At 42.2% G+C, this 133,670-nt stretch overlaps 3 protein-coding genes across 11 annotated transcripts in view; 2 read left to right on the forward strand and 1 right to left on the reverse strand.

The window, feature by feature from the left end:
- Positions 1 to 1,969: 1,969 nt before the first annotated feature.
- On the reverse strand, positions 1,970 to 47,123 carry pdgfc (platelet derived growth factor c). Of its 2 annotated transcripts, none has more exons than XM_070962838.1 (6): positions 46,438 to 47,123; positions 18,519 to 18,711; positions 13,805 to 13,985; positions 4,513 to 4,720; positions 4,095 to 4,312; positions 1,970 to 2,918 (listed from the first exon to the last, which is right to left on the reverse strand). In XM_070962838.1, exons 1-6 carry the CDS (start codon positions 46,547 to 46,549, stop codon positions 2,805 to 2,807), a joined length of 1,026 nt encoding a protein of 341 aa, XP_070818939.1. In that variant the 5' UTR covers positions 46,550 to 47,123; the 3' UTR covers positions 1,970 to 2,804. The 2 variants fall into 2 exon arrangements, with proteins under 2 accessions (XP_070818939.1, XP_070818938.1); XM_070962837.1 differs by having other exon boundaries at positions 4,095 to 4,315.
- An 8,176-nt stretch (positions 47,124 to 55,299) lies between these two features.
- On the forward strand, positions 55,300 to 83,400 carry glrbb (glycine receptor, beta b). Of its 2 annotated transcripts, XM_070962622.1 has the most exons (11): positions 55,300 to 55,544; positions 55,697 to 55,848; positions 58,878 to 59,016; positions 61,303 to 61,409; positions 62,834 to 62,901; positions 68,358 to 68,584; positions 70,328 to 70,410; positions 71,543 to 71,683; positions 75,835 to 75,987; positions 79,309 to 79,601; positions 82,214 to 83,400. In XM_070962622.1, the coding sequence occupies exons 3-11, from the start codon at positions 58,895 to 58,897 to the stop codon at positions 82,508 to 82,510; spliced, it is 1,491 nt and encodes a 496-aa protein (XP_070818723.1). In that variant the 5' UTR covers positions 55,300 to 55,544; positions 55,697 to 55,848; positions 58,878 to 58,894; the 3' UTR covers positions 82,511 to 83,400. The 2 variants fall into 2 exon arrangements, with proteins under 2 accessions (XP_070818723.1, XP_070818722.1); XM_070962621.1 differs by lacking the exon at positions 55,300 to 55,544 and having other exon boundaries at positions 55,549 to 55,848.
- A 9,641-nt stretch (positions 83,401 to 93,041) lies between these two features.
- The window catches only part of gria2b (glutamate receptor, ionotropic, AMPA 2b), a 48,552-nt gene continuing 7,923 nt past the window's right edge, over positions 93,042 to 133,670 (forward strand). For 6 of the 7 annotated variants that reach the window (XR_011602184.1, XR_011602183.1, XM_070962857.1 and 3 more), the window contains exons 1-11: positions 93,047 to 93,411; positions 93,527 to 93,667; positions 117,209 to 117,448; positions 125,595 to 125,791; positions 128,733 to 128,786; positions 128,896 to 129,054; positions 130,627 to 130,794; positions 132,371 to 132,475; positions 132,633 to 132,740; positions 133,120 to 133,326; positions 133,433 to 133,670. The exon at positions 133,433 to 133,670 is cut by the window's right edge and continues 130 nt beyond it. Coding sequence is in view for 5 of the 7 variants with exons in the window: in XM_070962857.1 (XP_070818958.1) it covers positions 93,327 to 93,411; positions 93,527 to 93,667; positions 117,209 to 117,448; positions 125,595 to 125,791; positions 128,733 to 128,786; positions 128,896 to 129,054; positions 130,627 to 130,794; positions 132,371 to 132,475; positions 132,633 to 132,740; positions 133,120 to 133,326; positions 133,433 to 133,670 (1,702 nt within the window). In the remaining 2 variants the exon portion in view is untranslated. Of the gene's footprint in view, positions 93,412 to 93,526; positions 93,668 to 117,208; positions 117,449 to 125,594; positions 125,792 to 128,732; positions 128,787 to 128,895; positions 129,055 to 130,626; positions 130,795 to 132,370; positions 132,476 to 132,632; positions 132,741 to 133,119; positions 133,327 to 133,432 lie in introns of all 7 variants that reach the window. The other variant, XM_070962855.1, reaches the window with a different exon arrangement.

The following is a 133,670-nucleotide window of genomic DNA, read 5'->3' on the forward strand; positions in this document are numbered from 1 at the left end:
AGGATTTGACAGGAGACAGAAGAAAACATGATGCAGCCTCCGCACTTTCCATTGAGAAAAAAGTCAGGGACAAGTCTTTCATCTGTGAGTTTGGATTTATTATTTTATCAAATTTTCTGTTTAGATGTGTAGGAGGCTCCATCTTTGCAGCTATTCGGACATGAAGAGGAAAGGTCAATATCTGTAAAGTACTGGAGGTTAGTCCTGCGATTTCATTAAACGAGCCTTTGTAGGGACGGAGTGTGTTTGTGCACGTTGTGGAGATGATTCACGTGTAGGGGAGGCAGAGAGAGACCGTCATTGTGCCTCAGCCTTTGATCAGAGCCAGTGTCAAACCCAAAAGCATGAAAAGATTTCACTGAGATTCTGTGCATTTTGTTATTTGGTGACATCTGTGGTGCTTAGCAACCGCTGGAGAAGTGTCTGCACTACCTTGTGAAATGTACTTCAGAGCGAGTCTCTATTCACACGGCACTTTCCTTTGTGTGCTCAGCCCACGGTGGCTGTTCGCGGTCATGCTAATTACTCAGTTTTTTGAGTTTTTTTTTTTTTTTTTAAGCAAAACGTGTAAGTCGGTGCAAGGTTAAGAGTTTGTTTTTCCCCAGGGACAAAATGAACTAAAATCTTGCTTCACTGAGGCTTTGGATTCACAGTGGAGGAGGCAGAGGGGCACGTGGGTGAAGGGAGACAGTGTCAAGCGCTGGATTGTAGTTACACACATCCACACACACACTCATATGCAAACACATTACGAGTCAGACCAGCTGCCCATGCTGTGTCGCGTCGTGTGCCAGTGCAGCGAGGTTTCCTCTGCAAAGAAACACTGCACCGACTATGGAAGCCAGTCTGCTTAATATTATAAAAACCACACTGGGAGTCGGCGGGTTTATGCAGTAGCATCTGGCGTCACCGCAGATGCCTGCTAGGGCGCACATTAGATCAGAATAATTGGCCAGGACAGCAGCGTGAGATGGACAAATGAGAACCTCCTCCTGGGTGACCTGATGGCCGAGGGGGAGAATGAACAACACTGCTCAGTGTCTGATAAGGAGCTTGTGAAATAAAGAAAAAAATAGTTAGGGCTTAAGGGAAAAGTGCTTAGTATCTACGCTTTAAGCTAATACTTGTAGTATTATGTGAGGGAAAAAAAATACAGTAACTCACAAGTACAAAATCTAAAGTCCTCATGGTTAAAAATATGTGATGTTCATTCTCTATTGTATCTCCCTCTTTCACACACATACCTTAACTCACTATAATCTATAAACTCACTTGTTCATGCACAAAGAAGACTGATAACTTCAGATTCAACATGAGCTAAGTTTAAAGGAAACTGTTGGTACTTTCATGTCATTTTGATTCCACTTGGATTTTTGCTATGCATTTATTGTGTTAAGTTCCCTTTAAGTCTCAGTAGTGGATTTTCTGTAAACTGCATTTAGAGGAGTGCTGCAAAGAGAAAATTACTAACTGTGATGAAATCCTGTTTGGTGTTGAAAGAAAATCTGATTAATAATTTAAGGCAACGCATCACAAGCACCCCCTCACCGCCACTCGTTCATTTAAACCTAATGCCTTTACTGTATTTTACTGAGAGAAAATATGTGATATCATTTCCAAACATTACCATCAATTCTACCGTGACGTCTATGAACACACGTCTTTGCTTTCGGATCCTGTTTACGATTGTCTTCTCTGTTGAGTTTGTTCACTGTTCACCAGTCCACATTACAGTACCTCCACTTAGAAATGGAAGAATTTATTTTTGATGTTCAGTACAATGAAATACACAAACAATTACTGCAAAAGTAGAGATAAATAACTTTGGCATACAGAAAATGAAAAACATCCAAGGCACAATGGAAAAGTAAATTTACTAACAATGAAAACTGCTGGCTAATGCTACTGTACAGTGACATGTGTAGCAAAAAAAAAAGAAAAGAAAAAAAAGACGTTTTTGGACCTAAATTTCCCTTTCATTAATCAAATAAATATTTAATATGAACAATCTCAAATGGATCAAGAATTTTCTTTATGCAAGCAGATTTGACATTGCTGAAACGGGTCAAATGATGAGCTGAAATGAAGAAGACCCAACTGATTCCACATGTGCAACTTTTATCCTCTCCTTGAGAATCTTTGGTAGAAAAGGCTTGAGAGTACAGGAAATGACATATTTACACATCATACAGTCTTATTAGCAAAGCATTTCAGCGATGCTGCAGCTGTGTTTCACCACAGATTTAATCTGTGGAGGAACAGGATGGTGGGGGGGGGGACTGCTCTTAAAAAAAGCACCTTTCTTTGCCTTGATGGTAATAATAGAGGGGCAGGGGGAGGAAGGCAGCTGGAGCCGGCTCACTTATAGACATAAAAAGTACTTGAACAAAGAAGCTCCCATTTGCAATGACAGTATCGGCCCACGCTGGCTGAACTTTAAAAAAAATACCTCAAGCAGAAGAAGAAGCAAAAATGCCTCAATGTTCTTTTCTCTGAGGAGCAGAAGAATATAGTCTTCAGAGCACATAGGTAATAGTCCAGATCTGCTCCAGTGTCTTTTTGTCTCTCTAAAATGCACTCAGAGCACACTATTGGTATTCCACAGCAGTCAAATCCATTCAGGAGATTTATTAGATTCCAGTCTGTTCTGCTTAATCCAATTAGCGAAAGGACAACAGGATAAAGGGAGAATCTTGTTAGCTTCCAGTGGAAGTGGATGAGATACAGAGCGTTGCAGCGGCGGCAGAGGTTCATTTCTAACATCCTGTGTGATTCTCATTGGCAGCTGTTACACATGTTGGAGGTCAGTCCCAGTCATCTTTGCACACACAGGCACACTCCTCGTGGTGCTCCAAAAGCACATCAGTCATGGACTTCTGCAGGCCGCGGCCACCGGTCCGGTGCTTCAACAGTAGAACCTGTCAAAGAGGAGGACGCGTCAGTTAATAAGTGGACATAAACACTTCCTGGACTGATACTCCTCACTTATGTTTCCATTTCTGGCTTTCAAATCTCCATTTCAAGACATGAAACTGGCATGACATTCACACAAAGAATGCAACTGACGAGGAAATAAAATGAAAATGTCCGGACTGGGCTCTCAGAGCCTTGCTACTGTGCTTGTCGGGGTTTAGCAGGATTCCTCCTTGCCTACCGTGCTGTATTTGTCTCTCTCTGTTGGTGTGTATGGGTGTGCCCATTTCATGCAGGGCATGGTGACCTAGTTTCCTCCCCCTGCCTTCTCACCTGCACACCTGCTGCCAAACCACTCATCAACTACATCTGTACCCTTCAGTCTGTCTTCGCCAGATCGTCCCATGTGTCATAATAGTGCTACGTTTGCCAACTCCTGGTTCTCTGCTTGTTTTCTTTGAACCTACCTAATCCTATTTTACCTCTGTTTCAGATCCATTGTCTGCTGCCTTCCTGATTTTCCTGCTACGCCCTGATCCTGGTCAGCCTGCAGTGTTCTTCCTGCCTCTGATTCACAATAGACCACCCAGCCCAGCTCCTGACTTCCACCACTAACTAATCTTGCAATAAATGGCTCTTTGTTAAAAATGTTACTTTAATGTCAATTTAAGTATGAAGCGCGACAAATTTTCAGTCTGTTACATGAAGCTGTGACATGAGCATTTTGCTTAAAGGGGGGCACAAGGAAAGGCCACAGGATCGCAGGATATGCAAAGCAAATTTAATGTTCTCTCTATACAGATTATCATCAGTTTTGGTCTAAGAGTAAATATTAAATCATACAGAAAGATCAGTCAGAGTCTTTCCATATTCCTGTGATATTTTCTTCAAGTGTGATGTGATTTTACTACCTTGAGTTTCATGAGATCTGCTTGCATTGTTTAGCTAATACTATAGTATCATGTTTTTTTGCAATTGTATTTTCTGCTATTGGTTTTCTCTTTTGGTTTCTGTGGTGCATCACTCTCCTTGCAGAGAGGACTGCTGCTGCTCATGCTATATTCCTGATTATTCCAAAAAACAAAAAATGCTGTTAATGCTACTGCATGAATGATCCTTTAATCAGAATTAACATTACATGTTCCGTGTTCCTCATATTTCACGATCAAGTTGATGTGTACCTCGTGGTATTTCTTTGTGACCCTGGCGGGAACACACTGGCAGTCGTAGCAGCGGTGAGAGCAGCAGGCGCAGTTTCCACCACAGCGATTCACCAGGAGGCAGCTTGGCCAGAAAATGGCATCCGTCCTCTTCAGTTCCTCACGCAAGGACACGGAGAAGTTGCGCGGCGTGCAGCTGTAGAGTCGAACTTCCTCCCTCAAGAGATTGAGATCAGCTCCTCCTCAAAGACACAGAGGAGACATGGTCAGAATCACGTCCTGGCGAAACAAACTGTGCAAGTCTCACATTTGTACACCACAAGTGGTCTGAATTACATTCAATGGCCTGTGCATGACTCATATCTACTGCAACTATCTTAGTGTATTCTTAACTTTTGCATTTAATTTAACTGTAATGTTCAAGTTAAAAATGTCCTACCTCTGGCTTTCTTATTGTGGATGAAGGATTTCCCCAGCACGTGCCATGTAGGTTTGTACAACTCCTCCATATCCACCTGCCATCGCTCCGGCTCCAGGTACTTCATGACCTCCTCCACGGTGCTCAGCCCCGCCACAGCCTCTGACAGCTCCTCTATACCCTGCAGGGCTGGAGGGAGAACCGCAGGGACTTCTGGTTCTGATACACTCTGCAGGAAAAGCAGCATAATGAGATGGAGAAGAAAGGTCATTTATTCAGTAAATATAGTTTCTATAGGGTTACAACAGGAAAACGCATTAGAGTCCTGCTTCTTGACTTCTGAAGTGTACACTGGAAAAGTTTTTCCCTTGTCAGAGCAGTCTAATGCTTGTGTGATGGACACATGCTGCAGCTTCCACATCCAAAAGTGTCACATTGCACCAGCTGCCTCAGGACACTTACAGACCAGCTACTCTCTGTGACACTTCCAGAGCTTGTGAGCTTGCTCGAGGGTTAAGAATACTGAAACAAGAAAGTTGCACAGGAGGAACAACTTTGTCAGCAGTGACAAGACGGGTTTTATTTCTACAATGTGAGACACTGTTAAGGTAGAAAAAGAAGGGGAGTTTGACTCTGCAATGGTACATTTTATGTCATAGTAAGGAACTTAGTTTAAATTGGGTTCAGGCTCATTAAATGCTACAGCGGTTTGGACTTGAGTTAAACAGAAATGATGGTCCAGACCAGCTGGGGCCCAATTTAACTGTGTGTATTAGACCTGGTAATGTGTGGAAGAGTTGAGACTGAAGCCCCTGATGATTACAGACATTACAGACTGATATTTTGCTCAGCATTTCCACACTGGCCAGCGCACTGAGTTGACACTTTACCACCTGATAAGAAATTATTCACGATGTCTTGAAAATGAAAATGTAAAAAAATCCATTTAAATCTTTTAGATTTGCAACATTAAACAAAGGCAATAAGAAAAAACAAATCAATCTGTGGGAAATGAATTCACATATGTGCCATCATTCATGCAGCCCTGTTCTGATCTTCCCATTGTGAGTCATGTATAATGTGCATTTTTTCCCACCTTTCTTCCAACTGTGCTCCTGTAGTTCAAAGTTATGTGTCAGATTTTCCATTAAGAAGATTTCTTCAGCGATTATTAGACACTGTTTCTTTGTTGGTGGCGTTGCCTTTCCCCAGTTCCTCTTAAAAGCTTTTTTTTATTTGCTATTAACAGTATTTTAACTACCTGGTGCTTCCCACTACATGTTGTTCAGGGGAAAAGTACCACACAAATTGTAAGGACCTTTTTATCCTACGATTTGTTGCAGAATCTGACATACAATTTCCCAAAAGGCAGTTATTTTCTGACATTTCGAAAAAATGCACAAGCGATCTACAACAAATGGTCCACACTCACTTTGGGGGAATTAAGAAACAAAACCATTTCTGTTTCCAGGAGACTTCCCTCCATGTCTGTGAACTGGTGGATGTATGATGATCTTCTACATGTTTGACCAATCGTTACCTGAAATTTCAACATTAAGCTCCTCGTCCTATTCCTCTTTTATATCTTTAGTTGAGGTCTTATGATTAAGTTCTTTATTGATCCTGCATTGGGGAGATTACATTTTTCCATTATGTTGTTGTTATTCATTGCGAACACACACACACACACACACACACACACACACACACACACACACACACACACACACACACACACAGTTGCGTGTCTGTCACTTTTGGAGACATTAAATAGACTTACATTGATTTCCGGGAGACTTACCATAACCATAACTAACCTTAACCTAAAATGAAATGATTTGGGGACCTGTATTCTGTCCCAATAAGGAAGGTGAGTCCCCACAATGTGACTGTGTGAACAGATTTATGTCCCCACAACCTAAGGAATATATGGCCACACACATATAGGACCTATAGACATGTAAGAGTGACGGGCTGCCACACAGTCGGAGCTCGAAGCAGTTACAGGTTCCGACACCTCGGCAGTGCCCAGAAGGTGAACCAGGACCTCTCCAGCTACCAGCCACAGTCCATACTGTGGTCTATGCTGGGCCTGATCCAGCCAGCCTCTGGTTCTCAGGCCAAGTTTGTGCAGACTGAGCTACTGCCACCAGTTTTTAACTGCTGCCAACACTGTGGGAATGTCGGGTGGGTACCTGCCTCGGCTTAAGACTGTTATCTTGCATATAAGAACTTACAATAACCGGTTGAAAGAAACAGCAAGGTCATCATGAGAATCACCAGCATCTGAGCAGCAACAGTGAGGTGCATACTGATATTCACTGTATCTGAAATCGTTCCATGGACTGAAGTTAAGAGGCAAATAAGAATGAATGGCACCATTTTTTAAGTTGTCAAATGTGATCACATCTCTGTCACCTCCCCTGCCCACTTTGCATAACAGCATTTGTCCCTTTAGCTCCTGTAGGCAGCAGTATTATTTGTTCCAAACTCCCAGCCCTTCAGGCTACAGCGTGCAGTCACAGAGAAGATTGATACCTGGGGTGTCGGTCTTCCCACGAGAGAAGAGGCTAATCTGTTAAACCTTTCAGTCCTGTGACGCTGCGTTTGTCCAACATGTCAGCTCGCCGGTCTCTCTAATCTTATGTGACTGACAGGTAGAAGGCAACATTGTGACACTTACAAAAAAAAAAGAAAAAAATGCAGCTTGTGGAGCGTTGAAAACATCGGCTGTTGGCAGCTGGGTCTTTAAGCTTTTGGAGAGGCAGAAATGTTTCAAAAGAAAAAAATGATTCCAGGAATCCTCCTTTTGATGACTTATAGGGGTGAATTAGAAAGGAATCCAGTGAGAAATGGGCGTTGGAAGAGGAAAAGTTTTCCTTTCGTCAGAGGCCATGGCACTGACATCGCAAGGATTTATGGTTTGATTCTTATTTACTGCTTGTACTAAAAATGATAGTATTCACAGCGCTGCAAAACCTCTTGGACAAAAGTTATCCATCAAGGGGCTTATATCATTTTATTTCAAAGTAGTCATTTCACACGAGTACAGATATCAACAGCCAGTAGAGCCAACAGAGATATTTAAGATGGATACAGCCATTTTTTCAGCTCGACTGCACACGAGGGAAAAGCCATTAATTAGTAAAACAGAACAGCATGTGTACGGCGTTTCACACTGAAAAATAGGTGTAACATAGGAAATACCCTCAAGATTTAGTGACTGCACAAGTTGATGCAATACACTCCAAGTCCCTTTTGGTGTTTGCTTTAAAATGAGATGCCAGCGGTTTGACATGGCTGCACCACAGGCTACAAAAACACAGCTGATGTGCAGCTGTGCTCATGCCACAGATTTGACTCATTCTAATGAAGCTGCCTTCATAACCACTGAACATATCTTTGGCTTATGTGGCACCTCCTGAGATAAACAGCCTGAAATGTAAAAGGAATATGTGTGGAGAAAGGACCGGTCACATAGTGTCATAGAAACTGAAGTAAGAGTAAACTGAACAGTCCCGTATTTGCAGACAACAGAGGAAAGCCGTGAGTCTTATTAGCTGAGCTTTGGCAGCGGCGAACAGCGTGGACTGGAAGCCATTAACAGCTTGTGAATGTCGACGGTGCAACACTCCCCAATTAGCGGTGCTCTGCAAGCTCAGCTTCAGATAGAGGAGCCAAGTGATTCTTCAGAGACATCTCAAGACGGTGGGAATAAAAGCTATAAGTAGCAGATGAGAGCTCGCATTTAAAGAAAATAAAATCACCAACAAATGACTTAAATGGACCACCAACTTCAAGCTGGCGTGAATTCAGAGCAGCGTCCGTGTGTCAAGTGTCACACAGAAAGACTTCATGCATGAACACATACAGAGGTTGATATACTGGGCACAGTCTCTAAATGATTTTTAGCTAATAAACTGACAGAAGCTGTTCATTTGTTGCCCTTTGTGTGTTAATAAGAGTTTAAAGAGCACAGTGAGTGCAATGACATTTAAAACAGCCTGAGAATAGACAGCATGCTGATTAAATGACAGATGGACCTCGACCACCGAGGCACCAGGTCAGCCCAGGTCCCGGTGCAGGTATTTTCTTTGTGTCTCGGTGTCTGACAGGTATTTACCAAAGTCATAAGCACGTGCAACACGGCTCGTTTCCTAAAAGCTGACCCTGACGAGACAGGTACACAGTGAAAAGAATGTCCTGGATCCAACAGTCCCACAAATGAATAAAGGCCATGACAGAACAACATGAAGCTGTGTATGCACACTTAAAGATCCTCATTTTAGGAAAAACAGGATTCTGGTGATCTCTAAATGTGTACATTTTCTTGCACAGTTCTGCGCATAAGAGGCTCAAATGGGCTGTTATGTGAGGTATTGTTATGCTCCTTAGTTTCCGGTTAGTTACAGTTTATGTCCATTTTATTATGAAAAAACATCTGAAAGCAGAAATTAGAGACTCAGTGGACATAATAGGCTTGACACAATGATCCAAAATATGTGCATCACCATATCAGCAGATATGTAATATGCACAGGCCGCTGGAGGATGTTTAACAAGACAGCAATGTCCAGCTTTCGCTTTAAACGGAAAAAAGCTAAATGTGCCTTTATTTTTCTGGGTGACCTTAGACAGAGTCAAAGTGCGAAAGCCTGCAACAGACCCCTTATCATTGCCAAACTCTCTGAACCCCCTGCCCCTCAAGAAATAACCTTGTTTCCAAGCTGTGATCACCTCATTTCCAGCTCTCTTTGCTCTTACACAGCACAACCACACGGTCTTATTTCTGGTAACTAAAATGGCAGGTTCAGCTAACTATGTTGAGATGAAAATTCTGAAATAGCATCTTGGGAGAGCTCTGAAAAACAATATCTTCTCTTTTACATGGAGTTGCAAACCACTTCCTTGCACAAGAGAGCTTTGAGTAAGCAACAAGGGCTGTTGTGCGTGAATAAAGTGCTTTTTTCTCTCACTATACGCCACACACTGCAATTGAGGTTGGTGTAAAAACAGACCTCAATTTCATCATGCCAACGGTAAAGCCTCCTGCGTGGCTTTGCCAGTCATTACCATCTGCTTTAACAAGGATCCCATCTACCTCCATTCAAGTCTGAGTGTGTAAAACTCTCTTCAATCCGTTAAAATGAACTGAGCTAGAAGAAAGATCTTCACGCCTCGGGAGCGGTGAGGTTTAATTCTGGGCTGGGACCTCACAGAGACAATGATGTATGTTTCGTTTGCTCCTTTAAGCCACCACTCAACACCCCTCCATTCAACAGACTCCTTCTCCTCTGTGTTTTAACAACCTCTTTCCCTCGGCCCTTTCGCTTTTCCTAAAATCTCTTCCTGTGAATTACAGACTGAGTCTTATTTCCCCCCCCTTCCATTCCATGGAAGTGGTGGAGAGGAATTATTGCTTGTTTAAATATAAACTAAAGTGCTGGCCCCTGCGTGGCATGAGGTTCCAGTAGCTGCTGGTTGACCACAGAGGAAACAGAGTGCTGCTGTTCTAGCGTGCTCCTCCTCTGTCAGAGGAAAAGTTCAAAGCGACGCCAGGCCAAACGTGCAGAGGCCAAAGCTTCCTTTACCCCCCCTCACGGTTTCCGCACCTTCTGCAGTTGGAATATGAAAGACAAACCCGGCCTCTTGTTCCATCACATAGTTAGTGGTGGACATTTGAACGCCACAGCGGTCACAGTAGCTTCATTCTACTGCAGAATGATTAAATTTGACTTTGAAATTCCAAAACATCCACAGTTTCATGTGGCGTTTTCCTTTTAAAATCCCTCTGGAGGTGTAATATAAAGAAAACAATCATATGTGCTGGATAAATGTGATGGATATCAAACCTTGTTTGAGTTTTGTTTATTTATTCTTTGATCACATTATTTCTGATTTAGATCCTAAGTTCATCAGTTTTACACTACTTAAGTAAAACTGAGCCATCATTCTGAGGGCAATATTGTTTTTATACTCTTTTTGTATATAATGTATATTTATATAGTTGTTTTTATTCTTTACCCTTTTTATTGTCTATTTGTTCTTTTTCTATGTCTCCTTTTCATTCTTGCTGTACAAACAAAATTTCTCTGGCGTTCGATCAATAAAGTTTCATCTTATCTTATCTTATCTTATCTTATCTTATCTTATCTTATCTTATCTTATCTTAAAGGGGTTTTTTATGGGGAAGTTTTCATTATCATGGGTCAGTGGACAGACAGTCTGTTATATTGCACAAATTATAAGGCCCTTGCAGACAAATTAGTAATTTTTGATTATGTGCTGGGATAAACTGGATCCATCCCTTGTGGAAAAGGAGATCAATGTGTAAAATATCCACAAAACCATATCAAGGACTGTAGTACCCTTTGAACATTTTACTATAGCAGACTGCTGCTCAAATAAAGTAAAAACTAATCATCAGATGACACTTAGCTCCACTTCAGGGATTTCGGAATTGAGTCACTCCTTGTAATAACATTTTATTGGATTAATCCATCTCCATTAGATAAAGAAAGGCCTCGCTTGTGGCTCAACATCACAAACTTCTGCAGTCTATTGATGGTAAATATACGGTGTACATCGCTGGAGATTGACTGAGCAGCCTTCATTACAATAACTTGCAATAATTCAACAAAATGTATCCTTCTGATTCAACCAGCAGGAGTTCGTACATCCAATGACTGATTTTTCACTTTGAACAGATCTGTATTTTGAGAAACGCTGCCTTGACACAGCATGTCAGGTGGTGCTGCTATTGATGTTGTTTTGGCTTTTAGGGGTGAAGGAAGAATGCAATAATAATGTGAACGAGGAATAAAAGAAGAAAAAGCCTTTTGAAGCAGAGAAAAAAAGCTAGAGAGAGAACACAAAGCGCCATCAGTGACCTCTGTTGCCTATTTGTGCCTGAAAGAGTTCAGTGCTGCAGGCCGATAGGGATTAATGAGCAGTAGAGCTGTTTACTTAAAGCAAGTGAACAGAACTACAACGTGACAGGTTAAAACATGGCAGTTGTCTCTTCAGTTTATCTCCGGGCTTTTGTCAGTGAAGGGATCAGGGAGGAAGGGATTCTCTGTGTGTGTGTGGTCTAAAGGGCAGAAAAAAGCAAGTTAAAAAGAAGGAATGGGAAGAAGGAGCAAGACAAAGATGGCTACAGCTACCTCTGCACGGCCACATTAGTCTTTCTAACATTTTTTTCAATATTTTTTTTGAGAGCTGTGGCTGTTCATGTCAGCTCGTGGACAGCTAGTTGAGTTTTTCTCATCAGCAAGAGGGGGAAATGGCGGCGAGACAGCTTGGCCTATATTGGATGTCAGGACATTTTCCAGCCCTTTTTGTGGCAACAAAATCAGGTATTTCAAGACAAAATGTGATCTTTTCCTAACCCTTGTCAAGTGTTTCTTGTACCAGACCTAAACCACAGTGTTTCACAACATAAAACAGAAAATTGAAACATGAGAAAATGTAAAATTGGAATGTAAATAACGTAAAGACATGCAACGTTTCAACATTTTTGTGGTCTGCATGAAAGTACAATGCCAACATTTATTCTGGTGATTGGGTTGCTGGATCACTGCCAACATTTTCAGATTGTTCAGCAATTCAACTTAGTCTTGCTCATAGATTTTTGCCTTTGTCGTAAACACAACTGACCAATAATAGCTTTGTAAGCACGGATAAGCATGGGGGCGTCCTGCTCCTGCAAAGTTAGAGCAGTTATATCACACATAGCCACAGACTGGCCACAAATATGGCAAGAAGTGTGAATGTGATGGATGTGGCTGTACACGTTGGTGTAAACTGACTTACAGAAATAACAGCTTTTGAAATGGTACACTGTATTTGTATTATTTAAAGCTAACTGCTTTTAGAAACTGCTACTGCAGCTCAGCTAACGAGACGTCACTCACAGCTGATTGGCATCGTGGCAAAACAGAACAAAGTTCCTCCAAACAAGGAAAAAAAAACAAGCTAATCTCTGACTGACATGGGAGAGGTCTTGAGGCATGATGTAACAGTATGCCAAAATACTGGTGCTTTGGCTCCAACCATTAATATTTAGCTCATATCTTTTGTTTTATCATACATGATAATCATCCTTGTGACACAAACCTGCTGCTATGTTGCTCTTTGCTGGTCTTTAGCAAAGCTGCTGATGTACTGAATGAGTTAAATCTTATGCTATGCACACACTCTAAATTTTATTGGATGAGGCATCTGCCAAAAGTCTTAAAGGTGAACGGAAACAAAGATTAGCAAGGGATGGAAGTAGCGATTATAGTCTATGTTACACGCAAAGACAAGGGAGAAATAACAGGAAAGAGCAGAAAAAAGATGATTGTGTTTTGTTGCCAGAAATACATTTCAGGGCTGAGTGTGGAGTAAAATGACATGTCTTTCTCTGTGAAGTGTGGTACTGTAAAAACACATAAAAGGGGATGTTACTCTTGAACTACTGTATGTGATGATAAAACACGGGCAGAAAATGAAACAGACAGACAATTTTCCACACAAAAAGCACTTCTAGCTCTTAATTCCCACCTTCATTTCAAGGGCTTGAATGAGTCCCTGCGAGGGTCAGAGGACTATTTGTGAATGTGAGACCACTTATTGTCTCCAGCTCAGTCTCAAGCACTCAATCAGTGACACTGAGACACCTCGCCTGTCATCTCACTGGAGCTATAGATACTGTACAGGTTCAGAGGGTAGATGGTTTAATATAGAAGACTAATATAGAACAGTTTGATTATTTACAAATGGAAACACTACCAGCCTCAGAAAATGAGAAAATTACAGTTTGAGCCCATTTTAAGTGGATATACCTTGATTTGTTGTGTGTGGTATAACGTTATAGAACTATTCCAGGGTCCATTACAGAGTCATTGAAGGTGTCGCAGTGGTTTTGCTGACTGAACCTTCACATTGGCACCTCGGTCTGGCTCGCCATTATCCCTGCAGAGCCTGTGAGCCTCTTGTTTTGTTTGTGTATAGGTGCATGGGCTGTTCTGGCTTGTGTGTATCTCCATAAGTATAATAAATGATAGTGCAGGTGCCAGATGTTCCAAAGTGCTTCAACATAATTTCTCCCCAATGATGCTTAAAACCTCGGGTACACATATAATAAATGGATGATTGCAAATTAAGCCACCATGTTATGCAGCGAGCAAATTATTTTAATTGTGCTTGCATGGAGAGGCATTGCTTACTGCCATGTGGACTCCCTGAAGCTGGAGAGAGAGGCAGAGAAATGCTAAGCGCTCAGCGACTTCCAATGCACACTTTTCACCCCCTGACCACGATAATGTTCGCACCTCAGGAAGAAGGCTGTAGCGGATGCAGAATCCCGGCTCAGAGGGGAAGTACTCATCAGAGATGAAGCGGATCCTGATCTGACTGCCTTTGGAGGTGTGACTGGCTGGTGCCGACTGTGACCCGCACCAGCGACCCAGGATGGTGTTCTCCGTGAGATCCTCTATCTCCACAAAGTCGTACCTGGAGGAGTGAAACAGAGAAAGGAAATTATTGAGCTGCTCCAAATCGTCTTTGTCCAAGTTCTACCACAACAGATTGTAGATTCAGACTTCCACACATGCACGTTAGTTCACTTCAGTTGTATTTTTGCTTGTCGGAAGCTTGTCAGCATCTTTAATGTGGTGTCATGGTGCCGTCCTCTCAGCTCTGCCTTGCCCTTCTGAAGGTGATTGTTAAATCTGCCCAGGGAAATAAAGGTTTAACCTCATTAAAAAAAAGAAAAAGAAAAGAAATATCTATAACAGCAGGTTCAGTATCTCAGCAGCGACAGGTGAGATATGTCTGTTATTTACTGTCTGAATTAAATGAATCAAAATGAACTGGATATTGCCAGTGTGTTGAGGACAAACCTCAGGCTGGTTGACACTGCAGCATAAGCAGCTGTTCTTACTATTTAGTGGTTATGGCTGCTGATGCAGCCTTTTGACATGCCCATTACACTGACGCTACATGTTGCTATATTGAAATATGGCTTTTAATTAAACCTTGAGCTCCTCGCGCTGTACTGTAGTGTATGTTGACTGGGGCCAAGCTGCAGGCCTCTTAACTTGGACTCCAAGTTCTGAGTTGTTTGAAAAATCACTAAATTTACGTGTCTGCTGTTTTGGGCTCTACAGGTTTGGATATCAATGTGAGCAAAAAATAAAGTATGAATATCTCTGTGAAGGTATTTTGCTAAATTATTCTGCAATGAGGCACTTTTACCTCTTAACCTTTATTATATAGCGGGTTCAGAATCGTGTTTCCTTTTCCACTGTCAGCAACTTCTCTTTGATACCCACAGAAATAACCCGTGTAATTGGACTGCAACAGAGTTCAAATTACACAGTGTTTCTCTGGCTATAAACATCACAATCACCGAAACCTGCAAAAGCTGTTGGTGGCTGAAAATCAAATCACTGTATCTGAAAAAAAAAAAAAAAAAAAAAATCCCATCCATTTCTGGAATAATATTTGGTTTTAACATGATGGGTTTAACAGATTTCGGGGATTTGATCTCACGCCTTTTACAAAACAAAGTGATGGTATAAATTTCAGTTGAGAAAAGTATAAATAAAAGCATCATTTTGCTTGTTGTGGGGATCAAACATTGCGACTCTGTAATTACATGACAGTCTCTCTCTCTGCTGGCCACCCTGCCAACCCATAATACCAGTAAACATTATGAAGTGGAGAGGCATATGGCCTTGCTCCAGACTCATTTGGTGTGCCAAGGCTAACATCAACCAACCTCAGCACTTAAGACGCGCAGTTCAGGAGTTCAGCCTTTATTATTTATACCTGTGTGCCTAACCAGTGGCTGCACTGCATTCAATACAGCCTTGTTTCACTGACTCTTCACGGTCTGGAATTAATCACTTTGCCATTTGCGTCAACAGGCACGCTAACCTCTCATTCTGTGCTGCCAATTCGGATATTTGGATTTCAAGGACATTGTTTACATTTTGCACAGGCTTGACAGATTCAGTTTGAGCTGGTTTCAATAAGACAACATGGAGGGACATGAGCAAGACTAAAAATGGATTTTCTGTTAAATAAACTGAAGCGGAGGGGTTCGATAAATTTACTGACTCTGCTGCCTTTGATTTGGAAAGTCAAACAGGAAGTTTGTAATCTGCACAAACAAATGTATTGGGAAAGGCGGAGCTGAAGCCGATCTTTGGCAAAGGCATACGTTCACAGTTTAAATGTTAGACAGCTGCATGAACTATAAAAAATGTATTAATGTGATTGCAAACCAGACGGGCGTGAAATGGTTCTGAAAAAGGATAAAATATCAGTTTAGCTTCTTTCTGCCTTCTCGATGGAGGTCAGTGAGGAGAGAAGCTTTCCTCTTGAAAAATCAGCCCTCAGACAGCTCCAGAGCTTTGACAGATGGCTCATCAATAATGCAGCACGCCTTGATCATTACACATCGCCATGTGTTCAGAATCACCATGTCTAACAGCGGTTTCTCAGATTTACAAATGCACTGACATACATACCGAACTGTACGTACAGTCACAGCGAACAGGATCAGAACAACAAAGGAATCCTATATACAGCGCTAACAGATAGGATTACCTTCCTGCACATGGCAAAGAAACTGTGCTTAATATTTGCAAAGCTTTCTCCCACATAGCTTTTTTCCTTGTACATTATTAATAGATGCAGCATCTAGCGCTTGAAATGATGCAGATTAGCAACAGGAACACAGTTTTTTTTTTTTTAGTCCTCTCCTTTCACACCACAGACAGAGAGCATAAATGCCTTTCTGAGAACAGTCCTGTCTGTAAGCTGCCAAGCACGACTCTGCTGCCATGCCAACCAGCAGCAAGACCAATCCCTCTCCAATATGCCTCTCCTCCAGTGGATTTGGTAAGAATGCTTTTCATCGTGCCACAGACAAACAGAATAGCAGATGAGCATCTCCACTGCACAGCCTCCCTCTCATCTTCGTGAAGACTTCTCGCTCCAGGCTTGCTACCAGAGCCGAACACGTCTCCCACTGTTGTTTGTTTTATCCCCTGCCATTGCTGTGAATCACCGGACAGGAGATTACATTCTTGTTTATTTGCATCACATTGTGCAGTGACACAGGGGTAAGAGTATCAATAACATTGTACATGTTCTTTTTTTTTGCTGTGCAGGAGAATGAAAGTCTAAGGGCAGATTTTGTGAATAAATTTGTGAACACACATGAGAGATAAAGTAGATTATGCAGACTAGGCCAGAGGCGTGTTAATGTGTGTGTGTGTTTGAGAGAAAAAGCAGAGAGGATGAGGGAAAAGACATGTAGATAGACTTGTGAATGTGTGGCTGTTGCTGCTTGTGATTGCATGCTGCATTCATCTGTCTGCCAACCCTGCCAAGTGTGTTTCTTGGGATCTGATCAAAACCTGTTGGGCCTGGGGGGCTCGGGGAGTGAAAAATGTGAGAGCTGCAGTGGTAGACGTGGCGTTGACTTGCATGACCCTGGAAAAGGATGTTGTTATTGTCTCTCGCCCCCCTCCCCGAGGACGCTGACGAGTGCGGTCTTGTAAAAGGAGAACGGCACAAAAGTTGTCAATCTGCACCCTGCCCAGCGGTGGAACTTTCCCTCATGGGGTTTCAACAGCAACACTAACCTCATTCGTCAACCTGCACCCAGCCCACCACGGAGGGCTGCTGGGGGGGGGCTTGAGTTACCTGCACTCACATTCTTTTCTTTTTTTCAGCTTTTTGTCAGCCAACAAAGACACGATACAGGAAGTAATGTGGAACAGAGGCATGAATCCCAGATGGAAATGCATTATAGCTGCACACCCATCTTTAACCAGACCGCAGAAAATCTGAGACAGAGTACAAACACCTTATTGATCAGTGAAGCTAACTGTCACTGCAAATACTAATTCATGGCCACATCTTCTTTTAATTTCCTGATAGTTAATCTCTCAAAATAAACACATCAAGTGCTGCCATGTCCAACATCTAATCCTAGTGAGCTCTGTACAGGGCTGTCATTCACCTTGTCATCCATTAGGGGGCTCTCTAGGAATGACGAGCGAGGTCACCCTCCCCCAGCTTCTCTCCACCTTCCAGTGATTGGGTTCCTGCATGCTAACCAGTCACTTGTGATATATTGACAGCAGGGCACTGAGCATAATGCACACAGGGTAAATCGATCGTCAGGGCCCGGGATCCCCTTTTAAATTGAATGGCAACAGAGGCAAGCCCAGGCAGTAATTGAAAGTGGGCTCCTCAATAAAGCAGAGGATGCACTGTATGTATATGTGTGCGTTTGTGTTTATGTGTTGCCAGTCAGAGAGTGAGGCGTGTGTCTTTCGAACAATCACGTGAGCAGCTAAAAATATCGACTGCATCAAGTAAAATACAGCATCATCATGGAGTCTTGGGCGAAACAAATCACTCTCCTGCTGGGTTTTCAATATTCACGAGCTGCCACGGCAGACCAAAGGCAATTTCACAAATGGCCACACACTCAGACTCTAAATCTTTAAAGATGGACAAGAACATAGGCAGGACAGATCTTTGCCCCAACGCATATCTGGCATGCCAGCTGGGAAAGCCCCTATTTGATGAGAGCTGGTCAAGCAAGCAGAGAAAAGTCTTAATGCGAAACTGTCTTCTGCTGAAGAAGGTTATCCTTTCCCACAAGACAATACCTACAAATAAGACTTGTTCTTATCTTTCGAAATTAAACGTATAAACCGAGAATACACTGATAATCTGAGGACACTGACAGGAAAGTAATGCATGTGTCCCAGTATTTCTGGTGCATGCCAGCCCTGCAGCAAACATTACACAGGCCCTGCAAGCCAGCCGGGCTGGAGGACAGGAACAAATAAATTAGCTTACAAAATAATCTAAGATAAAAATAAAAAACACAGACAAGTCTGCTGCTATTAATCAGGATGATAGCAGTCTGAGAGCATTGAGCAACAACTGATAAGATGACCAGCAGACTATTGTCCCCCAAAATGAAATGTGTTCTTCCTATATGTGTGTTCTTACTTGCATATGCCATCTTCAGGGTCCTCCAGACCAAACTTCTCATCAAAGGTGAGCTGGATCCTCATGTTACTGGTCGCCACTAGTCTCCAGACCAACTCGGTACTCCTGGGATAAGTGTGTGGGAAGTCTGGGCTCTGGACCAGTCCCTCTCCAGACACTGTTATGATCTTCTCCTGATGGGAATCCTGCACTCCTAAAATAGAAAACAGAATGCTTTATGGTTTGCAGCAGTTTGATTGGTTCAGATCAAATACGTTAGCCGTGGGGGCAACCTATATGTATTTCACTGACGTGGGCTTGGTTTGGAGAAGACGTCAGGATATGATTTGTAACGTGAACATGTCAAGCACCTTGCAAAGAGGTGCGATGCTGTATGAAACATTGACCAAGTGTCCAATATAAAAGGTGAGACTTAAAAGAAGGGACACAAGATTGACGCTCCCTTAATGTTTTATTCACGCTTGGACAGTCTGTCTGGAAAACCCTGACACATCCTGCTCAGACATGATACCAATACCGACCTGCTACATTAAACACATGATTACAGGGGGAAATTATTAGATTATTAGCTAGCTTTATTTATTTATTTTACCTTTTTTTTTACCTTATGGTTTGTTACTGACCTTTAGATATTCGAGCAACATACACACAAACACACACAGGAAAGCATACACACACACACAAACTAGGGATCTTTGTTGTTACTGATGTAATTTCAATATTTATTGATTGCATGATCGAATTCGATGTGGAAACAAACACAGTCTTAAACCTCATCATGGCTCATGAAAAGAAGCCCAGACCTGCATCTGAGTCACACTCAGGGTCTTGCTCTGATAAACAAAGAAGATTGAGGGGTAGATGTGAAGTGTGCAAGGGCAGGACTGAAACGACAGCTTAAAGAAGGCTGGAAAGGGACAGTCTGACAGCAATGAATCAAACAGGTTAAGGTGAACAGTGAGAACGCCTTAAAATCAGCTGAGAGGGTGAGAAATATGTGTCTTACAGAACAAACTGAACAAGTTCACAATCATAAACCTATATTTTGGAGCCTTGTCTGTATTTATGTGGCTTTGCGTTTAAGTGTTGTCACCATAACTCAACAGATCTAAAGCGCTGGCAGAAATGCAGAGTACTTGAAGGGGAACACTGCCTGATGGGTTTCACCAAGCTCCTCTCACAAAGCCATTACGGGCCACTGGGACCAGTGGCTGCAGGGTTGAATCACAGTGACAAAGCTTGTCACTCAGTCCCCCGGGGCTCCATCAGGCTCCGTCACCTTCAGGAAAAAAACTGCCAGGATAGTTCCACCTGAGCCTCACAAGCATCGCACTGACAACACCCTGCGGCCATGCTCATTACAGGACTGTTTGCAGTTCACCAAGTTAAAAATAATAGATCCAATGTAAGCAGGCAGATTTTACCATTTTCATGTTTTAACTAATCCAAATCAATGCAAAATATCTCTTAGTATGATTATTATGAAAGATCACCTTCATCACCACTGCAGCAGTCTGAAGTACTATACAGATATATAATGTAAATACTCCTTTTCAGTACCAATGTTTATCTATCTTAGCACAAAATGTCAGAGGAAACAGCCAGTCTTCACCATCAGTTATTTACAACATTTTACTCTGTTTGGTGCCAGTTTCTATTGAAGCCTATGGGAGATGAGAAGCAAACCAAAACCCAACATATCTCCATTGTTTGACCTTTAATGAAGACATGCCTCTCCCAAATACAAGAACACACTGATTTTTCCAAATGCGCACAATTTTTAATTTGCTGTTGGTCTCCAACGTTTAGGATAAATCAATATTGTTAGCAATATCTGTAACAGGACTAATTATTGCCAATGTTACTGGAATACTGCATATTAAATGTAATGTTTGGAAACCTCATGCTAGCTAGCATTTAGTTAGGGTATTATCACAGCTTAGCTAACTTACTAACATTAGTAACAATAATCTCAATCATGTATGCATGAGAAGCTCCAGCTCTGTTATAAATCTAGTCTATCATTGGCATCATTTGCATGAAAAAAAAAAATTGAATTAACATACAAATCAAGCAAAATGTGCCTTGGGAATATTCAACATTAGCAAAATAACAACACGCACAACTCAGCCAGATAGATAAGCTGTGACACTAAAACTTGCCCCTGCCTTCAACTTTGTGCTAAGCTAGGCTAACCCACCACAGAGCTTTTTATTGGATGTACGACTGAAATGAACGATCTTCTCATGTGAGTCTTGGGACAACAAAAAAACTGTTCACAAATTGCTTTAACTACATGAAAGGTCGCAGTGCTCCAAAGCAGTACAACAAGAAATGACAGCACAGAGGCCGACATCTGAGGCGACAAGAGGCTAACATTGTTTTTTTTTTATATGATAACAGGAGGTCTTAAAATTCCTCATGTAGCGCTTGTCAACACTCCCATAGAGTTTGTTACGCAAAACAACAATATACCTCAACACTGGCTCTGTATCCTGTTGTCAGTATCAACATGCAGCGCTGACATGTTGATGACTCTTTCTCAGAGATTAGCGTGATAAATTTATCCCATCCCCAGCCTATCCTCAATTTGTTTAAGCAGTATTTATTTTTGTACGGCTGATGATCATTCAGTATTCATAAACCAATCCAATACGCCGAGCCGTCAGAGGAACCAGCAGGGGTTTAATGTGCTCAGGAGAACGAGTGTGCTGCTGGAAGTTTGTCAGTGCATTAAACGGATGAGTAACCATTTCCCCCAGTGCAACTTGTATGGACTAATTTATATTTGGAGCACATTTTGAGCTTGATTATTCTCTATTTCGCCATAAATTTGATTTAAGGATGTGATTCATACCCAGCAGGGTGATTCATTCTGAGGTTATTTGCTTGCAACAGAAACAAAAACACAGACAGGTTAAGTTTGCACCATGCGCTCACCCTGTTTAATGTCAAATAACAGTTCCAAAGCAACTCCGACTTTCTCAGGACGGTTCCAAGGAAAACAGCTCCGTCTGAAGGAGTGGTCACTGAAAATAAGTGAGGGTGAAGCGAAACCAACTTCTGCAGGGTGCTGTCTGTGTTTCAGCATTTTCTGATCATTTAAAGTCACCAGCAGTTCAAAGAGAATTTACAGTTCTCCCCCCTGCGGCTACGCCTGTCAAGCTTTCCGCTCTCACAGGGCACATATGCGGTTTACACCAACGGTGGCAGATTTACCACTTGAATTTCTTAATAAGCTTTGAAACAATGTGTCCTTTTAAAATGAGAGCCCTGTAAAAGGGTCATTGAGTTTGCTGCTGATGGTGACATGCGTGATATCGTCCTGGAAGACTAAAGCTGCATGACCCATTCAGGCATCAGCATCCTCACCATCTGATAGTCCATGTATACCAACATGGAAGTAAGAAACATGTAGAACTAGTTTATCCTTGTTTTAAAAGTATGAAACATGAAATGTTAGACTCAAGTTTCAAGTTTCATTCTAGCATGACCCCACTGGGTTGCTTAGCTTACATACGAGGTCAAGCAAGAAAGAGGTTAGATTTATGCTTAATGCTTACAGTATATTTCATTCCTAATGTTACAGGAGAAGAGATTTTTAGGATGAGGACTAAACTGTGTGTTGCACAATTGAACTTGGTCTAAACTAAATGCATTTGCTAGTAGGGATGTTCTTGCTAATGCTACTCAGTTTGTCCATAGATGAGATATCAGTTGAGCAGGTCACTAAAACATGACATTATGTACTGTCTTGGTCTGACCATAGTGATTATATTATATTACCTTTCGAGGAAATGTTCTTGAGATTCTGTCATGATTGATGTTGTTCGCTCACTTGTAAATAAATATCTAAAAAAAATTCTTCACATTGTATAGAACAGAGCTGCCAGATTAGCTCTTCACTGCTCTTCTGTCCTGATGTGTCCAAGCTAAATCAAAATCGAGTCTTATGTTATTCATGCAAACTCTCATGTGGTATAATACACCACACTTCCTCTTATATATACATACTGGATTTCCTCATAAGACACAACAAGTGAGCACTGGTCAGCTGGCAGCACCTAACATAGTTTCTTTCAAGAACTCACGTCAGCAAAAATTGCTGGTGTGATCGCTGTTTTGGTACCTTTTCATTTATTTTTTGGTGCCATGTGTTTTCTTGTTGTTGCTGTTATGGGTTACTTTTGTTTGTTGTTTTATGAGTAAGAGTTTCACTTGTTTTCTGATCTTTATTTCTTAGCTTATGCTGCATTTTTTGGTTTTATTGACACAGTGCGATTTTAATTTGTAGTTTTTGTTGTGTTGATGAGAACCACACTGCCACGGATCCATTAAAGAGTAACTGAATAAAGAAAACTGGAACCACTGGCTGGTTATGTTTCTCAGTAAAGCAGCAACAGTCGTGTTTTGGGGGTTTTTGGAAAGGCAATTAAAAAAGACGCGACCTTCTTCACTCTGTAAGTGGCGAATATTGCTCTTTCTGCAGCCTCATGCACAACATGTGGAGAAATCCAGAGATTGACAGGCATCGATGCTAAGCTATGATTGGACAATGGATGTTCAATGGAGGGATTTGGTAAATGAATACAGAGTTCATTATTAGCTATTTGGGATTTCCTTTTAATTTCACTTTTTGGTTGTTGGCAGAACGGTGTCCAAGCCTTCTTTGATCCTATAAAAAAACATCAAGATGTAACTTGATGACATGCAGACTTTCTCTCCTGGCATCCTGACTGATGCAGTCTGTCCAACAGAGTAAAGCAACAATGACACTTTAAGAAAAAAACAATTACTTCAGATTGCACATATCACTTTGATGTTTTCATTTGGGTTTGGTGGTGAGCCAGGTGGGAACAGATTGAATGACAGTGTGCCAGAAGCAAAGGAAAACAAAGCCCAGGCATGACTTCGCAGTGAACGGGCTCTTTCATAACTGTGTGAAGAGTTTGGCCTCGAGTACGAACTGTCCCACCAAAGAAGGGCCACCTTCTTCAAGTAACTCAAACTTTTTGCAGAATAATACATGCACTCCTTGTGGACAGAAAGTAGACACTTTATCCAGCATTGGATTAAAAAAAAAGCCATTTTAAGCCTGTCAAGCCATTAATAACAGCATGATCATATTCAGATAAATCTACCTAATCTTTTTGTCCATGCAGTCAATACTTCTTTGATTTCTTTGCAGAAACTACTGAAAAAAATGGCTGATTGTGCCTTTAATCTCTGGTGCAAGTAGTGGCAACACACTAGGTTTGATTGACTGTTTTTGTATTCATTTGCTGGCTCAGGAGGAAACAAGCCGATAGCTTTCATGCTATTAAAGCTTGGCCCTCCATCACAATGACATGTTTTTAATTACATCCCCATTACTGTGGGCCCAACATACAGGCTCATAAAGCACATGATGAATAATGTGAAACAAAATGCGATTCTTTAATATATGAGTCCAGATGTACTGTATGTGTGATAGTAGGTATACATAAGGTATTAATAGAAGTGGCCAAAAAACAAGAAAAATCTATTTCTATTACATCTATTTATGAATAGATGTCTGCTTTTAAGGGCTCTCTCTGTACATAATTCCTTGGGAAAATCTGTTAAATGATGACTGGAATGCCTCTTTAATAAGTCTGTAATTAAAGGGAGAATGTGAAAGGAAAATCTGAGCTTGCTTTTGCAGAGAAAGGGGGAAAGAAGGGAAAAAAGGCCTTGACATGAAAGCATTAAGGTCCTGATGAAAAGGTATGCCAGAGATCTGCATGGATGAAATAATAACTTAATCCAAAAAGTCTGCAAATATCCTGCCTAATCCTTACGTACTCATCACAAGGTAATTGCAGTAGGTGGGGGGACAATGTGTTTGCGTTCCTCTTTGGTTCAGGTCTTTGTGCATGAAGATCAAGAATGAACCGTCCGAGTGATTCTTCGCTGTGGATCTTTTGTTCACTTGCATCAAAGCAGAAACTCCTTAAGAGTGTTCTCCTTCGGTGTACATCAGCTGACAGCCAGTATTTGATTAAAGCAAAATCCACAAGGTCACAAACCAACCTCCTTCCTTTTGTTTCCTGGAGCTTTTCTTTATCTTTGAAAAAAACAACAAAAAAAACAATACTGTCTTTTCATTGCTTCTCTCTTTTCAACCTTCCCATTGATATCCTCCCTCTCCGATTTGCCCTCTGTGTGCTGTAAAATGCAGAGACACGCTACCAGCCAGGACGAATTCTGGGTGTAACTTTGACTTGAAAATGACCTCACTCTCGGGGTTAACCAATGTCATCTAATGATCAGAGAAGCGGTCCCCTGGAGTGAATTACCTCAAACATGACTTTTCCTTGACCTACTTTTTTCCTCTGTGAGGAAAGTAGAGCCGACTATTAAGGGAGGAAGTGACTCTGAATAAATAGGGGCCTATACAGTGCAGCCATTGTGCTTTGTTCACACGTTAGTGGGTGAACCATTCATGCTGTTACACATTAACCTTTCCACTGCCAAAACAAAACTGGAGCGCGCATGCAGAGGACCATGGGACATGTGCACAGTGTTGCACGAGTATAAACAAGCTTTTATTACTATGACTGCTACTACTGATGTTGATAACAAAGTTAGAATAGCATATAAAAAGAGAAATACGCATATCAATATATAGAGAAGACTGCACAATAATCATACAGTACAGTGGATACAGCGCTGCACATTATCAGCCTCCACCCCCTCATACACAAATCCCATGCACACACATGAAACACACAGACATGCGTGCATGCATACCTAGATACATGAACAAACGTTAGATGCCTTCAAGCAAAGATTAACTAATGAGAGCAGCCCGTTTGTCCCGACTGCTGCATGTTTCTTATTTTAAAAACAAAAGGAGCAGGAGGAATGAAAACCATTCATTCTGGCTTCTGTTAGACTCACTAAATTCATCTTTCTACACATGATGTCATTACAGTGTCTCCCTAAATCAGCCCTTCGCTTTGGAGTTTATCTGGTGGTCATGCTGCATGATATAGCAGACATAACTGTTCCTCTGGAAAACTACAAACATTTAGGCCACACCGCTATTCAGCTCTGAGAAAGCAATAAATATTTCTGCCTGCCTCAAATGTGAGGTCAGACAAGATACTTTTAAGGGGGAACAGCCATTACTATTTCAACTGGTCCCAACCAAAATCAAACAAAACATCCCATTCCACCAGGGACAAATGACATTAGTATGGATTACACTGCCATGGAGGTTGTGTTTGCTCTGTAAATTGGTTAAATTGTCATTTTCACACATTTTAGGCATTACTGTTGCAGTACTACGCTGCGTTCCCCCAGCAGCCTCATGCATCATGGATAACCATTCACGACAGCTATTTCCTGTCTGGTAATCGACAGCCGAGTTGGTGTGACACTAAATCCAAATTGTTTTTAATTTCAGCCCTGTTACCTGCTGATCCAAATGAATGTGAGGCCCTGAGCAACCATTGAAGCAGCTTTGGTCAGATGATGAAACTGTACCTAACAAAGAATTCCCTTTTTTCAATGCATGAATTTCAAGCTTGGTGAAATCACTCCCACATCTGTTGCTTATTAAGATGGTGCAGTGGTTACTACAGGTGCAGTAAATTCCCGACCCTGCTTAGGATATTTATTGCTGTTGGGTTTACAGTCAGCCGGACAAAAAAGGGGCTGAAACACGCCATGGGAATCATTCATACCATTAAACAATAATTTGGCTGCGTGGGACCCTTGTGTAGGGATTTAATCTGCCAGGCATATGCTCCTGTGTGTTGGGCTGAAGAGGAAGCAGCTTTGACAGGTCTGACACCCAAATTGCCTGCAGAGGTTGCTGAAATAAGGGTAGAAAGATGGTAGGAGCTAGTGAGTCAACAACTTAATGATTGTTGAATGCATGTATGTTGAAGTGCATAAAGTATATGTCTGCACTCTGTGTTAAGCCGCTGTGAGGGATCATTCACTCCATGGAGGTATTTAGTGTGATCCAACATGGGCCATCTTTGCAAATACTTACTATTGCAATTAAAGATTTTTCAAATACAGTTTGAGCGACAGCAAGAGCAAAGCTGCATAATCTTCCTTATCTCCACACATGACGGGCCAAGTGAGACCTTGTCTTGACAGAAATTTTACAAATGATGTTGATTACTGTGTCTATCAACAACTTTGAATCCTCCTGAACAACAATTAAGCAAAACAAACAAACAAACAAAAAATCTACCCTGCACATTTAAGTCCCACTGGAAAAGAAAATCGTCCATTTTTTCCCCACTAATGAAATAAAGGACGATGCTAATGGTAATGGCAAATAATCAGCAGTCGTGATTGGCTGGCTTGGAGAGGAGCCCCATCACTGTCATCAGTGTCTGTTTCAGTGCATCCATTCCTGCCAAGCGAATATCCAAGACCTAAACTCAGTATATGTTTTTTTAAAGGTTCCACTCATCTGTTATTTAAATTATATTCTGTGTTTGGTATTGTGCCAGATGTGTCATGAAATCTGCAGTAACACAACCGTGCAAATGCAGTTGGACCATAAACCTGTAGGGGGCTCACCAATGCTAAGTTTCCTATCACACACAACTGTACCAAAACCACAAAGGCTCCATGATTCAAAATGCAGTCACAGTATAAATACCATCCATTTGATTAATTTTACTTCTGGTTTTTAATAATAAACCTACATTAGAGGGAGGTTCCCAGACCCTTTTCAGCGTTCAATGTTTGCAGCACAAAACAGACTTCTCCTGTCTACTTCACTTTCTAAACCTCTTAAACTTCAGGCCATGTCTTCAACAGGTGGACAATTATGACCCGTGAAAGCCCTTTAAGTCAAGGGGTCAAAAGTCACGAGAAATGTAATCAGTCCCAGCACTGAAAGGACTGAGCCTCTTGGTTCTGCTGTGTCGTAACATAATAATGTGACGCTTTATTGATCCCTGCTATGCAGCGCTCCATTTTCACACCCCTCTATCTGCAGAGATGCCAGACCAGCGACCCTGGAGGGGTGGTAACGACCCGCGCAGGAACACCTCGGCAGATCATTTCCAGCAGGGGTGCTGCACTCAGAGGTCGCCTGACAGAAGGGTGGTCTCTCTCACTGACCAAGGGGTCAACCTGGCCAAGTGGGCAGGAGGGACATCTGTTGACACCTGCTGCAGAGGCAAAGCAAAACATCTGCAGATCGTATCAGATGGCTCAACCTGATATTGCTACTCACATGCATGTGTCTGTAATATTGCATCTACCAGCATTTAGTTTGGTTGATGTCCATCAGCACATGCCTTGAACAGTATAATTTTCTATTAATAGAAATGGTAGGGCTGCACGGTGGCGCAGCAGGTAGTGCGTGTGCCTCACAGCAAGAAGATCGCAAGTTCGATTCCCAGGACGGGCCTTTCTGTGCATGCGTGGGTTCTTTCCGGGCACTCCGGCTTCCTCCCACAGACCAAAAACATGCTCATTAGGCTGATTGGTGACTCTAAATTGCCCCTAGGTGTGAGTGTGAGTGTGAATGGTTGTGTGTATGTGCCCTGCGATCGGCTGGCGACTGGTCCAGGGTGTACCCCGCCAGGGTGTACCCCGCCTCCCGCCCATTGAAAGCCGAGATAGGGTCGCCCCCCCGCGACCCCAAAAGGGATAAGTGGCATAGAAAATGGATGGATGGATAAAAATAAAATAATTTAATGACTTGCATAGTAATTGCTACTGTACAGTGGGAATGAGGGAAAATCTGTCAAAAAACAAATGTAATATAAGCCTTAGACTAAGCTCACAACAATTAAAACACAAGCCAACATCCAGGTAATTCTTCCATTAAAACAACAATTAATAACACAAGAAGCCCTCAAGCTCATGAAGACTTTAGCTTCCATAACTGCTATATGCAATGCACCCTTAATGCAATGCAAGTGTTATCTGAGAAATGATAACAAATTGTGATAAGGTTTATAAAGCCACAGCTGCAAGCTGTTAATGATAGTGAGCGCACAGTAGTGTGCAAGCACATGATGCTGTGTGAAAAGCAGACACACCAAAGCTAAACCGAAGTCTTTCAGCCCCTCAGGCTTTGGCCGTCCAGCAGAGCGACTGAAACTCGTCACCACACAACGGCCTCTCCTCAGGTTACAATGGTTCCCCGCCCCTGAATGATTTCTCAGAGCCTCTAATTAGTGCCCACACTTGTGTTTGGCATCCAGAAAAAGGAAGATTGAGTGTCAGTCTATTCACTGCAGCCGTCTATCAGTTGACCCTCCGGTATTCTGTGTCTGAGCTCCTGAGCCTGGATTTAGATATGATATCAGCACCAAAATCAGCCATAAAATGAAGAAGAAACCCATCCAAGTTCAGAATTTGTCCTTTTAATTTCTAAAATAAAGTACATCATCAATTTCTATCGAATGCACTCTTTCTTATTTGATTTAAAAATCTCTTAAAAAGATGACTTTCTTTAATGAACACACGCTTTGTTGCTCTCAAATGGGTCATTTAGGAGGCAAAATTTCAGGTCGGCACTGATCTGTTTTGAGTGATAAAAAGAAATAAGAAATGGACAGGTGGCAAAAGGGAGCTTCCACAGAAAAAGAGAAGACGTCATAAAACCACTGACAATGATTAACAAATGATCTCCAGGAGAAACAGTGCAAAAACAAAGCAACAACCAAGGGAACAAGACAAGCGCCAAGCAGAGAACAAAAACAGTTGCTAAAGCCTCCAATAAAGAGCAGGAATCTTATATGTACAAATATATTTCATCTTTCTTTGACTGTATGCCCACACAACAAGTTACAACAGTGCACAGGCCTGAAAGTCTCTCTGTTTCTCTTTCCAAATTATGATCAAGGCCTGCGCCCTCATTATTGCAGGGTGCCTCAAATCAACCTCAATTTCCTTGACAGTTGTCAAACTCAGGATCAATATCACTGTTAATCATTGTTAAGTAATGGAGTGATATATTAGCACAAAAAAGAAAGTTAGAAGGCTGTGAGATGTTTCTCACAAACACTGGGAGACGGGCTTAACCTCCTCTTCTGGCTGGAAACCAGGCGTTGACAGATGAACCACGTCTTTTTTAGACTTCTTTCCACAGCTGTGGACGGCAGCTCCAGGCTGCTTTGTAGTCACATCTGTGAGCTGGGCAGCTGGATGTTTGGAGAAAATTACAGTTTGATCTGTGGCGAGCCAGAATGGAAAACAGCTTTGCCGGAGCAGATACAGACACTGCGATTAAGACTGATCAAAGGTGCAATTTTTGCAATGCATGTAGCTGAGGGGATTGATAGCTGATCACAATCCACTTTGTAGCTCCCTGGCTCCGGGAAAGAGGCAATGAACAGCTTGAGAGGGGTCAGTAATGTTTTCAAGTAATGATTTCTAAATTGATCTGGGACCACACATATCTGCGCTGGAATCTCAGTAAAGCTTAGGCTGCAACTTGGACTGCAGCCAAATTCACAGGCTGAGTCAGTTTGTCTTCACACATCTTCCTCCCCCTGTCCTATTACTTTAATCTTATCTTAAATCACGAAAATCCAAGTAACATGGACCTCCCAAAGCTCACTGTAGAAAGTACTCGCTTTAAAGAACTTGCAGCATTGTAGCCAAGTAATGGCAATTTAAACACAACAGCTGTCCCGAATTCCCAAAAAAATCACACAATTTACATCGCAAACATAACCCCTGACCAACCTTTTAAGAAGCTATGAGCAATGCAGGCAAATCTGGGTGAAGCCTTAAAATGTGTGATGAGATTTTCAGCTGCGGCGAATTGATTGATTTAATCCGAAGCAGCAGACAATGAGACAAGTGAAAGAACATTTTAATTGTGGCAGTTTAAGAATAAAAATCTCCGGTCTGTGGCTCTGCTTTCAGATACAGATTGATTTCTTTAAGCGGGTTGCCCTGGATCTCTAATTACCGCCATCCCACCAAGACCTCATAACCCTTTGGCCCAGCTGTCGAGAGAAGAAGAGCTGCAATGCACTACCCAGGGTAATGAAAGTATACTCCTTTCAACCTCTATTTACCATGGGAGCGTTTGCTGAACACAACTGCTCTTTTCCTGTAACATCCTGCTCTCGCTCACACAGATACGGGCCTGTTGCTTGCTACCCTCTACAGCCACAGTTACTTGCTTTGGTCAAAAACACTGTGATGGCAGTTGCTGAAAGAGGTGTGAGTACATCTAATTCACTGGCCACAGACTCCCACAGGATTCAAGATGGCGACCTCCTGGTCAGAAGCTTGCTTTGCTAATAATTCTCTTTCCAATGGCAAAACCAAACGCTTGCTGTCCAAACTTCAGGGAACAGTGTCTCTGCATACATCCCAGCATAACAACTTGCCAAAGGGCTGGCTTTAGTAAACCAAGCAAGTTTGTACCTGGATCTTCAGAGTTGACATGAGTAGCAATTTGAGGATTAGAAATGGGAAAATTGATGTTTCTGAGAGGAAACGTCTGTAGGCGAGGGCAGTGACTTAGTGTCTGCAGGTTAATTCCCTTAAGAGGGGAATACAATTATTGAATAATTGCAATCCGGCTCACAGAGCAGCCTTCTGTGGATCTATTCATCCAAGGGTTTCCAAAGGATTTGTTTTTCAGTCACTATAGCAGCACTGTTTAAAGAAATACATTGGAGTGTATACACATTTTGGGAAGCAATGTCACAACCAGCAAAAGTGTGAAACTTCAAATCTTTTGATGAAATGCCTCATCTTGCTCTCCCCTCTGATTTAGTATATAAATATAAAAACTTAGTGCTATGGCTTTGACCCCTGCAAGTCTCATAGTTGGTTAGTTGCTACAGGAGCTTGAACTCATTGCACCTGTTGATGCTACTCTCGATAAAAGCCACAGAGCAATAAAATGTGCAAAGCTTCAAATGAGATACTACTGGGGGGGTGGGGGGGTGGGAGCAAGCAGGACCTCAAAAATAGTTCAGCAAAACATTCTTGATTTTAAAAAAAATGTCATGTCTGCAATTCCTGGCTCCAGAGCAGAGTGCTGATCAGATCTGCGATTTATTTTGGTCTGTGCTGATGGATGTTTTCCCCTGAAATAACTTAGCAATCAGTTAGAGAAACAAGTGACGGATTAATCCTCCATCCTCCATCCTAGATCCTACATAGCCCATCAATTATCAAGTCAGTCTGTCCTCACCAAACAACAGGTATATAGGCCGACCATGCAAGCAGGTTAGTACGGCAGATATTTACATTTATTATTAGGTTACCTCTAGTGGCCGGAGTAATTATGCAAGGAGCAAAGGAGGAAGTCAGGTGATGCAGTATAAAGAGCAAGAAAATATACATGAATACGGTGGATGGAGGAACTTTCATCCAGGAGACTTCTGTTTGTGTCCAAGCATTTTTCCTCAGTGTGAAAAACGTTACGCTAACTGCTCATTGAAACCCCTACTGCACCTTTCCTGGGGACTTAAATTACGTCGACATAATGTGATTTGTTGCTCCCTACTGATTGGTTAGGGAAAAAACATTAGCTGGACTACCGATCCAATCACTGGCTGTCTGTGGTGACTAACTCTGTGCAACTTATTGAGGCAAACAATAGTAATTCTCATCTGAGACAAGCCTGCTCCACATAAACACCTCCAGCAACTAAATTAAAAACCTGCAGCTGTAATTGAAAAAGGGAAGTGATTATGATTTACTCACATCCAGTAAACCCAGAGGTATGTTAGTTAATCAGCTGCTGTCCACAGCAGATGTAATTGTAGCTCATCAAATCGTCAATCTCTTTCCGCACAATAACCTCTTGTTTGACCTTCACTTGCCTTTGCATCCGAACACGCACACACATCACCGTGACTGACACCTGCTGAGGACCGCTGTGATGCCACCAAACTCAGTGGGGCTCAATTTAATGTGTGTTTGAGAAATGACAAATAAATGGCGATGCTAAGCACTTAGCACCCAGTTTTAATAGTCTGCACAGGTCATTAAGCCTCTGACTGTCCATCGTTTGACAAAAGGCCCCCAGCTTTCCTCCCTGACTCTCTCTGACTGCTCGTAAAAAAGCATTTCAATCATCTGTGTCCATTTGTGTAAACATAACCCCGCTGTGTGATGCAGTCCTTATCAGAAAAACACAAACAAGTAATGGACGTACACAGCCAGCGACTAAAAGCTTTACTTTATCTTTGGAAACGATGAATATTCATGAAGCTGCATTTAAAGAACAACAGCCATGTAATTACCTCATGAGATAAATGGTTAGAAAACAGATGCCTTTCTTTCCTGTGCTTGTAGAAAGTGGATATGCGGCTACATCAAGGAAAATACATCTTAAACTTCACAAATTATTTCCTGGACGAAGCAGGCATGAGCTGCGGCCTGAGCAGCAACCATTAATTAGCATGTGAGGGACTGCAGAGCGGGTTTAATAAATCACAAATATAGGCTATTAGTAAGTTGTTGGGTGAACAAGCAGGGAAGGTGTTAGCTCAAAGCTTGAGGTGGGGGAGATGGCGATGGAATACCCCCAAGGATGTCTGATGTGCATGGTGTCACGTCTTTTTAGCTGCTAGCTCAACACAGGTAAGGCTACATTCAGGAATCACCTGTTCTTTGCACTGACTTCGGCAGACAACAGGCGTTGTCATAGCAGGAAAGGCAGTTATTAATTATGGCTCTGTCCCACTCAGCCATGACAGTGAGTCTGCATGAACAACACCAGGACCCTGAAACCAGCTCCACCCCTGCGTTTCCCGCTGTGACAAGCAGACTGTGAAAAAAGTCTACTGACAATTAGCTGATCGTTATTTTGTCCATTATTAATGTTTCTTTGTTTACAACACTCATCTGTCAGTGCTTTAATTATAACTCCTGGTTTAACAGGACAAGACGCGATTCTCAGTACAATATTCAGCAATAAGTGACCTGACGTGAACTGATCAGTCATCTAATAGCTGCAAAAGAGTTTTTACATATTACTTAACATTAAAATTACTCCTCCTATAACAACACTCACACTCAGGTAATAATAATACACCCATATTTGGTGGTGAATGAGGACAATCCCTTTTTTCATGTCCACCAAAAGCAACTATCTCCTACAACCGATGTTCAGAAATCTGAATCAGAAATCAGAAAAAGCTTTATTGGCAAGTATGATTTTACACATACGAGGAATTTGCTTTGGTGAGGTTGGTGCGTGACACATCTATTAAAAAGAAGCTATTAAAAAAGTAAAAAAAATATAACAATATAAATATATCTACACAAGTCTGTTTTTTTTTTTTTATTCCAGAAGCACAGTCTGTTTTTTCAGAAAAAACTCCTTTGAGGCAGATTTGAACCAGCAACCTAAGGATGCCTGGAACAGCCACTACAGTCCTCCGCTATACCAACTGAGCTATCAATGGGATAGCTCATCATGGTCTTCAGCGAATCATCATTCGTTTGATTCTTTTCACTATCGTTCATATTTGAGGGCATTCAGTTATCTCCATTTTTAATGACCACGTTTTAATAATCCACGTTATTGTGAGCTCAATTTGTGGAACGGTCTCATTATTATAATTTGCATTTTCGGAAAATACAGTTGGTCCCAAAATGTTTTAGGATGCCCTAATGTGCTTCAGCGCTCTCTTTGAAGTGTAATGACATGTAAGCACACGTATGATTTGTAGCTACAGAACTAATGTGGGTTTCGACTGTTCTCATCTTTATCTGGAGACAAAAAAAACACTTTCTAAGAGCAGAGTGTCAAATTCACTCCATTCAATGTACAGAAACGCTGGCAGCAACAGAGTGGTGAAAAATGCTTCATGTCGACAGCATGCATGCAAACATGTCGATGATCTGCTTGAGAAAATCCGTCACCGCAAGCGTCCGATGCCGCAAACTACGCCAAAAACACGCCAACTCAGTGACCCGCTTTAAATCTCAGTTAAGGCCTGTCAACAGGTGTGAAGGCAGACAAAGTGTTGAACAAACGTTGGCTGTCAAGGCAGAAAATGAAAGATAGATTTTGACAAACGGAGTTGTGTATGAAAGATCTGCCTTGTCAATGGCGTCTCATTAGTTGGCGTGGTTCCGGGGCCATTTTAATGCTGCTGTCTGTAAAAGCCCTAATTAGAGACAGCTGAACAGATGTTGATGTGATATGGAGGGAAACAGAGGAGGAGGAGGAGGAAGGGGGGGCTTAACACCTCTTCTACTAACTGCTCGGTAACCTGTCATACTCTCCATGCAGCGTCTGTCTTTCTCTCAGCATTACTCATTCAGAAGGTGTCCTTTCAAACTGTTATCACACAATCTTCCCTGCGAAGAAGAAAATGGAGTGAGAAAAGTCTTGTAGAAATATGAGCAGAGACTGTTTAACATTCTGGTCAGTCCATTTCAAGGTGGTACTCTGCAGAGGAGCCTACATATCTCTATGTATTGTTCATTTAATCTGAGCATGTTGCTTCAAGTTTCACTGCAAATCTTACAGATTAACTGTTCAGCAAACACAGCATGATGAGGTCTTTTCCCTTAATTTAAGACGACACTCAACAAGGTTTCTGTGCACAACTGGAAAAATCAGCAGCAGTTGTTTACTGTGTACACTGATGCATTTTACAGCCAAATGTTTAGCCTGTGATTTAGGCCCAACTAAGGCAGATAAATCTGAAAATAACTTGCTTCTACAAAACAATGCAAGACCATCAATTTTAGACTTATCCACTGCGGAGAGTATTTTCGAAAAGCATCACTCTAAATGTGGAAAAAATCAAAAATGACATTGCTGCTGTGTACACTGCTGTGCGCCATAATTGAGATTTAAGGCCAAACTGCTGACAGAGCAGATAAGACAGCAGCCGTATGTGTAACGTACACACTGAGATACAGCAAGAGGCTGAGGGTCATGAACTCACACAACATAATTTCTTGACATTGTAAGACTGTTTTTAGGATTTCCGAACACTCACATTGCACATTGTGTCAACAACAACACTAAACAGACCTTTCACACGTTTGCCATTTTTACCTGTCAATCACAGGAACTAAAATAAAAACATCAATAAAGGCTGTGCTGCGCGTAGCTGTGACAGATCGGATCCCTTTGTTTTGCATTCAGGCCCATTGGCACAGCTCGCTGGCACACCTAAATAGAGTAGAGCCATAATTAAGGTTATTAGTTACACCTGTGCTTTTCCTGCCACGACAAGTCAGAATGTGAGATATTCCTAATAGCTAGCCAAACCCTTTACGAGGAAGACCCTCCATTCATTTCATTCATTCATCCTGCTTTGGTGCAGCCATGGAAAAAACAATTGGAATATATCACATTACTTCCAGTTCTAAGATTATTCGGCATCCTCTGATTACAGCATCTTGTCCCAGTTTGAAGTTCCTTTTAAAACTTGCCTGCATTTTCACCACTTGACTGAGTTTGCTATATGCTGTACACCTCAGCTGGTACTGAGCCACGTAACATGCTGGCATTGAGAACTCTGCTCTTTACACCTCTGCAAGAAGTGCCTAACCACAAGCAGGATCAGATTATTTCTAAAGTACAATGCATTCAGCAGCGTGTGCAGAGACAAATGAGCCACTCGTGGTTCACACAGGCACACAGGGATTGTGGAAAAAGTGGCACAACTTCAGTGATCAAATAGATGTCCAAGTAACAAGAGAACCAAATGTAAAAAACAACTGGGCATCTCTGTGTGACTTACTGGAAGAGTCTGTTGAATGAATAAAGTGCACCCTTCCAGTAAATCTGTAAGTGTTGCCAACTTACTTCTTACATTGTACAAGGACAGCAGCTTCTCACGCTGCGACAACGGTGCAGATTGCACATTGTATCCTATTCACCAGAGCAGTTTCCTCAACGAACAAGTGGGAGTCGAATGGAAAAGGCAAAGCCAAGCGTCAGGATATTAAATTAAATACACCCCTGCTCTTAAAAAATACATTCGAAAAATCAGCGAATGGGTATTAAAGTTTATCATCTGTCCTTTTTTAGTGAGTGTTACAGTCGAGTACAATTCCAGAAGCTACCAGAGTGATGGGGTATGAAGCTGTAGCTCCAAGACAAAACACTTTCCAGTACCACAGACAATCCTGCATTACAGAGGAGCTGGCTCAAATAAGAGGTAATTTCACTCTTATTTTATTAAACGGAGGTTGCTGCAGATCCTGTTCAGTGTGCAGACAGCTACACACAAACACGCACACACACAGTTGGCAAAATCATTCCAGTCAGTCATAAGACCTAACAGCTAATGTGCATTTTCATTCCATTTGGGCCGTAGAAATGGATACCCTCCCATGAGGATCCAAGTGTAAGCATGCCGTGGCAGCGCGTATCCAGTCTGCGCCGAAAACCATTTGTGCTTTGGGAAAAGCCATACATTCTCAAAATAGTATGTGTGATTGGGTTACCGTTTCTGTATGCCACTGGCATAGTGTCGTATATCACATCTCACCATGTGCTAGGTGACATAATCCAGCCAGCATGGGACGGCGCTGTGCCGATGATTACTGGGACAGGTGTGTTTTTTATTTCCCCTCCTAAATGCATTAGAGCTGGGATATTTCACATCTCCATTTAATAGCTTCTGGTTCTTTTCTCACTCTCCTCTGATGGCACATAAAGAAGACACAGCGGTGGTTTGATTTCAGCCGGCATGCATGACCTATGAGTTAGTATTGTATGTATTTTAGGTAATGTGAAGAGAAAGCAAGAAAAATGTCTTCATTCATGAACTTTGGCGGGGTGAGGGATGCATGCCGTGCTACACGAGCAATACATGGAGAAAAAAGGCGATTCTGTTCAGATTTACATTTACTCCGGTCGAACAAGCGCAGCGTCCCAGTATTTCAAACCTGAAATACATGAGGCCACACTGCAGAAAATACACGATTAACATTTAGCGTATAATCAAGATCTTATTGGTTGGAGGTTAATATAAATACAATGTACAGTAACTGCAAGGTTATCAGCTGGAAAGGTTGCTCTACTACTGAGCTCACAAGTTACTATTATTGACATTTAGTGGCAATTTACTCTACAGAAACCTGTCGTGTAATAACTATCGAATCACGCTTGAGGTGTATAATTTCAATTAAGAATGCAGTTACACAAATCTAAAGCAATATTCTGCAATATGTGCAGAATGTTGTTGAGATCTCATAAACCGGGCAGTAGTATCAGTCGTCACTATTTTTGTAATTATCATTTATCAGATGTGACTGACTCTGGCATCCCTCCTTGTTTGAAAGTGTCAAACACAAATATTTTTTGGCTTTCACTTTGTCCCTGTTTAAGGTAATTATCTGGGCTTAACTGAGTCCATTTTGTCTACCCTAGTACAACTCTGAGTACAGAACACACTTTTTATTTGCACAATAATGTTTTGAAGTCAGTAAAATGCTGTAATTATACATCCATCTTCATTTTATTGTCCTTCAAACTGCTCCAGCCAGGCAGTCATGTCATCTCTGCACTGAGGTGCTCGATGTGTATTCTGAACTGTACGAGGCTTCTCACACATCAGCTGCTCTCATTGCTGCTTTCTAAAATTAGCATCATTAATGACGGTGCTCGATAACCATGAAACGTCTCTGCTGCAGCTGATGGATGTAGTAGCTCGGTTTCACGTGTGTGGAGGCTTTCATATCGGGGGAAAGGAGGCACACAGTGGTGAAGTGAAATCATTTGAGTTTGCTTCTGCCACAGTGATGGGTTGACATACTGTGACCTCTGAGAAAGTGTTGCAATCAAGCGATGTGGCTACATTGTCTGCAGTGTTTCTGTGGAATTCTTGGATGAAAATACAGAGAAATGCAACATGAATACATTATTTCATTTAAAAATAGTTCCTGCCAGGAACTGACTGAAATAAGTTTGGGTCATATGATGGTCATGGTCATTTCATAATAGCCTGTTGGCTCTTAATTAGTCATTATAAAACACTTATTTGAGCCTTATCCTGCATGACTACAACTGCTAGCCCATTAAATTAAGATTTTTTGCTCAATAACTTCCTAATTTCTGCTTATTAGTAGCAAGTCAGGAATTGGGATTTTAATAACTCTAGCCTTTTATAACCCCAACCCCCAGAATATAGCATTAGTAAGTACTTTATAATAACTAAAAAGAGCCAATATGCTGCTATGCTAATTAGCAACTAGTTAACGGTGAATATGTGTACCTTAATATACAGTGTGATTATTAGAGGTGTCGTTCATGACCAAATAGTGTATTACAAGACAGCTGTTCTTCCACAAATGGGAGCACAATAAGGGTGGCAGTTGATTTAGTTTTGTTTGCCATCTGATATGGAGCTAATCAGGGATGATTTATTAAGAGAGTGGCCAGTAACTAGATCATTAGAGGCTGGTCATTAACATAGTATCAAGCAGTCCAAGTTATTCAGGAACTTGTTGCTATTTCTAAATCAGAATTTATTTCCTGTCTGGTTCCTTGTTGGGACTTCTCTGCATTTTATATAGACAGATAAAATTATGCCTTAATTTATAAAGCACTTTTTTTGTACAAATTGCCTCTCATCACACACACACCATTGTTGTGTTACCAAGAAACTTTGATTCTCATAAAAGACACAGCTGTGGGATTGTTCAGCACTTGATCTGGGTCAAGCTCCCTGTCAGTCAGCTGCAAGGTGATGCCCATGAAGCCCAGTGGATTGAAGAGTAGAGTCATTACAGGACACTTTGAAATACCTCTCTGATAGGAGGCGATGACATCTGCCAAGCTATGCAGACATGCCCTCGGGAGACGGTATCCAAGGTCAACTCATCAAGCAAGATGTTTAGTCCAGTGGAATTCCAGTTGACATAAGACAGCCAACGCTCACAGGCCGACTGAGGTCTGTACAAACACAGTGCCACGCTGGCAAAGTTTCACACCTTCACAGCTTCAAGTTGATCCAAATGGTTTAAAAGCTTCAGTTTTATAGGGAATCCGCTCTGCAACAGCAAGGATGGTGATCACTCTTGCCAGCATTGACAGAGGATCAAACAACTTTTTTCATACTGCCATAGTTTTTATACTACATAGCTTGGGAGATGAGTACATTCGCTTGCCTTAACATGCTTGGTGTTCAATGCAAAACGCACATAAATTATGACTTTCAGTTATTCAAATTCTGATGCCTCCCCTCATGAAGACTAAGCTGCTGAAGTATATAAAAACATGAAAATGTGATGTGCTGTTCTGATTGTGTTTTTGAGTGAAGCACTGGTGAGGTTAAGATGACTGTATAAGTTTTCACTTTCTGAAGCACATTTGAGTGAAGTTTCATGACCTTTAAGTCCTTCAGAGCTGCTCAAAAAGTAAGCACACCTTCCTTTGTAGATGTGTTGACCCTCGACACTAATATGACAGCGAGAGCAGTAAAACACAGGTCAGGACAACAATCCGGCCGGTAAAAAAACAAAGGGGGCAGAGGAAACGATGCTAACTCGCACTGAATGACAGGTATTTGCTCTGACAAGTCATCTTGACTTAAGGCAGACATACTCCACCCTTCATGTTTAGACACTTCCTTCTGCCCGTCATAATCAATGTTAGCAAAGGGACTATTTCCAGTACCGTGTTTGGAAGTCTGCATTTATTTACTGTACATTTTTCTGCTCTGGGAGTCTCAGAGGCATGCATTCGACTCACAATTACTCTCTTTCTTTTTGCTTTCTTTTATTCAGTCTGCTTCATGTGGTGCTGCTTTGCTCTGTGCCAGCTGGTCAGACTGCAGCTACTTGACTCATTTGTGCATGAACAGCTGATAATATTCAGCAAACCCTTCCGCTAGATAAGGAAAAAACATGATAAAAAGGATAAACAACATGATAGAAATGATATCTGTATTTATTTTGCTTCTGAGGGAAAGTGATTATATAAAATCTTTTTGACTGCAAATGTAGTGGCGGCTTTCAGAACAGGCATTGTCACTGAAAAACAGACAAAGCCAAACGTTTGAAATGATATTGCCGAGCTGATGGTGGAACCCTTATCTGCGAACTGCTAACACTTCAGAGAGCGGGCTTCCTGTTGGAGGCCAATGAAACCATTACAGAAGCTGAGGAGAGAGAAACAAAGTGCAACATGTAATATATATAGAATTTTTAAGACATTATTTATCTAGGCAATGTTTGCATTTTCTCACGAACACCCTGACCCAGTTCCAGACACACCTGCTGCAAGTACACAAGCTAAACTTCTGATACTGGCCATTCACAAATATCCATGGTACTTTATTATTACAGCTGTTTTGTGGTTGTAGATTTGTGATTTGTTGGTCTAGTTTTTAGCGATCAGTTTATTGCTAAACAAGGTAGCCATTAAACTAGCTATCTGAGGCTAACGTGCTGCTAATACAACATTCTTTGTGACTGTTGGCTAAATGCTGATGTCATGTTATGTACTGTTTTTACTTTTGCTCTTGTGGACTCTACTGTACATGTGTTGGATTAATCACTGTGCTGTACTTCCTGTGGAGACTTAATGCTGATATTTCACTCTTGGCTGGTGGAGCCCAAAACTCAGGTGAAAGTGAATGAGGGACGGTGTAACTTTGCAGTACTCTTAGTCAGCTTTATTGAGAATGTCATCACTTTCTGATTTCAGATGCTCAAAAACATGACTCTAAATAAATGTAAGCGCTACTGCACGATGTGTAAACTGTTTGCTAACACATCTGCCATATCACCTTTTTCAGGTTGTGTTTATCGCTTGTTGTGCTGCTCCCCAAGTGCTCATCCGCGTTTTGGCGACCAAGGTGTTACTGATTTTGACTTCATTGGACCATCACTGGCCAAAGCACTGACTGCAAGCAAATACAAGCTCACTAACATTGATTTAGCTGGGCACAGACAGACGTGGTGTCGGTGGAGAACATTTCTTCTCCAGTAGAGCTTAAACATGTGACCCAGATCCCTTGAAAACTCCCTTGGCTGCTTGAGGAGGTGGGGGAGACGGCGCTCTCGCTGCCTGAAATGACAAACAGCAGGCAGGCGGTGGCATGCTTTCCTTGCCAAATACAGCACTTCACGTTCAAATAGTGCTGACAGGGAAAACATAGACACTGTTATCCAGGGTCCCCGACTCCAGAGTGAGATGTTGAGGGGAAAAACTCCTCCCGCCAGCAGACATAGACATGCCTGTATTCACTGGTCGAGGGTTGCTTCTGCTGCTATCGTGGAAAAATCACATAACTGCAGATTTGGGGATTTTCTTGTTCTTACTTACACTGAATATTTACATGGGAACGGATGTGCTTAGAGACTTTCAGGTTGGAGGGGCCTGAGAAAGAGGCTGAAAATCCATTGTTCAAAATAAAAACCAAAGGCTTCATTTAGAAAATGAGAAATCATGCTAACCACCCTGACAAACCTCTTTTTCTAAGTGTGGTTTTCATCTGACAATAGTGATATACTCAGTGTAGTGGCTGCCCTCTCTGCTTCCTGCTGAGTTCATTGAACATTCGAGCCGTCCATTTTCTTTGATGGTTTTAATTCAGCCGAGCATACCGGCTGCTATTGCACTGCCCACTACAATGATTAACTGCAGAGTGCTGCATTCATTCATTCAAGCAAATCCATCAAAGTACAGCCTCGTCTAACTGGAAACAAGCTTTCCCAGGGAAGCAGGCTCAGGAAACATCTGACCTGTATTAAAGAATGAATGGAGATTCCAAGACCGGCTAGTTTTGTTTCACTGGTTTAAGAGGCGTATCGTAATTTCAAATTAAAACACAGAGTTAAGCACTATGGAAACCACTTAAAATAACATAGTGGAAACTTGAATGCCAGCTGGCCACACTTGTAGCTGCCAGCAGAAGAGCTTACACCTACAGTGTATAAATCACTATGTTTGGTCTAGTCAGGACAGATTTGGTAACAACTGGCAGAGAAGGAGAAACACAATGATGCCTGACTTTGTGTGTAAGAAGATGTTTGTTTCAAACAGCTTTACAGCTAAAAGTGTCAGACTATCGAAGTGGAACTCACTTTATTTTTAATCGCTGTACATCCTCAGAAGCATCTCCTGAGTAATTTAATATAAGAAATACATCAGGTTTATGTTATGACCATGAGAATTTGAATTCTTTCAACTTTTCTTTGAAGTCTTTTTTAATATGAGTTTGGTATTAATGATGGTTTCAGCTGCTTTTTCTAAGGGGAAGACGCAAGCTCTGTCATTGCAACAGTTACAGTTTCCCCAAATCCGAACGTGAGTTAATTTAAACTTCTGAATGCATTATTATGTTTCTGTGAAGGAGAATGTCTTTTCGTCTCTTGCCATTAGTGGCGAGTTTTTATTTTTTTATGTACAGGGTTGTACCTTTGGCTTTTTATAAAAGAACCAAACATTTTCTGATGCATTTGCTAATCTTCAGTCGTTCAAACTGAGGAGTTTTTGTGCCTTTACAAGCCTTAGAAGTGCTTCAGCTGCCAGTCAACTAACATTGCCTATCTAAGAAATGAATGGGACTTTTACTTGCTGAACCCTGAATGACCAAAATAACTCCTCCCACTTCACTACCTTTAAAGTGTGCCATTAACAACTGTTCTCAGCCATCTATGAATGAATGGATGACGTACGCTGCACATTACACCTGAAACAGTCATGGTTCCAAACAGGGCCACCCACTCTCTTTCCTGCTTTTTAAGTCCCCGCTCTAAACTGCTTATTTGTCTGCATCATAATCTAATGAATGCACAATGCACCTCTGTATCTTCAACCCTCCATATATGCATGTATACGTGAAAAACCGCACATGTTCCACATGGGCCTGTGACCTTTATAACCCCAGTCCTCCCCCTAATCTCGTAATCTTTAGCGGAACAGCAGCCTCTGTGATCATTGGCAGGTCTAGCGCGTTGCATACCTTCCTCCAGTGGTGCTCTGCTCTATGTGGGAATATCTGCAGGTAATCCACATCTCCTCCTAATACTCCTACTAATATTTGCAGCCATTCTTTTCTAATAAGGCCTGGGCCTGTGCTTACGGGTGGGCTAGGTGGGGGTGAAAAGCAGCCATCTATGGGAAAGCAAAGCCAGACCACTTAACTAAGAGAAGTGCTATGATGAGGCGCCCCCTGAGATGACCTGTGAGATTGAGAAGCTGAGCTGCATCTTCAGCTGGATGTGCACACAACTGGCAGCCCTGCCAGCAAATCACAGCCTAATAGAAAAAGCCATTGTAAACACCGTAGCATGAACAAAGGCCATCTCCGTGTAATGAAACAAGCTTATAGAGGCCATTAGCTAGTATGCTTGAAGACAAGGTGCAGCTACAGTGTATAGCTCAGTGGTGATATGCTTGAATCTATTTGCTTAAGGGGGGAAATGCCACTCTATTAAATCTGCAAACTATAAATTCTGAAGTTTATTGACAAATCATCTATGCCTCTTAAGAAATATATTTATATGCTACTGATTAGTTTTTCTAAATGCCTTTCAGAAGAAACGATACTGTCTGTGGATCATGCATCATATGTTGTTAGGTGTTGGCAACTAAAACACTTAAGAAGAAAGATTTTAGGTTTGGTTAAATGTTGAAAAATCCACTTCAGGTCGCCATTGACAATTACAGTATTTAACCAGACAAAAGCAAGTGCTTTGAGCTGCTTAACATAATCATAAAACTGTTAATCAGCTTTGGATTTCAGTAGAAAAGTAGACAAAACAGTGCAATCCTGTTAATAACCATCATGAAAAATGAGCCTGAGATCCTAAAATAACATGCTCGGTAAAATCACTCTGAAAGATTTAATTCTCACAAGAAAACAAAAATTTGTAGACAAAAGCAGAGGTCGAGCTGGTGGTCGGGCTGGATGGGTGCATGCATTTGCTTTCAGGCCTATTTCATGACTAAAACCATACAAATAATTTTATGGTGCAACTGCAGACGTCATTTTTAGCAATGGTTTTTCCTAATAACCATGAAACCTTATAGCCATGTGGCGAACACATGAAAATGGCATGTGCTATAAATGTTATTGTAACATAACCCTCAGTAGTAGAGGAAGGAAATGTTCACATTATTTATGACCACAACGCATAAAATTTACATTTCAGAGTTCATACCCATTCTGTTAACTTTTTCGAGACTTTTGTCCATTTATTGTGACAGACGGTTACTCCACACAGCACTGCCCTCAATGGGAGACAGCCCCCTCTGATATCGTATGGAGTCATCCGCAGCTGCTTGCCAAGTTTAATACGACTGTTGACCATAACTCTCCAGGCAACTACTACTAAACATGCCAGACAGGTCTGGCTCTTTCCCCTCCCTCAGATCGATATCAAATTGTCTCACAGAGCATCAGCAATCAAGCACGCCAGAACAGTGAGCACTCAGACGCTCCAGTCAAAGGTTACAGACAGCCTGGCCAGCTTCGCGCTCAGCCAATGTGTGACCGCTGTTTTAAAGAGTTCTTTGACAGTTTAACATCTCTCCACCCCACAGATCCCCCTCCTCCTCACCCACCTCCTTCATCCCTTTCCCTCCCTTCTCTCCTCCCTGTTGTTTTCCTTTCTCAGCCGTCCTGATTAAACCTGGACATCCCCGCGGGAGGCTCTGATTTCCCAGCCTTGACTGTTACTGTAGTGAAGTCAGCGCGGCATGTCCTCACACAAGGCCAGTCAAACCCACTGGCTCTACACGACTGGGTAATGAATGGAGTTTGACCAGGGCAACATCTGCAGGATGCAGGCATGTTGCTACTTCGAACTGTCCTCTGTGAGGTCCTGCTGTCTCTTAATGTTGTTGTGTAAATCTCTTTCAACATGTCAGTCCAATGCAAATCTTTGACTATTTATTGCACTTTACAAATGATTTGCTAAAGCTGTGTAGATCAGGTGTAAGCCATTATTAGGAGCAACATTTTTGTTTTGGAGTTTTACAAAATCGTCCTCATGCACAACACTTGCTTCACCATTTTAATTAGCTCAGGGAGATCCATCTGACGTACTTATCCTCTAAAGAAGAGTTGTAGGACTTGATTTTACTGCTCCTGCTTTATAGGCTTGTACAGCATGTAAAGGATTGTGCAAAAGCCAATTAAAGATGGACTATGGCAAAACTGTCATTGTAGCCTATAATTCTACTGCCAATGTATCCTGGCTTGGTAATGTAGTTCTTAACCACCCTTTTGCATACATATCATATCATGCAGCCTATGAAAACATGAGTTGAAGTATAACAATGTAAGTCAAGTGTTTTGTGGGGAGAAGTAAAGAATCTGAGGATTAACAGAATTCCAAGAGGATGAAAAGACAAAGTAAGTCGTGCATGAAGTGCATCACTGCAAAGCAAAAATCAGTTGTTTTGGAGGTTCGAGAGATGGACAGACGCTCCCCACTGCACGCTCGCGCCCACACGCGCGCGCCAACACACTAAAAACAAAGAACTTGATTGCCAAATTGCCCATGATGGCAAGAAATCATTGGAGGGCAATTACGTCCTTAATCCATCTCAGTGTAGATACACCATCAATTTCAGCCTGACGTGGACGCAATATTAAACACTGAGAAAGCTTTTTTTTTTTTTTAATTTGATAGTGCAGCTTAGCGCGTTTCAGAGGGTAAGCAAATTACATCGCCCGGAGCCACTACTGCTGCATGAATGGAGCCTTTTTTATGATCACAGGGAGAACTTTTCCCGGGGGACCTGGAATTTCAGAGGGTTTTCCCCCTTAAACATACACGGGTACACTTTAAAGGTAAAAGGTAATTTTGCACTTCCTATCCAGGATAATGCTGTTTGAACTGAATGAAACGCTCATTCATTGCTGTTTAAACCGAAGCAAGATGTGCGTTTTAAAAGAATGGCTGCAAGCCCAGTTAGAATAAACATTTGGTTGAGTGTGCGCGATACTCATGTTCCATTTCTTAACTTTTCTACATGTTGCAAACTGCAATGAAAACTCACCGTTTTGCTCCTTTACACCTGGAGGGTGAAACTTGCTGACATGACTTGATTCAGCTTCCGAGCCATATTGTTGCAGAAGCGATGCAAGAAGGAAGAATAATGGTAGGATCATTTGGATGAGTGGTGGTTGGCGATCTCAAAGCGCTGTTGACGGGATGGTTTGTATCACCACACACATGCGTCGTTTACAGGACAGCGGTGCTGTTTTGGACACATTTGGAGAGGATAAACGCAGAGTAGAATCCACATAATCTTAATCATCAGTCCTTCTGGAAAAAAGTGAAATTTATATCTCCCTAAATCAAGTCAAATCCTCCTCCAAAGCCTCCAGACCAGCCGCTTCTGCGCAACGCAAGTGCGCACCTGTTGGTTCTGTGGAAAGTTGGATACTGAGTGGACAAAGTTTGGCTTTAAGTAATTATAATCCTGGAATTAGTTGTAAAAGCGTCCTTTTGTAGGCATATCATTTATGGTACGAGGTCGTTAGAAAGGCGCAGATGCATTTTGGCTAAAGCGCGCGTCCACGGTGCGTTCTTGACTCTGAATAAATCCCTGCAGATCTTTACGCATTACAGCAAAAGCTCTCACAGAGAGACAGCGAGAGAGTCCAGCAACCTGATACAGTCTGTACCCCGAAACCATTCGCAACACCGAGACGAGTTCTGTTGTCTGGCGAGGTCTTGAGTCATAACTTGGTGGAGACTGAGATAAAATATCGCTGCGCGGCGAGGGTTGGGTTTTTGGAGACTGCCAACTGACAGCACAACAGGTGCTATACATAAAGCACAACTTCCCAGCCGAGGAAACTCCCTGGCATGTTAACTATTCCGCTGCTGCCTGGTCCAATGAGGGGTTTCACCCATTTTAGTCTCAATTTGGCAAATACAGTCCCACTTGTTGCAAAGAGTTTCACGCGTTTCCAGCAGTTTTCAGGAAATGTGTTTCCACAAGAGTAAAGCGGCTCAGCAGAGGCAGTTATGATCAGAAGAGTCTCAATACGAGGCAATTCTCAAGATAACGGCATTCCTCAACAATAGAAAGAGGTGAAATGATCACGAATGGACATTTTTTGGAGCTCAGTTCAAAAACCTGAACATTTTAAAAGTCTGATGATTGTGAATTGTCTGTCTTGTTCCTCTTTACTTCAGAAGAACCTTTTCACAACTGCTGAATCCGGTAAAATTAGACAGAAAATGAAGGATTCTGTCACACTCAAAATAAACAAATAAATAACAACAGAGATAAGAAGATTTTCTCTTTCTCTGCACATCATCATCACACAATACAAGACATGCTTTTATAAAATTAAAGTGATTTCTGTATACTTTTGTTAATCATGGTGCATTTTACAGAACTGACTAGTTTTTCTGGGTAGTTAACCAACGTCAGTGAAAAAGAAAGCTCTGTTGTGACAATTTGGGAAAGAAAATCAAATATGACAAAGATCACTTGCTACTGTGTGTGTCTCATTTGCTCCCTCTGTGTTAGCGCTCATAAGTTTCCTTTTCTTTCTACTTCTTTCTGTTGGGCTTCATCCTTGTGGCCTCACTTGCATTTTTTGCCCCGTGCATCATGGTCCATCAAATTTATAACATATACATGGTTAAACAATGAAGTCCACAGTGCACATCACATGAGCGGCTTCATTATTCAACAGGAAACTTTCCATAAGAAAATATGCCTAACTAAGCTCATTGTAACCATGGAGTGATTGTTTAAAGCCTCGATTCATTTTCCCCACAGAGAGATGAAAGATAAATGTGTACCCACACAAGACTTTTCAACACGCTGTTGTGCATTCTGCCTAAATGTTTCTGCGCAAGGAAATGTTTAAGGGCTTCTCAATTTGTCATATCAAAGCGGAGACACCGCTTGGAACAATACTCCCTCCTGTTCCCAATTTCCTTTCTCCCCGGCACACTGTTGTACCTCATCAACTGCTTTTCATGTGGTTCCTCCCATTCTATTGTTGGCAAAATCCACCAGTGTATCCCCCCACTGTATGGTGAGTATGCTGCAGCACAGACACAACAATCAAAGCAGAGCTCGAGACATATTGAACCCATTGGGCCAGACACATGATGCAATGCTGAAGCAATTTACCCCCAGTCTCACATAGCTTGGAAACTACCACCTCAAAGAGAGTGCAGAGCAGCCATCTCTCCCGCACCAAGGTATGAAGGAAGGTTTTGTGGTTTTAATCAAAGTTAATGGCTGGGAAAGGAAGGCATGGGGCATTGATACAGTCATTTCATACGTGTGCTGCCCCCGTGGAGAGGGGCATATAGAGGTCTTCTTGTGCCTGCTGCAAGGGCCAAGGCCCTTTGTGTAAAGGAGAGTATCACATTCCAGCCCTGCAAGGGCCTGCAGCAGATGTCAGCACTTCAACATTGTGGAATCCCTCTCTCTTTTGCACACACACACACACACACACACACACACACACACACACACACACACACACACACACACACACACACACACACACACACACACACACACACACACACACACACACTCATTCACCCCTTGAGGTTTTGTCTGTAAAAGCTGGGTATTTTGTCTCGTTGTTCACATTTGATTGCCGCTTCCACGGTGGTCTTGTGAAACGTGGAGGCTTTGATACAAAGAAATATAATAAACAGAGGAAATTAGAAACAAGGCAGAGCTTTTGGGTCATAGCTAACATACAGAGACATGCCAGCAAGGAGGGCTTTGTGTCCACCCGGCAGGCTGGACATGGAAATGTATACAAGAGAGAATTCACAGTCGGCGGCTCCCAGCTAAATCCCATTAGACTTGCTTGCCTTTTTGGGACACATTCTGTCAAACAAACAAATGCCCTCTCCCAATCAGTCTGTATTACACAACGCATCTGTCACGCTGTCTGCGGAACACCGGTTTTGTTCCAGGTGAAATGAAGTGAAACACAAGGGAGCGGACATGTTTGCTAAATCCAGATCGTGGCTCATTATTGCACCTTGAAGGCAAAAGGCCTTTGAGATGACTTCATTTATATGGTAAAACCTCCCGTAGCAGCCGCAGGAGCTTTTGCTGTGTGGTCCTGCGAGGACTCATCTGCGGTCTTCGCTGCGAGTGGGAAATGCGCCAGCAGATGAATTTAGAAAGAAATGACTCACATTTTCTCAGAATTTCTAACAAATTGACGTCTTTTACACTGTTATGATGGGGTCTTATCATTGAAAACACAGATACAAGGTTGTAGTAATGTTTGCTCTAAGGGCGCTCTGTCTTTCAATACATGGACACACTTTCACATATTAGCGAGATCCTTAATTTGTGTGGATATTAAAGTCTGCTTAAGTTAGAGATGTAAAAACGTGGCGTCAGGGTGATTAATTGCCCCTGCAGGCTGCACTTGGCTTTGAAACCAGAGCCCCCTGGTGGTGCCCCTTAGGGCTACAGTCAGGTCTTTGCCCCTTGAACACAGCTGGCATTGTGACTGATTTCTCAGTTCTGGACAGAACAACACTTGTTTTGACCTCATGAGAATCAGATAAATCCAGGAGAAACACATTAACATGCTGTGTTTTAATGGAATCATCCATCCATCCATTTTCTAATCTGCTTATCCTGTTCAGGATCGCTTGGGGGCCGGAGCCTTCATTTTCACACATATTTGATTTCCACCTAAAAACGCCCATTATTAATACAGAAAAGAAGGTTAAAGTGCCACTTTTCAGTGCCTGGCTCGTAGTTTCCTTTCGTAGAAAAACACTGGATGACTCAGAAACCCCAGACGGTCATCATGATGAGAACCTGCTGCTTCTCAAATGGGGCTGAGACCAAGGGCTTCATCTGGATTAAGAAGATCATCTTTAAGTGTTTCTTACTGGCTGGAAATTCAGATTTATTCTGCCGTGGCACTGTTGCACTCAACTGCAAGTTGCTCTATTTTGTAGGAAAACCAAAGTCGTCATTTGTAGTCAGATATTCGCATCATCATTTCCCGGGTGTGGTCACAGTAATGTGATTACCTGGTTAATATGATGTAATCAAACAGATTCACTAACAACAACCTTGAAGATTTTAATGGAGCTAATTCAGCTCTTCTCTGCTCAAGTGGACCAAGTATTTGTGCATATTGTCACCATTAAAAGTAAAGACTTCATATGTAAGCAGTTATTTAATGTTTTAGCTGCTTAAGTTGGAGCCAATTGCGAGTACCTCATACGCTGCTGGGCTATTTAATCAAGGGTATTGCATCATAATTTCTCAGCTGATCATTTATTTTGCATGTTAAGTCATTATCTGCAGAGTAAATATAGCTGTCAGATGAATATAGTGGAGCAAAATGTTCAGTATTTCTCTTAAAATGCAGTGGAATAGAAGTATAAAGTGGTATAAAATGTAAAGTTCTGTGCCCAGGCCCTGTTCAATAGAGGTAATTAAGGTGGTTAATTAAACAGTCACTTTGAGTCTTGAGTCATTTATATAAAAGATATAATACATGTGATAAAGTCTGTCAGCTAAAGCACTTTGGGCACTTTGCTCAGGTGCTGTGAAACAGTTCATTATCTGGCCCCAGATCAGCATCTTCATGTTGTGTCTGCCCATTACCATAATTCCACCAAACACTGATATTCTTGTCCGATGCTTTTACCCATTTCATTTGTCTGCAGCCAGTGTTTCACAGCAGAACCTGAACTGAATTCAATTTAAATTCACTTGTTCCTTTTGTGACACCGACTGCCTGATTGTGTTTGTTTTAGCTCCTGGATGCTCTGAAAATAAAGCGTTGTGCGGTGTGATGGTACAAGCAGGCGTGAGAACAGGATTCCTCTTTTGGATTTATGAGCTTTTCTGTGTTATTGAAATAATATGAATACAGAAGAAAGAAAACTTAATCTCAGGTGGTGTTCATTTCTCAGGAATCTATCTGATCGCATAAACAGAAAGGCTGTTATGTTGCAAGCAAACGACTGTTAGTTTACTACAACCTTCAACAAAAACCTGTGATGTTTTCAGAGGAATTCACAAATGTTGGATATCTCGTTTTTGTTGGATATCTTCTTCCTTGAGGAATTCCCTCTTTACCCCTGAGTAGAGAGTCACGTCCAGAACAGCTTCCTGGCTCGGTGCCTCCATCATACTGTAATCTTCGTTAGTGTTGCACTCACTAAATGTCTGCTGACGGGGACGACTCAGTTTCCATTACGGCATTCTGCTTATTTGATCATCCAGGGGTCAAACCCACTGCGCTGCCACACTTCATCAATACAATGTTGTACTGGAGCCCAGCATTGTGCAGTGATGAATTATACGAGGCTGAGCATCTGCAAACCTGCAACTCCGTGCATACTTCTACTCTTCTTGTGCAATTTGGATTGTATGTACGGGTCAGTGCTGTTGAAAGATCTGATCTTTAACACAAAATCAAATCTGTCTTGTGTTAAAGTCCCTCAGTTCTAGCGTGTAATGGCTCATACATGTTTTGTTTACAGGTCGTATCGAGGAAGCGTCACGCAGAGGCCAGAGACTTTGATCGATAACTAAACGGAGAACTCAGCAAATAGGAACAGGTCCGTGTCCTGTGAAACCTGTTTACTGTGCTGCTGTAATGAGAGCATATGATGCAGACAATAAAGCACTCGTTTTTATTTTATTTGCACATTTTGAAATAGAAAAAAAGATAAGAATCACAGCAATTTTCTTTAACAAGCTGTGGCCCAAATGTCAGCTGGGAGGGTATGGGGGGATTGTCCCCATATTTTGGATGCCATCCAGCTGAATCCTCAGTCAACTCTGATAAATTCTACATTGTATAAAAGCACAAACTGGTCTTATTTTGAGTGAAAACAAAGCATAAATGTGAAAAGAAAAGATTTCTTTAAATAGGCGACTGGCAGTTTTTTTTTAATTTTGATGTAACAGCAGTGAATGTGAAAGAGACCAGGATCAGGACAACAGCAGAAAAGTTGGAGAACAGTAACCATTTTATTTTGGGTATGTCATTTTCAGACATGCACAAAACGAGGTGCTTGTTAAGAGATTAACAGAAAAAAAAAAAATCTGTAATTATCATAATAGATGTGCTGGCAAGGAAAAGAAGTTTATTGTGTAACTATCCTTGAAGAGTGAATCCCATGAACAGTATTTACAGTACGATTCACAAATAACAATCAGACATCCCCACACCCCCGGCATTTAGTTTTTCATTTGTAGTTCTTTACCCACAACAATGCATAATGCTACCATTCACTGCAATGCTGCTGTCTTGGCCAGGGCTGCCATCAAAAAGAGATTTTGTGATCTCAAGGGGACTTCCCGGGTTAAATAAAGGTTTGCTAAAACAAGAAAGAAGTCACCAAAATTACTTTAAAAGCAAGCTGAAAAAACCCGAATCCAATCAGTCCTGCCGGCCTTTGTTTTATCCTCGCCCTCCATGATTTTCATTTGAGTCTCATTCACTGTGACAGCTCATATAACACGCGCCTCTTCCTCTTCCAAGCTGCTTATCTTGTCAATGAGCAAAATTTACGTCCACGAAGCTTCTCTGGGTTTAGTTAAAGAACTTGCCATCACTTCTGAGTGGAAAACAAACACGTAACTTAGCAGCACATCGTGAAAAAGATGTTTAGTGGCGACGAGTTTCCCTTCAAAACCTCTCACTTGACTAAGGCTGTGACAGCAGATTTAACTCCTCTGTGCTAGCAGTGGTAGAAGTGTGGCCTGCATGCCAGGTATAACCACAACGGATTGGCTCAGTCCAGCCTGACAGAGTTCTGGAGTGGCACATGGTTGTCCGTCAGGCACGTGGCTCGTCGCCAGCCAGAGAACATTTCTGTAGAAAGCACAAAAGGATCCTTGTGCTCGATTGCATGCCTCTTGATTGTAACACCAGAACCATGCCCAGTGACATAAATCATTAATCTCTATGCATATGGTGCTGATTAATTTGTGTATGTAAATGGAATGCCTTGTCAGTCAAAATTATACCACGGGGATCGATGTGGAAAGGCCTCCCAAGTTGTTTGACGTGAGGTGATGAATGAGATATGGATCAAAATGGTGGGAAAAACTCAGCCCGGTGGCGTCCTGCGATGGTTTTTTTTTCCCACTGCGAGAACAAAAGATCGGGCTTCCTGCTCAGCTCTTTTAATGTGTCTCAATTTATCTCGAGATGCGAATGAAAAATGACACGTTTTTTAGAAAAGTCGAAACCACAACCAAATCCAGGCGAGTGCGGTGGTTTTGTTGTAATGGATGCCAAATCTGTTGAGGGAATTCAGTACAGGACATTAAAAGTAATTTCTATCATCACTGAGATGATCAATTGTATTTGGGATCAATGCTGAAAGACTGCCTCAGATTTTATTGAGCCATTTGGTTCATGTTAAAATTGAAAAGCTAAGTTTCAAGTGATAAAAAGACTGATAGTAAGTAGCTGATAGCTGCTCTATACTCATAACAGTCTTTTCATTGTTTTCAGTACTTCTGCTTTAGAATTTGATTCCCCTAAATTTTATTATATCGTGTTACAACACAGCCTCTGTTTGGAAAATGTAATTCCAGGTGCGGTTACAGGCATGATAATCCACCTAAACCATTTTTAAAGATTCCAACTACAGCATGTGGCTGTTCTCAGACAGGAAACTCCCTCACATTAGCAGTTGTCGACATTATATCCAAGCTTATATCTAAGCCTGATACACACACGTGTTGTGGGACGGGGATGAGCAGGATTCTGCCGTTTCTGTGCGTTCTCAGACTCACATTTCTGGAGCAGGAAGACAACTTGAGATACTGCTCACCACCAGCAGAAAGCTCAACTTCATGCAGAAAACTTTGTACTGAAGAGGAACATCAATCACGTGCTGCATAAAAGTCCTTTAACTCATTGGCTGGATGTAAAATCAGTGTTGTGACCATATTGAGTGATAATATTTGACGAGCTTGTAACTGTTTGGTCCCATGCCAAATGTGTTCAAGCTTCTAATATTTAGTCATTCATCACTGGCTCCATCAGTTATCTGTTTATCAGTCTTTTAAACAAAAGGGATCCCCCCGCCACCATGCTGTGACCCCCAAACTGATGCCAATGTATTTTAATGTGCAGAGCTAACGGCTGAATCTGAGTGACTGATCTCGTGTGATATGACTGAAAAGCTATGTGCTGAAAGACTGTAATGGAGCTGATTCAACTCTTCTCCTCTGTGGTGGACGAAGTATTAACATATGTAATTTTTAAGTAAAATAAAAACACTCAGAAAAAAGCATTAGCAGCAGAAGTAAAAATGTCCAATGCGCCTATTATTACCATTAAAGTATAATATATATATATATATATATATATATATATATATATATATATATATATTTGTAATGCTGGCCGCAATGACTTAATTTCCCCGGTGTGGGATCAAAAAAATTAATATCTTACTTTAACGTATAACTTACATATATACATATATATATATACATATATATTTCAACTCATGCATGAGTTCGTTAGTTTCTTTCTTCTTGTGTAAAGCACTTTGGTAACCTCACTAAGAAAAGTGCCATATAAATAAAGTTAATTTATTAATTTCTATTATTATTATTTTGATATTAAACGTCTGTTTAGATCAGAGATGTTTGTAAACACGTGTATAATTTCAGTTAGCAAATATAGCTTAATACATGGTCAAAAAATAACAAACTGGTCCTTTAATATATATATTTTTTCTTCCTTTTTCTATATAAATAAACGAACGTCCATCACATTTGATATAAATGAGTGTGTAAAGCCTGGTCTGATATTGAAATACTACAGAATTCCCACCAGTAAATATCAGCGGAAGCCCTGAGCTTGTACTGTACTGCATCCATAATGTAGTCTTTGTTTTCTGGTCCATTATGATCCAGCCTCACTGTTCACGTCCATCTGCCGCTAAATACCACACAGACACCGCTATAAGAGTGAGACGTTCACGCCCATCACGTGAAGCAGAGCATTTCTTCTCCCCGCCGTCACGTCACGTTTCAGCGTTCAGCAGCGGCTGTGGCTGTGGAGGCGGGGAGCGGCTGTCCGTGGTGCTGATGGGAGGACTGATGATGCTCTCCGGCTCCGTGCAGCCGCTACTGCGCATGTTGCATGACAGGTACACGCAAGCCTCCATCTTGGGCATCCCGAGCTGAGGCGAAAGGGCAGCAGCCATATACACACTGGTTCCAAAATAACAACAAACCGGGCGCGGAAATAGAAAAAAATTGGCAATTTGCCGAGATGTAACTTTTCTTCTTTCCCCGAAAGCCATTCAACAAATTGCTTCAGAGAGGAGAGCGGAGAGCAGAATGGAAAAGAAAGACAGCGAGTGGTCTGGAAGCCTCTGTTAACGACTACTTGCACAGTCAGCTTCACGGGGTCGAGTTTTCTAAGGAATTGACAGGTGCCAAAGCCAAACGGTAAGTGTGAATGCGCCGCACTTTGGTCTTATTTCTGTTCCTAACGTGCGCTCATGTGAGGTGAAATCGCATGATCGCGTCCATACGTGCAGGCATCCTCTTCCTGCACACCCCCCCCCCTCCCCTCCTCGTCATGGTGGTCGCTGTTTGCTGTGCTGTTCCCACTCCAGCCCCTCTGCTCCTCTCATGCTCAGGCTTCGGGCAAGTGTCAGCCTCTGTTACTTACTTTTCCTTGTTCCAAACAGAACCAGCACGACGTGCAGCCACAGGTTGTGAGTGCCGGGGCAGGCTGGTTGTTTTGCCCTGGTGGCATATCAGTACGTTGATAAGCAAAGCACAGGCCTTTCCTAGTGGCTGAAAGCATCTTACAGTTAGATAAGAACACCAGATGCGCCACTTAAATGTAAGCAAAATACCTACACCAAATTGCACAGCTTTAGTATGTTAGCTATTAACAAATCACTCATTTGCCTAGATATTCTCACCTTTTGACGGCATTTGTTTTTCATTCAACAGCACGTTTACGGTCCTGAATCTAAAAATGCACCGCTGAGGAAGTTATCTGTGCAGAGCAGAATTGCTTATTGACCTTGGACCCATGGGGCAGACCATGCAGGGCTGCTTGAGTCACTGTCAGCCGCTGTGTGACAAAGCCTCTGCAGTTTTTACACTGCTAGCAGTAAAACACAACAAGGGCAGTGTTCTACAGTGTGGCACAGAGTTGACTCAGGCAGTGCCAAGGTCAATTTATGGACTCGTTCTCAGCTGAGCCCACACTCCTCTGCACGGGGATCATCTCAGCAGGGGTGTGGATCATGTCCTGGTTGTTTATAATTTTAAGAATGTGCACACAGCAAAGCTGAAGATGAGTGTGAGCTTCAGCACAAGATCAATGAAGTTAAAAAGTTTTTTAAATCTGCTCCAATACACCACGCATATGTCACCTCAAAAACAGCAAACAGCCTGTCAGAATGGCTTTATTTAGTCTTAAAGTTTGGCTGATAAGGCCTTGTGTAGTGGAGAGGAGGTGTGTGAGAGCTGTGCACCTCATGTAGTTGTAATGAACTTAATTTTTAATATTTTTTAATGAGAGTCATTTTTTTATTTTATCGTATCTGCATGACGACCATAATACATTTCTGTGACTTCAATATATATTGTTTCTCATGAAATATTGAGATTTACCTCTTCAGGTCTCAAATAAACTCTTAAAATGTAAAAATCCAAGGACACAACGTCCCCCCTGGAGTGGTCGCATCACAAGACAAATCTTTCGGGTAGTGAGATGATTCGAAAACCGCTTTGGTGCCAAAGCGCTGTGCTCAAAACTGTGTCTTTCACTTTTTAAGTATTTTTTCCTCTGAAATACAGAAGAGTTTCACCTCTTTAGGACTGTAAAACCTTAAAATTAAAAAAACCTGAAAAGGGAATGACTTTTGATCAATCTGCTCACATCTTAAAGACACATGGTGACCTCCGAGAAAGGGTTCGTTGGACAGTTATTAAAAGCTTTGAGCTAAAAAGGTGAGGAGAGAGTGCAGTGATGTGCTGTGTGTTCATGCCATTGGTCATAAGATTAAGTGCAAAGTCAAGGTTTTGTTATATTTTTATAGTAAAACTCATTTAAGCTCTTCAGTGGCATGCATACTGGTTGCATATCTGCCCTGTGCTCTTTTATCCTCCTGGCTGGAGTAGATGGTCAGAGATGGGAGATGACATGTAGAGAAAAGACCAGAAGGAAGACGGGACGCGCTGTAGGACCTGGAGGTCACACAAGAAGCGGTTTCTAAGAAATGCGCTCTGTTGCCAAGTTAAACATCACTTCCAGCTGCTGCCATCTGACACGCGTGGGTCAGTGTTGACACGTCGGAAATTTTCTCCACCAACTTCCTGATAAGACAATGTTGACTGAGCTCGGGGCGAGACGAGGTGTTTGCGTGGCGACAAAAGGCGCGGAGCGGAGCGCTGGAAATGATTTCCAGCGGAGAGAGATGATGATCAATGTGCAGGCGAGGAGCAGTCAGGGAGTTACTGGGCCAAGGCGGTGAGAGAGAGAGCGAGACTGTCTCTGTCTAGACAATAAACTGCTTCAGTTAATATACAGTCTTGCTGGCAGGGCGGGGGGGGTGAGACTGTTGGCTTTGCTGTTAGTCTCAGTGTCCCTGTGCAATGAAAGGGCATCGCTTTCCGAGATGTGGAATGAATCACACAGGTACTATGGCGGCTAGCTGATTAATGGCTGCTATCAAGAAATGCAAAAATGTGCTGCTTTTGCGTAGAAGTGAACATTTGTATATGTAAAGTTGTGTTACTGTGAGGCCTCTGGATTGTATAACAAACAGACTCATGGTAAACACACCGTACCTTATTATCTCATCCATTTTAGCATTTGTGGTGTGAGAGAGGATTAAGCTGTAACACCGCAGCTATCATAGATCAAAACAAATTATGTAGTTTACAGAGATAAGATCGTCAACTGTGGCGATAACAAAGAAAAGCTACAGCTGTTTTTTTTCCTGCTGGTGCTAGACTGAGGACATTTCAGGTAGTATTTACTCCAGCCATCCTTTGGAGGTCACGTTCCTCCGACGAGTCCTGGATGACCATCGTTATTCAGGTGCATTACTCCACTGATTGGATTTACGCTTGAACTTGCACTACTTGATCAAACCATGTCAGAATGATTCATTTATATTTTAGACATTTACTCTATGTGACATGCATCCAGAGTGAAGGGGATGCATCATGTCAGGAAATCAAGCTTTATACGCCCACTGAGGGAAGAGCTTGGGTAGCATCTGTCCTCGTGTGCAAATGAGTGCAAACCAGCAGGATTTGTTGGTTACACACCCACTGCCCAAAGGTGCGGCGGTCTCTGCAGACACAGTCACGGCCACACACTTGTAGTGGGTCATAAGAAACTATTGAGAGGTATTAATTTTGCGTGAGTCTACACACTGATTCATCCTTCATATTCTGTCTTTAAGACTGAGTAATTTTAACGTTGTGGTTTCTTTTGTCCTCCACAGGCTCAACTGCCACCAGAATGGGCGTTAAGAAGCTTGCTATCTTCCTATTAGTCCTCTCACTTTGTTTTGAGGGAGGATCTGCCAAAGAAAAAGGGACAAAGAAGGGAAAGAAAAAAGGAAAGCAGGTTTACTGTCCGTCGTAAGTATGGAAGCAAACACTTTGTGCTGTCATATGGTGCGAAAGACAGCCGAACCTGTGGACTTCATGCAGATTTTATTGCGAATGCTAAGAGCAGTAATGACAGCATGTTAAGGCTGTTTCAAGGTGGCTATCTGCTCGAAAGAATTTCTAAATCTTTGACATGTGTGACTGGTTTTCTCAAAATTGTATATTCATTGCATGACTGCACGTGTATATGAGGGTAACTCAGGGATTTAGTGTTGCACTTGTGTAAAGTTGAGGGCTCGCATGACACAGATTCAGAAAAATACTGAAAATCAATGCAGCAAGTCTGACTACATTTCCCACAATCCAACATTTTCATTAAAATCACCTGGCTGGAACTCGTGTCTTTGAAACTGCATCACTCCTGGTTCATGACACAGACTTTCTGTTGTTCATTGGCGGAGTCAGTGACTTGTAAACAGACTTATTTGTGTTAAATCGGTGGAGCTCCCCTTTAATGTCCGCAGTATTGGCAGTTAAGCATTTATTTAAAGCGTAACTACTTCACACCTCATGGATCTTACTTTTCAGTCTTTATCCACCAGTCGTGTTTGACCAAATCTCATCCGCTGCTTCACCGCAGAGCTCCTCAAGTCCGATTCGAGACTGTAACACAGCCAATTTGGAACAATGCGCACCAACACCAAATCCACCAAAAGCACGTGGTGTTAAATAAACTGACTGCCTGCAATGTGACATGTTTAAAAAATGTCACCGCTTCTTGCACAAGACTGGTGGTCACTCTTTGCCAGCTGCCTGCAAACGTGCGACTGTGTAAGGAAGTTGTAAAGGTCGTGGACAAACTAAACAGGTAAATCCTGCATGCTGTATGTCTCATCAGGGAATGAACATCAATCTGTATTAACATGCCTTTGGACCGTCCATTGCCTCTGTGCAGTGGAGAGCTGCACCCTCTACTTCCTTAAATGGTAACAAATGGCTCGACAATGAAACTTCCTGAAAGGAGGGAGAGAGCGTTTGATGTAGTCCCAGTATTGGCAAGTGTAAGCTGTATGACATATTTCGTGTTTAGTGCTGCGGATGCCTTTGCGGATCAAGGGAACCACTTGGTTCCAGTTTAGCTGTTGTGCTTGAGGTTGTCAGAAGGGTCTGTTAAAAGAGAAAAAAAAGGGGTTTAGTGGATAGGAATTATGTGTTTCACTTTGATCAGAGGAACCGCAGAACGTACACAGTGCGCAGCATTCCTGCGGAGCACTTTAACTCATCCTCAGTGCATGATAAGGTTTACATAATGATATGTAAAGTGCTTTGAGAAGGGGAAATTCTTTGGCAGGAGAATTCATTGCCACCCACAAGGAGGCTTTCTTTTTCTCCTTCCTCTCCTGCCAGATCCCATTCTCCCCTTTCCCCTTTCCCTCTCTTTGTCCCATTGTTTTTTCATCCGTCAACCTCAGAAAACAAATGATGTTTGGCTGCACGTCTTTGAAAGTCATCACTTTATGTTAAAGTGGTAATTTTCAGTCAACAGATGTTTTTTGCTATTTTGCCGGGCGGTTCAAGGGGAAATTTTCACTTTAGGCTCAAATAAAAAGTGGATATATTGTTGTCTCGAAAAGTCATTTATGCTCTTTGACATCCACATGGCAGATTAATTGACTCAATCCTTTACAGGTTTTTTTTTTCTCAAAGCAGCTAAAAAAAATCTGGAAAAATGGGGAAAAATCATTTTTAGCTGTTTGCTGTACTTTACATTGAGCTTTTTACTGAGCTGTATCAAGCATTTGACGCCTGTATCTTCAAATATCCTGACACAAAGTAGTTCCAATTGGACTGTGTTTACTGCTAATTTGCTAATTTTAGCGTGATAACATGCTAAGACGGTAAAAACGGTAAACATCAGCATGCTAACACTGTCAGTGTGAGCATGTTAGCATGCTAGCTCAGAGCACAGCTACATCTAAGTACAGCCTCACAGAGCTGCTAGCTTGGCTTCTTTCTGTAGTTTCTTGAGAAATATTATGCTTAAGGACATAACACATTGTAGACGTTATGTAATTGTCCTAGAACATTGAATAAATATTCTCTGTCTGCGTGAAGGAGCATGTCAACTTCCCCTTGCTTATTCCTAATGCTAAAATGCTAATTTAATCCCAACTGTTGGCTCTCAGGTTATAGTTTAATCAAAAAAGTATAGAGTGGAAGTGGGTGCTCCGTGCATCTGAGCTTTTCATCTGCCAGGAATTTGACCTGCTAATGTAATCGTGCCTACAGTTCCCCCTCTGTCTCCTTTGTTTGCAGACAGCTGTCATCTGAGGATCTGGCCAGAGTCCCTGCAAATTCAACCAGTAACATCTTGAACAGGTTACTGATCAGCTATGATCCCAGAATAAGGCCCAACTTCAAAGGCAAGTCTCTTTTCCTCTTCATCTGTCTCTGTCTATTTTTAATTTACATTTTTGCTGCAGTGCTGTCATGCTAATTAAAGAAATGAGTATACTATGAATGTGCACCTCCACATTTCTTCAATAAACTTGATGCAGGAGCAGGCCTCGGCATAAATGGGCCTTGAGACATTAATGAAAATGAATTTCCTGTTGTGCATACACTTGCATGTGTAACATGTTCTACAGTGCAGTTACGATAAGATGACGCTCTGGGCTGACTTTCTCTCTTCCCTCAATGACAGAACAATATGGTGTTGATTACACACACAGGCTGTTATGGGGATGCAAATCTGTGTCAAATCTTAAAGAAATAACATATAGTGTGAGTTTGTGTACTTTAGGACTAAACTTATTTCTGAATATTAATTAGAAACATTAAATTCTGCAGAAACAAGTAAATCTATGCCTGTAAAATGTACCACCTCCTTTTCATTCTTTGCTGTCCACCACCAATCCATGTTATTCAAGTTAGTGCACAGGTCACACTGTAGGGAGTACCAGTCTCACAGAAACAGCCATAAAAATAACAAAGGAGTGATTGGCCGTCCTCTGCGTGTGACTGATGGGCTTACCAGTCTTCAGGTAGATCCTCAGTGAGTTTCCATCCTCTGGCACTTGGCAGCTGTATCTGGGACTCGATGTTTGATGTGTTGTGAGCAGAATCAGCTCCCTCTCCGACTGGTCCAACGGCCAAACATCTGCTCTTGATTTCAGGGTGGGCTGAAAGCTCGGTGTCCATTAACATCCATGTCATAATCTCCCAAATAACACCCTAAACTGTGCCTTATGCACGACTTTGCCCAGGCCTGTAAAATGGCGAGCTGCTTTTATAGGCCATACAGGGAATTTTAAGCCAACACCTAGAAGTATTTCATGAATATTAATTAGTTTGCATGGTTGCATTAATGCATGGAGGATGTGAGCTATACGCCACCTCCATAATATGCACATTAATTTTGTGAATTGCTTGATAGAATTTATCCTGTGAAAGTCCTGAGTCCCCGGTAAACACCTCAAAGGAAATCATTTATTCAAAGCAGAGTGAGCAGGCGGCATTCATCAAGGATTTTATTAGTTTATGCAAACGGCTGACTGGAGAGAGATTCCAGTATATGTCTTTGCAGCGTTAGCTAAGCAGAGGGGATAAGAGGGTATTTTTATTACTTTGCAATGTTGATAAAGTCTTTCACAAATCCTGATCAGTAACATGATCAGTTCAATCAGCAGGTGCCACATCTAGAAATGAAGACTGACTGGGTTCTGCAACGTATTCAGACACTTGCTGTAACATTTAGGCACAGAGGGACTTCACTCTTGTTGCAAAGCAGCCGTTAAACACAGCGGACTCAACACTACAATCTCTTCTTTCCTCTCTGTGAATCCAGGAATTCCTGTGGAGGACAGAGTGAACATTTTCATCAACAGTTTTGGCTCCATCCAAGAAACGACCATGGTAAGAATTCACTCAGTCCCACTTCATCCTGACAGTATTGCTAATCAATACCTCTGTCAATCAGGGGCAGTGGATCACAGCGGAAAACTGCTTTATCCCAGAAGTTTTAGGAAAATGCACGAGCGTGTTTTCTTGATGGTATCCGACCATTTAGCAGTGAATCATTATGAAGACTCGGGTTTTCATGCCTCATTTATCTGATGGCTTAATTGCTGATAAAGCAGTGCTCTTTGAATGCTAGTGAGCAGATTAAACTCAAGGACGGCGCTGGGTCGACTCTTGATCACTTAGGAAACAATCAGGAACATTCCTGAAGGTTTTTAATAGGCCTGGCTTACTGGTGCAGTTTAATTTAAAGCTGCTGGGTGGAGCCAATAAACATTAAGCATCTCTCTCAGTCAATATATTCAATCATGTGACAAGGTAATTGAAATTAATGCAGTGCAGAGTGACAGGACCTACAGCTTGACTTGATCCTGTAGCATGAACTCCTCTATGCAGCACGGTTTTGCAGGTTTATTCCAAAAGAAGAGCCAGATTCTGACAGAATAATTGAAAGTGCAGTAACAAGACTTTGACATGTTGATTCCCACAAGTCACGCAGGCATTTAAGTTATTTTTTTTTTACAGAAATAACCGCACTAACAACTGAAACAAAGTCAAAACTTGGTGTGTTTGCAAAACTGTCATTCTGCAGCAGTGCTTGCAAACTCCACGTCTTTCACAGAGCGAATACACTGGCGCTGTTTGATCAGTGGCGTCCATGGCAGACAGAGAGCATGGCGCATTGTGATTACAAACACAATTTGCATACTTCTTAAAGGAAACATAAAACCAATGCATGCAAGTCTTGAAGTTTTGGATTTGTGAAAACTTTTCAACAAGTTTAGCAGGCAAACCTGTGCACTGTGTGTGGCAGCTTGCTTGTGAAACCTCCCATTTTTCAGGTATGAACACTCCAGCTTTAGTTATGGAATATACTGCCAACCTCAGCCTCAACAGGAACAGATAGAGTATTCAGTTTTCGACATTCGCTCTCAGAGTCCTGTTGCAGGTCTGGATAGTGTCTCAGTTCAAAGCATTGATAAATGTTCTCCTACTTCATTTCATGAGGAGTGACACTCTGAACAAAGCGTTAGATCCTATATCCTGGGACTGAGGCTGCATTAAAATCTACTCCAGAAATATTTCTTTTGGCTGCACATCAGCGGAGTGTGTTCACTTATAAAATCTTCCAGCGGAGAGTTTCACACCAGGACCAATTACAGAGCAGTTAGGGTGATAAATGCTGAAAGTGGAAAATCCTTAAACCTCAAAGAGTGCAGCAGAAGTGGCGTGCATGGATGGTGAAAGAAAAGAAAGGGGGAAAGAGAAAAGAAAAGGCAGAAAAAAATCAAGGAGAATGAGAAGAAAGAAAGAAGAAAGAGCAGGAAGGAGGAGGAAGAGACAAAAAATGAAAAGGAAGATGGGACAGTGACAGAAAGGAGGGCAAGAGAATGAGTTACAATGGTTTAGAGGGGAGAAAAAAGGACAAAGAGAAGAGAAGAGAAGAGAAGAGAAGAGAAGAGAAGAGAAGAGAAGAGAAGAGAAGAGAAGAGAAGAGAAGAGAAGAGAAGATGAGAAGGAAGAGACAGGGATGAGGAAATGGAGCAGGGAAAGATGGAGGAAGAAGAAAAGAAATGAGGCAGAAAAGATAAAGGAATGTGAAGAGAGCAAAAGCGGAAAAGCAGGCAGGAGAAGGAAAGAGATCGGATTGAGAGAGAGCTGAGGCTGAGGCACAAAAAGAGAGATGACGGACTCCCAGATGGCAACTCCCGTCTTCCCTCTTCCCCCCAGACGCCCAGCGAAAGGCAGAAAGAGAATGAAAGTGAGGAGCTTCAAAATGTATCAGGGAGGAGACCGAAGAGACAGCTGGTCACCTCTCCCCCTCAATTTATCACTCTGTGGGGTTTTTGATCTCAGGAAACCCTCTCTCATCATTTACACCTCCCTCGGCCGAACACCGCCGCGTCCGCTGTAGTTAACACATCTACTTTCACTACATGATTGTATTCATCAGGAGAGGACTTTTCTCGCTCTTCCTCAGCTCGAGTTTTCCTCGTTGATTACGGCAAGCGCTTGTGTTAAATCTCCCTGGATTCGAAAGCAGTACTGGCAGCTTGATAGTGAGCCAGAGGGAAGAGATATTTCCTTGTGTGCTTCTCAGAAAGCGAAGGTGTTGGAATCGACCTGAGAAGAGCGATTCGTGCTGTCGCTTGAGGACTGGTTGGACACGGTGGTGTAAAATTAGGTTGCGTACAAATGACGGCTTGCTTTCCAAAATGAGATATCAACAGTTTGACCGCTATGCTCCCTCCCAAAAATGTTTACTCGCAGGAAAATAAAGCACATCCTGGGTTATTCCTGAATGTATAAACCATCCAAAGACCTCTGTGTATAAAATGGTTTTTGATGAGTTTTTGAAATTGTTCCTGCCTATTCACTGCATACAAAACAGAGAGGATGGAAAGCCTCATGCGGTTTCTTGTCTCCTCATAGACGTTGTGCATCAACATGTACTGCAACGAATTCCAGGGATCAATCATGCATTGTATATTTTCTGCATTTTTGGCAGGAAGCTGATCTGTGTGTGTACACTGGATGTATACACTGTGATATCTAGTTTTACATGCAGCCCAATGCTGGGTCTAACTTACAGGAGAATACACTTGGGCACCCCTGAAATGAGAATTGTTATTTGGGTACACAGATATAGCAAACATCAGCAGCAATATAAGTTATTATATGTGTTAATGAAGTGTTATCTTGGAGCCTTAGTGTGAAAAGTGTAGCGTAACACTTGTTTGTAGTGTTACTGTGTATGAGAATAAATGCGCAGGCAGTCCGGTCCAGCTCAGGATGTAGCAGGATGCTTGACTGCAGATAAAGATGCCATAGTGGTCAAACAAGCAACACAAAATCACACAATCAATGTAGTTTCATGAAGAACAGATGCATTATAAAACCACATTTAGGTCACTTGGCTGTAGCTCAGATAGCTTCGGTGCAGTTGGAACGTATTTAGTTAACACGCATTCACAAAAAGTGAGAGAAAGCTTTAAAAAGATGAGATGCCAAAATTTGCTCTGCTCAGTCTGGCTCCGCTTAAATCTTCGTCAGCAGACACATTTCACATATGTAGTCAGAAAAATTAGCCTGTGCGCAAAATAAAAGCCGTAAAAGGAGGATCACTTTTGTGACTGCGATGGCTGGGCTCTGTGTTCTGAATGGAGGCTGGTGGCAGCTCAAAAGGTTGCCCGAGAAAAAATAAAAAAACAGGAAGAACGCCTGGAAATGATCCATTAAACAACACTTGGCAGTGCAGCTCATGTGCCCCAAACGCATCCATGACAGAAGAAACAGATGCAAAGTGAATATGTAGGAACAGACTTTGATTATTTGAACCATTAAGCCCATCGCTCTTTTTAAAGACCACCAGCAGCTATGTTAGTATATTATTTTCATGTCATTCACCTGGGACAACAGTTGGCCGGACTCAACCAGAGAAGGACGATTATATGCTTGTGTAGCAGGCGTGGAAGTCAGAGGCAAAGACCTGGGTGAGCAGATGTCATGGGAATGAATGCACAAACATGTTTGGATTCAGGATCCGATGTTAACTTCATGTGCGGGTTGGACTTTCTTTGCGCTGATTGGTTTGAATTGACTCCACAATGATTTGCCAAAAGAAAAACATCTCACACGCATATTCTAGTTCCAATATTATGGATCATGCAATATGGTTGCACGTGTGTCCGTGTGTGTATCTGTGTGTGTTTTGGTGATTCACAATTTGTGAAAAACCTCTTTTATTGACTGCTGACTCCTCACTGCTCTCGACACACCTGGAGGACTGCACTCGACTGAATGCACCCCTTTAGTTTCCATTGCAGTGGCTTAATATTAAGTCCTCATTTTTCTCATTTCATCCTGGTGAAAGCTTTTTGAGTTCTCAAATATTCGCGTGTGAATGTTGTCGTGGTGGCACGGTGGAATGGGGGTAACACTGTCGCCTCACAGCTAGAAGGTCCCAGGTTTGATTCCCGCCTGGGGCGCTGTGGGCTCCACCCTCCACCATGCCTTCGGTGCCTGCTGCTCAAGGAAAGGGGCCTTTCTGTGTGGAGTTTGCATGTTCTCCCTGTGTTCACCTGGGGTATCCTCCATTAAAAAAATAATAACCCACTAAAAACATGCAAGAAGATCACCGCCTGACCAGTAGTGACAAAAGGAACTGGATCCCCGGCCGCCGCTCCTGGTCTGCCGTGGAGGAAGGACTTGGCGGGATGGGTTAAAAGCGGAGAAAATAATTTCACTTAAGCATGGCGTGTGCAGTTTCCCCTGTAACTCTGCATGTTGTGTTGTGATTAATAAAGGGATGACTTCTTCTTGATCTTATTTCATGAAAGCCTACAATCGACTGTGTTCTCAGTTTGTGAGAAAAATGGCATTGTTTTTAATCTGACCTGAGTGCATGAAGCTGTGGCACGTGTCGGCTTTTAGCAGACTCTACACGAGCTACTGCATTAAAAATAAAAAAATTAAAAAAAGGCAACTGACATTATAAAAATTGGGAACAATGGAGAGATGGAAGCTAATTTCTTACCCAGGGTCTCTCACACACACACGCACACACACACAGATACAGCTGGTATTTTGGCAGCATTATTTGACATGTCATCCATCTTCACACTCAGCATTAATAGTCTTTCCTAACACCTGGTCCCAGAACAGCTTGAGGCACGCCATCAAAGCAGGCACAAAAAAACGTCCCAAAGCCTCACAGAGTGAGCAAGAATGTGGACATTTCACTAATAAGCTCTCTAATGAAGTCTCGCATGTTGCTGTAGTGATAACATCTGACCCTCGGACTGCACAGCTTTCTGTGCGTTGACTGATTTTAAAGCAGACGTCGAGTGTTTTCGCTGCAGCTGTGAAATGTCAGTCGGCACGCTAAAGTGGCCCGTTGAAGTTGTCGAAATGTTTGCGGTGAGACAATGCTGCTTGTCATTGAGGCAAAAACAATCTTTAAAAAATGTAACCTGTTAAGAAAGGTGGAACTGCTGCATACTCAAAGACGGTGTCTTAAAAAGAGAAGGTCCCAACTGACAGGAAAGTTTCCACGTTATCTATTCTTTAACCACTCATGACACCATTACCAGAGAAATATCTAAAAATGTCTGTAGAAGGGTTGAAAATGCTTTAATTATCTTATTTAGACTTTTTGAGACACCAGTTGGAGCATTATGGAGATGGATCAAGAGCAGAGCCCAAAGGTCATGAAATAGACAAACACGAACGTGAACAGAAAAATCCTCTTTGTCATTAATCCCTTTGAAAGCCCCCAACTTGCGTCCAGCAGTATTTACGCGATACTGACGTTAACCACGTCTGTGCTCGTCTGTGGTTGCTCCTAACAGGATTACAGAGTCAACATCTTCCTGCGGCAGCGCTGGAACGACCCCAGACTGAAGCTGCCGCAGGACTTCAAGTCCGATTCTCTCACCGTCGATCCCAAGATGTTCAAATGTCTCTGGAAACCTGACCTGTTCTTCGCCAACGAGAAGAGCGCCAACTTCCACGACGTCACCCAGGAGAACATCCTCCTCTTCATTTTCCGTAACGGCGACGTCCTCATCAGTATGAGGTAATGGAGTTTTTTTTTTTTCCATTACAGCCAATATTTATGGTGCATACCTTCTGAAGATGACACTTTTCTTCCAGCTCTTACTGAATATTTGGAATATTTAAATATCACAGTTAATTAAAAGCCTACTTAAACAGTTCTGTAATTGTTCCAGTTGTTTAACTGTTCCAATTTAAACTCGTCCACACGGTGCCTTGGTAAGAAAGTAATAAAGTATAGTAAAACTATAAACTTCCAAAATGATTGTCTGGAAACCTCACAGATTAATTTTTGCCTTTCAGCCGGTGTCTCACAGTGAACCATCTCTCAAAAGATTCACATTCAAGTGAAGAGAGGTCTCCACTCACAGAATGAGTCTAAACTTTCATCCCCTGGCTTCATTTTGATGTGTGAAGTTTACTGACGTCAAATTTCAGAATGTCTTTGAATTGAACTGTCTGATAAGATAAGAAAGGATAAGATAAGATAAAACTTAATTAATCCCACGCTGAGGAAAATAATTGCTACAAACAGCAAAGAATACAAGAGAGACATAGAAAAGGATGAAAAAGACACCATAAAATCAACTATATACATGTAGATTATGTACAAGGGTATAAGAATACCATAAAGATACTATCGCCATATTGAATTGCACATGAGTCAGATATGGCTGATAAATAAAGTGTTGTAACATTAAAAGACATGTAAGATATTTGCACAGATGTAATGGATACGAGCTAATGTTAGCATAGATAGCAGTAGTGTAAACAGTAGGTTTGTCATGTTGCAATGTGAAACAGCATCAGCTCAGCTCGGTCCTTCTCACACAGTGGATGCTGCAGTCTGCTGCAGAAGGAGCTGCTGAAGGCGTCCACTGTCTCATGCAGGGGATAATAGGTCTTGTACAGTCTACGCACTGGAGTTGCACCCGGTCATGACTATTTCCTAGAGGAACCACTTACCAATTAGAGCTTGACTGACATCTTCCTACACAGTAGCTACAAGGCTACATTAATGAAAGGCAACAAGGTTGGATGAGATAAACAAAGCAGTACGAGTTGTTGTTAGTCACTTACAGAAACAACAACTCCTGCATCGGCATATTTCTTCAATCAGTGTTAAAAACTTTAAGTTAACTGCACCTGAAAACCACTAACTTCGCTTCCATGTCAGCTGAAAACAATACACATTTGTATTTGCGACTTTGAATACATGTGTTAGCAAGACTAAACAAGCACATGATTTAAGGCCTAGTTGCATATGACTATTACCTGGAGACCCTAACGTGAAGGTGAAATAACTGATCATTTGTGTTCTAAATGCCCTGAAGCGATTCTTTGGGTCTTCTGTGCATCTCAATCACTTTGGGAAGATTTTTCTCTTCTTTGCAAACATTCGCTGGGTTTCCTTTATGTTTTTTTCCTTTATGAGTTTTTGAGGCTGCGGGCTGCATGAGTGAAATCTCGCCAGGTAATGAGACTGTTGACATGCATAACAGTGGGTGAAAGAAACATTTGATCTTCTAAGAGACCAAATGTAAACACGTTGGGGCTATAGCTCCTCGTGAATTTCCCTGTAACATTTTGTTTATCGCATGCAAATGCAAAAAAAGAGACATACGGATAAAATCCTGTATTCTACAAGGCAAAACTAGTGCTATGCAAACAGAGCTCGTGTGTGACTGTAATTGGATATAAGTGGGTAACAAAAACAGGGCATAATGGAAAAACTGAATGCAGAATTTTCTCCCTCCTCCTCCAGGTTGTCCGTCACGCTTTCCTGTCCGCTGGATCTCACGTTATTCCCTATGGACACACAGAGGTGTAAAATGCAACTTGAAAGCTGTGAGTTTTCTTGAAATAATACCACCTTAAAACACCTCATCAGTTAAAGTCCAGCTGAAATTAAATTGCATTTTGTTTTTGTCTGCTACAGCGTGTGTGTCGGCTCTATAAATCACTTCTCGTGTGTTTTCCTTTGTGAAAAAAAATCAGAAAACATTTAGATTCACGATGGCGCCCCCTAGTTTTGCATTAAATCAGCTCAGTCAAATAAAGCAGGAAAATCAGCGTTCTGTCACAGACAGAGCAGATGGTCACTGCTATACAACACGAGAGCCACAGACTTGGAACAGCTACTCACATTAGCTTTCCTGTCTCCCTCCACAGACATGAGCGCAGGTCCTGTTTGCACCGTAGCTTGTTGAATGAGCCACCAGACAAACATTCGCCAGGAAAAAGCGCACTACTGACGTCCATTTGCAGGCTAGATGGCCAATGAGCTGCTCAGCTGCAGCACGTTGAACAGCATGTAGATTAAACCTACCTGCAGATGGGTCCAGTCAGATGCTGTATTGGTGGTCTTTACTCTTCACTACCACTCGGTCTCTCGTGCCTGCCAGCTGCTGTCAATCAACAGGACACAGAGAGATGAAAGAAATATACAAAAGTATTACAAAACTATTAACAATACATTAAAAAACTAAATTTTCGACTACTAGCAGGTGATTTCAGTTGGACTTTGACACGTGCTTGCTGGTATTTGGGAGACACAGTACAGTATTTATGAGTTGGGAATATATTTGTTTTTGTAAAACAGTTGTTTTGGGGTAAATGAGCTTTTTGCTTGTGTTTAGAAGCCAATTTCAGTGGCGAACACTTGGAAAAGTGGAATAAATCATCATATTTTAAGGCTGTTGTGGAAGTCTCACAGCTAATTGAGCTCGACTGTGGTTATTGCATTGTGTTTACAAAGCAGTTTGGACGTAGATAAGCAAAATAACTTCAAGCCATTTCTCTCGAATGCCAAACCTGACAGCTGAGTTTTAGCCTTTTGCTAGTGTGAGTGCATTTATATCGTTCCTGTGCTCTGATTGTATGTTTCTGTTAGCGAGTGTGGATTGTACGTACATTGGTGGACACACTAATGTGTGTTTGTGTGCAGGAGTCTCACTTTTTGTGCGCCTCTTTCATCTAGTTGGCTACACCACAGACGACCTGCAGTTTATGTGGCAGACAGGCGACCCGGTGCAAATGGACGCCATCGCTCTGCCACAGTTCGACATCAGACAAGAAGATATTGATTATGGGAACTGCACCAAATTCTACTCAGGAACAGGTACCGTCCTCCTCATAAATCCGATTTCTTTTACTGACATATCTTTGAAACAGCAAGCTGTAATGATTATTAGTAAGAAAAATAGCTTTGAAAATGCTCCTTTCAGCTATTACTAGCCTAAAGCAGTTTGCTACTCGCTCTATAGAAACTGAGAATTTGCAGCAGAGAAATATTTTGAACCAGTAAACTTAATTTCTTTCAGATATTTCCATCAGCCACAACGTCTTTAAGCTGAACGAGGTTTTGACCTCAGCGCTGGGTTTTTCCTTTCATCCATTCATTTATTATTCTCTCTGAAATGAGAATATTTTGTTCTGGACTGACTCAAAGCAACGCTGTCCTTAACTTTAGACCCCAGAAGTGTGTTCATATCCCTTCTGCTTGCTCTGACCTTCATTAGCTCGGCCAACAAGCTCATGTGTTCACTCCTGTCCAGTTTTTATTTCATATGTCACAACATCTCAAAAATGACAGGGAGTCTTTGTGCACAATAACAGCTAATTACTTTGTTGTGATCTTGGTCTGGGATTTACTGTACATCGATTCTGTTTGGGTTGTGGAGGGGTGGGTTGCAGCCAGCATACGAGCAGTGTTATGGGCTCCTAGTCGAAGGAATCAGCAGGGGTTGATGGGTCTTTTTGTCAAACTAAGATTAGTTGGGTGCCGTTGATTGAAAGATGAAATCTTAGCAGATCGGATCCTGAGCAGCGGCCACAGCAAGCTTCAGTTGCACGTTCTTATCTGACCAAAGGTTATGCTGTGTGGCCATCTTTGTGGAAAAGGCCACAAGATTATTACACCTCAATCATGCTGCTTTCATTTGTTCAAGGAAATTAAATTTTAACACCTCAATAGCCTGCGATATTGAAAAGATGAACTGCGGATTATTCTGCCCTGTGGAGATTTGTGTTACGATAGAGAGCAAACATGTTACGCGTGCACTGTTGTGCGATCGTACAGTCAGCTGAAATCACATCAAGTGACTAACAAGTCAAAAAGTAGGTAAAGTTAGTGAACTGATAAGTTTCCACTGCAACTGAAGCATAATAGTAGCATAAAATATGGCCTTTTGTGATGGCAGACATCTGACTTGCCATAGCATCGACACCACAGGTATAACTCATACCAGTGATTGCGTCTCTGTCTCAGTCAGGTGTGCCAGTGAGCCAGCATGCACAATCGCAACCTCAGCTCCAGCACAACTGAACGACACAAGTAATTGTCATCTGTTTGACAAGTTGAAGCATCTGCTTTGAGTAAGCTCCACATCAGTTATATCATGTTTTAGGGTTATTTTGAGGGTTAACAAACAAACTGTGGTAGGATTTAGCTCATGGTTAAGTAGCAACAGGGAGCAACACGTGAAATAAAAACTAGTTTTCCTCTGAGCAAATTCGGCTCGTTCTTCGTTCAGTGCTGCTCTGCAGAACGCACCTTGTGGATCCTTGAGCTTGATTTTTCAGTCTTATGATTCATGCATTGCCTACATTCCTATTTACCTGAATCATCAGATTTATTGTCACTCATTTTTCACATACAAGGATTTTGCCTTGAAGTTTTGGTGCATAACAATAAACAATGATAAATATCAGAGAACATAAAAGGATATAAAAAACACTTGTACTCGCTGCAGTGCTCTTCCTCCCTGCCTCTGTGAGCACATTACTGTGTGTCAAATGAATTCAGCCATTCATCTCAGCTGCTTCTCTAGTGGGTCTTGTTGTTCAGATTGTCAGCATTGCATTGTAAATAACAACATTTTGCGTGGCTTCTCCAAGATTTTGGGTTGGAGCTAGTTAGGATGAACCCTAACATACTCTAATGGCCGACATGTCACAGCGACCTTTTTCCCTAAAAGGGCTAAAACGATCGAGCTTTCCACTGAAATAGAAGAGAAACTACAAAACGCGCTCGTGGTGCTTCTCATCTCATGTATTCAGACTAATGTGGGTACCAAACGACATTCGCAGTGAAATGGAAAATCTCTATCAGCCAACAGAGCCGGTATGACCTCAGTGCTCTCGCACTTGGGAGGCGCACTGCTGGCAATGAGTCAGCCTTTTAACGGGTTGCCATGGCAACCTGGCCGGAGACAAAGATCACCTCTGTGTACGACTGGTTCGAGCCTGCTCTGCGACACAGGCAGCCCTTATACGCTGTGTAAAGCTCACCCAGAGATCCCCGGGCTAGTTAAATATTACTTCAGTGCATCCACTCTGCCATCCCATTGGACCCACGGCCGACCTCAAAGAGCAGAAACACAACACTGCTGCAGGAGGTCTGAAGAGCAGAGACGCTCACTCCGTGCCGGTCCAAGCCCAGCTAACGAGGACCACATTTCCAGCAGAGATGGATCGGTTCAAAGTGATCATTTATGAGTGGAAATTTATGCTGTGCCGTTAAGAACCATCACCTTCAGAAAACAGAAACATGTTTGGATCCACTGAAAACAGGAGCTTTGGACAGGTTCGGGTCTCAATCAGCTGGAAGCAGGGCTTTTTGGGGTGTTGCCCAGAGCGCTCGAAGAGGTCTCAGCTTTAACAACATTCACTGAAATGATGTGAAAGTCCTCATGCCCATCGACCCCTTTTCTTTTTCCTCTCTCTGTTGCTAATGATGCGCACAGCTGGGCTTTGCTTTGTGCTTGGGCAGGAAGGAGGCAGATCAGACACCCGACTCAACTTGACTCCTACCTTCCCCATAAATACTTGATATTGACTCTTTAACTCCAGTATCATTTGATTGTTGATGTTGTTTCACATCACAACACCAGAAACCTTCTTTTTGCACTACCTGCTGATATCACTGTATCTGTTTTTGTAAATAATGTACATATATATAGTTGATTTTATTTTGTACCCTGTATTTATTGTCTATTTGTTCTTATTCCACATCCTGTTTTTGTTCTTGCTGTCTGTAACAGCTAAATTTTGTCAGTGTGGGATCAATAAAGTTTATCCTATCTTATACGGATTTCACTTTGGGGGCTGGATCCTGCTAAGTTCACATTCCTTGACTGAATAAGTCCACGTGTCTGCATCCATGTCAGATCATTCAGAGCATAATTACGAGAAGACGTTCACACCACCATCGTGTCATTCTGAGTTGGAGATATCCAATTTTCAGCGACAATATCCCAGATGTTTTGGTTCCACTCGTTTATAAACTGCAACCAATATCCAACACTGTCACTGTGTTTACATGCAGTCAGTATTCGGGTAATGGTCAATATTCCGGTTTCTGAAACATTCGGAATAACCTGTTTAGATGCGTGAGCAAACAGGGGTAATCAATTGGGATATCCCGATTAAAACAGCAACGCACGGACAACATGACGACGCATGGAGAACGTCATTTCAGCTTCTTCTTCTTGTATCCAAAAACAACAACAACAACAGCAGCAGCAGCAGCACGGTGGATAATGAACAGCCCAGGGCTGGTGCTGACCCACCACCAGTACTTGGACACTGTTCTGTCTCACTTTCTTCATTCATGGATGGCGAGAACGTGAAGAAATAGGAAATGGAGCTGTGCCATCCATATCCATGCTACTTGCACTCAAAAGACCAAGATTCATTGCGAATAGAACACGCGCAGAACACAAATTAATGTTCCGTTCGATGGGGATTTTCCGATAGGCGTATACATGACCAAAAATTCGGGTTAGAAAAGGAGTAACCCAGGGGTCATATTCCGGTTTTTAACATATATTCCGGTTTTTAAAAACCGGAATATGAGCATATTCGGGTTTTTCAAAAGGCTTAATGGTGTTTACATGGCCGTGCGCAACCGGGTTATTGCTGATATTCTGGTTATGAAAGGGTTACTTGACTGCATGTAAACATAGTAAATGAGAGCAGCTCATTCATCAGGTGTGACTGTGAGACCAGCAGTGCACAAATGCACCGTGATTGGTTTAGATCTCTGTCAGACCAGACTGTCTCATCCAGGGGGAAGGTGCAGCTTCAGTTCCTATAAAGACCCCCCCTTCATAGGTTGTGCCTTCTAACGACCCCGCCTCTAAATTGGAGCACAGTTACCCTCCGTGTGATGCATACCCAATGACTGCGTCTCATTTTTTAACTTCCAGGCAAACTGCGTGTCTCACTGAAGCTGAATCATGTTTGACGGTTTTCTCCTCTCTCATGCAGGGTACTACACTTGCGTAGAGGTTATCTTCACCCTAAGGCGACAGGTTGGCTTCTACATGATGGGTGTTTACGCCCCCACGCTGCTCATCGTAGTCCTCTCCTGGCTGTCCTTCTGGATCAACCCTGATGCCAGTGCCGCCAGGGTCCCTCTGGGTACGGTTTATTTGATCAATTCCATCATTTCCGCTGACGTTTTACAAATACGCTTGATCTGTAAATATTCCCTGTGCTGTTGAACCATGTGTTGAGAGATGGGATGAAAAAGAGGTGGGTATGTGTTTATATTATTGAGGTAATTAGGTGTGAAAACTCCTGCTCTAAGAAGCCTTGAAGAAGACTGGTTGATCAAATACACACCTCTGTGAAGGATTTCTGTGTTTTCAGGGATCACTGACATTAAGGCCCCAATCATCTCCACCATGACATCATCAATCACTTTGACACCATGAAGGACTTTATCTGTCAAGCATGGTGCCATGTCCAGTGTTGTCCTGTGTGTGATAAATCACTGAGTAAAGCTGTAATTGACAGATGGGACCCACTGCAGTGGTGCTTTATGTAAGTAATTGATTCTAAATAGCAGTAGCTGCGCTCAATAGCTGCACTTTTGCTGCTTGATCCATGTTAAAGTTGTTAGATTTTAGTCATTGGGGCAGTCAGGATTTAACCCATTACTGATAAGTTTAATTTCCACATCTGTCAATGATCTGACACTCAGTTAAACCACATTACCTAGCTGTCTAAAATTTAACAGGCTTCAGTTTTCTCCTCGGCCATGTCACCTGATTAACTTTTACATGATGCCTGTTTACACAAATGCAGATTTCCACCGCTTAAAATATGCTCGTACACGGTTTAGCTAACGGTAGAAAACAAGTGCAGGCTCTTGTGCTTCCTGTGAATCCTCATGTTAATCAGTGTGGGCAGCAAGGGTTTTTCAGGAGACGGAGAAAGCCAGGAGACACTCAGCTGGCCAACGAGGCACACCTGATCCCTATTAACCCAATTAACCAAGGGCTGCGCTGAGGAGCGGCGCTGTTCTTCCAAACCAGAGAAGCACAGTGTGTCAAGCCTGAGGAAGGTCCAGCTAGATTACTCCACTGTTGGCCTGAGCCCTGAGGGGATGCTGGGATGGTTCAGTGCTGGTAGTGCTTAATTTATCTTGTGTTTTTGTTCACACACTGAATAAATCACAGGCTGGAAGCAGATGAGCGATCTCTGGTGTCCTTCTTGCCTACAGTACAGTGTGAGCCCTACTTTGCCTGAGCTGCGCTTGATGGAAAAGGGACAGAAATCTCTCAAAGGAGGTTCAGACACTGTGTTTGGTCTGATAATTTTGATACTTTCTCATCAAAATAAAATGAAACAAGCACAGCATTTTTTTTACTTTTACCAAATAACATATAGCTTAAACAGCAGAACATAAAATTATTAATAGTTGCAGTGAAAGTGGCTATAATCAATATTTTTACAGCAGCAATATGTCAAATATTATAGTGATACAAAGAATTATCACCTGGATGTACAGCTCCCCGCAGCTTTATGGAGCTTTATATGGAGTTTGAGGTGAGTGTTGACTGCATTTTACTGATTGCTCTCAACTTTTACTGTTTTGGTTCCCTCTCAGCTCTCCCATATGTGTGTTTTCGGCAGCGGTATGCAGTGAAAAAGCTCTAACAAACCACTGTACACTAGCGACCGTCGTGGTTTGTCTCTATTCTTTATATTTTTGTCTGTGCTGTATGCATATTAATATCTTTCCCGTACATGCGTGCTAACACTGCATATGGTAGAAGTACAACATAAAAAATTCAGGCAAAGCTTGTGTTCGCTGGAAAAGCATCCATTTCACTTACCTTCCACTTACCTGCTTACCTTTTCCTCCTCCTCCGTAATTCAACCTGTGTGTGATATGTCAGTGTCACCTACATACAGTATCACAGGGGCACCTCTGGGTGTGCAGGGCTGCATGGATAAGATAATCCATTGTTATCCCACTCCAGTCGTCCACTGCCTCCTTCACTCCATCCTCTCTCCAGCTGTTTATCACCACTCTCATCCCATCATCACTCCGACTCCTCCTGGAGGCCTCCTCTGACTTCTCTCTAAATGGGATCAGTCCAGGTCAGTCAACACCCAGGTGTGGGACCACTCTCATTTATTGCTCTGTGCGGTACCTTTGTGTGTCCATGTACATGTGTGTATGTGCGTCCATGTGTTCATTTAACCGAGTTTTCATGCGTTTACACAGCGTGTTTTCTCTCTTGATGGGAGCAAATATAACAGTAAAAATGTTTTTTCTGTTGCAGAGATGTATGTTCATGTTTTTCTCTCTTATACAAAGGCCAGTTTTATTTTGTGCATGCAGCTGAGTGTGTCACTGGGAACAAGGCAAACAAGGCTATTTCAGTATTGGTGCCTTTCATGTTTTCTCTATTTGCAGATAATAGGTGGGCTTCCAGGTTGACAATCCTCCCTATAGCAGTTTGCTCCTGTGAGGATGGAGCACTTTGATTAGAAATCCTGAACCCTGTACGAACTCTCCCTTGATGAGTGACCATAATGAGGCCTGGAGGCAAAACCCATCAGTCATCATATTGTATTTATTATCTCTCTAAAGATTCATTACCGTGAGGGAAGCGGGAGTGAAGCCCTTCATGGGTGCTTATAATACCCTCCGAAGAGTTGTTGTAATTTTCCCCACTGTAGCCTGAAAGAGTGCTGCTGCGCTCGGGGGGATCTCTAACCTGTAATCCTGTTGGCCATCGGAGATAAAAATCAATTTAAAATTACTATCATTCGAGGCGGCTAGACAGTAGAGGCTAAAGCTCTTGGAGGTGTCTTAATAAAGGAGGTAAAGATGGCGTTCATCTTCTCAGAAACTGTGTGGATGTGAGCATTTTATTACGGCTTCTGTGCATTTTGGAAGAAGCATCTGTTCAGTGTTTTGAGTTTTGAAGAGGAATTTTTTTCACTCAGCAGCAGGTTAATCAAATGGATTTCCTCAGCAGAAACAAGCATTTCATCTACATAAGAAAGACTGTCTATGTCAGTGGTGTCTCTTGACAATCATGGCTGAGTATTGATCCTTTTCGGCACAGACTGAAATCTGTCTGTAGCACCAAACATCAAAAACGCCTGATTTATTGTCTTGTTTTGCTTATTCTGTAATCACATAAGAAGATTGAAGTCATAATTAAAATTCTTACATTGATAAGTTCTTATATGGCAGCTTCTTTTAATGCATTTTAGAAAAATTGTTCTGTTGTTTGATGACTCAACGGTTTTCTTTATAGGTATCAAATCCAAAATGCAGGTACAGGAGTAGCAGAATAGAAATCAAACAAGAAGTAGACAGTGCAGGACAGAAAAAGGAAGTGCAGAAGAAAGATATTTTGAATAGAGATGTGGGAAAAATCCAAGTTCCTCTCACTTTGCTGACTGACAAGGTTACTTGTCCACCTCTTTCTTCAGGCATCCTCTCGGTGCTCTCGCTGTCCTCTGAGTGCACCTCCCTGGCTTCAGAGCTGCCCAAAGTGTCCTACGTCAAGGCCATCGACATCTGGCTCATCGCTTGCCTGCTGTTTGGCTTCGCCTCGTTGGTGGAGTACGCTGTGGTTCAAGTGATGCTGAACAGCCCGAAGCGCATCGAGGCCGAGAAGGCCAAGATGGCGTCCAAGGAGAAGGCTGCGGGAAAGAGCCCCGCTGCCCGGAACAACACGGTGAACGGGACCGGAGGGACGCCGCTTCACGTCAGCACCTTGCATGTCAGTAGATCTGGTTTGATATCTTGAGTGTGCTTGTGTGTGTGTGTGTGTGTGTTCTTCATCCTTCCTCAGTCAAACATTGAACATTGAACTCCATGTTTGTCAAGCAAAAACAGCTCGGGGTCCAAAGGCTAGTTATGTTTATGTTTTTCAGTGATCATGGTAATGTGGAATTATGAGGACTCTTCACACTGCTCTATATATGATTTAAGTATGTAATCAAATGAGTTCATATCAGTAATGATGCTGTAGATGCTCGCCACAGCATTTCAGTGACGGTGCCTTTTTGTTGCTTTGAGAGCGCACTGTGTGTTTGCATGTCTGTGTTTATGTAAATGATTCTATGCAACCTCCCACCTACAGTGACACACAGCACAATGGCAGCATGCATATTCCAGATCCAACATCCTCAGGCACAGAGATCTAATCTAAATGCAAAACACGGAAATCCAATCATTAAAATCTGGCATTGTCTCCAGCGCACACACACTGTAAACACAGCTCAGTCAGGACTCAAGTCTGACACTCACATGGACATCAGTATGGTGCACAGCTCTTCCAATTGTACGCCTAATTGAAATTCATTTACCTCTAAATCCACGTTTGTCTGGACCACATTTGGTTTGAGAGAATTACATTATTCCATTGAGGTTTAATGGGTTTTCTTGTCAAGACCAAATCAAAATAATGAAGCTTTAATGAGCTTAATGACTTCAGTGAGTAAGCATCCATAGTCTGATTAGATCCTGTTCACCCTGCAGGCCTTCAGGGAAGTTGATGAAAGGGATTTTTTGGATGACATTAAACTACATCCTTTTGCTGATTCTCATAAGTACTGGTTGCTTGATATGAAAGCACATAGAGGGTACAGAGGGGCTATGAGACCCTGGATGATAGAAGAACCATATTAGGCAACACAGCAGAGCACAAAGCAAATCTAATTCTGGCTCCTCTCTCTTTTCTCTTAAAATAACAGTAGTTTTGTTGTATCAGCGTGAGTTCTGTCCAGGCTTCAGGATCAAACAGCTCCTTTACTGGGTTTTTAGTCTGTTTTCAATCGACTCCAACGATCCCAAACAGCCTCATTTAAATGTTAAGATGAAGCCCGCCTGCAGCGTGGATGTGACGTTTAAGAGACATCATTGCTGCTGTTACACATGCAACGTGTGATTATAAAGGAGGGAGTGTTTCTACATGACGATTTGTGCAGTTTGGTTCACAACCAAGGACAAACTAGACCACATTTCGCATTGTAATAGATGTAGTTCCTGCAGCTTTCTTTCCAGAGAACGTCAAAATGCATGTTGTTTACAGCCTAATTTTGGGGTGTTGTTTCTTTCAGTGCTTTTTAAATGAGGCCAAGTCTTAAACTCCTTCACACTTGACAGAGAGACTGAAAAGCTGATTAATAGCAGATATGTAGATAAACTGTCAGATGTCTGTGGTTCAAAAAGGGCTCAGTGCACAGCAGATAGATGCAAAGATAAACCTGCAGGGGAGAGATGGAGGGGTAGAGAGAGGGGACAAAAAGGAACAGATCTGTTCTGGGTGCAGGTGTTTTACCAGTAAAAACAGCTTTAGCAGATTTTAAATCTTCATGTTATGTAATGTTTGCAGACAGAAAGAAATTAGCGCCATCATAACGCCCTGATGAAGTGGTGTTATGGAACAATCCAGTAGCACACAGATCAGATAGAAAAAAAAGACGTTTGTCAGCCTTTGGAGCGAAGGTCAGTGACCGGTCGTAAATCAGCAATGGCAAACTGAACTAAACACGGAGCAGGCAGGTGTCATAAACAGGCAGGCAGGTAAGGAGGACAAAGGTTAGACCGCTAAGGCTGCTGGGCACAGTAGACGGGGCAAAGGGGCTGAGCTGCTGCTGAGCTTTAACACTTTGGTGTGGTTGCGCTGCCTCAGGGGCTGCCAGCAGCGGAGCAGACTGTTAGCCTAATCTCATCTTGCTTTATATGACCCCCTTTATACCTTGCATTAAAATATGTTTTCCGTGATAGTGCTTGGCTGGATCAAGCTGTGCATGCACCCGAGACATACTGAGGACGGGTTGTGATCCAGTCACAAGAAAACCAGATAACACTGGTCGCAGTCTTCTGCAAATGACAACATTTGACACCCATCACCATCGTCTCCCACCAGTCTTGACTGGGTTCCCAGATCGTCCTCTGTGCAGCGATGGCACTGACCACAGCAGCAGCATAAAACAGCATTCTCTGCTTTCGTCTTCAGCATTGTGGTTGTTTGAAGACGGCTTCTTTCCCTGCTTTGATAGGAAATCAAAAGTCCATGGCACAGCTTCATGGATGGCTGCCATCTTTGTTTTGTTCTTGCTGTTTTGGACCCGTTAAAGTGAGAGGAGGTTTTAAGAGGGAAGAAGAAGAAGAAGAGCAAAAAGGAAGAGGCTGGACAGAGCAATCAGATCTCAATATGGACACATTAATATCAGGTGTCAATGTAATGAGGTTAAATCATAATCAGGATGTTTAATGCAAGGTGTAGATAGGGTGTCTCTTTCAGATTGATACATGCAATGCAGTGAATGCAATGCTGCAGAATAATCAGCTCTGATGTCCCTCATGTTGCTCTCTTGCACCCAGGTGGCAGAGACCCGCTGCAAGAAGGTTTGCACCTCTAAGTCAGACCTGCGGACCAACGACTTCAGCATCGTGGGCTCGCTCCCGCGGGACTTTGAGCTGTCGAACTTTGACTGCTACGGGAAGGCGATCGACACCGGCGCCGCTGCCGGCAAATCCCAGTCCAAGAACAACAAGAAACCTCCTCCCCCGAAACCAGTCATCCCCTCCGCTGCCAAAAGAGTCGACCTGTACGCCCGAGCCCTCTTCCCCTTCTCCTTCCTCTTCTTCAATGTGATTTACTGGTCCATATACTTGTGATTGTCTTTATCTTGTATTATTAACCCACCACTTCACTCCAAATGAGTTCTTTATTGATTGATTTGAATTCCAAAGTGAACAGTTAGAAATGTGAATCTTAGCCATACAAGATGAACGCAGACAAGAAAAGAGAATTATTATTATTACTACATTTATCTCACATAGAAATAGCCAGCTGCCATCATTGTGTATTAAATGATTATAACTTAATCTTTATTTATCTAAAAAAGGATATTATAGCATCTTGTACTGAAAAACTTTATTTATTGATAATGGTATTGGAGAGACTAACGCAGGATTGCAGATGTAGCTGTTGTGACGAATGGTGTGCAAACAAATCCACTAAGACCGAGCAGAAGATGCACAGATCTATAAAAGAGCATTTGTAAATAGCTATTTGATTTTTTTTGCCCTTGCCAAGCGGGAGTTTGTCCCCGAGTTTCATAAGTTAAAGCATTTTATTTAAGCTTCAATGCAAAGTGTAACTGTAATTACCTTGCATGTTAAAAAGTGTGCATGTCTATGGAGATAAAATCTAAATATATACAGAGTATTTAGTAAATTTTACTATGATTTGCTCTTGAAAAGATAAGTGGGTACGTGAAACACCGTGTTTCTGTCCGGAGGGTCATGTGACACTGCCACTCTTTCAACAAGTGTAACGTTTGAAACACTCTGCTCCTGTCCAGATGGTCATGTGACACTGCCACTCCTTCAACCAATGTAACGTCTGACATCTCCCACCTGTAGTGTGTGTAAATGGGTCACTCGTGAGCTGTGACCATGTGTTTGTGAAATTTACAAGCAGAGTTTAAAAAAAAGACAATAAATGATCAAATGACTTTTCACCATTTGCTGTGATTAAAGTTGAACACCTTTGAATTCTTAAACACTGTTTGGTTTTTTGTGAAAAGTGCAGCTGGAGGGTTTGGGATTCACACTCAACCCCGCACTTTTGACTTGAAATAGCTGGAAATCATCTGCATCCCCAGCATCTTGCCTTCGCTCTGCCGACATGTATCCCGGCATCACACAACAACACATCTGTTTCTTCCACCGAGGCTTGACCTCTCCCAATATGCCAAACCAGCCATCTATTATTCATGCAAACCTGCTTGGAAAATGACCCCTGACTATCATTGTGAGACTTCTCATATGAAATCTGTCTCTGGTTTAATGAAGCAAGATACATGCTGACCTTATGTCACGACAACCTGGTCATATTAATGAAGTTTGAGGCAAATTGGGTCAGCGTTGCTCATGCAAAGGAGAGCGAAATCGTCATTGCTGCTGCTTTTTTTTTTTTTTTCTTTTTGGTTTGCACAAAATCAGAAAACAGGACCTCTTTTTTCCCTCTCTGCGGCTGCCATGGTTACAGACATGGGAATGAATTTTTGTCTGTCACAACAAACGCTCGGCTGAGACGCAGAATGGGAGTCGGACTGAAACTCGACTTCTGAAATCTGCAGATGAAACCTGAACCATCGAGAGAAGCACATGTTCTCACGGACTAATGAAAAATGCATTGATTTGTGTTTAATTTTGGCTGATGTGAGGACTCATTGGAGCTCTGACTGAATCTCAAATGAGAGTGATTCTGCCTTGCAGTGCCCTCCAATGGTCACATCTATATTTGTTTAATGTAATGAAGAGACTAAGCTCTCTCCTGAGAGACAGAGGCAGATGTACTGCCAGGGTGTATGTGAAGTATGATACTGGCAGAAGGCGAGGCAAAAGGAGTCGGATTCCCATTTCATGCCAAAATACTGGCACTGCATATGCTATGAAAGCTTTTCCTTTTGGTCCACAGACCAGAATTATGAGACATTTTCAGTGGTGGGACTACACTTAATTATTAATGTCCAAATCCTTGAAGATATGAAGTGATGTTGAGCATCTTAGCGGCTACTTTTTCATAAAATATGTTGAACACTTTAGCTTAATGGTTAACACCACCGGTACTGTAGATGTATCAAATGCAGCTCTTGTCATTGGAGTGACTCATGTGTGTGTGTGTGTGTGTGTGTGTGTGTGTGTGTGTGTGTGTGTGTGTGTGTGTGTGTGTGTGCGTGCATGTGTGTCGGCACACTCCACCCCCGCACCCCTGCACCCTGCTAGTAGCTCAGTGCAGTAACCTATATCACACAGGGTGCTTTCTAATCCAACATGACCTCTCACCAGGCTTCCACCCAGGCCACCAAGAAAAAGCACCATGACAGTCAGGCAATGATTAGTGGAGGAAGAGTGGGGGAGGAGAGGCCACGGGGCTTATTGGAAGCTCATTTACTGTGAACAAGGATTTCATACATCAGTGTTGTGCTTTTACAACCTTCTTCTGGCCTCACAGATAAATGCATACAGTCAGCAGTGACTTCCTTATCAAAAGCTCCATCCAGCGTAACGCTACCGTCGGTGTGTCCGTCAAATTTTCAGAATCAAGAGCTTATTTTGATCCCATAGTGATTAACATTAGACCGCATCCCATCTACCATTATTACCTACCGTCCAGTGACTTCTGCAGTCTGTATCATATTTGTGCTTTAGGGTGAGACGCGGCAGGTGTATCGGGTAAAAATGTTAACTACCAGCTGTAAAAGACACCATGAATGTCCCCATCTGAATACTGTCCTTAAGACAATTATTTCTTGTATTACAAGTTTTCAGACAGTTCATGCATAAATATTCAAATTAGATATTATTACATTAAAAATGACCCCAATTTGCATTAGCATTTCCATAAATTAAATGTGAACATTAGATAAAGCCAGGTTCATCTCTTTTTAATCACTCTTAACTCAGAAAACTGTCAACAGCCACAAAGAAATCCATGTTTTTAGGAATAAAATGTTATAAAACTCAGGCTATGAATGATATGTCACGAAACCCTTGTGTAAAAGCCTTCAGAATAGAGATAGGAATAAAAGCGGAGAGGACATGGTTTGGTGCATGTAAGTGCTACTGAAGTGGAGATTTCTGGCTCAGAGAACGAGGAAAAAAACATTTTGAAAGAACAGCATCTTAAGATGTGGATTGTAAAATTCCATGAATTTTAAGGCAAAAAATAAGACTCTACAGGTGAAGAGGGAAATAAAACTTGCCCATTTGATTACACACATGAAGAAAATAGGTTTGTACTCTAAGTTTCCTGCGTTTAAATATGTAAATGAGCACTGTCTAATTAAATAAACACTTCAATGTGTATTTTGGATGTTTTCTTTCCTCTTGTCTAAATGAAGACATGTTATGCAAAACAGCCCCAAATCTCAAAATTTGCCAGTGCATGAAAAACCGATGTTTTCACCTGCAGTGTCTTGCCTTCGTGAGGGAATTTTCACGGTTTTATCTGAACCCTCCGACATAATAGGCTATTTTCCGAATGCCACAGTGGATTTCAGGTCAGCCACGATTTTCCACCCCCGTCTCATGCAGGCACGGTGGGCGCTTGGTGGCGGATGATTTTTGGCGGAGCTGGAAATGTGGAAGCCTAGAAAGTGTGGAGGATGCCATTTCCTGTCAGAGGTCAAAGTGACGAGAAGTTTGGTTCCAGCCGGACTGAACCAATCTGGGAAATAGCTGTGACTGTGAGTGCCGTCATTACAGTTAGTTCTGCCCAAAACAGAGAAATGACAGAGTGAAGAGGGACAGTGTGATGAAATGTTGAAGGTGAAATAACGTCTGAAAGCTTCATTGTGGAGGAAATAGAGGAGAGCGGATGGTACCAGCAGAGAAAGGGAAAATGGAACTCAAAAACAGTAAAATTCAACACCCCCCTCTCAAACTAAATGTTGTTCCTTCAATTCTAAATCAATTTTCAAGAACTGAAGACAATTTTACTGTTTTGAAGTGGATATTCTGAATGGGTGTTCAGGACCAAAGGGTCAAAAAACAAGGACTCCTCAGCTGGAAACATGAAAACCATTAAGCAGCACGCAGCTCGGGGGAATGCATCATTAGCGAGAGGATGATGGAAATAAAAATAGACGTAAAAGATGAAATGCAGAAAGCAGACAGCTGGAAACTATTACGCTTGTTGATGAGTAAATATTTTCCTGAATGCTGTTTAACGGCACAACACCTTTTCACATTTGCACAGTCGCGTGGTTTCATCTCGGGGAGCTCGAGCACAAAAATTCTGCCGGCTGATGTTTGAAAATCACAGTGATTAACTTCAAGCTATATTTTATGTAAATGCGACTCGTAACTTATAGAGGCACCAATTACAAACCCAACTTTCAATGCAAGAATCTGTTAAAAGTGGCATTTTTTGGAATTACGGTTTTGCACTCTTAAAACTCACATGAACGTGCATAATAACAGCCTTTAAAGGTATCACTTTGACGTGACTTACTTGTGGATTTCAAAGGTTTTATCTCATTATTTTTGAATCTGCCATCTGATCTGAGGCTGAAAGAGTGTTTTATAGGACAAATATAGAAGCAACATACAGACTGAGTGCCACTGACATGAGCTGATGCAGTCAAAGTGTCCACTCTCAGCACTCTTTCTGACCTTGGGACCGATCCCTGCAGGTTTAACTCCCCAGAACTGTTCTAATGGCAGTATATGCTTGGCTTAGCAACTTCTGAGTGTCCAAAGACCTTGTTATGTATTCACGTCACCTCTTTACTGTATGCTCAAACAGCCTCAAAGACACTGTCATGTCAGCAGCAGCTGTAAGTCACAGAGGCGCTGCTGTTTTCAGTTTCCTGATCAACTGCAACTCCACAACACAGAGACTCACCAAAGCCTTGTCGAAATAGAGCGGAATGATTAGCTTTAATCTGGGGAGGGGAACCCTTTTGCCATCGAGGGCCATTTTAATTTTTATAACATCCTTCAAGGACCTTACTAAATTATTGAACACATATATCACACTAACCTCTAATGCAATGGCTGGAACTGCTTCTCTTCAAGGCGTCTGATAGTAGTGATGATGATGATGATGATGATGATGATGATGATGATGATGATGATGATGATGATGATGATGATGATGGTACTTGCAGCTGGTTTTCCAGGTTTGGGTCAGTGAGTCTTGAGAGGAACTGAAGCTTTGCAAGACTCAGTTTTGCGGCTCAGTGATTTCATGTTGTAGGTTTTTCAGGCACATCAGCAGGTTCCACATTAAATGATGAAGCAAATATGTTCAGTTCTTTTTGTTTACTTTGTTTACTTTTCATGTCCTGAAACCTCTCACCAAAAGTCTGAAGGGGTTTTCACGTCAGCAGCAGATTCAGACGTCACAGTAGCTTTTGTTCTTGCAGAGCAGGAAAATGCAGAGATTCCTCTTTTCTGTTGGCCTCGCCGCAGCTTTAATTTAGCTTCAAATCAGTTCACATTTGAAAGCAGAGAGCTGAGAAGCTGCTAGAGCTTGAGGTTCAGCTCAGAAAGGTCCTTGATAATGTCCACCATGGAGGCCAGATCACAAAGACACGTGCTATCACCGAGTGTCCATGTCAGGTTTTTCTTCATTTCTATGAATTATTGCAAACAAACTCACACTTATTTTGTCTGGTGTCAGCAGCTCTGCAGCAGAAACAAGGCATAACTTCACATATTCTCCTTCTGAATGAGGTTTTAGCTTCTTAGCTATTAGTTTGCTCACCACAAAGCTCGCCTGCATAACACTGTCTGTGTCAGAATGCGGTCTTTTGAAAGCTGCTTGTTGGTATGCAAACTCCACCAAAGAGCGTTAACTTTATCCAAACACATTTGTCCCTGTAGCTCATCCAGTTTAGCATGTTTGTAGCTGCAGTGGCTCATCACTGCTAGCTGTCCCCATGAACTAATGTAGGCTTAATGGTTTGCCTTTAACAGTAAAAATAATCGTGTCCATTTGTTTTGGAGAGGTCAGCTCTGCATTTTCTGTTCTTGATAATCTCCATGATGCATTTTTAATAGATCTGATTTTGTTTTTGTTTTTATTAATTGCCTCACAGGCCGGATCAAACGGCCAGGCGGACTGTATACAGCCCGGAAGTCAGAAGTGTCCCATCCCAGATTTAATGGCTAATGTCCATGATTAGACATGCTTTGCTGATGGTCCTCATCCTCGTTCTGTTGATCTTTACTGTTTGAGTCTGTTCTGGCCGTAGGACATATAACATGCATTTTGTTTGTGGGTGTTCGTGTGCTCAGCTGTTTAATAGCATAGTGTACTTGGCAACAGCTTTTTTTTTTTTTTTTGGCCTGAGGTAATAATGTTTTATGCATGCATTTATATAATAGATCAGAGTTAGAGAAGCATGCAAATGTATTAATCCCTAATGCATTATGTGCATTGTTTCCTGGAGTATAATTCATATCCTGCATTCTTTTGTCCAGCTGTTAATTTGGACTCGTCATTCTATTTGTCTTGAGGGAGATGAGCCTTAAATGTTCAACATGACATAATACACGTACTTCAAAAAATAATGCCTCCATTGAATGAGCCAATGAGCCTGGAGGGCAGCACAGCCACCTGATGGCTAACACCTCATGAGACAAATGCAGTTCAGCCGCATGGGAAACGTATTAATGAATGTGAGTGCCTGTATATGTGTGTTTGCTGGGAAAGGCTTGTGGAACTTAAGAATGAGACAGCCACATAATCTTTAAAAAATATCCATCTAAGTTACAAAATGAAACCTACATATTCAAACTTCAAGCTGTAAAATCTGTCTTGCATCCAAGTGGAGTATTCACCTCATTTCGTTTTTTTTAATAAAAAAAACATGTAGGGTAGCAAATCTCTTGAGATTCTTCACAAACCCAATTTTGAAGGTCAGACTAAACATGGAAGATAATTCCAAAATGTGGAATGAAACAATGTAGATGAGAGTAAAGTAATCAGGCTTCCTTTTAGAGTCCTAATGGACTTCCAGAGAATACTCACAGTAACATTTATCATTGTTTCTCTGCACTGCAGCTAACGACAGCAGGGGGATCATTAAAATATGCTTTCTGTTACCGAAAGGTCATGTGTCAGATCCCCACAACAACAGCCAGTGTTTGTCCATCACACGCTAAGTGTCATGTTGCAGAGCTCTTGACTGAGACACAAAAGTGCTGAATCCCTCCAGATAAGAGCACCGACTAAATGCCAGAGATGTAAATGCTTTCTAAGAAGCAGTCCACAGGATTTCTGGGACACACAAACCTGAGTGGTTAAACATTTCTCAAAAGGTCACAGACTCGGTTTTATCTGCTACAAAGTGTTGGATTTTCCAGGAAGACCAGCTGCTTTCATCAGCATTGTGTAAAATTTCCATCTCACTCATGTGATTATTTTGTCTAAATTGGCTCAAAGGTAAACATCCTCACACAGCCGGCTGGTTCATGATTTGATTATGAGTTCGTCTCATTTCACTCCTGAAAACTCATCAGAATGCTCTTCAGCGTTGTGACAGTTAAATTATCTCACTGGCTGCAAATTCAGTACATTGCCGAATGTGCTGTAAGATAATCAAACTGAAATTACATTTCAATCTTGCAGCAGTAGAGTGAATCCATGCATGACAGAAGCTCCAGACAAGGTCACACAGATCAACACATGTGAGTCTGTGAAACACAAGCAGGTTGAACATGCAATTTGCTCTGCCGTGAGGAGGATTTCTAATGAGACCACCAGAAAGCAAAGGTTTGGCTGTCCAGTGCATGTACAGCCCCATACTGTGTTTAAACACTGTCAGTAAAACTAAATCTGATAGCTTGATGATCCTTATTTGATGTACACGCAAATGAAAACAGTACTAAGACAATGTATTTAACGTTAAACCTCACCAGCTTGATTGACTTTAATATCTGCTTATTCTGAATTTGACTAAACTAAAGACTGGGAAAGATGTGGAATGCTCCAAAAACACCTGTATAGATCATTCCACAGGTAAACAGGTTCTTTGATAGCAGGTGATAGTATCATGACTGGGTATGAAAGGGGCATCATCGAAAGGCTCAGTCGTTCATAAGCGAGGATGGAGCGAGGTTCACCACTTTGTGAACGCATGATTGGATAAAGGAAAGTACTGCATGGACTCAGGAACAACTTGTTAAATGTTGTTTGCAAACACAGTTTGTTTGCAAGTGTTTTTATTCACATTTTACACAGCGTGCTAACTTTTTGAAATCAGGGTTGAAGAGTGCAACAGATAAAGTCTAATTTTGCTTAGTTGATAGGGCTTGATAGGAGGAATTAGCTCAGTAAAACTATTGGCAGCACAGCATGTTATATGTCTGCTCAATATTTCTTACTGATTTCCAAGAAAAGTCCTGGAAAGAACTCTAAATTTGTACTATAACAGAGTCAGTGATCGGTGAGTCTGCTGTTAATACATTCCAACTAAGTAATCGCTAAAGTGACCTTAAGAGTCTTTTATTTCGGGAAAGACAGCTCAACTGAACATGAAAATGTGAAATTTGTCTTCAGGTCCACCACGTCCACACAGTCTCACTGAAGCAGATTACAAATAATGATCAAGCAACTTCAATTGTTGCTTATTTCTGTGTGAATATTTATTGTATTAAGGAAAGGTTAGGCTCTAGAAAAAGTCTCAGAAATGAAAGAAACTATTTGGAAATTGCAGACTTGTAAATCAAAGGATTGCAGATTAACTTGACCAGATTGACCAAACCTGCCATAGTTTTGCACACAGGCTGTTTTTCTGTGCAGTTATGAATAATTGCTGATATTTGAGGTGCTCTCATCTCTCTTTTTATTCAGTGTTGTTTCCAAATACAGCAGTTCAGATGATCTGACAGAACTGTTGTTTGCAGCCTATCTGATCGTGTGACCTCTTGTGTTTCTTGCTGTCACACTTTATTGCAGCAGTGTCGCTGTATTCTGGTGACTACAGTGTTTTAATCAATAGGAATGATGGAAGTTATAATAAACTGATCATTTCTTCTAAGTTTCCACCCCTGTGTGTCCTCGCGGCGCTGAAGGCTCCAAAGAAGCCGGTGTTACATGTGATGTGCTGTCCGTGGTGCTGAAATCTGTTGCTTCTCACTGCCACCACCCTCAGCTCCCACTCACTCTGAGCCTCATTAGTTCACTCCCAGACTGCTATCTCACACCGCCTGATGATTAATATACATCCTGTCTGTGCAGGCTGAGATATGCATTTCATAAAACCAGGGGACAGGCATGCCATTTATTTCCTGTTGGTTGTGAAGCAGCGCTCCTCCATTTAACCCTGTTCAAAATGGCAGCTACAACAAGCCATAGATTTGCACTGAATTTGTATGCAGAGGGTGGAAATAAGCGCTAGATCAAAGTTAAAGAGGAGATTCAGCTGATGGTTGTTCCTGGAGGGCATGAGTGATGGCCTCCAGCAGATGCACTTGATGAGTTTTCACAGTATGAAATGTTGGCCTTTAACATGGTTTAGAGGCGACTTGTTTTTCAAGTGACTAAAAAACATTTGAAGGTCTCAATTCAAATTGTCTGTTCAATACATATTTTTGCAAAATTGCCTCTCATCTGAGATGTTGTCAGCAGCAGCTCTTAAGGTTATCTTCAGTAATGTTCCACTTTGCATTCAGGAACTATTAGAGGAGAAAGAATTACATCTTCCAGATGGTTAAAAGCACTGTTTTCAATCCAACTGGAGAAGTAAGTCCTCCAGAAATGATGCTTTTGAACTTATCTTCAGTCTGAAAATGTTAAACACAGATGGCAGAGGAGTGTTTTCATATGCCTGATATAAAGCTGCTGCTGTTTGGCTCCAGTGCTTTCTTACTTTCACCCTATTTTAAGGTCTGATAGGCTCACAATCCATTTGACCGAGTGACCTTTATCTGCCTGCTCACTCACTATGAACCTTAGAGCTGAAACTATTCATCAATTCATTGATTGACAGAAAATTAATTCTGATAACCCCTTAATTGTTTCAGCCCTTTTTCAAGCAAACATGCCAACAAATACTCTAGTTCCTGTTTCTGCATCCGCTGCTTTAATCATTCTGTTCAATCAAGCTGCCTGAATGTGTCACCTTGGGAAAATCAGAACTGACATTTTGCACTAGACTGAGTGATTAATCTAGACAGTAACTGCACATTAACCGATGTTTAGAATAATGGCTGCAACCCCAGTAAACCCATGCAATGAAATAACGTATTTGGTGGCGGCTTGGTGGAGGAGAAACAGGATAAGTCAGTCCACGTGAAGTGCTTGGCGTTGGGTTGGTAATCCTTTTGATAACTGTGCTTTGATGAAAACAGATTGACCTTTTGAAAGACTCTTTAAGGTTGGAGATTCCTGGCTGTGCTTCATACAGGCAGCTATCAAAAATATCAACAAGCTGCACACAAACAGTGGTCCTGTGATGTTAAGAATCAACAGTGTCTAATGTTTCCATCTCTAATTGCTCCTAATTCAGTCTTTTCGCCAATAAAACAAAGCAGAGATGAGACCACAGGTTCTGTTCTCATCGGATGTGGAGCCTCTTGTCGCCAAGTGTTCGCCGCTCGGCTCTTTTCGTCTCTGTCCGCCTGCTCATTAACATTCCTCACTTGTGGGTGTGATGCTGAAAGGATCTCCGGCGCGCCGAACGGAGGCGCGCAGTGTCCCTGTGCGTTCAGAGGAGGTATCAGCTGCCGGCAGGAGGGGAGGAGGAGGAGCGGAAGAAGAAACAGCAGACCTACATCGCAGGCGACCATTCCTCCACTGCTGGTGTCCTTTCACTGCGAGCCACCTGCAGAAAAAAACATCCTTTGCAGCACATTATTTTTGTTTTCTCCCCAGGGCTGAAGATCTCCAATATGTGTCGGATCTAACGTCTCCGGAGAGAGCGAGGAATATCAGACTCCCCTGGTGGATGTGGACACCTGAACTGTGGACATGGAAAAGATAGTGAATTTATCCGTTTCAGTTCTGCTGGTGTTATGGGGATGCGCGCTTGGAGGCTCGCCCAGTGTTCAAATTGGTAGGTATCCATTTGGTTCAAACGAAATTGGCTGAAAAGCAACGAGTCTGTGCGGAAAATGTGTCTCGCCGTAGAAAATTGTGCAGGTTTAACTGATATTTTGTGTCGGTTTCAGGGGGACTTTTTCCAAGGGGTGCGGATCAAGAGTACAGCGCATTTCGGATAGGAATGGTTCAGTTTGGCACCTCGGAATTCAGACTGACGCCTCACATTGACAATCTGGAAGTGGCGAACAGTTTTGCTGTTACCAACTGCTGTAAGTGAAAAGCACATTTACCCCCGTTTTAGACAGAACCCGAATTCATCCGTCCTGCTAGCGTTCACATCATCCATGAAATGCTGTTGTGCATATTGTGCGTTTTTCTGAGCGGGGTTTCGGTAAATGCATCAGCTGTTCCAATGGAGAGGGAACTCATCGGAGCTCTCTGATCTACATTCTGTCTGCAAACATTGTCGAGGCACCCAAGATGCGTAGTTGAGGATGAACAATATCGTGTAGGCAGGGGAAAGTTGGTTTCCACAGTAACAGTCCGTCACATCCATCCCATTTCCATTCCTCAGAGATCAAACAAAGCTACGCTGCAAAGCCATCGATCCTACGAGTTCTTTTCACCGACAGTCTTTTAAACGCACCGGTTTTATTTTAAAGAAAGTGGGGAAACGAGTGGAGGCAGACTGCACTTGATTGCACTGAACATCAACCTGTTCCTGGAATCAAATGCCGTTTCTATAAAGCCACCAATGTCGAGATCTGACTTCTTTTTTTTTTTCCTGCCCACTCCTTGAAAAAAGCGAACCTGCAACCAAATCGAATCGATTTAACCCCTCTCGCCTCATTTATTGGGCATTTCGCGTTCGTGTCGAGGTAAGACTTGCTGAAATGACCATTTTTTGCAGTGTGTGCCGTTGTCACGTCTTTTCTCGGCTCGGAAGGAGCGGTGTTCATCCATTGTTGGCTCCTAGAAGACAGCCTACATCCATAGATTTACACTGAGCGTCACGCGTATTGGCTGGGCGACGATTTAACACATACAGAGGATTAAATAGGGTATTTATATATATAAATAGGATAAACTAACCGCCGAGGCCCTAAAATGACTGGCAGCTGCTTGGGAAAATGCAGGAGACACACTAATAGCTTTTGACCAAACCTAAATCACGACTCTGGAGTCTAAAGACAGCGCACATCAAACTCCATCACTTGGTTTTTCGATCAGGCAGCGGCCAGTTTTCAGCTTCATCCTCTTTTATCAAAAGAGCCAAGATGCTGGCAGTTTCCTTTGAAATAGCCGCAACAAGAGGCAGCAAGTGGGTTCTGAGGTCGCTATTTTTAATAGCCTCAGCTCGAACATTTCATTAGGCGGTTGCCAAGCGACTACTCCTCTCAACAGTCCCTTACACATAAATCAAACGCTTCTGATTGGTGCGCGCATCGCTCCAATCGATTTCATTACCATATAAAAGCTTCCTGCTGGGAGCGCCTCATCGCGTCCGACAGATCCCGGCCAGAGCCCTGTCGATGTGCTACATACAAATATCAGTGTCCCCTGTAGGGCATGAACGCTGTACGTCCTCCAGGGAAAAGAGGTGTATGCGCGCTGCTCTCCTGCAAGCTACAGCAATCCATATCCAACAATTCATCTGCTGCACATACAGCGTGTGTTAGCTGTTTCTGCATTGCTTGACTTAATCAGTGCATATGAACCACATCCTGGATGGATCTACTGCATGCGTGTGTTTTTCCGCCCAGTTTGCGTCCTTCTGTCCTGAGTGTGTGTGTTCTGTTGCACAAACACTCATTTGATTAGATGTCGATCAGGTCCAAACCTTTGCAGACAGTCTCTTCTAAACACCTGACTTGCTTATCTTAATCAATTGCAATCAAAAGTGGAGTAATCCTCACTTCGCTTAGGCCACTGGGGGCTTTAAGTCACTGTGGCATGTAATCGATTACTTTGGCGAGTTTTGATTCTGCACATGTTCTGGAAAGGTCAGGGAGTGAAAAACAAATCTTAAACACGAAGAACAGCATGAAGGAGGTCTGGGAAATATAAATAAACACCAGCAAAGTTGTTTTTTTATTTTCCTGTTCTTGATTTATGGCACAAAATCCAACTGCTGGCTTTTATTTGTCAGTCTAGATTGAACTCGATCATGAAACAAACCATGCGAAGTTTTGATAAAATCAATCAACCACAATCCTTGTAAATGCTTTCAGCTGTTTCTTCGGTCGAGCATTGTATTTCGTGTGCATGTAATTAACTGAGGAGAGATCCCTCACAGGGTGAGGATGGATCACCTCCACATCAACAGCACAGCTCTGGCTCAGTTATTGTAAGGCTAACATTTAAACAGCAGATCGCTAAGACCTGCACACAGCTACCAGTGAGCCTGAATGACTTGATTTGTGATGTCGAGCTGAGGGAATGAACCGCTGCTCTAATGCTGAAAAGGCTGTTGACAGTCTGTGGAGTTTTCTTGTCCCTGAACACAGCACCCAGGCTGCATACCTTTGGTGTTTTCAGAACGTGTGTGAATCTACCTCCTAATCGACTGCTTGAGTGGGAGTTGGAAGTAAGAGGGGGGAGGGCAGCTGGTGGGGGGGAGGTGAGAAGGAGCTGGTGGGGGGTGGGGGTGCTTTTAAACCGGTAGATGGCAGCCTGCCTCACAGTCCACCTCCGTGTGTAATTATAGTAGATTAAAACCACCACTCTGCCTTTTGTTAAAACTCACTTTATGAGACCGCGCGTAGCGGAGAATAAAAGGAGAAGTATTGAAGCAGACGCGGCGTATTGAAAGCTAAAACATTATAACTGCAGGTTCTTGTAAGCTTTCGCTGAGCTCCAGGACTCCTCACACACTCCATTACCAAGGAGCTGCTGCTGTGAGCTTTCACTTCAGATCCAGCAAAAGCACATTTGTCTTTAATGCGGAGGGAAGCACGAGGGAAAATGTGCAACTAAATACACTTTTATTGAATCGGACTACAGGAAGTGACAGATTAGCCAATCCCCTCAAATCCAGACGGATCGGACATTTTTACCAGCTATGAACAGAAAGTACTGAATCTCAATAGTTTTGTGTCTTGAGCAAACTGTGTCTGTAGCACAACGTATTGAAAACATTTAAGCGGCAAAAGTTGGCAGAAAATGCTCATTTTCATATTTTTTTTTACGATTTTTGCAGACTTATGATAATTGAATTAATTGTGCACTCTGATAAAGTGTGTTAGACTTTTATTCCTTTGCAATATGAACCACCGAAGACATAATTTAAGCTTATGGAATAAGTCTCAGAATGTATGGATCTGCACCCCCACAGACATATTACACTCTGGTTGTACTTGGCCTGTGCAACAGCATACTTCATCAATGCAGTGTGTCAGAGACAGTGGGAGGGAGGATGATGCATTCCTCCATCAATAACAGTTCATCTGGACAGGCCTGCATCTGCTGCCAAGACCAGGGGAGTCATTGTGACTGTGTGTGCATGCATGTGTGTGCAGTGATATTGGTGTGCCGTCCGACCAGTGCAATAAATCTCCAAGATTCTTCTTCAAAGTTCCGAGAATAGAGCCACCTCTGAGACCCCGCATGGTTTAATGACTAATGCACCCTGAAACACTTCACTGCTACTAAGAGGAACATTTTTTTATAGTGTATTTATGTTGAATTTCGAAGGCCATGTTATTGTTTGGTGTTGGATTTTTAACTTTCACTGTTTTAAAGGACAAATTATTCTTATTTTTTACCACCATTCAATACATTAGATACAGCAAAGACCCCTGATAGAGCATCACTTAGAAAGCGTTGCTTTCTTATTTTGTTTCTGTGGACTTAAGGCATCACGGCTCATACTGGGATGCTTTCTGCACTGCTACACTGAACATTAAAGGACGTCAGTTTGCTTGTCAGGAGTCACATTCGGCCTGTGAAAACAGTTGTGTGGTGTCTTCTGTGGCTCTGGAGGTGGCTTTTAGTTTGAAAGATGTTGGAATTAACCAGTCAGGGAGAGTCTAATGAAAGACAGTATTGAGCAATCAAGTGTTTCATGGGTTTGACTCATTGGGATTACAAGAAAACTCAGGGTGTTGAGGTTATTTCGGCCTCTGCTGCATTGATTTATTCTTCAGCCTTTTCAAGTGAAATACAGGCTGATTCTACTTATTCAGATGAAACAGTCTGAGAGGGGAAATCACTTTGATTGAACTCCATACATACATGCTCATAGATGTGCACGCTGTAAGGGGTCACAGGAAGACATTGCTTTGCATTAAGAGGTCACAAGCAGAAATGGTTGGGAACCCCTCTGAAGTCTAAATTATGCATGATCGTCCCATCATCAGTGTCCAGCGTGCAGTGCAGCTGAAGCTCGCACTTTTGTCATCGGCAGTGCAAAATGTGATACCTTTTCTGGCAAACTGTGTTACTTGGATGACTGAGACACGTCAGAGCATCATCCTCTCTCAACTCACACGTCTTCCAATGGGACAAACCACCCACACAACTTCAGCACAGGACTTTTGAAGGGCATTCTGGGTAACATCGTTTAATTATTTACATCGAAATGGACATCAGCAATTAATGATAAGTAGCATAAGCCTGTCTGCAGTAGGGCTCACTTAAACAGTGAAAAATGTCTACATAACACTGTGCACCTGTTTACGTGCGTGTCTGTGTCTTCGCCTGCCACATTAAGCTTTATATTCTGCTATAGCACGCTCCCATGCATTTATTCCTGACGCCCACCTCTTTCAAAGCAAACTGCTCTTCCTCCTCTGAGAGCAACAGAGCAGTTTGAGGTCACTGACAGCCGGCCGGCGATTTAACACTTCAAAGTTCCAGTTCGTCATGGTCGAATCACGTCATACTGTAATTTCATGCATCTACATGCCCATAGTATCTCAGGGACATACACATTCAGGGACCTCGGTGAATGATCAAAAGCCTAAACTAACCATATATGCGCAGCGGAGCATCGGTTATAGCCAATTTATTGTTCACACTTAATTAAGCACATTCTCCTCCATTTCAGAGGGAGCTGTGAAATATTAAATAGGCCTGTGAGCTGGCCGGTCAGAAAATGAGGCTAAAGAACCCTCTGCGGATCTTTGGTCGCCCTGAATACACCCCCCAACCAAGCCCTTATAACTTTGTCCTCAAAAAACACAAGACTGAGATAGCATCAGTTAGATTCAAAGGCTCTCAGCTGGAAGTCGGCTCTTGTCTCACATCCAACAATTTCCTTCTGTCAGTGCCTCCGAGGCAGGTGGCTCAGATGCATTTTTGCCCTAAGCTGGACAGGATGCAAACTTTTCTCTCCTGCAGCGACAGTGGTTAGTACCTCAAAATTCACCGGCTACACAAAACAACGTGTTTGAGCCGGAATAGGGCCTTAAAATGATGATTTATTCAGCAGGCAGACAAAGCTGAACCTGACAGAATCTGCCTGGTGGCTTCTGTTTGTTTTCCTCCTGGCTTTAGGAGAGTCACCAGGGACTGATGGATCACTTTAAAAACATGTTTCATGGCAAAAAACTCACCAAAACTGTCAATAACGCAGTCTAAAAGATAATCTAAACTATTGCATTTTGATTTTCTGTGCAGATATATTCATGAAGAACACATAAGGCAAAGTTAGAAATCAGTGTTTCTGTTTAACATATTCTTAGTCAAACCTCAGTGTGGAACCTCATCCGTGTGATGAAGACCATGAAATGCAGTTCAGAACTGACTTCAGAACAGATATCCTGTTTTCAGTCACTGAGAGGACAAGGTTTCATCCATTCATTCATTCATTTACAGTGTTGAAGTTCACAAATGTCTTTGTCTGAAGCAGCAGGACTCTGTATCTCTGCACCAGTGCCACGAAAGACAAATTTCTTTGCATTTCTTTGGTTTGCAAATAGAGATCCAAAGATTGTCTTCTCGGAGCACAGATCCTTATCCTAAAGAGATGTGACCGAGGCTTTATCCTTGGTCCTCTATCTACATGTCCCCCTCCCATATCTTTGTGAAAATAAAAACACCTCGCCGATTCCCCTGCAGCCTTTTAGCCAGCTCTAAACGCACGTACAGTGACAACAGCGGCAACGACACCGTCTCCGTCTCAGCATGTGAATAAGTCAGATTTCAGAGGACGGTCGCTGTGGCAGGAATCTGTCATAAGAGTCAGACACTGTGTCACCGAGATGCAGCTGAAATGATTGTAGGTCAGATGTCGAGTTCATCGCTGAAACTGTATGATGAAGAGCATCATATCATCATGCACGAGTTCTGCAGCCATACGGTCCACTTCTAAATTCAGTAGCAGCTTCAAGGCATAAAAACAGAAGCAGATGGTCATATTGACAACATTTAAGTCATTTAGGCTTCAGCTTAAAACACCAACTAATTAACACGCAACCGAGGTTATTTGACAGAAAAATCACTTGAAGATAAACTTATTCAGACATTTCCTTTAACTTTAATCTGTCCCTGCAGCTTGATGTTGAACTGAAATTAATTCAGAGTTTTTCAGAATAAAAGTAAAATAATAAAAATCTTAAATGTGTATGCCTTTACCGTAATTAAACACTTGTTAAACCAAACAAACATGATCATTGTTTTTCATTGTCATCGTGTTATTATTAACATTTTTACAGAAACAGAAACATTTCAGGCATTTTAAAGTCCAGATGGAAAGCATAGTGTCATATTTCTGAGTGAAACAGGACAGACAGAGGGGACATAACATGTTCAGAGGTCATTTATTGTTTTACAGGAATAAAACACGATTGGATTTTGATTTATGAACATAAAGAAATGTATTTTTAGCATATATTGTAAAACTTGTGCACAATATGACCCAGGATGTGATCTAAAAGGGTTAAAAAGACACTTCACCTTGACTTTAAGAGACTGTTTCTATGTATATCAATCTGGCCTTCAACTATCTTCACAGTCTGTTTGAAGTTCACGTAACTGAGAATGAGCTGAATTCCCTTTAATTCGCAGAGTAGCCTTTTCTGCTGAAGGGGGATGCTCATTAGCATGCATGGAGGAGAATCTGTCCTCCCCATCATCGCGGTGATTAAGATTTGATCCGGCTGCCTTGTCTGGTCTTACAGGGTGTTCTTGTCAAACTTATTAGAAGTTAAGTGTGTGTGGTTTGTGTGTGTGTGTGTGTGGGGGGGGGGGGGGGGGGGGGGGGGATAGGAAATGATGTATGAAAACGACAGACGGAACAACTTTACATTGTGATGAGCGGTTTGCATGGACAGACGTGTCCCTGTGCTCTCTGTTGCTGTACTGTTATGTCTCGCTGAGCAAAATGTAAATGTAATGTAAATGTGAGAGAGACTGTCTTTAGGCCGGCTGTGTCCTTTAGAAAGGGCAGGATGACTCAGGCTAAAGGTGGACACCATCAGGGAAAAACTCGTAACGTGCCTGTTTTTGACAGCAGAGTCGCTTTAAACCGGCTGTGAAGCCCAACAATGAAGATATGAATCCATTAATACTTTATTTAATTCACAAGAAGTACATCTATGCATCTGGGACGACTGACAGCGCTTTGTCCAACATTACGCACAATGATTTCACAGTTTCTAATTAAGAAGCATCATTGATCCTCAGTGTCGTTCTGTGTAACGTTGACTCACATCAGCTGTTCTCTCACCTGTTGAACCTTTGGTTAAAGAGTGTGCTTCTTACAAACCGACGGTCTCCTTCCTCCAGGCAACCCAGGAAATCAACATGGAGGGCTGATGAATACATTTCCTCTCTCTTTTCTTCAGCCCCGTCTCTTAACTCGAGCTCACTTTGTCCACTTCATTTAGAGCTTTGATCCACTCGAAGCATCTCTTGATATTGTCAGCGGTGCTGTTAAGTAATGTCTGTTTTGCAGACAGTGCTATTGTACTCTTGTTCCCTGACGGTCTGCCTGCTTAAACAAAAAGGTCTCCTGTGGACCGTAGCCAATGCATCTCAGCAGCTGCTGGCTTGTCAGTCGCATTTTCTACAGTCCCAGGGAAATTAAAAGAAGGTGCAAGCTGTGAACCTGATAGTGCACTGTCCATGTTTCTTGCTCATATAGAACATCTTAAAGAAAAGAAAAAAACAGCTAAAATGCTTTTTGGTTTTGGATTTGTTCCCACATTTGCGATAATGTCTCTTTGCTGGACATCTCTACTTCCTCAGCTGCTGATTTTACTCCAGTTCCCAGAATGACTTTCACCATTCATCATAAAACAGACCTGAGCTGTTTGAGTTCAGCTGTATGCATCTGGGTGGAAACAGACAGCAATTCAATTCAAACAATAAAATACTAAAATGATGAGAAAAATTGTGCAAAATGGTGAGTCTAGAAAAATGGTATGTGATACTTAGGTTTCACAAAACCTACATTACATACGTGTTGGATCTTCACTAGATGTTGATATAAGCAAAAAGATAAGTAAAGTGAGGACATAATACTGGAAAGATGATTCACTTCAAACTGTCATCATGTGTTGAATCTGCACACTGACTCGCTTTATGTTTAAGTCATGTCTTTATTCTTTCCTCTTGGGGACGATAAAGTGAAGGCCGGAAACTGTGTATCATCACCACAAATGGAAGTTCGAGTGAACTCTCACAGTGAGAGTTGATTTGGTTTTCAGCTGATCTGGTCCCCTGCTGCTTGGCTCTGTGATGCTGTTTGTCCCCATGAAAGGAAGCATGGGTGTTTGGCCATGTGAGGGCCAGTAAGGCCACAGTCTACAGGCGGCTTCTTTGATCTCGGGGGTCAGTTAGGGATAGACTCAGTGGAGGGGGCTCAGGGGTTGGAATCAGGACAGCTTTCTGTTTGTTAGGGCGGCTGTGCAGTGAGGGTTTGATTAGTGTTTCCATGAAGGTATGTTTGTGCGGATTTTTAAGTAAAACATGAGAAAAGATTTATGGAAACTCAAAAAAGCATCCTCAATGTCTCGATTGAAAGTTGTTTTTTTTGTCTTTTTCAACTTGTTCTCATTCCCAGAGCATTAAATGCCAACGCTTTGTCACACCCCTCGGCGTCTCATACAGACACACAATGTACCCTTTAGCATCTGCATGAGATGCAACAGGCTTTCAGTTAACCAATATAAACCCGTCTGCAGCAATTTCAGATGCCTGAAGCAACTGCTTCAGGTGTCCAACATGTTCTCATCCCAGAGACACACAACGCCTTCCTGCCAGAAAACCTGTCTGACGCCTGGTTAAAGTTTTAAACAGTCGCAGTTTGGTGAGGTTGAGGCACCAGAACTACTTGGTGAGGTTGAGGAAAAGATTTTGGTTTGACTTCCTTCTTGTCGTCTCTTGAGTGAAAGTCATTAATACTACGTCACCATACTGTGAATGTCTAATGTTGCCACGAATGGGTCTACGCTGGAGTTAGATTAAAGTCTGGTGCATCTCATACAGACGCTAAAGGGTCTGTATGAGACGCTGAGGGTTGAGGCGAAGCACCGGGATTTGACATGCTGGCTCATATCACAGGCGATGAAAACACCTTCTCCGAGTAAGTTACTGAAGTAACACGCATTTATCACACATGACAGATCATCTGTTTCACTTCCAGGTGAAGAACGAGAGAGGGATGCTATTTTTTGATTTCAGCATCTTCCCACATATTCCCATAATGCCTGAAAAAAAAATAAAATACGAAAGGCCTCGTTCTGTTTTTCTCTCGTAGATGGCCAAAGTTTTTTTTTCTTCTTCTTTGAGCTTTACTGGCAGTTGTCAAACAATTGATTTTGCTTTCAGTTTGCAACCTCTACTTCTTCTGCTCTGTTTATTACAGCCGTGCGTAACGTAGCCAAATTGCCACTTTGCATAGTCCAGTTAATTTGCTTCAAACCAGTCGATGGAAACATTAATTTGTTTATTCTTTTCTTTTATGTGGGCGTATTTTCATGTTTGCTTTTGTTCTCTTTTTTTGTGCAGTTTTCATCTATTACCCTGCTGCTCTCCTCAGAGATTAAAACAAAAGACAAATGTCCTTTTGCAACTTGCAGGGTTACTTTTAAAACATCTCATAATCAAAGCGAACGATGTGAGCGAAGGTGGCAGAAATGAGGGCAAAACCAGTGTTTTCCAAGAATAAGATTCAAACAGTGTTTACAGCAGCCGCAGGTTGAAAGTGCAATGCGATGCCTTAAAATGTGTATTTTAATGTATATATTGGTCTGATCTTGTGGAATCTTTGTCTGTGCATGAAGCCGAATAACACCTTAACGCTGATCTACAAGCAGAGACGTCTTAATCTGCAACATTTTATCTGACTGATCTTATCTTATCTTATCTTATCTTATCTTATCTTATCTTATCTTATCTTATCTTATCTTATCTATAGAAGCTGGTGATAATGCGTTCTGTAGATCATCTGGAGTAACAAGGAAAGTGACTTGGCTGTTTTTGTAAGTTTCAAGGATTTAAGTGCCACAAATTAAATTGAACCTGAGGTTCATCTTCATCTCCATGGCTGGATGACGCCACGGCTGAAGGAGAATATATTGATAATGTGGGTGAACTGACTCTTTAATGGTGCATTTAGTCATTTTTGATCCTTGTGAAACTCCATTGGTGGTAGAAGTAGTCAGCAGAAATTGCAACAATGCTAATGGGAAAGCACTTTATCCCCAGTTTTCTGGAAGAGCATATGAATCATTGCAGTGCTTTGTGTAAAAAAAAAAGCATATAAAGCAAAATATTATCAAACAGCACATTGTGAAAACCAATAATGTCTAACTGAATGTAGCGTACTCAGCAGTGTCAACCTCACACACTCAGATAAGGTTAAATCCCCAATGGTAAAACCAATTCAAAGAGGGATCGACAACAAGGACGGCCAAGTATGTAATAGGTGCCAGGACAAAACCATTAAATGGACAATGACATGGACAATTAGGAGCAGATAAGAAAACAAATGGGAGTGAAATATGACGAGGCAGAGAGAGATGGGGCTTCGGCCAGCGGCGGGTTCGCAAAAGCGAGGTCAGACCCCGTGATCGCTGGCAGGTGAGATCAGTGTGCGTGTGACGGAGCGGGCAAACAAACACACACTCAGAGACGATATAATCTGCTGTGGACAGTCAAGCAGCAGACAGGCACAGAGTTTAATGATGCAGCAGGCGAGAGGCAACTCCAAACTGTTCCCAACTGTCCTCTCTCAACACCGCGAAACTAAAGTTATGCTGCTGCTCCTGAAGGGGACAAGAGTTTGCTGTTATACAGGCAGCCTCTGAGTTTGGAGCATGTGGCTCTGGTGTTGAGACCTACATTATATTAACACAGTCAAGTCCAGCATAAACATTTCCAAATGACACAAGCTGAAAAAGGGCCTCAGCAGCTCCACGTCCCCTGCCGGGATGAAACAGCAGGAGAATCACTTGGAAAAGGGGACAGCTGCATAAATTATCTGACATTTTCTGATTTCACCATTGGCTGGCTGGAGGGATGTCAGAGTAATAGCGGTACGTCCAATAAATGCATTCAAATGCCAACCTTTTAGTCTATCTTAGCTCTGGCTGAATGAATAGGGTTTCAGATTTGGATCATATTGTGTCTACTTTGAACTCTCTTTTCAACTGCAGTTCATGATAATTGTCAGAAAGTCACGCTCACGGCTCCGTGGAGTCTGTGAATGCTAACAGGAACATGTTCCCATGCTCACAATGACAGTGCTGAGAAGCTGGCAGGTGTAATGTTCACCGCATTCACCAACTTAATGTTAACATAGGCTCACAGTTTGCATGCTAGCATTTGCTAATGTGCATTATAGACAATGTGCTTTTGAAGGCGATGAGAATATCAAGTTAAGTATTAGACAAATTAAAATTTTGACCTGTTGATAGCTAGATGAAACATCGTGGGATTAAGAAAGTCGTTTCAGTTCATCCTCTTGGCACTCTTAAGTGTTTGATCTAAGAATGTGGCAGCTTTACTTTACACTGTGGGTTAACTTCAGCTCTTGCCGCGGTATTTGTTAGTAGTCAAATCTGGTTGATGTTGCAGAATTTCAAAGGATAAATTAAACTTTTGACCTGCTGGTGCCACAGACAAGAAGAAAAGTCAGGGGGTCACTGACGACAGTGGGCTTCGTCCTCTGGGAGCATTTGGGAACGCTTGACTGAACAGAGTTAGCAAATGGGGAGTAAAACCGTCCGTAATCCTCACAGTGTCTACATTACTACCCTAATCACATTTAATACTGCAATACACTGCTGTAATGTACATGCTATTTACTCTTCAGCCATGCAGAAAGATTACTGCTGAGCAAATATCAGTATGTCATGGTCCACTGTTCTGTCAACATAACAAGTTCTGCACAACAAAGCCGCCTTCTATATATAACAGAGCCGTTTGTCAAAAATAGTCAGATTTCCATGAAAATCCCCCACAGTAAGGAAGACATCAAATCCCATGAAGCACTGCAGCTGCAACCTCAGTCTTACTTTTTAATGCTCACTGTATTGTTGAAAACCGGGGGCCTCTGGAAGGTCACATCTTCGTTCGCTTCCTTTTGAAGTTGCAGAATTGTGTAATCTCTATCTTTTTCTACGGGACTTTTCGCCGGCGCTAATTTAAACCGTGTAAGCTTCGACAATGGCACAATGTCAAAAGTGTTTTAAACAGCACGAGGGAGCACTGTGTATGAAAAATGGAGTCATTCTCAGGAGTTGCAGTCTCCCTCTCTGTAGGATGTTTCATGCAAATAGCAGCCAGCGCGCATCTCATCGTCTCCTTTTCGACATTCAGAAATGTTTGTCGTATACTTTGTAGTACAGTGTAGCCTGTTTTAATAAGTGTACTTTTTGCCACTATTTCTCCTTTTGAAACAGATGGACTTTTATTTCCCATTTGTCCTGTTTCATAAGTATATCGTATTATATTTTAGTGACAAGCCTCCATGTTTTCTGACCTGTTCCTATTTTAGTTTGATGTCACACTGTTAATACAAACTCAATGTTAACCTGTTTCCATGATACATTTCCATAGTATTAAGTCCTTTATAATAATTGCAGTGTTTTTTTTTTAAATGAAATAAATACTATTTCATCAGCTGTTTAATCCATAACAAAGTCTATCAGTATTTCCTGGTAAGCTTTTAATTCAGTCCTTACTTATAACAAAAAAAATATAGTTGGAATAATTTGGATTAAATAAGAGAAGAAGAAGAGACGTACTTTATTAATCACTCGATACAACCACATGTGAAATTAATTCCTCCGCCTTTGACCCATCCTGGTAGTCTTTCCTCCGCGGCAGATCAGGAGTGGTGGGCTGCCAGCCGACAGCGGCGCCCGGGGACCCAGTTCCTTCCTGTCACCACTGGTCAGGTGGTGATCTTCTTGCATGTTTTTAGTGGGGGTATTTATGGAGGATAAAAGGTGAACACGGGGAGAACATGCAAACTCCACACAGAAAGGCCCCTTTCCTTGAGCAGCAGGCACCGAAGGCATGGTGGAGGACACGCCCCCAGCGCCCACAGCACCTCAGGTGGGAATTGAACCTGGGACCTTTTAGCTGTGAGGCGACAGTGTTACCACTGCTCCACCGTGCCACTCTAAAATACAGTAATTAATGAAAAGTATTCCTGTTAAAAAGAGAAGCTCAGACAAACAGACTGGTGTAACTCTGTTGTTGTATTGATGGAGTTAGTGCTTTGTAAATGCACATTATACCAGATATATTATCTGAGCTCTCAAGAGTGAAAGTAATTCCAGCTTTCCTCACTGTGTTTTACTCAGCCTTGATTAGAGACCAGCCTTTTTCTGTTTGTTTGTTTGTTTGTTTGTTTGTTTGTACACGTCTGGTCCCTGGCTAGTATTACTCTCTGAAAAACCTGCTTTTTGTCAAGAGTCATGGTAACAGAACACGATGTGGAATCAACCTAAATGGCAAAAGAGAATATTTTAGATATATATTTTAGATATAAGATATTTGACAAACAACCGCACAGCCTCACGCCTGCTGTAGATCCTCCATTTTACACGAATGCTGTTTTCACTAAACCACGTCACCTCTGAATGGATCGATTCGAGTATTGAGATGAAGTGATGGATAAGTGGCTGCGTGAAAGGTCAGGGATGGAGGGATGCACCGAGGGCCAGGGAAGAGGAGATGAGTCAGGGGTCAAATGATGATGGTGAGCTGATGAGAGGCCTGGGGTCATCTCGAGCGATGCAGGGAGATGATGTTCAGGGCGGTGGCGAGTTCTCATTGATGCGACGTCTTTCTCCTGCTGTGAGAACAGAATTAAGGGGAAAATGGTTTCAGGAGAGACAAATGAGAGCGAGAGAGAGAATCCCTAAATAGTCTGTTCCTAAAACAATACTAAGATTCAGCTTTGCTTTATAAAAAGTAGCTCATGTGTACTCTCTCTTTGCTTTGCTCTGACTTGATCCTTATTCTTCCTCAGCACACACCGAGTGTCTGGCTGCTGTGGCAGCTGCTCCCACAGACGCTGGATGAACCTGTGTTTTTATAGATGTAACTAATTTTGGTCCGGCAGATCTGAGATCATTAGAACAATAGAACAGCAGATCCGAGGTCTGCTTTGGTATTTCACTAAAGGTCACTGGACGCACGATATGTTTTATTACAGGAGGCAGATGAAATGCGAACAAAGAGGCTGTGTGTGATGTATGGGCCGACTTCGTAGAATCAATATTCCTGAAGAATTCTGTGTTTAGTGGGATGGATCGGTGGGCCTGTGCTCAGCAACGCAGCACTGTGCCTCTCTTTCTTCAGATTTAAGACGTAGAACTGAAACTAAGCAATAACGTACAAATCATCCGAAAAGATTACCAAAATTATCTCATGTTGGACCAATAATAACAGTGTTTCTTTGGAATATGTACTGTTTATTTTAGTGAATGTATCTTTTGTGTCTGTATCTGTTCATTTTAAGGTCCAGTGTGCAGGATTTAGGGGGATTGAGTAACGTGTATAATATATTCGTGTATAATCACCTGAAAATACGAATCGTCATGTTTTTTATACCTTAGAAGGAGCTTTTTATGTCGACAGAGGGAGCAGGTCCTCTTCCACAGAGTCTGGCATTGTCCTACATTTGAGAAAAAAAAAAAAAACTCTGTTGACATCACTTGGGTTGTTTTTTTGAAAAAGCTCCTCCTGGGCTGCAGAATCGTGCAACTGTTTTCACCGGCTGAATAGTACTAATCACGACAAATAAACTGACTTTGATGTATAAAATCAGTGGAGCTGCTTTGATGTTATTTATGGTATTGATTCAAAATTCACTGGAGAAATGCTGGCGCAGTACGTCGTTAGTTCATGCTGCGTGATGTAGCCATAGTCAGCAGTCCAACTTAGTCAATAACTGGCATAGATGAGCGGCTCAGGCAGCTTCCAACTCCTCCCCCCTCTGCTCAGCTACTGGTGAAGCTTTCAGAAGTGTGCAGATAACAACAAATGGCAGAGCTGAAATGACGGTTGGTACATTGGGGGCGCTGTGCGACGCCGGGCCTTTAGCACAGAGAGCATTCATCAGATTCTGTTCTTGTGAAACCTCCATCCTCCATCCACAGCCGTCAGAAAGCCTTCAGGAAACAGGTCAGTGAACAAAAGAAGAGAGGGAGAAAGAGACGGAGAGAAATAGGATGGGAGATGGGAGGAGGGGAGGAGGGGAGTCACAAGTTGATAAGAACTGAGCTGTACTGTTCTTCGAGAAACCAGCTGCCGGAAGAGCTGCTCTAAGGCAGACAAAAACACTTCCCAGTGCGCCTCGCTGGCCCACAGTGACACCTCCCAGAAGTCTTCCTTTTGGCCACTCAAGAGTGTGACTGAGAGCTATTACCCAGGCAAGAGCCTGCGGCGCAGCAATGCACGTATGCTCATCTTCTTACTAATGAAGGAGTTTCATAACGACGAGGTTTGCAGAAGTTTGTTTGCTCATACAGGAAATCCAAGTTCCTGCATCCTTTTTAAATTGAAAACTAACAGTGTGCACGTGTAGCATCCAACCAATTTCTTCTGCTGCTTTCAGAAAAATGACATGTAAAGCCTCAACGCTACATGAAACGATATGCTGAGGTGAATATTTACTGCAGTGTGGAGAGCGAACATGGCTGAAATATGTTACCCTGGCAACAGTCTACAGAGGGAGTGAGACCAGATCGAGCCTTTATGGGCTGCAGACAAAGCTCTGAGAAGTTAAGAAACACTGCCTCCGCTCAGTGAATTTCATGAGTTATCGATAAATGTTTTCCTCTTCTTAAGTGTTGCAGGTTGCAGCCTGGTGACAGGTCTTTTATGAGGCTAAAGAAATCCTTTGGGAATTGTGAGAATAGGAATTCGGCTGAGGGCTAAACAGTGTATTAATTTAGATGAAAAGAAAAGATGAAAGTCTCAAAATTTTTCTTGTGTCAGAGCCTCAAGTCAGAGACGTCTCTGACCATTTTCTATTTCTACTTAATGATAGGGAAGGAAATGCTTCACAACGAAAGAGCCTGATGGAACAGCAGTGATTTCGGTTTCAAATGCATCTTCTTTGCGTCACCTCCAGCAGTCTAAGAGGACCTTAAAAGTGTTAAGATCACCCAGGAGAGCTAAAACATGATTTTAAATGCATTAAATGTGTCTGCTACTTAGAAACACAAAAATATTGCTCTGATGAGAAAAGTCTGGCAATGCTGAAGAAGCCCACGATTCAGAATGGATGGAGCAGAGCCCAGATGGTGAAGGAGGGATGTATGAGGGTCCAGAGGGAGAGGAGGGTGTTGATGGAATGAGGATGGAGGAATGAAGGGATGATGGGATGAAGGGATGTAGTTTTGTGCAGAAATAGGATGTGTTCGAGGTGTGGTCTTTGTACCCGAACCTAGTTATAAAAACTTCATTAGTTTTGATGATGACAACGTTCTCATGCACAAGTTAATTAGAGAGCTTCAGAGGTGCTGATAGGCAGAATTTGTTTCCCTTGGAGGGAGCCAGGTTATCTGTTTTCCCCGCCTATGAGTCTTAATTCTCAGCTAAGCTAACCTCATACGGACACCAGAGTGGCATTATAACCATTAAATCATTAATTATGATTCGGTTACAAGCGGCAGATACTGCAGGATTAACAAATGCAACATGTTTACAGCGAACATTTTGCAGACGTGAACATAATCAGCATTATGTTTCCTGCAAAAAATATGTTGCTGATTGCAAAGGTCGCCTCATACTTTGGTCTACAAATTGACATCATGACAATGTTATACTGCTAAAAGTCTCAGGAAGGAGGCTGGGGATCATCCTGTTTCTGACCAGCAGTCAGCATATTGTTTTCTTGAATGCTTAAAGTGAGTTTTTAATAAGAATAAAAAGCAGTTTTAGTCTCCAAAATCATTCCTTAAACATGGTGTGGCAGTTCACTTCAGCAATCTGGGTCATTTTGGAACCGCCTAGTTTTTCCAGTTTTCTGGAGACATACAAGGTCAAAACCCAGCCGTGCGGCAACTATATCAGTGACAAATGTGTTCAGGTTGCTCTGGTGGAAGGGGCGGTGGCTTTGAGCCGCCTCGCCGGCGGGTCACAGATCAGTTTTACATAAAATCTCCAAAGACCAGCAGCCTTTTTCTCTGTGGTGAGAACAGGAGTGTTGGAGAGGGTGAGATATCTAACGGTCAGTTCTGATAGCTGTGACTGGACTGCTGATGCTCATCGCCACGCTGATGTGGTGTGTGTGTGTGTGTGTGTGTGTGTGTGTGTGTGTGTGTGTGTGTGTGTGTGTGTGTGTGTGTGTGTGTGTGTGTGTATGTGTGTGTGTTAAACTGATTCATCATTTTGCTGATGCACGGGGCCTCTGATGGCCCTCTACTAGATATCAGATAGTGTTGTCCGCTGCTGATTTAATGAGTGTCCTCTGTGATCACTACAGCTACATAAAAAAACGACCATAAAGCCTGCAATTAAACAAGTTGTTGCTTGCTTTTCCATTAAATAGTACAGCAGTGTATTTTCTTTGCTAGTTTTTAATTAAAAGGTGTGCTGTGTGCCAAAGCTTCCTATGCCATGAAGCCACTAGGTCTTAATGTTGTTTCAGATGTTTTTAAATGTAATGATTAAAACTTGCTGCAGATGTCTTGAAGCCTACATATGATACGACACCTATGACATTTAAACATACTGAAAATCAGGACTTTTTAATCTTTTTATCCTGATCAAACTTTGGTAACCTCGGTGTACATCTGTTAAGTTTGGGGGTCTCATTTGGGGTGATCAAATTAACTGAATCTCAAAAAACGAAATAAATTGTACACAGAAATAAAAATGTTCCTCTCATAACTGATGCAAGGCGTATTAGATGTGAGCTGAGTTCAGACTTGCTATTAGCTAATTAGTTAATTTATGCAGGTTTAATCTTTGATCAGTGACAGAGCAGTAACGTAAACACTGGTGGAGATGCTTTCAGTGCCATAGTGGTGAAAACGAGGTCAGCTAATTGGGACAGCTAAATATATTTCACAGGGTGCACCTTCTCCTCAGAAGGTGACGCACTGCCGGAGTCACTGCTGCGACAAATTTAACATGCTGGTGATAATGAGGTGATTAGGACCTCTGATGACCACAGAGTGCCCGATGAGTGCGTGCATACTGTATCTGCGGTACAAGTAATGTCCAGGAGCAGTTTATGATGTTGTTACAAAGAAACGAGAATCTTTTCCAGCCATTAGTCTAAGCCCAACTTTAGAGAAGCCAACTCGAACACAACTAATATAACTCAATGGTCCATGTTGTTTTCTGTCTGATTCGCTGCTCATCAACTACACTGTATTATATTTAATTAGTAGTTTAATCAGGAATTTGTAATCCTTGTCTTTCACCTTTACTTTATATAGACAACAAACTTGTTCACAAAGTGGTGAGCCTCACTCCATCTTTCATATCCAATCATGATACTATCACCTGTGACCAATGAGCCTGTTTACCTGGGGAAGGTGTTTTTTGTTTTTGGAGCATACGACATCTTTCCCAGTCTTTTGTTGCTCCTGTCCCAACTTGCAGATATTTACAAAAATCAATGAAGTTAATGAGGTAAAACATTAAATATATTGCCTTTGTACTGTTTCAATTGAGTGAACAAGAAATGGGATTAGCAAAGTATCACATTCTGGGTTTTTTTTGGAAACTGGGTTGTAGAGAACTTGTCCTGATCTGTAGTGAAACTTTAAATGCAGCTAAATAAATCTGAAACGTACAGTAATGTGCATATTGATTGTCTGCCCTGCGCTTGCTCTACATATTCAGCTCTCCCTGAGGAGTTCATCTTATGCTTCACATCAAAAGGCTCATTTCCCTTGACATTACTGGTTCGCAGATGAAACAATGAAAAACTTTCAAGAGGAATTTTGAGACCAACCGGCTCATACACCCGCAGCCAAACACAGACAAACCAGACACACATGCACAAGTGCACATGCGGCCTATTATTCACTATGCATTATTGTCTGTAACTACAATGTTCGGATTACAAGTCCCAGAGTCGACAGTGTGTTTATCTTACTTTAACATTCCCAGATTAAGTGAGAAATGCTTTTTTTTTTTTTTTTTTTTCAAATTTTATCTTTTTGAACAGAAAGATAGGGGGGAAACCGGGTCCATACCACAGCTTCCAGGCCCAGCAGTGAGCCTTAATAAGATTTGTTTCAACATTTTGCTCATGGTGCCTAATTAGGGTGACCTCATCAACACTGCAAAGAAAAGATTTACCCAGTCACTTCTCTTTTCTCTGTTCGGAGGGGGATTTCTGCGGGCCAATTCTGCCTGGTTTCATTGAAAAGCAGTGAGATGTGACAGAGGCTTAATGGCTTTTATCCACAATCCTCACTGTTTCTAGAACTTACTGTTTGTGGCTGGCTTTTCTTCTTTAATTAAACATTTCGAAATTCCTCACTGACGAGGTGCACATAGATCTCCCATTAAAAACCTCTTGCTCTTCGTTCTTTTTCCCGGCACATTCAGGCACAGTCCTGCAGTCGCCGTGTGGAGAAATGGGTAGCGCATCGCTTCTGGATGTGAATTTGGTAATAAAGTAACATGTTGTCAAACTGTTCGCTCTGGCATAAGCTGCAGCGCAGTCATGGGGATATCCAGGCTCTAAGCATGAGCTCAGAGAGTTTTAATCCTGGGCAAACTCAGCAAGCTCACCAGCGAGAGAGCGTCAGCAAAGAAAGCCTCAGAAGCATGACAATGGAGAGAGCGGCACAGAGACAGAAGGAAACTCTGCAGCTCTATTAGCTTCAGGGGATGGCAGTGAGGAGTGCTGGAATATATTTAATCTGTTCAGTGATGCCATGATGAGATGTTTTTTTCTTCTTCTAAGAACAAATGGGAGCTTTGTCAGTCATGGAGAGGGTTACAAGTCCCATAATTCTCATGCTTCACAACACAAAATATGGCATAAACGTCCAAAGATGAGGCATCTATTTCAGCAGCTACAGGGGGTGATTTGAATTAATGAAGGGGATGTAAGGCTGGAGAATGAAGGAGGATGACGAGGCCAATGTGAAACAAAGGACGTATGATATTCTCTTGGTGAGAACTGCTCATATTTTACTTTTGCAAAGAAAATGTTAATAACTAATTCAAGAAAATGAGTAAAAATCAGGCAGATATCATTTAAAATGATCATTTTTCTCTCAATAACAGATCCTCCATTTCTCACAGCTGGGCTCGACACAAAGGATCTCATTTACTATTTATTTCTTGGCCTAGGTTAGCTTCTTCTTGTAGCCGGAAACATAACATTTCTATGCATGAAATATGTATGAAAATCAATTAAAGACAGCAGTATTAAATATTTTAAGAATCTGGGGTTTTCGTTGGTGAAAATCACTATTAATTGAAAGTTAAGCTCTGTGTAGTCAGTGTTGAGAGATTGAACCATTGTTTTGAGAACAGTGCAGTATTATCAACAAAATGCCCAAATTCTCAAACTAAAAGTACTCACTCCTCCTACATGGTTACATCAACGCACAACACAGGTTTAGAAAGCAATACAGAATGGGTGAAAGGTCGTAATGTCTGTTAAATTACACGTGTAATTGCATAATACATGTGCATACTGTACAGTAGAGTGACCCCAGGGATGAAGAGCAATCACTGTAACCACCAATCAGCTGTAACCATCACTAACCTCTACATAATACACAACAGTGTCAGGAAACGAGTGTTCTAGTGGGTTTTTCCTGATTTTTTGTAATTTTCTGGAGGAAAATCTGTCCTGATTATAAAATTTTATTCCTGAAACGGACCTGAAGTGAAAGCTTTTCAGCATTTATTTCAGGTTTTGTTCGGTTCAGGTACCCATGAACCATGAGAGCCATGACTTGTTTAACATGTAATCTAGCCTCTGCTCTGAGGAATATTCACTGAATTGTACAAAATAATTTTCCCATTAGACTGTTAACAGGCGACACACGGTGGATTCTGTCAGCTCCCAGTTAAACGGAAGTGAAATGAGATTAGTGAGGTCTGATCTCTCTGTGGCGGCGTCGCTGGCCACTGTCATCTGCTAAAGAGATTAGGAACGCCGCCACAGACTGACGGAGGTGGTCGGACTGCTGTTAATGGCTTGTCTCGGATGAATGTGATGAACAGTTAATTACTCAAGTCAGAATCGGCACTTCAGTACTCCAGACTTGGTATTAAATCTGAGTAATCTTGAGTAAAGCCTGGTCTTAAACATTGGCTCACTTGCTGATAGATGGTGTCAGTCCACCATGACATCACTGCTGGATATGGTAACAGGTACAAACACACTTCAGAGGTGAAACAATCATAAGACTTTGAACCATTGAGGGAAATGAGACACAAATAAAAATTATAAAAATAAAAATAATTTGTTTTCATCATTTTGGGATGGTAAATATTCCCATGAGCCTCAGCTGCTGCTGCTATGGAGAATAGGCACGAATCACAGCTGTAGTGAATTCAAAAGGCTCGTCATCGTAGTGGGAACAAAAACACACAAATTCAGCCAAATTCTACCTTAATTCTTAAAGTGAATAGACATAAGATTACATGTGACAGAATCCACACACACTCTTTGGGAGTTTTCACACACACAGACTTGTGCTTTCCATTTTTTTTTTTAAATCAAAGAACCAAATGTTTAATATAACACAGATCTTTTGTATTGATGATTAAACCAGAGTTTCATGTCCACCCAAGTGCTCCTGCTATCGGTCACCCTCTGCACCGTCGTCTGTGCAGAAATTAAATGGGACTTTCACTTCAGGAGCCATGGGGGCCTGAAATAATTTCACAACCCTATTCGAGACAGGAGAAATTAGTTTTAGTTTAATTTAAGTTCTTCATGGTCTAAGTGAGTCTGCCTTGTTCAGCAGGGACAACGTGTGAGAACAGACAATGACCGAGTACTGCAGACTGCGTGAGTCGTTTGCCAGAGACAAATTTTAATGAGCTGCTGTTAATTTGGACCCAAACGTGGCTGTAAAGAGCGGCCGCTGTGTGTAGGTGTGAATCTTTAAATGAATTAATTCCTAAAACGTCCTCTCTTAGCATAACGGCTGAAGAGCGAAGCGTGAATCTGTTGACCACATTCCCTCGTTCCCATAATGCTAAGACCACAGCAGTCACTCTGTATGCTGCCCAGCATGTGCACATCTCATCAACGATAGCTGCCACAGCCAGCAGAGACATGGCAGGATGCCTGCTTACACCAGGCAAGTTAATATCTGATGTATGGACTCAAGTTCCCTTTGTCAGCAAGTCATCACAGTTATATTGTGGGAAAGGAAATGCCTCATTCGTTTAATTACACTGGTGGACACGCATGTCCAAGTCAATAAGCCTGATTAACTTACATTTGATCAATACACATTAACAAGCAACATGCCAATCTGCTGACCCCGGTACTATATTTTAGAAACAGCCTGCAACCTCAGGATTACTTGGACGTTCAGCATTCATGTTTACTTTCAGTCCACTGCGCCCTTTTCTGCTCTGTGCATAATGAATGTTCGAGGCCAGCAAAGGCACTGTACTGTACCTGAGCATGGGTCATGAATTATTGAACAGAGGTGATTTTGCAGAGTCAACAAGATGAGGATGTAATACAAATAATCTGATGCAAACACACAGAGTCATCATAAATGCTGGGTGCACACCCTGAAAGGTCCTAACAAAGGCAATGATTCAGGCTCAATGGCCTCCAAAGAATATGTATTAAGGATGTTGTTTAAGGACACATCTACTGCTAATAGGCCGTGATGGAGCGGTGCACTGTAGCATATGTGCTCTGCATCATATTCTCACAGGAGGCGCCTGAAATGGTTTTGTGCCTGAGCAGAATTCCAACACGCAGCACCATTACAGCATATCATGGTAAGCGCACGTCCCATATGAAGAATTAATGCGCGGTTTTGGTTTTGACTCATACGCAACATCGCTTATTCCCACTGTATCAAAAAGTCATAGGCCACTCATTAAAGTTGCACACAGTGACTGGCGTACAGTGGATCCTTTACTATAAAGCACAAGCACTCCCCTGGCAGAGCTTATGGAAAGCTATCCATTAATCAACCCAAAGAGAAACTGAAAGAGACGTCCCTTAATGTTTGTGAGCACTAATGTGCACTAAAGGATTGTAAAAAGGTTCTGGATATGTGCGCTGTCATGAGTTATAGCAGAGTTTGTTTGGAAAAGGAAAAATGCGATTGCTCTGACAGTATAATTCCTGGCACGAAAGAAAACTACAAGGAACTCTTTACCTGCTCGAATGGAGATTTACAGGGTGTGTGCTGACGAACCTCTCTCCTCTGCTTCAGTCTGTTCACAGTTCTCAAGAGGAGTGTACGCCATTTTCGGATTCTACGACAAGAAGTCTGTCAACACCATCACGTCATTCTGCGGGACGCTTCACGTGTCCTTCATCACGCCCAGCTTCCCTCTGGATGGGAATCAGCAGTTTATCATCCAGATGAGACCTGACATCAAGGGGCCCCTCCTCAGCCTTATCGAGTACTACAAGTGGGACAAGTTTGCCTACCTGTACGACAGTGATCGAGGTAAGACGCGGACGCCGTCTGGTGCGTGTTTCCGAATCTGATTTCACAGAGGCTGACACTAATGGCATCATCTTTGTTTTAAAGATGCTGCAGCTGTTCTCAGCTTTTGTTGTGTTTCCACTGGATTGGATTGGGAGAGCACGGCAGAGTCTGATGGAGTACTTACATATTTACGAGCTAGCAATTATTTCTAGCTTACTTTTAACATCGGCTACTGCTCTTCTTAAACTGTGAAGCCAGATGCAGATTTTCTAGCACTCAGTGTTCACACCTTAAACACATCATACGTCATGAGTCCACGTCTGCAGGGCACATCACCTCTGCTGCGTGTCAAAGAAGACCCTGGCTGCCCCCCCTCACCTTCATATTACGTAAAACAGACTCTGAGACACAGGAGGTGCTACAGTTGAATGTGTTTTGGACTGTATTTTTATAGCGCTTTTCTAGTGTGATGACCACTCAAAGCGCTTTTACAACACACGTCTGCATTCACACAAACATTCGTACGGCGACTAAGTCACCTCATTACGAGCGTTATACATTCACACATTGATGGCACAGGATCGGGAGCAATTTGGGGTTCAGTATCTTGCCCAAGGATACTTTGACATGTCGAGTGCCCCTCGAACCACCGACCTTCTGATAAGTGGAAGGCCGCTTTACTTCCTGAGCCACAGCCGCCTCCTATGTGACGAGCTGTTTGTGATGAACCACAATGCCCTTCATCTAATACTGTTACGTACAATATCAAAGTAATGGCACTGTACCAAGCTGGTATTGTTTCAGTGTTACCGCATTATATTTTGTTTCTTCAACTGATTTAAAGCTTCACAGATTAGTTAATTGTTGTTTTGCACATTTGCATATTTCAGGGAGGTCTATTAATCCATTAGACGTACAGATGGTTTGCAGTTGTGGCTCACGATGGTGAAAGCATTCATGTAACAGTTTGAACATTTCATTAATGAAATACAGCAGTAATAAAAACAAAAACATACTCTCAGAAGTAAAAGCGTCTCTGTGCTAAGCCTGTGCACCTATTATTGTGGTCCTGGATAAGATCATGGATTGATCTTATTCAAGGCAGACGAAGATGAAAAATGATCTCCTCTCAAACTGTCCAGACTTACTTCATATTCAGATCTATTTCATCTCTATTCTTTGATCCCTTTCATCAGTGATTTTTTTTTTTTTTTAGTTCGACACTGATTTGAGTCTGGAAATTTACATTTTTTCCAGCTGATGTCTGAATCCTTTACTGGCCATAACACTTCTGCATTTCTCCGCTCACATCTAGCATCTGAATATCGCAACACGTCTCCTTAAAAATAACATGGCGTGCAGGAAAGCCGTGTGTAAACTGTAAAGAACACGTGACTGCTGCCTGGGCGTTATCAGGCTTTGCTGCGTCATGCAACTCATTCAGTTGTGTCGCCTGCTCATTACGATTTGTACCTTTTGAGAACAATACAGCCTCCTGCAGCTCAGAGGGACCATCCTGCACCCAAAAGGAAATCTCTGCCACAGATAGTTTCACCGTATTTTAATACTGTTAGCGCAATGAAAGAGTAGAATTAAGACCTCAGTAGTATCAAGTGACAGTGGAATAATGTTATCAAGTCTTTTCTTTAATAGGGATGCTCTGCTTTCAGGTTACACTTCTTAAGCCCCTTTATTACTCCCCATTATAGAACGAGAATGATTCATTATTTTTATTTTCAGTAGAACAAAAGGAGGAGTTTTGGGAGCACTTTGAATGATGCTTGATGAATGCCCAATGGTGGCTTACCAGAACATTTAAATAACACACCAAGTGGCTTTAGGCAATAGAAACTACTTTCTATACACTAGTGTTTAGGTTGAGTACAGTGCAGTGCCGCTGGCTTAGCGGGGATTTAATGCATTTCTGCTCTGCATTACCTTTAACTCTCTATTGTTTCCCATCACTCTTCCACTGCACTTCCCCCCCCCCCCCACACACACACACATACACACACAGGCTCTGATCTATCCACACACCACCACACACCCCTTGCTCGACCCTCATCTCTCTCCGTGCGCTCCCCTTCCTCTTCTCCCACAATCCCTTGCTCGTCTTCCAAGTCGGCCTTGACTGACAGCAAAATCAAATGTCGTTCCTCTCCAAGTAGTTCCTCTCCACCAGCTGCTTGAGATTGTCCTCATGCTAATGCTAGCTCTGACCTGCTGTCTCTACTGTACGTCCACGGCGTCACTGAAGGCCCTGTTGTGCATATTTCATCATTGCATGGCTGTCTAATTAGGTCAGTGTGATCCACTCATTCCCATGGCAACCAAAGTGTGGAGAGAGCAAGGAAGAGAGCAAGAGAGGGAGAGAGAGAGAGAGAGAGAGAGAGAGAGAGAGAGATGGAAAGTGACTGAGCTGGTTGGTAAATGATGCAAGGATGACTGCGTGGGTGTTTCTCTCAGTCAAAGGGGGAGCCGAGGGAGAGGAGGCAATAGAGTTGCCACTGGTTATGATGAATTCTATTAGCACATTGAGACTAATGGCTGAACCAGCAGCACGATTGTCAGCTGTTGTCAGTAAGTCAGTTTAGATAATGGATGTATGCAGGTGGGCAGCACTCTGAGCGCTCTTTTTTGTGTTCCTTTGCCTCACTGAATGCAGATATGTCAAACTTTTCGAAGTGCATTTTCTAAAACAATCTTTGATATTTTAGTGCTGACAGTTGGATTAATGGGAAGGAGTCAAAGAAACCCACGTCTTGGGTCACTACCGTGATAATACAGCCTCATATCTTTAGGAATTGTAACTGATTCGATGTTGGTGTTCACTGCTAAGTAAATAGTGTGTGATTAAAGCAGTGAGCAGTAGACCCATGACAGACCTGCACTTAACAAGTTTTTCTTTTAACCACAACCTCGATCTTTCCCTAATCTTAACTAAGTGTTTAGCTGCGTTACCTGACCCAGGCTCTACCCTTAAAGCTGCTAGAAACGATATTTTTAACAGTGGTTACAAACCTGACACTGACACTGAGCTCTGACAGTAGCCAGAGCCACCAGCTACGACCACAGCGCCTTCTGCTGCTATGTCCATCCCCACAGTCAAATACAACCAGCCCTCACGCTGTGGTCATAGCGAGAGGCTATGGCTGCAGTCAGAGCTGAGCCTGAGGTGATGAAGATGAGTATTTAGCAGCCAAAAAGGCAGGTATTTCCAATAAGAGGAAGCAAAACAAGGCTAAAAGGAAAGTGAATATAGCGCTTGCATTGTTGATGTTTTCAGTGTTCGAATATGAATGTTTGACAATAATTAAGGCTTTTATCACGCGTTCAGATACCATCTCAGAAAGTCAATTCAAAAAGTCATGGCCATGCATGAGAGGATGACTACCTTTTATCTTATACCTAAGAAAATTGCCATTTGCAGATTCAGGCTCTCTCTCTAATGGCAGCACTGCAGGCACTCACTAAATTCTGCTCTCATATCTTTCAAATAGAGCCTATAAACACTTGGCAATTGATTTAAGTGGTGCTTGGTATTGGTATTATACAGAAAGTGGACAGGTCTACCTGGGGGAAGGATGTTGGAAGTTTACCACGGTGGATGAGTCAGGAAACAATGGCTCGAAACAAAGAGATTATAGCTAATATAAAGCTGCATTTGCAGGTATTGAACCGCTTTCCACTATGCATTATTTATGAGCCTTTCTTTCTCTAATTTGAATAGTTTTGCATCACATTATGCATATGCTCATACATTCACATACATCAGCTCATTGAGATGTTGTTGATCAATGAGCATGAAGTTAAGCTGTCGCAGTCAAGGCTGCATGTGCGATCAAATCTTCTAACTGGGAAAAAGGAACTTGTGGTTTACTGATACTGCAGCATCACAGTTGTGATTACTTCTATGATTTATCAATTGCTGGTTAAAAAAAAAATGCTGCTTTACACACTACTTCATATTTCAGTATCCTCTCATGACCTTTAAGATCCAGGGCAAGTTGGGGCAAAATGTGAGATCACATATCACATATCAGGGGAAGCTCAGGGGAAGTGCCTGTTTGAATGATGACATAATATTGACTGCCAGCCAGATATAAGTCTCATTCCAAACAGAAGTGATAACAAGTCATTCTTATTCAAGCGGAATACGCAGCAGTCTGTGAACTGCAGAGGAAATCAGTGGAGCCAAGTCTCCACGTGAGGTCTGGATTTGGCTGCAACAAAGGTTTTTATTATCACAAGGTTCATTGTACAGATGCACAGATAATATCTAGAGTAGACGTCGGAGCAGGTTGGAGAGAGAAAGCCAGATCACTACAAGTTGTGTAAACAGCAGTGTATTGACCTTTTGATGATTTGGTGGGTATTAACTCAGCGGTAAAGACACCTGTGAAACAGTTGCAGGATGTTAACCTGATAATACAGCCTCAGTCCCCTCCAGCCTGTGTTCATTTTAAAAACCATGGGCAGCAATGTTACTGCTTACTTGTTTCAGTTATTTTAGTTTGTTTGCAATGTCACCAGGAGCTGGATATGAGAGCTGATGTCAGATTTGTCTCTATGTGTCCATTGCAGACGTGTCTGGGACGTGTTAGCTTGGTACAGAGGCAGCAGGTCAGCAGAAACGAAAGATGACACCTTTTGATAATGCCAAAATTGTCTTACTTCCATGTTGTGTGTGTCTTCTTAGCTTGTTAACCAGCCACCGGTAAAGCTACAGCACATTCAGCAGTGGTTAATTTTAGAGTGGGGGGCTGTGAGGAAAGGACTGCAGAGGGCTGTGCTGTTACTGGGGCATGAATCCCTCCCTTCTTCGTCCATACCAGTCCAGCTTTGGTCTCTTTTGAGAGTTAATACTCTGAAGTTTTGTTCCCAGCAGTCAGAATCACTGTAAGTGCCACTGGCATTGAGTAAAAGAAGTTTGAACACACTGAAGTTGAAGGGTTTTTTTTGTTTTGTTTTGTTTTTTCAAATTGATGCTTGCAGATGACTATATCTGGGACTTATTAGCTGAAAAACGCAATGGGACCTCAGCGTGAAGCCTTCCCCTAGTCCAAATGCAATAAAAACTGATAACAATACCACAGAAACTGAATAGTTTAGGCATCCTCAAAAGAAAAAGAAAAAAAAAAAAGAAAAAAAAAAAGCAAGAAAAAAACGACAAACTTATTCAACTCAAATCTTTATCTGGTTTTTAAAGTTTGCTCGGGGCTATTTTCATTCACGGTTAGGTTTATTTCACCAATGAGATTTAAGGGGAGGAAGAAGTGTTGCTATGGTTACCTTGTGCCCTAACATTGAACACTGGTCAAACTGTTGTTTTAGATGTCAGGTTACACAGCCAAACAGAAATGAACATGAGAGCTGTGTCCAAATATAATGCAAATACCATTCAAAATGTGACAAAAATCTAAAAATAGCCCAGTATAATGAGAAATTCACAATGCTGTTTAGACATACGGAGCCACATTATACATTGACATGGATGATACAAGGCCAGCCCCACCCTCACATGCAGTTCAAAGACACTAATCAGTTAAAATTATAACTTAACTTTCACCTTAAATTAGCATAATCACCACTTCTTCGTAACATTTTGCATTTGTCCTTGCTGTATCTTCACTTTTATCACTCTAAATTCTAATTATCTCATTTAATAAGCATTGATGAAACAGTCAGATTTAACCACACCATAATGACCTTACTGTAATTATGATGTATAGTTCATTCAGATAAAACTGCAAACCTCCATTTTCTTCCTCACCATCATAAAACCACCGCCGTGTCGCATGAAATTGATTACATCTGTAATTCACCTCGCTGTAGCAAGGCGGAATGAAACACTCGACCCTTTTATCAAACCGCTCTCCAACTGCCCTCTGCAGACCAGGGATCAATATCAGAGGAGATTCAGCTGTGAAGCTAGATAGAGAGGCTGATAGCAATATAAGTTAAAATGGAGACTGTAGTCTTTGCCTTTAACAGACTGCATTTCAGACTGAGGAACAGCTGAAACATGTGAGTGCATCAGATGATATTGATGTAAAGGTTTTTTTATTAACACTCACCCACTTCTACAAAGGGCAGATGTAAATTTCCCCCAGTCCTTCAACCAGACCTGTCAACTCTCCAGATTTTCCCAGGATTCTCCCGTATTTTACTCCTCTCACCAGTTGTACTCCTGTTTAAATATTCCCCCGTAAATCTCCCATGTTTAAAACCTTTCTTATGGAAAAGAGAGGCTATAACAGTGATAGGAGGCGTAACTGCCTATTTTATGCGTTTGCTGAATTCCCCTCCGGTGCAGCAGGTGGCAGCGTGTAGAACATATAGTGATGATTCATTCTAATGGCACCTACAAATAGAAGAAGAATAACAGGAAGGCTGGACCTGAGAGGGATGGAGTACCTGCAAAAAGGCAAAAAGTCATGATTTTTGTTTGCTACATGGTTTTTACTGCATCACATGGAGGGAAATGCGACAAATCTGCCAGATGTCAGCCCACCCAAGAGGCACAGAAACGTGCCTCATCAATGACTGCGTTTGCACCATCTCTGCCGTCCATTTTCATCATCACCCTCTCTGATCAATGATCTCACTTGCCTGCAGCCTCTCTCAAAATCACAACTGAAGCTTAATGTATAAGCGATGTGTACATATCCCTCAAGTCACACATAAATGATGTGCTGAATTTATATAGCCTGTTGTGGTTTTATTCAGATAATGAAGGGATGTTCACAGCATTTCACTTTCAGGTATAACCACCTTCATGTCGGGCCTATTTAACCCAATTCTTATTACGCTGATATTTTAAAGCAGCTGGTTGCCTAGTGATCATTTTCACTGTGTGTACTAAATGTAAAGGCCATGTGAATAGGGGTATGGGCGGTGTGACAGGCATGACTCCAACCAAACACAGTAATTTTCATTAGTGGGAAGACAGTGAGGGATGAGGGCGACACAGAAGAAATGGCATGATTGTCTACATCTTCTCCAAAGGCCGAGTGAAGAATGAGGACGGGGAACAACTAAAATTGAGCTCGACAGACCTCTGCATCAACAGCTGTCAAAACCACTGCCGTTGGACTGGGCAGGGCACTGAGATGCTGGAATGAATGGCCACAGATGCTGGGAGGGGCCCATAGACAATGTACAGGGTCCAATATTTTGTGCTACACCCAATGCTCAAAACTGTCTCCATTCAAGGTCCATTTACTCACCTTCTGGAGCTTTTGACCACATCGTACACTCTTCATGAGCAGATGAAGTTTGCTCAGTTGTCAATGCTTAAACCCCATATTGGAATAAACGCCGAGCTCTGACTGTTCGATCTTGAGGGTTTGAACAACTGCAGTTGTGTGACAACTGAGCAAACTTCAGGTGCTGATTGAGCCTGTATGAAACAGTGAAAGCCATCAGAACAAGCAGGTAAGTGGACCTTGAGTGGTGACACTTTTGTCAACGACTAAATTGTCCAGAATATTGAGAGGACAAAAAAAACACCAACACTGTCATAAATCAGTAATACTTTTGGTGTTGATGCAGTCAAGTGTATTGTTAGACCCACTTTCCTCCCACGTGTTGGTCAGGTTCATGCCGGAACACCTGTGACTCATCTTGACGAGCCCTTTACATAAGGCATCGAGTCTGTGTTAAACCCCCACAGGGTCTGAATAAGCAGACAGTGACTGCAGCCATCGCGCAATAACAGAACTGTGTTCACCCATGGTTTTGAGTAAGTCTTGTCTGCCACATAATTGAGTGTATTATCATATTTATGAGTTCATTCCTGCTTCTGCCACTGCTGTATTTACTGTGTTGCCTCGACTTTCCTTGTTTGTGGCCACTTCTAAAGTTTGTCTGTGGCCGCCTCCAAACAATACGCCTGCACAAAATGGTATTGACGTTACTGGAGAGCTGATTTCAGGGACATCAGGAAGTCAATGCATAAACAATGCACAAAAATATAGATATCATGCAGACACACAATGCATGCTATCTTCTTTATTGCCTCCTTCCTCAGGTGGTATGATATTTTTGCCCCATTTGTCAACAGGATGTCTCTAAAACTTTGACAGTTCAGTCTTCAGCACCAACAAATACCACAGATAAATCAGTGAACAATGTTTTAATTCCACTTCCTGTGCTTCCTCAGGGCTGACGACGCTGCAGGTTGTTCTGGACACAGCGGCAGAGAGGAAGTGGCAGGTGACGGCCATCAACGTGGGGAACCTGAAGGACGAGAGGAAGGATGAGGCCTACCGCTCACTGTTCCAAGATCTGGAGAACAAGAAGGAGAGGCGGGTGATCCTGGACTGTGAACAGGACAAAGTAAAAGACATCATGGAGCAGGTGAAGTTAACCATTATGGTCATTTTGAGCTACTGATGGAGTCGGACATACTGAAGGCTCATGAGAATGATGGTCAGTTCCTGTTGATTGCATTTTTATAGAAGTATCTAACATTTAGGCACCACTGTGGTGCAATCTGTAAACCCTTTGATCATATTAATCTGATGAACCATGGGAACAAAACAATACAATACATCTGCAAAAAGAGAGCCTTCAGCACTTGTCTTACCTTGATATGCTTTAGATAGTGTTGTTCGAGTGTTAGCGCAGGGATTTTGGTGTTTTCTTCGATCTGACAGTAAGTGAAACAGTTTTGTATTTCCCTGCTGACACCAGACTTTCAAGGCGAGCTAGGATTCAGGTAAAGGAATAATGGATGCTGTTGCCATGTTTTCAGCTGTTGGAACACGTATTGCATTGAGGCCTACAGCAGCGGCCTGCTGTCAGGAGTCAGACTGCTTTGGGTCGGTCAGGTCCAGCTTGTCTCCTTTAAACTTTCCCATTCTGAATTTATGCGGCTGCTGGATTCGGGGTGGAAAGTAAACACTGGGTGAGACATACCTGTGGTTTGATAGCAAGTCAAGCAAGCTAGTATCTTGTCTTCTCTTTACTGTGATGGACAAGTGATGAGAAAAAATGGAGGGAAGAATAGCTCAAACTTGTGAACTATCCCACCTTCTTACGATCATCCACCGTCACAGAGATTTGTTTCAACAGATTTCTTGTACTTACACTGCTGGCAGTATAATGTATTTTGCTGGTTTGGTTTCTGTTTTCCGGCTGCACGGTGGCGCAGCAGGTAGTGTGCGTGCCTCACAGCAAGAAGGTTGCCGGTTCGATCCCCGGGTCAGGGGCCTTTCTGTGTGAAGTTTGCATGTTCTTCCCGTGCATGCGTGGGTTCTCTCCGGGTACTCCGGCTTCCTCCCACAGACCAAAAACATGCTCATTAGGTTAATTGATGACTCTAAATTGTCCGTAGGTGTGAGTGTGAGTGTGAATGTTTGTTTGTCATTACATGTGGCCCTGCAATCGGCTGGCGACCGGTTCAGGGTGTACCCCGCCTCTCGCCCATTGTAGCTGGGATAGGCTCCAGCCCCCCGCAACCCCGAAAGGGATAGGCGGTATAGATAATGGATGGATGGATGGATGGATGGTTTCTGTTTTCCACAGCTGTTGTTACTGCCACACTAAATTTTTTGTAAAATTTTTGTTTTTGCAAGGCTTCATGTAGCATGTAATAAACATGTGGATGTTTTGATAGTTTTGCAGAAGCATTTAATCAATAGACTCAATAGTTTTGCTGCAATTTATTTGTATTTTCCATCATTTTTTATTTTGTGTCTGCAGTGTTGCATTGCAGCACTAATAATAGGCAACACAGTCTGCTGATTTCTACCTTTCTGATTCTCAATAATGTGGTTAAATTAGGGCCACCTAACTGAAGGTGACCCCATCTAACCCCTGCTGAATAGTGACGTTTGCAGGATGTCAGCACACTGACACGTTACAACAAAGCAGAATCAACCTAAAGTTTGGTAACATCATGGTACATGGACTGCATCTATACACACACACCAACACCAATGGCACAGCCAGACAGAAGTTCATTACTGACATGCAGACGTGGAGATCAAACCACTGATATTAGCATTAGCCATCACATCCCGTTCATACCAGACCAAGTCATGTGGTAGCAGCAAAACCACTCATTGTACTGAACCAAGCACGGGTGAATTATATGAATTCAGCATTTCCTAAATTCAAAGTCCATAAAACTGAACAGAAAATAAAGCTTTATTTACACAATTTAAGAACAGAATTAATGCATTCGTCTTTGTATTTGGTCATAATATTTGATTTGAAAACAGCCATTAAGAAAGGGGGGAAATTCTGTGCAAATAGCATCGGGAAGTGTAAATAACAGCAGGAAATTACCTGCAGTATTTTGTTTTTTAAAGTGAGGGAGTGTTGTGAAACGCTAACAACCGTATTGTTCCTTAATTACTCCTGCGGGACAAAAGTAATATGTGGCTGAAATATGTGCATTTGATGCAACACTCAGAAAAATAACATTGTCACATGGACCCAGCAGCGCGCCAGATGTAGAAAGGCACCATAACAATTACACTAATTGTTCATTTAGGCTGTAAACAAAACTGCAATTAAAGGCAACAGATGCACATAAACAGGTTATTTTCACTCTACCTTTTACCCAAGAGAGAGGCTTATTGATTAGCATTTAAAGCATGCCAACGTCTGTTTAAGCAAATGCTGAATGAAATCAATGCCCTCAGCCTCGGCCCCTGTTTTATCGGGGAAAAACAGAATCCGTTCTGGTGGAAGTTTCTTGCTTCGTGTCAAAGACGTTTACGCAGGAGATACGAGACGTTATTATTCAAATCTGCTTCAAGTAGCGGCCCTGACAAACGGAGGTGCCAGTCAAGCAGCAGGATTAGTTTCAGGTGTGTCATTTATGTGAGCTGCTGAAACGGTGCAGCTGAGATATTTCTGTTATTTCCTGCTTTTTTTTTTTCTGTTGCTCTGCCGATAAAGGATGTGGATTGGGAATTGGATATCTCTCTCTCGCAGTATTTGTATCTGTGAATGCCACAGGTTTTTTTTTTATTTTTTCCCCAGTGATAATGGCCAAGGCTGTCAGCCATGTTAGGTTTGATATAGAGCCACATTATAATGTCTGAATATAATGGTAGATTCATGTAGTTTTGATAAAACTATTAGTGCATTTATGGCAGTCTTGTCTCTGGTTGTCATACTCTTGGTCTATTAAGGAATTACAATGAAAGTAAAAAAAAAATATTAACAGAAAAAGCTTTGAAATAGCTGACAGTCATTTTTGAGTCCCTTTTATGAGGCCGTCTTGTTAACCTGAGACGTCTTTATTTATTCCAGTGGGAGCTTATATTTCTGTTTTATATTGCAGGTCATCACCATCGGCAGACACGTTAAAGGCTACCACTATATTATAGCCAATCTGGTAAGTTTAGGCAACCTCTGCATTTGTTTCAGGTCTGTGTTATTACTTGGTTTCTAGAATCCTTCATGTATGGACAGATAACATGTGGTTCTCAATTTTATGTTTACAGGGTTTCATAGATGGGGATTTATCCAAAATCCAGTATGGCGGTGCCAACGTGTCCGGCTTTCAGATTGTTGATTTTGATGATCCTTTGGTGTCCAAGTTTGACCAAAGATGGGAGGCGCTGGAGGAGAAGGAGTATCCTGGCGCAGACAGTAAAATAAGGGTGAGATTAAGCATTCACACATGCCTGAGACACAGAAGTTCTTTCTTTATTGGTGGTTGAAAATGTCTTTGTAAGCACTTAAATGTGCCTGAGTTGCTCTAATGTGTTTGTAACCCCACCGTAAATTATGCTGCCACCATCTAAATCATCCACCTTTACGCCCGCATGTGTGCACTGTGTGCATTATTAAACACATCTTAAGCACAAACGCACATTTTTCCATCAGCTGAGTGCTGGCATTTTTATGTCATTTCCTATAAATGTAAATGAAATCAGTACTGCCTATACTGGCCCTTTAAAGCAGGTAATATCAGCTCTCTCAGATTGAACTTTCCTCCTACTCTTTGTCTCCAAACTCAGAGACACTGTAAACTACTCATATGGGATATATCAGCCATCGCCAGAAATATTCTCCCACCTTTTATCTGGAAAATCGTCTAAGCTCAAATTCTTTTTACTGCCACACAGCCTGACTGCTGCAAGTGGTTCAAGTCTGGGTGAAAAATCACTCTAACATTTGCAACATAATGCAGCACAGAACATAAATACGACACACAAAAAATAAAAGGACCACCAGCACCAGACATATAATATGCACTCTAATTAGGACAAGATACCAGAGAGGATAATGAGCAGGGCGTGTGTGTGTGTGTGTGTGTGTGTGTGTGTGTGTGTGTGTGTGAACTTCAGAGGAGGATGCGTTATCTTTAAAGTGGCTGATGTTGGTCACCCTGGTTTGTTTGATAGGTGAATTTAAGTAAAGTTTTGTCAACTAATTATTCCATCCCTGAAAAGCTGATGAGGCGAGGTCGTGTGTGAGATCCATGTTTTCACTCGAGGCACAGACTTGACACTTCAAATGTGGTTTGCCTCAAACCATGGCAGAATAATATTTAGATGCCTGGATGCTGTTGAGACCCGTCACAAAGCCATCTGCGGTGGAGCAGAGCATCTTATTCCTGCTAATTGAGACCCCACAGATTTGCCATTTGTGCCCAAACAGAGTTTAGGTTTTTGGAAATCTGTCCACCCATAACAAGCGACAAAAATGATTTTTGGAGAAAAATGCCTATGTCCTGCAGCGTCAGATCTTTGCTTTTCATCACTCTGTGTTCTTTGGTATAAATCAATCTTTGACCAGCTGCACGTCCAAACATGGACTGCTGCCCTCTCTGCAGTTCACTGGCATCACCTTTTGTGATTTCTTGTTCTCAAAAGTTCAAATATTTATCTTTGTCACGGCTATTTTTCAAGTTAAATGGCAACATGTAAAGTCACATCTCTAAAGGATTAAACTGAAAATACTCCAAAAAAAACAATCAATGCGAAATACTGAGCATTTGGGGGTTTTGTTTGGGACTATTTTCAGCTTTGGATTTGGAGCTGGACACATGGGATCACCTCAATATAAACTGCATGTTTATCATAATGAAGGAACATGTCACCAAGTGCAGTTTTTTTGACAACAATAAAAGTCTATTGGACAGGAATAAGCTATATCAGGGTTGGAATTAAGCTAAGGGATTCCTGACCACCTTATTCCAAACATCTTTTTCTGTTGCCCTCTCATAGTACACATCAGCGTTGACCTACGACGCCGTGCAGGTGATGACGGAGGCCTTCCGCTACCTGCACAAGCAGCGCATCGACTTCACCAGGAGGGCCAACAATGGTGACTGTCTGGCCAATCCCGCTGTTCCCTGGGCTCAGGGAGTGGAGATCGAGCGGGCGCTGAAACAGGTAACACATTGCACGCACACACATCCTCTTGTTGGCCAAGATTTGTTGCCGTGGTAACAGCAGCTCTCCCTTAGGAAATGCACAAACACCCACAAAGACGAGGCAGAAAGAACTTAAGGACTGATGTTTTCATCATGCGCGTGGATGCGCACAGATATACTGACAGCTATTCTTCAGAAGAGTAACAGAGGTCTGCCCACAGACTGTCCTCTGAGCTTTGATGCAAGGCGAGATTGGCTTCACTCCTGCTGAGAAATGAAGCTTGATAGTCTCAGCGAAGCCAAAGTGGGTTGTTTTGCCTTTGTTTGGGAGTATTCAGGTTGTAGCTACAGGTTCTGAACTTGGTAAATAAGCCTAATTCAAAGTGATTCTGCCTTTTCAGCCAAAAGCAAATGATTACAGATCTCAATAGAGTCTCTGGTTTGAAGGTATTCATGTTCAGAAAACATTTATATTATCTGAAATCACACGACATGCCGTCAGTATCTGAGGTAAACTCAAAGAAAAAGTCCCTGTCAAATGCATGAACCTGTTTTTACAAAGATGCCTGTGGTGTTGCAACAAGGGTTCGTGGTCATCATCTTGGATTTCCATCAGAGCAATCAACCAACTCTCAGGCTGCACAGAGGTTTTCTCTTTTATCTGTATCTCTGGCATCCTGCCTCATCCATCCGAGATTGGGAAAAGTCCCTGAACTCTTCCTCTTGGCTACCAGGTACCATGGAGATTAATGAGCACAATGATAGCAGCTGTATCCAGGGTGAGACTTATTGAAGCATCGGTAGATAATGTCTCTGGAATTGATCAGCGCTTGGCTCTGATGCCATTGCCTGGTCCACAGAATAGTTGTCTTAAGCCAACCCATGAGGACAAGACAGGGAGTTACTGAGTCAGGATCAAACATGTCAGATGATAAGCCCATTTTTACAGTATGAGAAATTAAATCATATTTAAACAAGAAAACTCCACAGGGTACCTTTACGCCTCCCTCTGCTCCTCCTGCCTTGGCCCTTTTTTATTTTTCAAGTTGGCTGCCAATAAGAGAGGAGGTGGAGAATATTTTTTGAAGTGTTTCAGCACACGCTGCGATCTGCTCTCCAATCCGGACACAATAATTTCCTTATGTTTTTGCCCTGTTTTGTAGCTCAGCATGAATGCCCATTTGAAATCCTTTAGGATCATGGCATTAACTTTGTAGAAGAGGAGAGAATACCAGGGCTGCCATCTCTACTGCGCAGCCAATAGACTTCAGACAGTTGTCCCACGCTTAAATGGACCAGCCAGAGTGGCAGAGGTACAGAAAGAAGGGAAAACTTATGTTTATCCAAAATGTAAGACGATGACCTCCTGGAATACAGTGTTTTTGTGATTACTGCATAACAGATGGCAGAAATTGTGCAATTTGTCTCTTTTTCTGCATGAACTCACATCCAACTACCTGTTTCAATCAGAATGCAGTGGGATGAATTATACAAAATGCATCAAAAAGCTGTTTTCATGTGACAGAGTAGCCTTAGTGCACATGCTGAGAAAGCCAGTTTGACGACGCCACGCTGTTTGATTTTCTGTCTGGAAGGTGCGAGTGGAAGGCCTGACAGGAAACATCCAGTTTGATCAACACGGCAAACGAGTCAACTACTCAGTGAATATAATGGAATTAAAGAGCAACGGTCCTGTGAAGGTAAGCATCTGGGTGGTCCTCTCTACAAATAAAGTGAATTTAATGTAACTGTTGGGGTCTTGTTTACCTCTTGGAAGCTTTGAATTTTTAGCGCTCAAGATCAATCCCTCATACATCACATCGCTTTCATGCACATTACTGCTTTTCCCCCCGACAGATCGGATACTGGAATGAAGTTGACAAAATGGCCGTCACCAAATCGGACGTCTTCGCAAACGACACAACAGGAATGGAAAACAAAACAGTTATTGTCACGACCATCTTGGTAAATATAATATGTGATTGTACAGCTCCTTTAATTGTCTTGTGTTGGTGTTAAGTAGCTGTCGAAAGACTTAGCGAGAATTAAATTTGACTAGACTTGAGTTTGACTGCGTGATTATGGTATTACTTTCCTCACATTTTCCAGGAGAGGATAGGATTTTTTTTCCTATCGTAGCATCAGTTCTGTACAATCTTGTCTTTAGCTTGACATCTAAAAATACTAATTTCTTGCTACAAGGATGTGTTTTTTTTAAGACCAGTCCCTTCTTGTATCTATAATGACCTGTCACCCTGGTGTGAAACCTCTCGTCTCTTTTTTGTGCTGTAATTCAAACCTCCTGTGCTGAGCAGTGTTTGCTGTTGTTGTCTCTGTCCTTCAGGAAGCTCCGTATGTAATGCTGAAAAAGAACGCCGACCTTTTTGTCGACAATGAGCGCTACGAGGGTTACTGTGTAGATCTGGCTGCGGAGATAGCGAAGCACTGCGGCTTCAAATATCAGCTGAAAATAGTCGGGGATGGGAAATACGGAGCCAGAGACGCAGAGACGAAGATCTGGAACGGGATGGTTGGAGAGTTGGTGTACGGGGTGAGTTTAACGAGAGGTGACTTGCTTAAGACGTATAATGAAATCCCATTACATAAACACGTTTAATAACTTCCCGTTTTGTTTGTTTTGTCCTTTGGTCGGATAGAAAGCAGACATTGCAGTGGCTCCTCTGACCATCACTTTGGTACGAGAGGAGGTGATTGACTTCTCCAAACCCTTCATGTCTCTGGGAATCTCCATCATGATAAAGAAGCCTCAGAAATCCAAACCAGGAGTCTTCTCTTTCCTGGACCCGCTGGCCTACGAGATCTGGATGTGTATCGTTTTCGCCTACATCGGTGTCAGCGTGGTGCTGTTCCTCGTCAGCCGCTTCAGCCCGTACG

The sequence above is a fragment of the Chaetodon trifascialis genome, chromosome 5 (assembly GCF_039877785.1).
Source record: "Chaetodon trifascialis isolate fChaTrf1 chromosome 5, fChaTrf1.hap1, whole genome shotgun sequence".
NCBI classification, from domain to species: domain Eukaryota; kingdom Metazoa; phylum Chordata; class Actinopteri; order Chaetodontiformes; family Chaetodontidae; genus Chaetodon; species Chaetodon trifascialis.

Coding starts and splice junctions, on each gene's coding strand:
- pdgfc (XM_070962837.1), bottom strand. CDS start 46,549: ATGATCCTACCATTATTCTTCCTTCTTGCATCGCTTCTGCAACAATAT. Junction 13,986..18,518: donor CCTGAAGATGGCATATGCAA/GTAAGAACACAC, acceptor TCACTCCTCCAG/GTACGACTTTGTGGAGATAG. Junction 4,316..4,512: donor CCACAATAAGAAAGCCAGAG/GTAGGACATTTT, acceptor TGTGTCTTTGAG/GAGGAGCTGATCTCAATCTC.
- glrbb (XM_070962622.1), top strand. CDS start 58,895: ATGGGCGTTAAGAAGCTTGCTATCTTCCTATTAGTCCTCTCACTTTGT. Junction 61,410..62,833: donor AATAAGGCCCAACTTCAAAG/GCAAGTCTCTTT, acceptor CTGTGAATCCAG/GAATTCCTGTGGAGGACAGA. Junction 71,684..75,834: donor CAAATTCTACTCAGGAACAG/GTACCGTCCTCC, acceptor TCTCTCATGCAG/GGTACTACACTTGCGTAGAG.